At 39.5% G+C, this 144,179-nt stretch overlaps 1 protein-coding gene and 1 pseudogene across 4 annotated transcripts; both read right to left on the reverse strand.

Moving 5' to 3' along the window:
* Window positions 1-8,480: 8,480 nt before the first annotated feature.
* CA8 (carbonic anhydrase 8) lies at window positions 8,481-120,449 on the reverse strand. Of its 4 annotated transcripts, none has more exons than XM_028534030.2 (9): window positions 120,034-120,449; window positions 118,656-118,847; window positions 105,148-105,272; window positions 58,119-58,214; window positions 43,935-43,997; window positions 41,673-41,721; window positions 39,867-39,979; window positions 30,944-31,113; window positions 8,481-9,537 (listed from the first exon to the last, which is right to left on the reverse strand). In XM_028534030.2, the coding sequence occupies exons 1-8, from the start codon at window positions 120,131-120,133 to the stop codon at window positions 30,979-30,981; spliced, it is 873 nt and encodes a 290-aa protein (XP_028389831.1). In that variant the 5' UTR covers window positions 120,134-120,449; the 3' UTR covers window positions 8,481-9,537; window positions 30,944-30,978. The 4 variants fall into 4 exon arrangements, 3 of the variants coding, with proteins under 3 accessions (XP_028389831.1, XP_035887034.1, XP_035887033.1); XR_004904352.1 differs by having other exon boundaries at window positions 8,942-9,537; window positions 27,657-31,113; window positions 120,034-120,448; XM_036031141.1 differs by lacking the exon at window positions 8,481-9,537 and adding an exon at window positions 19,249-19,260 and having other exon boundaries at window positions 120,034-120,448.
* On the reverse strand, window positions 8,765-28,505 carry LOC114514804 (annotated as a pseudogene).
* Window positions 120,450-144,179: the final 23,730 nt, after the last annotated feature.

A 144,179-nucleotide genomic window follows, 5' to 3' on the forward strand; every position in this document is an offset into this window, starting at 1 on the left:
CTTCATGCTGCCGTTTTCATCAACAAGCCAGTGTGGCCACCATCATTGCACAGAATTCTAGGGAGGGTGGGGAGGCTTCCAAAGGAATCCACTGAAAGTCTCAGGACTCCCAGACTGCACTTAGAGCAAGTACATCAGCTGGAAAGTAAGGATCAGTACTGAAGAAAAAAGCTTGGCTTGGAAAAGAACAATCAGCAACTCAAGGGAAGGATTCTCCAGAGAGAACCACATTTGTTCACTTTCCCACAGGGCATCAGGACTAGTAACACTTAGTGAAGAGGAACTGTAGGTTTGTACCTGGACCCACTGTATCTTCTTTATAGTCTGTTGTGTGTAAGTAATGGGTATGACCCCTTTTATCAGCCTGGGCATCAACAATGGTCACGTTGCTCTTATTTGTTTAATGGGGCACTTGTCCCTCCACATATCCTCATTAGCAGGAAGTCTAAGAACCATCTGGGAGGTGTCTCTCTCCCCGAAGCTTTCCAGGCACCTAGCATTTTCAACAGGAGCCAGTCTAATCACTGCAGCATTATTGCCCCCAGTGCCCTCAGGTGCTCATGTTTGGCTCGTGATCTGAAGCTATGATGGGTAAGGAGATCCTGACAAGATTCCAGCCTCAGGCCCCAGAATGCTGGAACCAGTCCTAACCCATAACCCTTAGGCTTTAGCATTCATCAGGTGTCTCATGGTCAGCCTGCCCCTCCACATGTGGTGCATTGCATTGACTGGGTTTCAGGGAGCCCTTCCCAACCAAGCAGTGAACTCACACAGCTTCCTGAACTTCAAAACTCATACAAGATTCCTGGCTCCCTCACTCCTGTTAGGACTCTATCTCCTTATGGAAACAGCTTCAACTCCCCAGAATTCTCCTTACCCAGGAGAGGTCCCCTTTGTCAAAGTCAAAACTCATCCCTGTGCCCTTCATCCAAGCAAGGAGTGCCTAGTTGCCTACATTTGCATCTCTAAGAGGAAAGTTGTAGCCTAAGTATAGAAGAGGCAGGCATAGTTAACTTTTTAAAGTATTTGTCTGGGCTGACACACAATAGCATACAAAATTCCACATGGGTAGCATATTTACTCCTCATTTCAGAGTACGACTTCACTCATCTTCACAAATTATTCCATCATCTTCCTTCAAGTATTTCAATATTCAGGTACCTGCTTGAAGTTGTTCCTTCCTAAGGAATACAGCTACTTTTGGTGCCTAGATTGTGAAAAGGAAAAAAAAAAAGAATGCAGAAATCCTGAGGAGATTCTGCCTAGGGGAGTGATACTCCTCCCCTGGAACTTGAGCAGGTGCTAATTTAGTCATATCCTGCAGAGAGAGGTCTGTGGTTGTCTGCACAGAGAGCTTGTGGGGGAGCCAATGGCCACTGGAGTGACTGTCCTTGAAAAAAGGGAAAAGGGAGTGAGAAAGAAGCCAGGTGACTGAGTTAGGCAGTCCTGATCCAGCAGCCCAGAGCTCTTGGCCACTGGCAGTGTGAAGTCCCTCCTTTACCCATCAACTCATGGACCTGCCAGTCATCACGAAGGGAACACAGAACCACAAGGGTGGTCTATTCTATTGTCATGACAAAGCTAATCAATCCATGTCACAAGGTGAGGCAATAAAAGCACAAGACAGTTCTAGTTCTTTAGTCTTTATATCTTTCTCAGTGTCATGAGAGATTTTAATGTTTGTTCTTTTCTCATATTGCTATTAGAGTTAGGTAAAACCCACTTCTCAGTTCTGAATGAGGAATCAAAAGTGATGATTGGATGTCATAACTGTCAATCATCTTGGATATGAAATGAGATCTGGGGAGATCAGTGTAACCCTGAGATACTGGAAGGCTGACCACAGATGTCCATTGCAACATCTCCAGGAAGAGTAGAGAATGGATTGGCAAGTGGAGGACATCAGGCAGCCTACACACTCAGTGCTCATCGACAACACAAGAGCAGGATGTCTCCTGTCCCTTTATCACTTTTGCTATCCCCCAGCACAGTGCCTGGAACTGTTTTAAGTGCTCAACAAACACTGAGTTTAAGTTGCAAACATTAAGTTGCTGAATGAGTGAATAAATACTTTTATAAAATATGAGTATATGGTAAAAGGAACTTTCTAATGATTTAGACATCCCTATCAATGGTGGAATAATAAGAGCACTTATTCAGATATTCCCATCAGTGCTAAAATAATGAAAACAAACACCTCAAGATTTGAGTATTGAGATTAAAGTTGAAGAAACTGAGGCTCAATGGGATTAAATACATTGACCAAGGCCACACATTGCTGGCAACACTCAGATCCAGGATTCAAACCAAGGAGTCTGGCTTCCATCTATGCCTTGACCCTCTGTAATTCCTACCATCTGGCCACATGACATGATGTGAGCACAAGAGTCTATTGCCTGGAGTTAATCACAAAACTTTGCCCAGAGACTGATGTTATTTATGAATCATCTCTCAAGGGTGTCCGCCTTTTCGGCATCTCTGGGAGAGGAAGAGGAAGAGTTGTCTTGGGTCACATATTAAATACACAAACACTAACAAAAACTAATGAGCAAAAAAAGGTTTAAAATGAATTTATGATTTTGTATTGGGCCACATTCAGAGCCATCCTGGGCTGCATGCAGCCTGCAGGCTGCAGGTTAGATACACCTGAAAGGTATTGCGCTGTATCAACTACAGCCATTGATCCACTACAGGTCTGGCTTCATTGAAATTCTCTGCTCCTTTGGTGAAGACTTCAGGGCTTCTTTCATTTCTGCACTTACAGTTACATTCTCGTATTGCAGGTCACTTTGTGCTTGGAGGCGCTTCTGCCCTCCAGGTGGCTGTATGACAGCTCTTTTTTCATGTTTCAGCTGGAGGAGATATGCCATAGGTTCCCACCGCTTATTTTTCCTAACTTGTAAGGAGATGGAGGAAACCAATGCTGTTGGGAAAGTTTGTTTTGTTAAGAGTATTGTGCAACCCTTTGAAATATCTTAATGAGATTCAGAATAAAAATAATCTTGGTTGAATGCATAGGTTTGACCACACATAATATTGGACACATTTTTTCCTTCTGGCCCAAAAAAAGGAAAGATGATTTCCTTTAGCTGATCAGATGACAGAATTAATAAATACTAAAAATCAGTAATGTCATCCTAACTGACCTGTTTTTAAAAGGTAACTTAGGAAAAAAGAGGGAAAAAGTTTCTTCTGTCTTAAATGCTTAAAATAATAGAGTGATTTTGATAATTAAAATATATTTAATACAAATACATGCAATGGTAAAAATGCAGACCAATTGTCAGTAATCCAAAAGCAAGAAAAGGCCTCCAAGGCTGGTATTGAAAGAGTGTCCTCTTGCCAAAGCTGTGCAAGTTAGCATGGTGAATCTTACAAATGCAAGGTCAGAGCCCAAGGGTCAGAACTACATTGAGAAATAATGGCACAGTCAATACCCATAAAATGTTTTCAATATGTACTTTCATGCAAGGACCGACAGTAATCCTGGTCCTACGCTATGTGGGCTTGTCTGTTCCCTGGAGTTAATTGCCCACCTGCTACTTGCCTCTTACAACAGAGTACCACTCAGGACATTTTCTCACACTTTCATAAATGAGGAAATCACCTCTTTGGTGCTCTAGAAGCATGAATTCATCTTCCTGGGAAGATCAATTTACCCACAAGAAGAACTGTATTCACATTTCCTTTCTGTGGATTTAGAAAATAAAAAAGTATAGACTTATAGGCTTTTCTTACCTGGTCCCTGTTTTTCCCAAACTGCTTCACATTTCTGGTTATGTGTAAGGGCTAGGCTTGTGCAATAGGGCAGCTGCACAGAAGACCAGGGCCTCTCCCTTTCTACAAACCCATTGTAAGAGTCTTCACTAGACTTGCAGGTGAATTTTTTTATTCAAATATATTTATTGAATATTTGGAACTATTTTGCATAAATATAATTTCTCAATATGAGTAGAAAAAGGGGAAAGGGAACCATGTATGTTATAGGGATTTTTGTATTGAGATTATTTCATTCAAATGAGATTTGCTCAAAAAATATTTGCAAGGAAATTCATTTAATATGACTGAAAATTGCAAGGGGTCAATTTTCATTCCAGTCTTGTGCTATAATAATACTGTAAATTTCCATTATGCCATAAAGAAGCATCTTGATGTTATAAAAGATAAAATGTTTTTTGTGCAATGTATAACTTTGATCTGCATTTTATAAAAAATACCTTTGGGCCAGATTCTAATATAATTTTGCAGGAAAATTCCTATTGAGGCTGTCTGATTCCAATATAATTTGAAAGCAATTAAAGTTTAACAAAGGAATTGTGCAGTAGAGTTATTCTGGAAATGAATCAGGCCCAAAGGAAATAAAACAAGCATATTCAGGTCTTTGGAACAGCTCTAAGAAAGTTCTTAAGTTCTACTGACTCACTAAAACTCCAGTGTTTCAGTTGAGGAGTAAAAGCATTACAAGGCAGCAGTTTATGCAGTATCGCCTAAGTTTCAGAAATTGAAAAGTTTCTTAAAACTCACTAGCATCATTTCCAAATGGGTATTCCTGTACAACTCAAAGTATAAAACTTCTAGGATGCCTTATTAAAATGTAATCTAAGTCTGATATGACACACAATTTCCAATTTAAAGTCCCTTCTTCTGTATTGTTTCTATCTTTCTTTAAAAATGCCTGTAGGGTCTCACCACCTCATTATCTCAGCGAGAGCCAGTTAAGAGCTTCATACCAGCAGTAGTGCAAGAAACAACTCTAAACAAAGGAAAGGAACACAGAAAAAAAAGGAAAGAATGTTTCCTGTGTGTATATCTTTGAGCGCTGCATTACATCATCAGTATATAATGCTTCTTCTTTTTCATTATCCTCTATACTATGATCCAAGATAATATTCTGCATTAAGTTAATAAAGGTACTTTAGTCAATATTTGCTATATTAATTTTTTCCAATAGAAGTGGGTAGATGCTAAGGAAAGTGAGGTTTTCTGGATGTCTATTTGAGCACTTGCCTTCTTGGAGTTAACAGAGTTAAGATCTGAAAAGCATTAATCAGCACATACTAATTAATTGTTTTAATTAATTAATTAGAGAAATAAAATGATGAATTTGAAGTGCAAAGTAACTCAGTAAGTTAATGACTGATATGTCAACTTCATTTTCATTATAAGAAACTTTAAATTGTAAAATAGCATGAGTCTACCCTTAATTAAAATGTTGATATTTGAAACAAAATTTTGAAAAATGTGCTTATTCAAGTGAAAATTCCAAAAGAGAATTGATAGCCTGAAATTTTGAGTAACGTTTTCCCTAAATGATAAAGTTACATCCAGAATGGCACTGTGAAGAGCCCCACAGACCTGCTGCCCCCAGCAAAATAACCATAACTGGTGAAATAAAAAGAAATATAAAGTGTCTGGAAATTCTCTAAGGACATACAGCAACTGAAGAAACAATTACTGAAGAAAATCTTCTGAATCTCAGTAGAATAGTGTTATTTGGATTTTGAGCCTAAAACCCAACCTTCCCTCCACTTTCCCCAACTTGGCATAATTAAATCTCCACTGTAGGTGGATATAGCCAAGAAAATGGGGCTTCTTTCCCCCTAAGCCCCCAATCAAGGAATATTAAAAAGGCTACAGAGGCTAAATCCTGGAGACAACTAAGAGGTCAAGGGCCTCTTCTTCCACCCAGCCCCACTCACAGAGCAGAGATTCTGCCAAGTACATACGGAGTACTCTCCCAGATAAACCGTATGCTTGGCCATAAAACAAGAATCAACAGATTGAAAAGTATTAAAGTCATGCAAAGTATGCCCTCTGACCACAATGCAGGGAAATTCTAAATCAATAATAGAAATCTGGGAATTCATAAATATGTGGAAATTAAGCAACACATGCCTACACTGGGTCAAAGAAGTCACAAGGCAAGTTAGAAAATACTTTGAGTTGAATGAAAACAAGAATATAACACACAAAATTTATAGGATGCAGCTAAAGCAATGCTTAGAGGAAAATTCATAACAGTAAATGGCTGTATTAAAAATGATCTCAAAGCCCTGGCTGGCGTAGCTCAGTAGACTGAGCATGGGCTGCAAACCAAAGTGTCACAGATTCAATTCCCAGTCAGGGTACATGCCTGGGTTTCAGGCCATAACCCCCAGCAACCGCATATTGATGTTTCTCTCTCTCTTTCTCCCTCCCTTTCCTCTCTAAAAATAAATAAATAAAATCTAAATCTTTAAAAAAAAAAACGATCTCAAGTCAAAAACCTAACCTCTCACCTTAAGATACTTGAACAAGGACAAACTAACCCCAAGCAATCAGAAGGAAGGAAGTAAAAAAGGTTAGAGCAGAACTTACTGACATAGAGAATAGAAGCACAACAGAGAACACCAACAAAATCAGATGTTGGTTTTCTGAAAGGACAAACAATATTGGCAAGCTTTCAGCTAAACTTACCAACAAAAAAATAGAAGACAAATTATCTTAACTGACAATGCTTCTGAGAACAATACAACTTCACACATGATCAGGTACATCAATTGCCATGAATCAGGGGTGATTTTAGATGCGTAAGTGATGTGGGAAAGCACCTCCATTTGTCACCGTTTTTTCCTTTGTTGCTGTGGAGAGCAGGACTGAACTAAGATGGTGTGGATGGGAGCCATGTTTAGAGCATGCGCAGGACAATGCAGCCAACATGTGCTTACCTGAAGGGTAACACCGACTTCTCAGAGCATGCGCAGTAGAGCAACATAAACCACATGTGCCTATCAAAGTTGCACAAAACAATATTTGTTAATCAGAAGCTGATACAACATTGCCTCATTCAAGAGTATATAAGCAGAGGACTTCAGACTTGAACAACACATCCAGAGAGTGAATCACCTTGAGACGTCTTGCATGTTCTTTCTCAGGAGAGAGCTCTCCGCCAGAGTCTGGTCCCTTTGACTCTATCTTTGAAGATGTGGACCACCCAGCTGCCTCCCAGATCAGACCTTATCTGAACTCTTGGGACTTGGGTTGGTTACCCTCCAGTTCTTTCATGTGATATTGTTACTGATTGTTTCTGTTATTGCTCTTGATTGATTCTTAGTGATTGAGATTGAACCTGCATCAATAAAAACTGACTAAATAACACAGTCACCTTTATTGACTCATTGTTATTCCTTGGCCTGGTGTTGTCTATAGGGCTGGTGGCCTCTTAGGTGGCAGGGTGACTCCGGTCCATGAGGAAAGGCTGCAGGCTGACGTGTGGGAAAGACTATGGCATGAATACACATAAGATTAGAGTCTCTCTCAGGACAGCTGGGTAAACAAAATCTACCCGAAATTAAACTTCAGGATCTTTGAAAACCTGTCATTTATTCTTAGTTGACTCCCGCCCACCCCCTGCCTCCACACAGGAACACTTCTACTTTGGGAGGCTCCTTCCCCCATTTTGGGGTCTGTTACACACCCTTAACTTTTCTTTCCCAGGCCACCATCGAAGCAGAATACATTTGATATCAGTTATTTGCACTTTTGCTAATTGACAGACTACATTTTCAAATTCATTCCTACAAAAGCATCACTACAAACAGCATTCATAGTCCAACCCTGAGCTACCTAACTATGGAAAGGAGGGGTTTTCCATATTAAAGAATATTAAGCTTCCACAAGATCACACCAATGAATACCAGACACTTAACCAAGTAGTTCATTTCAGTCTTTTGACTCAGAAAATATACAGCAAATTAATGTGATTCCTCAATGTAAAATAAATATATATATACATGTATACATATTGAAGAAGAAAAAGGAAAATATGGGAAACTCGATATCACCTTGAAAGTCATGTGAATTCATTTTTATTATGTTTATTTTGTATTTTTAAGGGACAGATGGTTGGGGACTACAAGATGCATCAGAAGTTAGGTTCAGGAACAGCCTCCATCTGCTCAGGAGCAGAGAAGCCGGGTGCCTGTGAGCCGTTCGGGCCCCGGACCTGAACATAGGGTCAGCCCGAGGAGTGGGCAGCCCATTTGGCCTCTCCTGCATGAAAAGCTTCAGAGTCTGTCTTTTGATGTGGACTGCAAAAGAGGCTCCACCCGCAGTCAGTGCTAAATGAGTGGTTTATCAGTTTTGTCTGTCAGATATAAATGTTTACATATGCCACAGTTTTTGTAACCACACTTTGTCATTTCTTCACGTCTGTATACATACAAGGAACAGTGGCAGGAAGAATGCAGGGCTTGCCTCTGCCTCTCGAGCTCTGCCTGACACTGCCCTGATGTGGTCCAGGCAACCCAGGACCAGCCCTTCACAAGACTCTGCTTTCCCTCACTCTGCCGCAGCTCTTGGCTTTCTCTCCCTGCCTTGGGCTCCACCATGAACCTGCCACATTTCCAATTTCAAGGACATTTAGTGTGATTTTTATCTGAATTTAATGTTGTCATTATTACAACCTCTACTCAACACCTCTAAAACCTCTCAGCACATGCCTGTTCCACCTTTATCATTTCTGTTGTAACTTAGATTTTTTGCATCACACAAATCCCTCCAAATCGGGACTATATTATTGAAGTTATTAGTTTTACAACAGGAATTATAACAAATATTTATTAAGTACTTGTTTTGCACCACACACTCTACCATTTTACATAAATTATCTCATTCTGTCACACTTAACTATATATGAGCATATGCTTGAATTTGTCAGTAGCACTTAAAATTAATTAAAATAAAGATATTGTTGGTCATCTTGGAAAGAAACATCTCAATATACTGAAGACATGAAATCCACACAATAAAATATTTGAAGCCTTACAAAATGTACAATACTAAATTATTACAGGGATACTATTAAATTTGTGTTGCTATTGTGTCCTAGAAACTTCAGCTTCTAATATATCAAATAAATGATTAGATTCATATCTTCAAATAAATCCTTTTACTAAGAAAGTAATATATAAAGTGAGTATTATATTTTTGCATTAACTTCCCAACAGTTTTCCATAATAAGAAACCAGCCTAGCATCAATTGTGGTATGGGGGCTGAAAAATAACATGAGATATGATTTTTACTAATCCTTTACATTCCACTTTGAAGCCGTACACTGTTCTTGATCAAAACTCTTATTTTATTATCAGGAATTACATCATTCTCTGAAGGAGTGAATTTTCTGTTGGGGACAGGAAATGAAGGACTGCTAATGCTGGAAATGTATTTTTCCTGTCTTGACATTACTACATGATATATATTTATATTAATAACAACTCTGAAAACTAGTTTCATTTCTTCTACATGTAAGCAATAAACAGTATGTGCAAAAATATGAATACTACCAGCAGTGATGTGGATATATAATACGGAGTTTCTCCTGAATGTACAGCCATTTCTAATATTTCATTAGAGCATTGTACAGGCAACTGCCACAGATGTCCATCAGAGCTGGATTAGATGAAGATAAACAATGCGGGCTTTCAGGAAAAACCGGAGCTGCAGCTCAAAAGTATCCATTTCTCATCCAGGGGCACTATACGACCACTGTCTTCCTCCTTCATGCAAAAAGAATGAGTCGATTATGTTACTGACATTCCTCCACAGCAGACTGAAACATCTTTTTACAGTTCAATAAGAGAAAGTAAAAACAAAGACTTCATAAAAAAATGGAGAAATTTCTAAATATCTTTATGCTCAAGTTTGTCACCTCTGCAAATTTTCTCCATTCTACCACAATTTTAATTGGTATGGCAGAATCTATTTATGCAAAATTTCAGAGCAACAAATATTTTACACCAAAATAAATAATGTGTGAAATGTTTTCTAAACAAAAATTTACATATGATGTTTAATAATAAAATAAAGCTTTCAGCTACCACCATTAATTTTATGTGTAATAATCATTGATAACAACAACTTGGGCACAAAGGCCACTTCTTCCTAGTCCCCAAATAACTTTACAATTCTGTTAAAGAAATGGATAAATAACAAACGGAGAATAATACATATATAAAAGAGCACTTTGTGAGATCATGAGTTTCCCATTGAGGAAAGTGACATCTGCTTTCAGTTTGATAGCATCCCCTCCTGCGGCCCAAGATGGGGGTGCTGAAACTGACACCTTCACACAGTGGCTAAAGGTAAACTGCTCTAATCTTTTGACCAAAAAAGACCTATTAAAATTTAGAATGGATATAGTTTTGACCTGGAATTATACTTCTAAGGGCTCATCATATAGTTATAACCATGCAATCATACATGGACTTTGTGTGCAAGGATATTTCCTGCTACAAAAAAAATGGAAACAAACCAAATGACTTCCTTCCTTAATAAATTATGGTACATTGGAATATACTTTAAATTTGTCCATGTGTGGTACGTGCATGGATGTGCCTGTACATATGTACACACATGTCTACACATGCATGCATATGTACATGTTAATATATATCATTTCTGAAAAATTATTAGAAAATAGTTATAATGCTGGGGTATATATATCCAGACTACCTTGCAAAAAAGATAGTGAGTCATGACCAAAGCTTTGAGACTATGCCTCAAGGATATGATTTCAAAGGTAAAACAGGACATTGTTTATGTATATGTTGGACAATTATAACCTATGTGATGAGAAAACAGCCATTCTGAGTTGCTGCTTAAGCATTTCACAGCATGGAAACCCTGCTCACTCCTGCATCTGGACATTTAGACAAAGATCCAAGCTCAGAATTCCCACCACCAGTTTCTGCCTTGCTTTCCTGGGTCAGCTTTTAAAATGACCACTCAGAGCTGAGCCCGTGAAAAAAATAGTGACTCCCAACCCAAACTCCTTATACATAAATAGATGCTTGCTACCCTGTTCTCTCCTTCTCACTGAGACCTGGGATGGAGGACTGCTTTCCCCAAGGCTCACTGCACCCCCATTCTGGCATCTATAAATATAAATCTTGTGACTTTGTTTCCTGTGTGTGTGTGTATTGAAACTATGCCTTCAATCAAAACGGCCCCTAGGTTTTCACTTCCCCAAAGTGGGAGCTCAGATGCTTACGGCGACACCTGCCCAGCCATGTGGTGGCTTGTGCCTCCTCCTTTCGGAGGTCATAATCTGCATATTCTTAACTAAACACAGCCCAACAAATTATAAGTCAAAATGACTGACATGAAACTGACTGATGATTAAAATTGTGAAGTCACACCATTGCAGAGCTAAAATGAGCCTAAAGGTCATAATGTATGAATTTTCTGCAAAAGGACTACACCCTTGAGCCCTATTTCCTCAAATGTGTTCCACATAACTCTAGAAGTAGCTTGGAAAAATGAATCCATGTTCAGAAAAATTGTGGAAATGCTGGTTAAATGTAGTAAAATATGGTTCTTTCATATAAAACCATCTCAGACTCTCTAACATGCTAACCTGCATTGTAAATCTCCAAAAGGAGAATATTATATACAGGATTTTTCAAATTTATGTGGACAGTCACCTCTTGATTCAACATCTCGGTGGCCAATTGCTCTGCAGAACACACTTGGGAAAGGCTAGTCTAGAGGCAAATATTCCAAATTTATAAAACTAATAAAACCTCACTTTAAGAATATATCCAGCTATTCTAAAATTAAACTACCATGGTCTAAAACATCAACTGAAGAAAATATAGGTTAAGTAAATATCCCATCACTCTAATCATACAAGGTCAGGTCTTAATCCAAAGCATTGAACATTGAACATACTCCACAGGGCAGCCAATGCTCCTGTTCGTTGGTGTTTCATTCATTTCTGAAGCTCTGAGGGTTCAATTTAGAGGGTTCTCCAAAAAGTGCCGAATGAATTCTAATTTCTCTGACAGTGGACTCTGCTGGTGAACTTAGGTGCTCACTCTGCTGAAATCTCTCTCACAGAAGACACCAAAGATAATACTCCATGCTAGCTGAGTACTTCCTTCTCTATAGTTTTCAAACAAAGAAAAGGCCACTTCTGAGAGTGATCTTGGTATTACTTCCCCCTGAAGACAGACACCCGATCTTGTTCACTGCAGATACCGGATTACCTGGGAAAATGTTTCAATCGATAACAACCTGGGGAATGGATTTCAAATCAGTAAGACCTGAGTTCAAATTCAAACTCTGTCACCGACTTGCTAAATAAATTTTAGACAATCTACCTGCCCTTTCTAAGCCTCACGTAACAGATCTTACCTTGGGGGGATTGTGTGAGAATGTAATATGACAACAGATACAATGTGACAGCAGCGCCTCCAAGGCACATAACTGAACTCCTAGTGACAATTTCGGGTGACGGACAGGCATCTCACTCACTGAAACTGGAAGTGCACTGCTGGAGGGCCTACGGTTTTCCACAGCAGGTGTTGGAAATTTACTTTCCATCACTCCAGTGAGTGTTCATGGGTGAAGACTTGTTCTCATCCGCACAGTGTTCCCAAGGTCCAGCACGGCATCTGGCCCATGGCAAACACTCCTAAAAAATGTTTCTATGTGTGTGCGTGTGTGTGTACAAACATTTTAAAAAGTAACATAACAGCAGCAATTACTCCTATTTATAAACCTCAAAATTATGCTTGCACATAGTTTAAATGTGTTAAATGATGCTAAAAGGTTTGCTAAATGATGCTAAGAGGTTTGTTGCTAAAACTATCAGTCCACCACTAATTTCCTCCTCCTCAACACTTTTCGCTGATTATTTTATTAACACCATAGAACTAAGTAGTATGATTGTACTGCTCCTTTTCAATTTTCTGTTTTGGTATCATCTGTTGACTTTTCCTGTGGAGAATGAAGACATGACCCGCTTTCCCCTGTCAGCCCCAACCCACACACATATCATCACCTATATACACATACACCCTTCCCTTCACCCCATTCCCCCAATATGGTTATGTAATAATTTTGGCTGGATCAATATTCAGCTTTTACTACTGCAATGATGTAAATATTATTTAGAGCTGAGCTATATTTATTAATATACCATTAATTCTCCCTTCCTGCACAAAATTTTGTTTTCCCTGGAGTTAATAATTATCTCCAGTTTTTTCCAACTTAGCTTCCTATGTACTCAACTCAAAACTACCTGCCGACTGCTTGACTCTACTCTCAGGAAGATAAGGCATCACACAGTCTATCAATTTCATCTTCCTAAGAAAACTCTTCTACATCCTTCTCATCTGCTCACATCCGGACTGACACCATCTCTGCCTACGACCTCACATCACCATCACTTTGGCAATCTCCCTTGTCTGATCTCCTGTTTCCTGAATCCCACACCTGTTCTCTCAGCTTGCTGCATTTTGGTGAAGCAAAATGCAGCAAGTTTCCTGGAAAGTAAATCTTTGGTGATTTTGATACCTAAAAACAACTTTGAGAAGTCATGGCAAATTATTGAAATTTCGCCTGAGCAAGGATTTCTAAGTGGGTTGTAATACACCCTCAGAATTCTGAAGGCCATCCTTCATCGACTTTTAGCTTCCAATATACTGTCATGATGTTTGACATCCAAATTCCAGGTTCTTTGATTTTCAACTTGTTTTTTCTCACTTTAATTTTCGCTCATTGTCCAGAAATTTCACAGTAATACTGCATGGGTATGTATATTTTGATCTACCATGCTAGAAATTCAGTGAGTCTTTTACAATTTGTAAATTTAAGTCCATGAGTTCTGAGAAAACTTTTTAAATTTTTTTTATTTTATTTACTTCTTTCTAGAGAGAGGGAGGGGAGGGGAGGGAGAATGAGAGGGAGAGAAACATAGATGTGACATCAACTGTTTGCCTCTCCTATGCCTCCACACTGGGGACCTGGCCCACAAACCAGGCATGTGCCCTGACTGGGAATCAAACCAGTGACCTTTTGGTTTGCAGGTCAGCATTCAACCCACTGACCCACACCAGCCAGGGAGAAAAAATGTTTTGAATAATTTTGTTGGTGGTTCCTCCCCTCCATTTTCTCCATTTTTCTCCTTTTCCTATTATTTGGATAATGGAGCTCCTAACTTGGTTTTCCAATTTTCCTATTCTATTCTCTCCTGGTTTTGCTCTACTTTCCAAGAAATTCCTTCAATTCTGCCTTCTGATTCTACTATAAATTTTTTTCATTTCTGCTTTTTTAAATTATATTTTATTGATTATGCTATTATAGTTGTCCTGATTTTTCCATCTTTGCCCCCCTCCACCCACTGCCACCTACTCTCTCAGGCAGTCCCCCCAGCATTGATTCACATGTATGGATCATGTGTATTAAGTTCTTCAGCTACTCCATCTCCCATACTGTACTTTATATCCCCATGGATATTCTGTAACCACCTATTTGTACTTCTGTTTGTACTTCCCCTCACCTCTTCACCCATTCTCCCCTTCCCCACTCCATCAACCATCTGTTAACTAACTTTTCTCTTGTTGCTTTTAAAAGTTTCTCTTTATCTTTAACCTTTGGTCTTTTCATTATTATGTGTCTTGAAGTGGGCCTCTTTGCATCCATCTTGTTTAGGACTCTCTGTGCTTCCTGGACTTATATGTCTATTTCCTTCACCAAAAAAAGGGAAATTTTCTTTCACTATTTTTCCAGATATATTTCCAATTTCTTGCTGTTTCTCTTCTCCTTCTGGCACCCCTATGATGCGAATGTTGGACCCCTTTAAGCTGTTTCACAGGTTGTTTATACTATCTCCACTTTTATGGATTCTTTTTTTCCCCTTGTTTTTCTGATAGGTTGCTTTTTGCTTCCTCATGCTCCAAATCATTGATTTGGTCCTGAGTTTTATCCACTCTACAGTTATTTCCCTGTAAATTGTTCTTTATTTCAATTAGTGTATCCTTTGCTTCTGACCAGGTCTTTTTTATGCTGCTGAGGTCCTCACTAAGTTCTTTGAGCATCCTTAAAACCAGCATTTTGAACTCTTCCTCTGATAAAGTGCTTATCTCCATTTCACTTAGCTGTTTTTCTGGAGCTTTGATCTGTTGTTTCATTTGGGCCATGTTTCCTGTCTCCTTGTTTTGGCAGCCTCCCTATGTTTGTTTCTACATATTAAGTAGAGCTGCTTTGACTCAGTGTTTTGGTAGTGTGGCCTAATGTAGTAGGTGTCCTGTAGGGTCCAAGCTGGGTACTTGAGGTGCACCCTTCATTTGGGCTAAATATACCCTCCTCATGTAGTTGAGCCTTGGTTGCTGTTGGCAGGTCAATGAGAGGAATTTACCCAGGCTAGTAAGCTGCAGTGACTGGCTGTGAGCACTTGCTACCAATCTCTGTCCTCCATGGAGGATCAGCTGTGCAGGAGCAAGATTGTGGTGCTCTGGTGTGATCTATAGCTGTACACTGGGTGCACAGGCCCCGGGGTTTCCCAGGTGGTTTAGGCCAAGAGTAACCCCCACTGGTGTTTTGCCTGGGGCCTGCCTGAGCTATAAAGCAATCTGAGATGGCTGCTACTTGTGCTGAGCTCAGAGATTCCCAGGCTAACCCAAGATGTGAATCTAGGCTGGCTACAGCTGGGGTTCAGTGAAGCCAGCTGTTGCTTGTTTGATAAGATTTAGGAGCCAAGACCAGCCATTCTTATGGAAAAGCAGCTTGGATGGGCCCATGAGCTGGGTGGGGCAAAGCCTCTGGGGATCTTCAAGACAAGTCAAACAGTGTTAGCCAGGTTGCTGGAGTCTCAGATATGGCACCAGCTTGCCAGCTCTGTGGGGGTAGAATTTAGCAAAGGGACAATGGCCTCTGCTTGTCCTGATGCCAGACATTTCACTTTCTCCCTGTATACCACTAGTGCCTTTCAAGCTGCTACCCTGGTGCTGGAGCTCAAAGGGAGTATGGCTAAGTAGGTGATTCCTAGTGTGGGTTCTTTAAGAGGAACTGCTTGGGGCTCCAGAAGTTTCTTCCACCAACTCAACCCCTGCTGGTTTTTGCAACCAGAAGTTTTTGTGGGGATTTATCTTCCTGGCACTGGAATCCTGGGCCAGGGGGCCTGGTGTGGGTCTGGGAGTCCTCGCTCCTAATACATCCCTCCTGAATTTTTATCCACCACATATGAATATGGAACCAGCCCATTCTGTGTCTGCACCCCTCCTACCAGTCTGGATGATGTGGTTTCTTTAATTCCACAGTTGTCAGACTTCCATTCAACTCAGTTTCTGATGGTTCTGAGTGATGGTTGTTCTATGTATTAGTTGTAATTTTAATGTAGTTGTGCAAAGAGGTGAGTTATGTCTGCCTATGCCACCATCTTGACCAGAGGTCCTCATTTCTGCTTTCATGTTTTCAGTTTTTTAGTAGCATCCTATTCCTATGCAATGGTTGCAACTTTTTCCTTACCTCTCTGAAGATCTGAATGCTGAACTTTCTGAAGTTTTTCTCTTCCTAGATATTTATTTCTTATATCTTGCCTTCTTCTGTTTGTTTTAGACTCTTACATGTTATAGTCCTTCTTCAAACATCCTTAACTGCTCATACCTGAGAAAGAACAACCACTACAAGAAACCAGGTGGGAGGTTCCATGCACACAGGGGACCTATCTGTCATACCCTCACCACAGGGTGAACTGACTGGCAGATTTCAGTAGAGAAGACTCTGGGTGTAATATTCTCTGGAAAGATCCTTCCAGCCACCTGTCTGCGTAGGGGACTTACTACCAATACATTGGAGGCCAAGGCAGGGGTGGAAGAGGGGAACATGAGGTATGAGGATGTTATTTAATGCGTGGTACACTGATCAACTGTGCCTATGACCCCTAATGAGAGACTCTTCATCATCTCCAGAGGGTATCTCCAGGCATCCACCAAAGATTTGGAGTGGATCTGGGGATGTATGTGCTTCTTAAACAGCTTCTCACCAACACAGATGATTTGAGCCTCCTTGCACTCCAACTTCTAGTGATGTCTGTTGCCACCAATTCCTGGGACTTTTGAGAAACTCTGTCATGTAAACAGGCTTGTTCCTCACATCTGCTAAATCCATTACCACACAACCATCTGCTTCCAGCTTCCAAAATATTGCTGCTGTTGTCTCCTCTTTTGTTTTCACTCCCCTTGTAGGTTTGTGCACTTAAAAAAAATCTATTTCCTGTTATTTTACTACAGTTTGTGGTGGAAACAAAATTAACTGCCTGGGCTTAATAAATTACCAGTATTTAAAATAAAAGTTCCTTTTTATATATTTGTGTATTTTCTAAAGTTTTCATAATAACTGTATTCCTTGGTAATCAGAATATAAATTTATTTGGTACAGCAATCTAAAGAAATGACACTTTCAATATGCAAAGGTAATCTGGCTGACTTTCTCTCCTTTGGGACTTGCTCCAAATACCCATTTATCTATATATAAATAATAAGAAAGCTTAACTATGAAAGGGAATGTTCTATTATACAATGATCATTGTCCATGATGAGGCCTTGAAGTATGGCCATATCTTAAGAAGTCGTCTAAATTATCAGATATTTCAATATAATAACAGATGCTATCTTTCATGTGACTATTTCTGAACCCTACATTATCTTCTACAAGAATGCCCTGGGGAATGAGTGCAAATCAGATCACTACTGGAGAATTCCCTGAACAGCTATCAAAAATAAAGAAGCACGTGTGCACACATGCCCTAATTCTTAGAAACCACCACAGGTCACCTGGTTGACCTAAGTTTCGGTGAGTCTGGCTCAGCTTACTGATAACACACTAAAGCATCCCTCTTTAAGTAAGATAGTTCAATGTAAACTCTCCAAAATAAGTTGTCTAAAAAACAGCTGTCTGCCTGATGTAGGGACTCTTATCTTTCAGAATGGTCTCTTTCCCCTGTTCACTAGTAGGACCTCTCTCAGGGCAGTGTCCACACGCTGCTATGATCTAAAGGTAGCTGTGTACCTGATTAACTCCCAACGCTAGGCTGCAAACTCCTTCAGGAAGAGTCTGTGTCTGTGTTTATATTTTAACACAGCCCCTTCAATACTGCCATACACAGAACAGAAGGCTAAAAATTAATGTCCTTCCATTACAACATACCCACCAGTAACAGGATGAGGTGACGATGAGGAAAAATAAATACAGAAAGAAAGAGGTCAAGAGCAACAAATGCTTTTGAATATTTAAAGGAAAGAGAGTGGACAATGCCTCTGGATTTGGAAATAAAAACCAAGCATATCAGAAATAAAATAGGGGTACCAGACATCATTGTTAGTTTATTTAACATTATTCTGAAAGTACTAGATGGTGGAATAAAATAGTATTAAAATTAGAATGGAGGAGATAGAATTGTCATTTACAGATGTGATCATGGTCTACTTAAAAAATTCAAAACAATCTACTGGAATATTATTGAAACTATAGAAAAGATTAGTAAGAAAGCCAAGGACAGACTTAAGCAATTATTTTTCCAATGAAATAATATTAGCCAATATATCATTTTAATGGAAAATGACACTAATCAAAGTTGCTGATTATAACAATAACATTAGTAATAGCTCACATTTGTTGAATGCTAAGTCTTTGCTAAGCACTGCCCTATGCATTTTACCATATTTCATTTAATCCTCACAGTGTCTCTAAGAGGTATGACTCTCAGTGCCTCCATTTCACTTAGGAGGAAACTGAGGCTGAGAGAATATCAATAATTTACCCAAGCTGTGGGGCAGAAAGTAGAGATGCTGTGTTCCTCATCAAGCTATACCTCAGGCTGATCCAGAGAGCAAATGTGCATCCTGAAGTAAATTTAGTGAGAAGAGAGAACTATGCAACGTACAAAGAACATAAAAACTTAAATAAGCATAGACCTGTTTATGTTTGTTTGACAAAGAGATTTAATATTATAAGAATATTAATTCTCTTCAAATTTCTCTACAGTCAATCAATCTAAAGGAAAATGTCTGGCAAGATTCTTTTTCCTTTCTTTTTCTCTCACTTTTTCTCACCTTCTCTTTCTTTTACTCTTTATTTCAGTCTTTCTGACAAAATGATCCTATATTTTCTCTGGGAGAATTAAGCATGTGAAAATAGCCAGGAAAATTCTGCCAAAAAGATTAGTAAGGGATCTTGTCACACCAGACACTAAAACACACACTCCTGCCACACACATGGTGGTCGGCGATCATGACCAGGCAGATTAATGGGACAGAACAGGAAATTCAAGAATAAAATCAATGCCCTGGCTGGCATAGCTCAGTGGATTGAGCGCGGGCTGGGAACCAAAGTGTCCCAGGTTCGATTCCCAAGCCAGGGTACATTCCTGGGTTGTGGGCCATGGCCCCCAGCAACCGCACATTGATGCTTCACTCTCTCTCTCTCTGTCTCCCTCCCTCCCCTCTCTGAAAATAAATAAATAAAATCTTAAAAAAAAAAAAGAAAGAAAGAAATTAGAATAAAATCAAGTATTCACAGGAATACTTAACATAACAGAGTCACTTTTAATCAGATTGGCAAGAATAAAAAATGAAAATGCTCAATGTTGATAAAGGTAAAAATAAATAAATATGTAGTTAGGAACATGGTTAGGGGAAACATAAACTGATATAATTCTTGGGGAGAGTAATATGCATATACAATATATTACAATATATACATATTACATATATGCATATTGCATACATGTAATATGCATATGTGCATATTACAATTAATGTAATATATGCATGTAATATGCATATATGCATATTACAATTCACTTTCTGATCTAATAATCTTATTACTAAGAATTTTTCTTAGAATTTATTACTAAGGAAATAAATGCATAAATTAACCATAGTCTTATTGATTATAGCAAAATACTGGGAATGATCTAAATATACAATAATAGAAGAATACCTCAGTAAATTTTGTAACATATTTAAAGGCAATTTATGTAAAATCATTTAAAAGTATACCATCTCTTCAAATGCATGAAAACATGTATCATCAAGTAGAAAACAGCCCTCATAATGTCATCGCATAAGGACCACCACATGTCCACATGCCCATATGAAATACGTATGTGCATAAGGAAAGATCGAATGGACAAAACTACGTTGAAGGTAACATTTATTGAACACTTAATTGTGGACCCAAATTAAGGTCTTTGGTTACATTATTTCATCATATCCCTCACAACCACTTTATGAGGTGGGCACTATTATGGCCTTCATTTAAGTGACTGAAAAAAGGAGACTTAGAGATATTAGTAATTTTTTCAAGGTCACACAGCTAATTAGTGGGGCGTCAGGATGGAACCTGAGCCATCCCCAATCCCCCGTGCTACAGATCCCCCACGTTCACCAGAATGCCCCAGCGCTGGGGACAGCTATCACCGAGAGGAGGAAATGTTTGCTTCCTCTTCCTTTTGTTCTGTATTGTTTGAATTTTCTTCCATGAACATGTATTTGGAGACATGGGAACAAACAAGAAAAAGAGAAATAAATCAAGGTGAATAGTGCCATAGCCATTTCAATAGGTAGATGGAAATGAACACATTTCAAGAAAGTGAAGAGTAAAAAGATGAGAAAGCAGATGAAAGTTATACAAAGTGACTGATAAAAATAAATGACAAAAACACCTTCTATAAAATAATCACTGGTGTAAGCAAAAATTAGCATAACACTCTTTAGAAGGTAGTTTAGCAATGTTACCAAAAATGAAAACATGCATCTCCTTTCCCCCCAGAAATCTGATTCCCAGGAACTTTTCTGAAAAAAAGACAAGGAGGCAAGGATGTAAAGGACTTCATAATTTTCTGCCCTTTGTTATGTGAAATGTGGTATAGTGAAAGAGCTCAGGATTTGCAGTTAAACCTACCTGGGTTTGAATCCTTGCTTTGCACTTTAATGGCTATGACCTTGAACAAGTTAATCAACCCCTCTCAGCCTCAGTATCTTTATCTCTATAATAAAAATAAAAACACATGCCTCACAGAATTGTTGTGAGGATTAAATTAGGTAGAATATAACAAAATATCTGAACTACAAAACATATATGTTTTTTACTTTCCATCACTCACTAATGTGCAAAACGTACAATGAATGTACAAACTTAATCAAAACTCTAGGATAAAGCATATAGGGTGGTCATTTCTACATTTCTTTGCATCAAACTATCATAAGACATTAAACACTATTAGCTTTTAAAGTTACTCAAGTAAACCTATGTTATGAAACTTTGACACTTTCTCGATCTCAATTAGCACTAAACTAATTAAGGGAACTATTTCATACACTACAGTGCATCATGTTTTTCTTCCTTCTTCCCTAATCCCTGGTGTGTTGTAAGGGTGATTGAGTATCTAATTACTTCTTAATTAAATGCACATATTATACATTTTTCACTAGTTCAAGCTTAATGCTTTTAGTCCAGAAATTAAATTCAGTGAAATTAAGTTGGATTGGGATTTGGGCAATATTATAATGAGAGGTTTGTATTATGTGTAATTATAAGTAAATGTGGATTTTAGCATTATTTCCTATGGAACTATTTCAGGTACAGGAATGTGCCATAAATGACTAACTCAGATGATTAATAACACTGTTATTCTTATTTATAATCTTTTATTCCTAATCACAGTGATTTTATTGCTGGGAACCACTAAATATAATCATTCTTTAAAGAAAAGTTATTGGAGACCCATTGGTTGTCCCAATACTAAAATCAGAATGAACATTCATATCTGTGAAAAATTATAAGTCTCTCTGCAGCATAAAGGTTATAGGACTTCTCACCGGCTGCAAAGAGAAGAAAAATATAAATCTTGGGATACTTAGAATATAACCAGTTACAATAATAAAAAATATTTATTCATGGCAAGCTATAAAAATATTACTATTGAAATGGCATTCCAATTTAGTTAATACTTTACAGACAGCAGTTCATAAGGGTTTCTTTTTCTTTTTTGCATTAGGCAGGAGTAACAAATGTCTGAAGTAGGTATCGTCAGACAACAAAGGTTTGCTAGCTTGTTTGTTTCTAGATAAGGGAAGCAACCATCTAGAATAATGTAGTTGAAGACCTACCTCCTCAGGCAGAAGACTAGATTAAATAACTTTTGAAATCCATTTCAACTCCATGCTTCTAAGCTGTTCCTGAAAATACTTTCTACAGACAAGGTGTAAAGGCCTTTATGAGTTTCTAACCACTGAAATTACAAGAATTCAGAAATTTTTAAGGGATTTAAGAAGCACTGTAATGGAAAACAGAAGCTATACATAAGCATTTTGCTAAGTATAATCATCAGGACCATAACTATTACACAATGAAATGAAAATATTAAATAGAAAGTGAATTAGAGAACTTCATTCTTTCATTATGTTTTTTTATTTCCTTGTAATTGCTAACACAACAAGAAGTTACATAGTAGTAGATCTAATGCAGATAAATTTCCAAAGCCCATTCCAAAAGACTGTACCTCACTAGCTGAGGCATTTAAATCAGATGGCAACAATACTATATTTCATGTGGATGGCAATAACAAACCACAATACCACCACCAGCCCCTAATGGAAAATGGTGCCAATTAGTTATTTTTCCACTGTGCTCATGTGTGGATTCGGAATCCTACTTAACATTCTTGTACCAATTTCTCAGAATTGACACACACATTTGAGTGCCCTATGTTATCCATGTCTGTTATTTTTATAAACCTTTTTTCAACATAGAAGAGAAGGATGCTCTTGCAACAGTCTAGGTGAGAGATGACAGTAAATTGATGGGTTGTGAGGATGAAGCTGGAGACATCAGAGCTGTCCAGAGAGTATCCAGCTATGTACTATGAAAAATAGAGGCATTTATTGACGAAGATATAAGATACAAGAAACATTGTATACAGGACAATGATGGCTCAGTCTCCTTCAAAGTATGCACCTTGGGACCTCACACAGTTCTCCCAATTGCCATAAGCTGCCCTATCATATGAGATTTTCCTAAATCTCATTGAGTCTGAAATCTCTTCCCTTTCAAAAGTGATTTTAGTTTTGGGAAAAGCTAGAAGTTGCAGGGTGCCAAATCTGGGCTGTAGAGGGGTTGAGTCACCTGGGTGATTTGATGTTTCACAGAAAAACTGCACAAGTTGTGATGCATGAGCAGGCACATTGTCTGATGAAGCTGCCAATCACCAGATTCCCATAGCTGAGGCCTCCTGAATCATTTGAATGGTTTCTGCAGAGGAATGTTCAAGCTTAATACAAAATTTGATGCAGATTCATTGCTCTGCTCACTCAGTCATTTTATAATGTGATAGCCACACAGTACACATGCTCACTCAATGGCTTCTACCACCCCCACTGACTAGTACAGTGAAGTCGTCATTGTTCATGCATGTGTCTTCCAGTCTACTCTCCTTGGCCGCCAGGTTACTTCAATGCCGTGCAAACCATACTTGTTATATTAATATGGTTGGGCTTTTTCTGGACAGAACTTGGTATAGATGAATTTGGAGCTGTCAGAAGGAAAATCTGCAGAACTGGATGACAAGTGAAAATTTGAAATGAGGTGAGGTGAGGAAGAAGAATGTCAAGTATGACGGGTTTCTGAGAAAACTTTAAGAGAGCCAAGTCTGTGAAGGAATACTGTAAATTCAATTGTGTGTGTGTTGAGTTTGAGATGCCTTTGACACATCCAAAAGAAAAGTCATACTGACAGTCAGGCATTTGGTTCTAGAACTTAAAAGAGAGACCTGATCTAGGAATACACATGAGTGGATCATCTGTATTTAGTAGCAACAGAAGCTGTGAGTGCGAGTGAGTCCCTATAGAGAGAGCAGACCCCCCAGCCTGATCTGTGAGGACTCTGATGGTGAGTGCTGAGATTTTATAGTTCCCTAGTTCTAAAATGCCTCTGCTTTCCCAAATCTCTGTGGACTTTATCAGGGGAGAGAGAACTAGAGGGAACACATGGCAGATAAAGGAGGAAGAAACTGAAGTGCATGTTTCTCTATAAGGTTTTCTTAATAAGTCTCAAAGTGGAAAAACAAAGCTAAAAATTTGATTTGAGGAAATGACCAAAACTGAGCATTCATGAGGTAAAAGGCATAATAGGACATGTTTAGAGAAGATAATCTGTTCTCAGTGATTTTCTTATGGAAGATAAACCCTTTCGGTTTAAAATCATAAAATCTATTTAAGGTATCAGAATATATTAATGTTCAACATACATGACAGCAAAATGCTCTCTTTTTTCCTACCCAAACACAATTTTGTATGAATTCATGGGGGTGGAAGAAAACTAAATTATTCAGAAATTTTTATGCACAACAAATGACTAACATTTCTAAAACATAAAAAAGGCAGAAATATGGAAGCCAGGAGCATTTTCCTAGTTTAGTAATCTTGAAGAAATGCCTGTATAGTTTTGATATTTTTCATTCTTAGGTTAATAACAATTTTATATCACATAATCAAAATACAATAGATAGGATGAACACCCTTGGTATCAGGGCCCTTTCCTGAAATCATTTTGAAACCCTTTAAGAAATTCATTCCATTTTCAAGAAATTCTGATACAATAAATTTAAAACAGCTGCATCCATCGAGCTTTCATTCCTCACCCTAATGCTGTGCATTATGCTAAATTATTAGATTGAGAAGAGTACAGGTTCTGTTGACTAAAATTGGCTTTCAGCTTCCCATTTATCCGGGAAAGATAATAGCTTTTCCCTAACAGGGGTGTTCAACCCATAGCCTCTGGGCCACATGAGACCCAAGATGGCTATGAATGCAGTCCGACACAAAATCGTAAATTTACTTAAAACATTATGAGGGGTTTTTGTGATTATATGTCACAGTGTATTTAGTGTGTGGCCCAAGACATCTCTTCTTCCAGTGTGGCCCAGAGACTCCAAAAGGTTGGACACCCCTGAGCTACCTGGTCATTCTGAGTTGATATTCTTCCTTTCCCCACACAGCCCCTCCTCTCCTATAATGTCTTATCCCTTTCTAACATATAACTCTTTTCGGTTATTAAAGAAAACTGATATATAATTGATGCTAGCTATAGTTCATTAAAGCTCAGAAGACAACATAATAATTCACAAGTACACATGGGGAGGAGTTCAGCACAGATAGGGGTGACTCCAAAGACCCAGAAAGAAAATGAGGGCAAGTTCGACAAAGGGATCTTTCAAAGATGGCTGCTTAATATGCACTCTTTTCTACATTTTGGGGGAATTTTTTAAATCTATTTAGGGTATACTTATATTTTCCACTGATAAGTGGAATAAAGGAAAACTATTTAACAAGCTTTGTGTCATTGTTTTTTACAGAGAGTAAATAATTATAATTAATTATACTTACTGTAAACATATGTGCAGTTTAATGATACCTGAGTCACGGGGGAAATAACTAAGTCTAAACAGTCAGAATAGCCTTTTAAAAATGGGGTAATACTCAATGAAACAAGTAGGCAAATAACCACTCACTAGCACCAGTATTATAACACCAAGAGCAACAAGTAAACTGGACCTAACACTTGTTCTTATTTGTTGTTCGTTGTTATTCAGATTTGGTCCTCCCACATCATGTAGAAAATTCAGTAGGTAAGGGATCACTTAATGTCAACTAGCTCCCAGAAACCTGAACTAACACTGCACTTGGGTGAGTTATATGTTAATTCCCTATACAAGTACAAAATCAGAGCTCATACTTCTTAAATGGTAATGTGAAAAGTCACAGATTATTCATGGGAATAATGAGTCTTGGTTATCAAAGCCTTCCAGATGTCTAGACATGTCATGCAAAAAAATGGCATTTTAAGTCCAAAAACTGAAGTTATTTTAGTAAAACATAGCTAAAATAAATCTAAATTATTTTAAACATTTTTTAGAGAACTCCTAAGAAAAAAGGTTTTTTTTTCTTTTCAGTTCCAAGAGCTTAAATGAAACATTCATGCATTAAATTCAAAGTTTGACTGTCAAATCATTTCACTTTAATAAAAATTTGAATTACCTGCCTTAGGGCATTATTAAATATCAAATAAAAAGCATACATCCATAAGTCTGATTTCCTAATATAATTTTTATGTAAAACTATAACTAAATTTGTATAACATATTTCAAGACAAAATGATCAAAAATGTATTCATAAAAAGATGAAGTCAGAATTGGAGTTGCCTTTGAAAGAAGTCCTGCACCATTCTTAGGAATTTCGAGGAAAATGACCTCCTTTAAGTAATCTTAGCCCCCAAGAAATGGACACAAGTCCATCTTCCTCTCAAAATACCTAAAGTATAATTGATTTAAGACTTTGAAAATTACACACTATCTATCATACTGTGAATATGACATATCTGAAATATACATAATCTCATTAACATTAAATTCTCATGCCGTGCGTGCGTATGTAACAGCGATAAAATAGTGTTGTTTATTTAAATATTTATAGAGAAGTAACTCTGGTCTAGGGACATATGGATCAAAAATTCAAGAGAATCTTATTTCATTAAAATGTGTCATTCATAGTTACTGATATTCACAGATAGTAAATTAAACTTAGGCTGGAGAAAATCATAAATTCATGTTCATCAAACCTCTTCACACCTCACTGCTTGTCCTTCTCACTGGGCCGCTCCTGTAAGCCCACCCTTCAACCCTCCTTCACTCTACTCCAATCTCCCATCTTCCCTGCTGCTCTCGCCCTCCTGGCTGCTACACCATTCTTCCTGAAATAATGAAAACAAGTCATGAATCCCAAAGTCTATAAACTATCACCTCTTCTTCCTTCCTATTAAAGCTCATAAAGTATCTACTCCATTAAAAAAGTCAGTCTCCAAATTTGCTTAGGATTTCATCCCTTTTCAACTTTTCACTCCTCTGGGAAATAGCGCCGTCAGCCCCTCCACCTACTGACTCATTCCTCTGAAAATACAGAGAATTTCTATTATTTCTTTTGTTTAAAAAAAAAGAAGTCTCATTCTCCCCACGAAAAAGAAATGCTATATATGTGACATGATAGACATTAGCCAATGCTACTGTGGTAATCCCATTGCAGTACTTAAGTGTATCAAATCAACAGGATATACACCTTAAATTTACACAATGCTGTTCATCGATTTTATGTCAATTAACAAAAAACGTCTCCTTCAATCTTATCCCCTCGGTTGTTGCAGCCTCTGCTCCCCTCCCAGCCCAGCACATCAAGAGCTGCCATCACATGGCATCTCTACCTTCTCCCTTCATACTCAACATCATCCTGTGTATGGCATGTGCATCCTCATCATGCTCCACCTTGACTTCCAGTGTGGGGACACTCTCTGACCTCTGTCATGTAAAGCCAAGAAACAGGGCTCTGCCGCCCGGGCTGCCCTGTTCCAACATCCAGTTCTGCTGCAAGACTGCATTACTTTGGGCAAGCAACCTAACTTATTTGTGCTTTGGTTAATGCACCTGTAAAGACTCCTAAAGATTTTTATGAACATTTAATGAGTTAGTGCCTATGCTGCATTAGAACATTATACATAAGTGTAAAATCTCTATGCTAATGACTCCCGTATTCAGTTCAGACCTCTCCTCTGTTCTCCACCATCAAAATTCCAGCTCCCTTCATGGTAAGCCCATTACTTGTGAGTGACAGGCGTCTCTTATTCAATGTGCTCCCACTCAACTCTGTTTTTTAGTGGAACCTGTCTGCAGCAATCTTTTAATTTTTTTTTCCTTTAAGGCTACAGAAAATCTGCATTCAGACAAGTCAATGAATTTTCATAATAAGAATATCCCCATCCATATAGCCAAGGTCTCCAACATTACCATGGTGAGTGTATGGTACATCACAGTCTCTTCCACAGGTGCATTTTCTTGTGAGTCTGCAGGGTTATGATCAACTTTTTCTGGAAATATTAGCTTCTCATAAACTGCTTCTTTGATCAGTGAATGCCATGGTATCTCATTAGTTTCCGTGTGGAGGGAAGGTGAAACATGCATTAAATGAGCAATTCTGCTCTCTCATGACATATCTTCTCATAACATGTAGGTTTGGCCAGCCTCCATGGTGACGTCTTATGTCATTCATTCTGATAAGCACTCCAACAGTTCTCAAGAAAAACTGCAACAGCAGGGAAAACCTGGAAGGTGTTATTCTAATTTTCACACTTAGGCTTGAAATTCCATGATCATGAAGTTCATCCTCAAACAGGAGAAATTCAAAAAACTTAATCTGTTTTTTAGCTTTCAATTTCTCTGTATCTATTATGGTCTGTTGTAAGTACAACCTTTAAGTTAAATGATTCCCCAAGTAATGTTTCCTAACAATCTGTTGTACAGGCCCAATCATACGGTTTAATAGCCTCCTTATAGTCTTCAACCTCCATCCTGCTTTCCCACCATTCTTGAGCACAGGCTACTTTAAGCCTTCCTTGGTAGTTGTTTACATCTGTAGCACTGAACTCAATCCCAAAACCAGAACAGTGCTGGATTCTTAAAACCTTGTGTCCAAATATCATTTCAGGGAGAGATGGCATATGCAACCCATCAGCTACCTTCTCCATGTCCACCAACTTCATGATGTGGGTGTTGGCTCTCTGCAACGTCCCAGGCCTGAAGGAGAGGTCTCCATGGCTGTTCTGGAAGCTGCACACCATCACAGCACAGGCAGCACCTGTGTGGTCCCCATGGAACAGGGGAGGGGACAGCAGCTGATGCAGGCTCCCCTGCCTCACTGCAGCCCAGGCCCCTCAGCTTCTGGACATTACCACCCAACTTTTTCTTTCTTCCATCCCAAACAGAGCCTCCTCCAGCTTTCTTGCATCACTCAATGATGCTCTATCCACACAGTTTCCAAAACCTCAAGCCCCCTAAGTTATCTTTGATATTTCCACTTTTCTCCACCTCATCCAAATTATCACTAGCTGTCACTTTCAAGGTCTGTTTCACAGACATCAACATCTCTCCACCTCCACTGCTCCTAGTCTAGTATCTAAGCCATCTTTCACCTTGGCTACCTGATTTCTGAAATATTCTTCTACTCCTGCCCTGGCCCACTATAATCCAATCCCTGTGATCGGCTCAAAACAGACATGGGATCAGGCCACTCCCTGAGGTCTTTATGAGATCTCAACTCTGTTGACGTGGGAATAGAGATGCTTTCATGTGACTGACAGACCCTCTAAGAATGGGCCCCGCCTAACTTTCCACTTTGATTTCTATTCCCAGATTTACTGTGCCTTCTTTCAGGTGCTTCAATGCATTAACTTCTTACCACCTCCAAAAGGAGAAGCCCCTCAATGGGACTTTTGCAAAAGATATTCCTTTTATCAGAAATCTCCATTGCTACATTCTTTGTTCTTCTCGATTGTGGACTTTATTATAATTTATAATAAATAATTTATAATTGCATATTTTGAAGTCTTTATTTTTCTATGTCAGGCTCCCCACCTCAGACTCTGTTTTACGTGGGTAGAGACCACATCTGTTCTCAACTCTGCACACCCAGAACCAATCACATAGTAGGTGCTCAATAATGACTTTTAATTAAATATATGTTTTTATCCTCTACTGTAAGGCTTGGCTTAAAGCACTCTTGGATTTTCTCCATTGTTACCATATATGAATTACTAAAAGTTTCTTCTCATTCCTACCAAAGGCAACTTTGCCTGGCTCTCATCAACTCCAAAATTAGAAGGGTGGGAGGAATTGTACTGTCTGACACAGAAACTGAGAATGGATGAATGACTGGAATATACAATATGCATATTTCTAAGAAACTTCTAATTTGCCTAGACATTCAAAATACAAAGTGTTATGTGTCACAATGGATTCAAAGCAAACATGTTCCAACCCTTAAGAAGCTTGAAATCTAACAAAAAAGTAAGAAATACACAAATAGCTAAATGGAAGAAAGAATGTGAAATAAGAGCTACAATTTAAAGGAGAAGCCTAGAATTCATGCTGAGAGTGGTATTTGAGTTGGGCCTGTAGGGCAGCCAGGATATCAATAGGCAAGAGGTAGTGTGGGAAAGACTGTGTGAGCAAAGCACAATCACAGAAGAAAAAAGGCAGTTTGTCCAGAACACTGGGTACATAGAGTACAGTAATAATAGAGAGGCAAGAAAAATGGATTAGGAAACATGGACAAAATGATCACCTTTTAAAATTCCTCTGTCTACTGTCTAGTTCATGAGACTGTGAGCTTCTGGATGCCAAAGATTTCTATTCATCTTTGACCGCCCAGTCCATTCACCGTACCAGTCATATAGTATGTGATTATATACTCCCAATGGTCCATTTAACAGTCAAAGCACCATCCTGCTTACCTAGGAAACTATTTCAATGGATACTATGCTTACAGGAAGCAGTGGTGTGCCAGCCAGGTGCTGACCTATGAATGCATTCTTAGGCAAATTACAAGGTAAAGAAATAATTCAGTATATAGTCATTTTTGTAGACTTTATCTTTTCCATGGTTGCAATGTTTATTTTGTTAGTTCCATAAGGGTAAGGAATATATATTGAATTCAATATATTAAAATGTATATGTTATTTTTTGATGAATGAAAAACCCATATTCAGATTAATCGGTGCTTCTTGATTATCAAATAACAGCACTTCCATAGGACAAGTATTTTCATTCATGACAGATCTGCCCTCTCCTACACCCCAAAACAATACAATCAAACCTGCATTAAACAATGAGGGTCAGCTCTGAGGCTCACATACTCTAGTCCCTTCCTTTATGGTCCTCAGTCATCAGGAGGTGACTGCTGAAGTTTCAGGGATTCAACACAGTAAAGAACTGAAGGGGTGCTTGCATTCCCCCATTTCTCTGCCTCAGAGTGCCTCTCCTCATGAAAGCCCATAGTGAAACAAAGTATGAAACAAAAGGCTACTCTGGTGGGAAATATAAGGTCTGCAGATATTTTTCAACACTACAGAAATTTTATAAAACTATTTCACTTGTAAATTAATGGAGCTTGAAAAGGGTCATAAACTTTATCAAAATAAAATTCATATTGCTGAATTATCCAGACCATCACGAGAGTAGCTTTGGTCTGGTGGGTTTACATAACTATGTGCCCATTTTCTTATTTCATCTGCACATACCCGGGTGAAGGTGGGTGTGTTCCTGTTCTTTCAGGCTATTGAAATGCAGCTCTGATGACTCTGTCACTAAGTGGCTGCGTGGGTCTAAAATTGTCTCCCAAAATCCCATCACAGCCCTCCACAAGTTCTGCCCCCTTCACATGTGTCCTCAGCCTTCGAAATTCTTCAATCTGAAAAGAAAAGCAGGGAAAAAATGGATTAGTCATCTACTAGACAGTAAGAAGATTGGAGCTTCATAGGTGACTTAAAATATGGAGCTTCTTAAAATATGGAGAAGTTACCACAATTAAAAAGGAAAACATTAAACTAAACTTCAAAAAGAGGAAAATAGACTTAATTCTTCCAGACCTAAGACATTAGACCTCATCCTTGCAAGAGCAATGGAGACAACAGAAGTAGAGATTTCAAGGTCAACTCAATAGCCATGGAAACCTACTGGGTTAATTAATGCAAAATGATACGACCCCTCTCAAAATTCTTCCATGCCTGCCTGTAGGATAATAAGAAAGAGTGAATGAATAAATGTGTTCCTATAAGCTTCCCAAGTGTATCATTAATTAATGAGTTCTGATATTACTGTACGTTAACACTGATTAAACGTTAGATTTATTAGATGAAGGTTTCTTTCATCAAAAGATTCTTTTGCTGCTCTTTTAGCCCTTCAGGATCACAGGTCCAAAGACTAACTATGATTTTCCAAAAGTTTTAGTCCAACTTTCTTCTTAGCAATATTGATTTTCATATTCATCTCCCTTTCTCAGGAGGCCTCTCCAGGTCCTGTGTTTTCCCATTACCTGTGAAGAGGTTGGGCTCAGAGTCCCCAGGGACCTTTTCCACCAGCCACACTGCAGTTTCTCTGACCTGCCAGGGCTGCACCCATGAGAACCTGTAGCCAGCCAGACATGACCCCCTGAGAAGTGTTTAAGCAACAAGCAAACACATGAGGAACATCACCAGGCTCATGCCTATCTATTGGTTGATTTATCTACAGGGCTCATTGTCTGTTATTCCTTTTAAATGCCACATAATCACATGACAGAGATGGTCTTCATTCTTTACATAAAAGGAGAAACTGAGAACAAGGAGGTGAAGAAAGTTTCCAAATTAACCAAGTTTGATAATTCCAAGTCCACTCGCTCTTTTCAGAGCTCCACAGCCACCTCTTTGGGAATTCTGGTCCAATCAATTCAGACTATATCCGGCAGAATCCCAGGATGTTGAACAAATGTGATTTGATCAGCATCAACCCACCAGAAGTCCAACAGCTGTGTATCAGAGGGTTTTATCTACAAAGGTTCTTCATACAGCACAGCCATACAATTCTTCCATTCATAAAGTGAAATAAAATGCAAGGAATCAACTAATAATCAATTAATAAAAATCAAAAAACTCCTTTGGACTTTAGAGGACCCATGAATCCCCTAAATGATATACAAATTTCACCTGTGTGTTTTTTCTGAAGTAGAAGTTCCATGATTCAAAAAGAGTTGCATCTCACAAGATGCTAATTCAATCCATGCACACACATGTTGGGAAAGAGAGTTGGGAAAAAAATTTTAAATGTGTTGTTAGATTAGACCCCAGGTCAGAAATCTGACTTCTAATGTTTTATTTTTCCATATCTCCAATACTGTTTGATTTCCTAAATCTGAGCCAACTACAACTGTCCTTTTTTAAAAAATAGTATCGGTATTTATATTGAAGTGCCGGTCAGATGAGTAATTAGCTGTTTAATCTACATGATGGTTTGTCACTAGGCCTTCTTGGTCTTAGAATGGGAATCTGAGTAACACTTCCACCATGCTACACCTGGAAAGGGTCTAGAGCCAAGGCTGCATGAGAATCGCTGGTACTTGTTTGTGGAATGTATTTCTACTTAGTTTCCCCTAAGTGTGGTGTGGAAAGGAAGCGGGTCAGTCAGAGGATCCTATGCTTTTTCCAAAAGGAAGAATATGAAGGTGAAGGCAGTGGGCTCAGCATCAAAAGGCCAGGTGTCACCCTGGCTCTGTCACATGAACCCCAAACCACAAAACAACTTCACCTCTTTCAGCCTCAGTTTCCACATGTGTACAATGGAGAGGAAATAACAGTATTCACAGAGATGGTGTTAGAAGTAAGTAGGAGGATTCTGGAAAATTATTCAGTGTAGTTTCAAGCACACAGAAGTATTTGATAACTACTAGCCAACTTTTTTTGAAGTGAAACTTTTAGCGTTATGGATAAGTATTTAACAAAAAAAGTAGATTGGAAATAATAAACCAGTAGACTGAGAAAACGGAAAGTCATCTCTCTTCACATTCACTGTACATGTAATCCTATGTTTCAATGAACAGCATGACCTAGAAACTTGATGGCTTCTACATAGTTTTAAAAACACTCCATTTTTATGGACTTTGAAGTTCATTTTAAAGCTAGGTTAATTTATATTTACATATTCTGTACTGAAGACCACTCTTCCAAGCTCCAGGCCTCAGCTGGCAGCACCTTCAGTAAAAGCAGCTTCTAGACGAGGGGATCTGAATCAACAGTGAGCCAGTCTCAAGTCACTACATTCCTAGAGAGAACTATTTCACAAGAAAGGTTTTTCTCTGATCATAGCAATGCTTTGAAGACTTCAAACATCAACAGAGATCGAGGGAAAAACACATCTTTCTGAAATGCCATTTTTTTTCTGAAGTAACCACCCCTCAAACCCTTTAGTCACTTCAAATGGTTTTGAGTGCCTACTGCGTTGTCCCACACTGATGTGAGAGAGAGCAAGAAATGAACAGAAAGTACCTCAGGATAAAAGCCTTCAACAAAACTCAAATGTCAGGGCACTACAGAGGCAGTCATTATCATATATATCAGTACATATGACTTCATCAATTTTTAATGCTACTCTGCTTAAACATGGTGTTTGTTTTTAACCAGTTTAAAAGAGAGAGAGAAACAGCAGAGGTCCAACACTTCAGAGACAAACCCTCATCTTCTGAAGGCAGCAGGGTTGAACAGCCACTGTTCTCTGAACTCGGGTTGCACTCCCATTGGTCTAAGTAAGACGCTTTTTCCAACCTTCGCTGACTCGTGGACCAGGAGTTTCAAAGTTCAGCTTTAACGCTGCTTTCTTTATGAATGCATTTAAAGTGCTAATGTCCAGGGTTTGAGGTTTGACACTCGTTATTGTTAGGAGTTCCCAAAATCCTATGTGCATCTGCTAACTGACTTATTGTAATTTACATCTTATGTGTCATCATGTTAAAAGAGAAAAAACACATAAAAGGTGGTGTTCTCATCTTCTTTTATCATCAGGCAATGATGATACATGAATTACAGTAATATAATTCATTAGGGTAGCAATGAAAGAGTCAAAAGCAAGCTGTACTCCAACAGTCTGCATATATATATGTATATTGTGAGATTTTATGTAATATGCACCTTCCACGTACCGCAGCCTTGCTTTTGTTTCATTGTCTTCACTGTCTTTCTCAAAACATTGCTTCCCCTTTCTTACTGAACTCTTGTTCATAAACCAACCCTCATTCTATCACTTACTCCTTAATCTGATCTTTTTTATTTTCTGAGAAAGAGCTTAGAGAACATTTTTTCCCCAGAACATAGAGGTAAACTTTCCTCTTATTCCAGTCCCCAGCCTGGTCTCTGCCACTGTCTCGCCCTCATCACTGTAGGACAATTACTGATGAGCCACACACACTGAAACTGACTCAAGATTTACAGATTGCAGAGTATATGACCACAGGGGATGTGCTCTGTATCATGAAAGACACTGAAGAAACAGACACAAAATTTCCCACAAATTCCTAAAAATAGTACATGTTAAGAAAGGAAAGAGGGAGTCTTCAAGGAAAGAGCGAATCTCAAAATTACACTGCCCAGCACAGCAGCCACCAGTCCTAGGGGGCCGGCCACCAAGCACTTGAAATGCAGCCAGTCCACGCTGAGATGTGCTGAATAAACACTGAAAGTCACTATGAAAAAAGAATGTAAAAATAGAAACTCACTGATGTGATTACATCCATGTTAAAATGATACTTTCAATATATTATGTTAAAATAGACAACTTGAATTAATTTCACCTTTTATTTTGACTTTTTTACTGGGGCTACTAGAAATTTTCATCTTCATAGTTAGCTCACATCATGTTTCTATGGGATAGGGCTGGTCTAGTGTCACCCTTCAGAAACACCGTTTTAGTGTTGGAGTGGAAATTACACATGGAGATAAATGCCGGCAGATGAAAAACAGCAGTTCTTAAAGTGTGTTTCCTGGAATAAGTTCCTGCCCTAGACCTACCAAATCAGCAACTCTGGTGTGAGGCCCAGCATCTTCACTTTAACAAGCCCTCCAGGGAATTGATTGAGAATCATGGATACAGGGGAAAAAAAGCTTGCAACAATTGTTCCAACACACTTGAATTCATTTCAAACATGACCATGCTGTTGTCCTATAGCAACCTGGTTTGAGGGTTAACAGCCCCTCAAACCACATGTAGAACACAAAGACAAGAAAGGCCTGCTGAGGACTCCTGGATATAATCAGACCCCTAGCTGTCCAGGCCCCGATGTGCTCCCAGATCCCACCTGCCACACACACACTGTGCCTTAACTCAGGTGTCTGGAGCTAAGAAGAGTCCCACATCTCAATCCACAGGAAATATGGGATGGGGACAGATGAAGAGGAGGTAAGACTGAAAAGAGACAAAGTTGAAGTGGTTTTCCAATTCTAACAGACCTGTATCCACACCGTGAAAAATAATTAACATATTCTGGACTTCCAGCCAAGATGGAGGAGTAGGTAGACACACTGTGTCTCCCTGCACAACCAAAATAAGGTCAGCAACAATTTAGAAACAAGATAACAACCAGATCTGACAGAAAATTGAACTGTATGGAAGTCAGACAACCAGGGAGTTAAAATATACACATTCATCCAGACTGGTAGGAGGGGCGGAGTCTGGCAGCCCTGCAAAGAGGAGTGGAGGCTCAAAAAGCAACGTGTAACATATCCTGGGTGCGTAAGACATTCCAACCACACAGGCGGCTGGCAAACCCAGTGAGGAGGCGACTGTGAGGGGAGGCACTGCGCACAAGGCGCCTGGCTGTCCCACATTCACACGCAGATACATGAGGCGAAATCGGGCAGTGAGACAGACCATGCAACCCAGGGCCCCAGCACCAGGAAATAGAACCTCAGGACACTGATTGAAAACACCTGTGGGGATTAAGGCTCAGGGAGAGACTCCCAGCCCCACAGGAGAGTGTATGGGAGAGACCCACGGGGTCCTAGAATGTACACAAGCCCACCCACATGGATATTAGCACCAGAAAGGTCCAGTTAGCTTGGGGGAAGCAGCAGAAGGGACTGAAATTGGATGGAGAGAGGAGCAAGCACCATTGTCCCCTCTCGGACCCCACCCCCACATACAGCGTCACAACCCAACAGCTGTGTTGTCTTGCCCTGGAGAACACCTAAGGGTCCGCCCCTCATACATAACATGTGTGACCAAACCAAAAAAAAAAAAAAAAAAGGCTCAAACCAAAGTACAAATCAAAGACCAGAGCCAATATTTTTAAGCGACCAAAAGATAGCCAACCTATCAGATGCACAGTTCAAAGCACTAGTGATCAAGATGCTCACAGAATTGGTTGAATTTGGTTGCAAATTAGATGAAAAAATGAAGGCTACCATAAGAGAAATGAAGGAAAATGCACAGGGAACCAATAGTGATGGGAAGGAAACTGGGACTCAAATCAATGGAGTGGACCAGAAGGAAGAAAGAAACAACCACACAGAAAAGAATGGAGATAAGAATTCAAAAAAATGAGGAGAAGCTTAGGAACCTCCAGGACATCTCTAAATGTTCCAACATCCAAATTATAGGGTTAGCAGAAGGAGAAGAAGAAGAGCAACAAGTCGAAAAGTTATTTGAACAAATAATAAAGGAGAACTTCCCCATTCTGTCAAAGGAAATAGACTTCCAGGAAGTCCAGGAAGCTCAAAGAGTCCCAAAGAAGTTGGACCTAAGGAGAAACACACCAAGGCACATCATAATTACATTAGCCAAGGTAAAAATGAAGAAGAGAATCCTAGAAGCAGCAAGAGATAAGGGGACAGTTACCTATAAAGGAGTTCCCATCAGACTGTCAGCTGATTTCTCAAAAGAGATCTTAAAGGCAAGAAGGGACTAGAAAGGAGTACAAGTCATGAAAGGCAAGGACCTACATCCCAGCTTGATCTATCCAGCAAAGCTTTCATTTAGAATGGAAGGGCAGATAAAGTGCTTCCAGATAAAGTCAAGTTAAAGGAGTTCATCCTCACCAAGCCCTTATTTTATGAAATGTTAAAGGGACTTATCTAAGAAAAAGAAGATAAAAAACATGTATAGTAAAATTACAGCAAACTCACAAATATTAACAACCACACCTAAAACAAAAACAAAAAGAAACTAAGCAAACAACTAGAACAGGAACAGAACCACAGAAATGGAGATCACATGGAGGGTTAGCAACAGGGGAGTGGGAGAAGGAGAGAGGGGAAAAAGGTATAGAGGATAAGTAGCATAGATGGTAGGTAGAAAATAGGGGGAGGGTAAGAATAGTATGGGAAATGTAGAAGCTAAAGAAATTATGACACATGGACATGAACTAAAGGGGAGGAATGTGGGTGGGAGAGGTTGTGCAGGGTAGAGGGGAGTGAAGGGGGGAATGGGGCAACTGCAATAACATAATCAATAAAATATATTAAAAAATGATAATTAAAAAATAATTAACATATTCCATATTCTTTTTGTTTCATTGGTGTTACTTGTTGTTGAAAGGGACAAGAAATGACAAAGACAGACACATTTAATTTGAGAAAGCAGGTAAGTTAAGAAATAGAAATAGCCGTGGCTAGTGTGGCACAGTAGATTGAGTGCTGGCCTGTGAACTGAAAGATTCAATTCCCAGTCAGGGCACATGCCTAGGTTGCAGGCTGGGTCCCCAGTTTGGGTTATGCAAGAGGCAACTGATCTATGTATCTCTCACACATTGGTGTTTTTCCCCCTCTCTTTCTCCCTAACTTCCCCTTTCTCTAAAAATAAATAAATAAAATCTTTTTAAAAAAGAAATAGATTAATAGGAAAATGCAGAAAAGGGGGAGAAAAAAGCAGAAAAAGGAGGGTAAAATTTAATTATCAGTCTATGTGTGTGTTCACGTGTGTGCACAAATATTTGCATATATGCAATTGTATTGAAATACCACATTTTATCAATTCTGAGTATTGTTCATATTGCAATGGCTCTGTGAAGTCAGAATGTGTTTTACAATTTCCGTTGTCAGATCTGATGAAATTATTATCTTCGTGGAATCTCATCTCCAAACACAATATAGCTGAAAAAAATTTTACTTGGCTTTCTAATGCTTAGAACACTGTTTATCTTAAAGTAATTCGATGGTTATTGATCATAAAAAAAAGAAAATTACACTCATTCAAATTCATCCAATTGTGTGTTTTTCCCTGGCATATGGTATTGCTTGCTAACCAAGCACAATATAAAAAACTCAACTAAGCAGGCACTTCCAATTCCATATTCTAGAATTCTTTGTACTCAAGAAGATGTAAATGTTCCATGCCATGTTTAATTGTCAACCGCACACTTCAGCAGAAAACTCCTCCTTGAATCAAGCTGCTGTGTACTTCACAGGAAAGCATTATGACCGAGAGTTTGTTTTTCAGTGTTGCTAGTGCAGACATTATCCCGTGGCAGATGATGTATTCAAGATAGCAATTGCTTCCATCATAATACCCAGCAGCTTAATCACATGTTAACCCTATAGAATGAAATACTCTTTTCTTCAACACAAAGTTTTATTTTTCTCAATATCATCATCTGTGTGAGACTCCACCTGCCATTCACTATTCCTTTTATTGTATATATCATTTCTCACTTTCTCTTTATCTCCTTTTCTGTTCTTCTTAAGTACAATAATATGAGACCTCAATTTTTCATTTAGATTCTCATTTTTACTGTCCTCTCTAGACATTTTCTATTTTTGCTCTGCTTTCTCTGAAATTATAGAGCAGCAACAGTGCAACCTTCAAGTCAAGGACAGACTGACACATATTCTCTTAAGATTATATTCAATAATTTTTTCTAACTCACCCTAAATTGCATTTTAGTATACATGCACGTGTCTGAGTGTGTGTGTGTACTTTTTGATACTGCTGCCTGCTTTAACATCTGCCCTCTAAACAGATGCTATTGGGAGCTTTGTGATAACTGCATCTAAATCTTTTCTCTTGAAAAGCTATAGCTAACTGGAAAGTCATCTATTTTCTAAAGCAGTTGAGATTATTACTTCAAATACACATTCCTTTGGCAGTCTCCCCTTTAGGAAGATACGGCCGTTTACCGAGGAGCACTTAGAACACCTATGCAGAGCCCAAGGTGGGAGGTAGGGGACCAAACATGGGGCTACAGAACAATCCAGAACTTTCCAGGGTATTCTTTCCAACTCTCTTACCTTTCTCCCCACAGATGTGTTCTTGTGCTAGCCCACAAAGAACTAATTCTAAGCCCACCTGTGACTTACAGCAGAAACCAGCATTGCCACTTTACTTCCAAGACCTTCTTCCTCTCCATGCTTGGGAAACCCACACACAGGAATGACTATACTGATCAAAAGTTTGACTATTTCAGTGACTTCTATTTATGTCATAAAAACTGACTTTTAAAACACAGATCATAAAGGATTACTGGGTTTTGTTCATCCTTGACCTTTCAATTGCTTTCACAAGCTCGAGACATTTAACTTTCATCCACAGAGATGTGACTGATCTGAAGAGAGTTTACACAGGAAACAGACACTTCCCTTTTACAGAAACAACATTTAACCTTTAACTCAGAACTTCATTCTCAGAGATTTAAGGTACCACACTCACCTGTAGCTGGGATATAGTTAAAGGGTATCGGAATAATATCCAGGTGACGCCTTCACTGCATGGTGGAATGGTGAGCGAGCCTTCGTACACCCAGTAATCACGCAGCAGAGGGTCTGTGCAGCCAGGTGGACATGTCACAAAAAGGCAAGTTAATTAATCATAATTTTGAAAACTCAAAACAATAATTTTCAAAATTACAAATTTTCCAAATAATACTTCTCAGATTGATGTCATTTTTAAAATGAAGGCTTACATGTATTTTTTAAAAATATTTTATTTATTTATTTTTAGAGAGGGAAGGGAGGGAGGGAGAGAGAGAGAGAGAGAGAGAGATCAATGTGCGGTTGCTGGGGGTTATGGCCTGCAACCCAGGAATGTACCCTAGCTGGGAATCGAACCTGGGACACTGGCTTACATGTATTTTTAAACTAATCATCATAAAGAAAAGAATTGATAGAAAACATGATGAGTCCTCTATTATTTATAGAGATTTCTATCGACAGTTTATTATGTGTATCCAAATATGGTTGTGTAAACTTGATGTACAAACTTAATATATATAAACTTGATAAAACTTGGTATGTACCTATATATCAAGTTTAGTCACTTTGGCAGAAATGTATTCATGGTTTGTTTTTTTACTTTATTGGAGGATTTACTTAATTATACATAATATTTACTGAAAGCTTGATACATGTAAGGTTCTATTCTACATTTACTCATTTAATCCTTACAACTAATCAATGACATAAGTCCTATTATGATCCCCATTTTTTCAGATGGAGAAACCGATCACAGAGGGTTACATAATTTGCCCAAGGACACTGGGCTAATAACTGGCAGAGCCAGGATTTAAACCAAAGCAGTCTGGCTTCAATGGTGTTTTTAACCATTCTGTTCTAGCTTTTATCTATATTGCTTCTTCAACAGCAAAATTTAAAAAGCATATTATGATAGACAAAAAGTTATTCTTATGGAATGTTATAGCTCTGCATCAGAGGAACTCATGATTAAATATGATGGATAAATGTCCATTTTTGTTGTAAAGCAATTACACATAGAAAGTAGAAGATACAATGCATCAACCTATTTGATTTTATTTGAAATATTAAGAAATTTTGCCCTGACTGGTGTGGCTCAGTGGATTGAGTGCCACTCTGTGAACTAAAGGGTCACCAATTCCATTCCCAGTCAGGGCACATGCTTGGGTTGCAGGCCAGGTCCCTGACTGGAGGCATGTGAGAGGCAACCAGTCAATGTTTCCCTCACACATCAATGTTTCTCTTTCTTTCTTTCTCCCTCCCTTCTCATCTCTCTATAAATAAATAATAAAATCTTTTAAAAAATATTTTTAAAAAAAGAAATTCCACATACTTTAGGCAAAGATTTGCAAGGACCAAAACTTTGTACAAATCAACCTTCAACTACAAATTATATTCTGAGTATTTTACACACAATTCTTGCCCATTTGGGCATACCTAAATAATCACTGCAAAGAGGTTGCCTTATAAAATTCAATGTAAAGTTTATTTTACTCTAGAGGTTAATAAAAGCTTTAGTGATCAATTTTAGAAGTATACCAAGGTTATCTTATTATGCTGATGCAATTTTTACAAAAAGGAAACCCTTCATGGATTCATAGAACTAGTGGTATTTTATTTTCAAAAGGTTTACCTAGTATAGAGAATATATACATACTAAAGAAATTATATTAACTAATAATATATATAGTTATACATTCTGAGGAGAGCAATGTACTCATATCCACAGTCAAAATTCATCTTATGCAATCAGATGCACACTTACCTGGTAATAAAGTGTTAGGATTAAAGCAGGGTATTATTTTGGACTTCCCCTAAAAAAAGGAAAAAAAAATTACCCCATGTTAAAAAACATTCTTAATTTTACAATAAAAGAGTTACTAGCACTCAAAATTCAAGTTGAAGTTTTCTGTGAATGACATCATCGGACCCCACAGATTTGTGTCTCATGCTGCCTTCTCACTGGAGCAACAGAGTCTGGTTCCAACAAGACTCCTGCTCTGAGTCTGCTTTTCTACTGCAGTTTAGTTCTCCCTGCAGTTCCTGCTGTCAGGAACTGGCAACTGTCAATCTAGTATCTGTCCTACTTTTCCTGGGCCTAGAATGTCCATAGCAGAGACTCGGGCTTTGGAGGTAAATGCCTGAACCCTGATGTAATTATTTTGACTGAACTTTCCGTCTGGTGCTTTGATCTTGGCATCACAACCCGCCTCCCAAATTCTTATTTTGTCCCATTTGGATTTGGCAATTCATCCCTAGGACCTCTTCCACATGCTCTCCTCCTCCAGACAGAAAGATCTGACACATGAATGAAAACATTCAACTTCAGTCAACCTTTACCAAAGCCAGATTTAATTTTCAACAAAAATATGTGTGCCTTACTCAGTAATTCATATTAATGATCACTATTTTAAATAGTGTTAATTTTTTGAAGTCCTTTGTGTGCCTTTATTTTATTTTATTTTTTGTGATCTTGTGCTGAGATTTTATCTTATTTTATGTTTTTAATATCAAAATTATAAATTAATGTTCTTTTATTTTATTCTTTATTGTGTTTTTTCCCATTTAAATCACTCAGGCCTTTGAGGCAGACAGACTTGTCATGGCAGTTGGACATCCCCCACAGATTTACTCTGTGAATGCAGACATACCAGGGAACATTAATGCACGAGCTCTATGTCTCTTCCTTACTTTTAGAGACTATTGGACATGTCAGAATCCAGATCACTTGCCTCCCACCATCCTCCTGAATTCTGTAATGATTTATGTCATATTAGCTGAAGAAATAAAGGAAAGTTTCTCCACCTATTTTTTTCAGACAAATTTCAGTCAAAACATGTCCCCTTTTACCAGTTTCTTTGACTCTCTGCGCTTTCCCTTGGTACCTGGATTCATTCTGAGGCTGCTCAGAAGATCTTTGGTAGAGGTTCTTTACCTGGTTCAACATTCTCTGGGTTAGTGCTAGCATAAAGTTAATGAGACTTCATTCCCAAATGGGTTTTAGCATTGCCTTTGGGTCTTTGGATCAGTATGCTGTGCCACAAGTATCCATGCAGGATTAAACTACTCCCCTCCAAGGCCACTCAGATTCTACTGATGGTAATGTAACCATAAAAGGTACTGTTTATGACAGAACTTGGCTTCCCAGCCATGCTAGGCTTAATCACTGCAGGGTCAAATCAATCTATATCACCTTCTCTGGGATATACTATCTTATGGTTTGTGTGTACTTGTCTTTTTTTATATATAAATACTGTGAAGTATGGCTGCCACAATTTTTATTTGTTTCATTTACACAACTTTCCTATAACCAATGGGCAGAAAAGTTTAACTCAACAGGCCTGGGTTGCTCAAATCCTCACATTTCAAAAATGGCCTGTCTTTAAGACTGACCCTTGTTAATATAATATTGTATTGTCAACTGTAATTTAAAAATAAAACAAATAATTTTTTTCAAAAAAAGTGTTTAAAAAATAAGAAATGGCTGTTTAAAAACTCCTGTGTCATAATCTCTGAGCCCCTGGGATATTCTGCCTTACAGAGTGTTTTGTATGCTGGAGGCCTTGGCCCATGCTATACCAATTTGAGAAGGTAAGTTGATCCCAAGAATGTCTAGTTTGGCTGAGGGTCGGGGTGGGAAGGCTGGGGTCTGAGTGGCTGAGGTCAGTCCCTCACGCAATGCATGACCCCTAATAAAATCCCTAGTCACCATGGCTCAAGAAGCTTCCCTGGTTGGCAACACCTCACACGTGTTATGACACATCACTGCTGGGAGAACCAGGTGCATCCCCACACCACACCACTGGGAGGGGACCCCTGAAAGCTGGGCCTGGTTTCTCCTGGACTCTCCCGGACATGGCTTTTTGCGGCACTGGTTCCTCATGCATGTCCTTCTGCTGTGGTAAAGCACAACCATGAGAACAGCAGCTTTTCTGTGAGTCCTTTTAGTGAGTCATCGAGCCTGAAGGTGGCCTTAGGGACCTCTTATACAACCAGGGTTTTTATTTTCTTTAAAACAATGCCTTACCTTGTATTGAATATCCTGAAGGATTTCAGTCACAGCCTTTAGGCCTACATGTTCTTTTCCTATCTGAAATATATAAAGCACACACCATAACCACAAAGGTATTAAATACTTAGCTTTTACTCAAAGTAAATGATTATAGAAGTGAGGATCGAGTCCACCTGAATTTCCTTCTTGGGGAATAATTAAATGACCTTTTCATTAATAACCAGGTCAACATTTACTGAAGGTAATTAAAGTTGTAACAGAAGCTAGCACAATCAAATATTAGATATGTTCTTGGATGTTTCCAAGAATCCATTCTAAATTCATCATGCTATGTGTAAGGCACTGTGACGCAAATGAATCAAATCATGTAATACAGCAATATATATGTTTCAAAGATATTTCTAAATCAAAATTGTCCTTCACATGCCCAAACCCTTTCATTTTCTCCTCTGGCATTTCTAGATCATTATTATAAAAATTTTATCAATGTTGAAAAATTGTATTAACTTAGAAAAGTGGGTATGTGATTTTATATGCTAATGCCACTGATACCAGGACAATTGATGACAACTGGACATAATTTCTATAACCACCTTTGTAGCCTCAAATAATAATATGCTGTTCATGACTTTCTGTTTTCAAAGATCATATATCATTACCTCTTTGTCATGTATAAAATGTTCCAATGAACTTGAGACTTTAAAAGAATCTTACATTACGTAATCTTGATTTTGTTTTTAAAAATAGTAAGTGCAATCTTACTTCCACTTTTCAACCAAGTTTTAATAGCCCATGATAAAGGAGCACAGTAACAGCAGAGATAATGTATAACCTCAGATAATCACTGTTATCACTCCCGTTTTCTCTTCCACATACATTTTTAGAGAATGACTGATAAGGAGCTAGAATAGCTGTCAACATGCTTATATTCTGTTTCTCTCTATGTGAACCAACTGTGAAACATGCTAGGTGAAAGGGCATCAAAGAGAAAGGAAAAGAAATAAGAAATCTGCATACTCTAAAATACTCCAATCAGTTCAAAATAATCAAGACTATATTTTCCAACTGTTTGAAATTACTAATATAGGCTCTAAAAACAAAATAAATTCTCTAAATTTAAAAAAAAGAAAGAAAGAATGCCTGAGGTAAATGTACTCATGAGTGAGGGCCAAGCCTGGACCTTTAAACAGAAGCCATCACCAGATTTCAGGGAAAATGGGCCTCTCTCTGGTTTTTGGTTTAACCCTGATGTAGCATTTGGATGTCTGCACCTAGAACTGAGGGTCTGTTTTCATTTCCTGTGTCTCTGTCAGATTATAACTATGAAGAGTCCACATCTGAATGTTGCACCACCACATCAAGCAGTGGTTCAGGATCAAGAACATTCATTCACCTTGGATGCCTGGGTTCTAATTCTGACTCACTTTTTAGCCTTGAGCAACTTTACTTAACATCTGCGCCTCACTCTACTGGGCAGAGGATAAAAATGATAGGGTTGAAGAGAAGACTAAATAGAAGACCTCAGAACAGGGCACGGTGCATTATAATTCAATCACCCATATCATTCTTCTCAGAATGTGATAGAGTATCAAATAACTTTTTACGTATAGTAGCCCTTAATCACTATTACTGGCTCCTTTTATCTATAAAGATTATTTTATGGGCAAAGATTTATATCTAGTCACAAACTCAATTTATCAATACTATACAATCTCTTCCCTTTCCTCCTCTGCCAGGTTGTGGTCTGCAGAGGTTACAGCCACCAAAAAGCAAGCACAGACGATACTCTGCACACCCCGGCCCCTAAAATCCTACAGTAGTCCAGGTGACAACACGTGGTAGTGGCACTCATGGTGCCACGAGTCCACCAGCAGCCGTGAGACAATTACCTTCTTACCTCTCACCTTTGCCATCTTTCACCACCACCCAAAATGCAAAGCCTCTGGTTGGTTTCCTCTCCTAGAATCTCAGCCCTGCTTGGCCTGGTATTTTTCCACCTCCCCTCATTTCCCTCTGTGTCCTCTGGAGCAAGATGACTCCATGTCTTTGACAAGCTCTCCTGCCACCTCCTGGTCTATGTGAACCCCCTCGTGTCTACCCAAGGTCACAGCTCTCCCTGGCCTTTCAAGTGGAGACTGTGTAGCCTCCCTCACATAAGACTGAAAGCTGTGGTCAGTGCCCTGCTGTTACCTTCAGATCAGTACTCAGAAGCATATGCATAAGGCTGTCCACTTAGTGGACCATCTGCCATTGATGCTGTCATGTTCTAATTGTCATTTACTGATCCCTTGCAGCAGTCACTCCCTTGCAGCTGTCACCCCCTGCCATCTCTCTGGAGGACTTCAACATCCACGTTGGTGACCCGTCCCCTCAGTTCATGGCTTGCAGCCCCATTCTCCCTCTGCAAACCAATCCTGAGAACACACACTGGCTTTGTTTACACTCCAAAAACTTCTTGCCTATCCAGCTCTCTCCCTCTTTTCTCTCTCTTTCCATTAATGGACCACAAGGGGCCAAGACTCTCAGGGGACTCTTGGCTTTGTCTCTGTCCCTTCCTGCTTACACTGAGTGACACCTCTTCAAACACTCTCAACTCTCTAACCCTTCTGTCCTACACTGTATGCTACGCAATGGACCAGTGGAACAATTTGCTAGAATTTTCTACTCCTCTACCTGGATAGAGAACAATCCACAATTTATTGTCCATTACAATCTGAGTTATCCAATCTGAAGCGGTACACCCACTGTTAAGTCTATTATCATTCCTCTTCTGGGCTATTTAAAAACCCAACCCCAAACTCACATTTCCTTTCTCTATAAATAATTTTGCTTTGTATCTCAGAGATAATGAGAGTCATCAGGCATGAATTCCCCTAATTTCCTGCCTTTTTTGCCTACAAATTACTCCCATTTCTATCCACCTTTTCCTCCTGGCCCTCTATTTTGAAGGAAGGGTGGGTCCCCTCCTGTCCAAGCTTAGTCCACACACATATGCTCTCCACCCCATGCCCTCCTGCCCTCTCCAGGAATTCCTATGTCCATTATCCCATTTCTTGCCAGTATTTTTAAACCCCATATCTGAAGTAGCCCTTTTGGCTCAGAAGAAAAACACAGGCGAATCTCAGATCTCAAAATGAAACAAACAGGCCTTCCCCACCTCGTGACCCCTTTTGTCTTTCTTTTCTTGAGTCAAGCTTCTTGAAAGGGAAGTCTGTAGTCACCGCCTCTGAGTCTCTCCCCTCCCATTTTCTCACCTACATGCGAGACCCCCAATGGACTTCAGTCCCTCTCCCCTCTGCTTCAGCTGACCATCCTGATCAGCCCTTCTTTCCTTCATGAAATTTTGCTCCCATAGTTTGTGTAGTTCTACTTTCTTCTGAAAGGCATTTTCCAATGGATTACCTGAATTTTCCCCCATAGCAAACATATGGCAAGTTAGAACCGGTGCTCCTGCTCTCGAACCTCCCGTTGCCCCCAGCACTGAGCTTGTTCCTGGGAAACTCGTGGTAGTTTCAAATGCCTTGGCTTTCCATCCCATGCTCTAGTAACTAGTCCCTGCTCTTCTGTGTGTGGCTGTCTGGTTACTGGTATTCTTGTTTTTATTTCATTGTATTATTTTGGGGTCTTTTGTTGTTTTGTTTTGTTTTTATTTTTGGTTTTGTTTTAAGAATGAGGCATTGCCTTCTATTTCTGGGACCACACAGAGTGAAAGAACGGTTTCTGGTCCTGATTGGTGACAGCAAATCTCTGTGTGACTATAAACAATGACTTGTCCTCTCTGGCCCTTAGTTTCTCTTCTATAAGATACGTCTTTTATCACATGCAGTATAAATAAGACAAAACTTAAAAGATTCACCCTAGGAACTAGATTAAATTTTTACCTTTTAAAGCAGATGGTCTACCTTTGTACATTCACTAAATTTGTATAATTTCCTTTGTCCACCATGGAGGTCAAATCTAAACTTTATTTTGACTATATCCAGCAAAGTCTTTGCCAGTCTTATTTTATCAATGCTTCATATAATGCACTTCAAATTATCTTGGAGTAAAAATTAAAATTATGAATAACAAAGAACAAAAAGAATCTATGACATGATTACATCATTGATTTTTCTTAGATTTTGCAGTCAGCCAAAGTCCAAAAACATTTCAAATTATTTTTCATTGATAAAATAAACTCTGTTTTCAGAAGGCATTTTCTAAATCACTTCTCCAAAGCCCCTGAATGGCACTCTGAAGAAAATTTCTAATAAGTAAATGAACCAGTTGCCACCCATGAATATGGCTGCTCTTTCATGACCCACAAAGATCAAGTTTGTATCATTAAATTATCAGTGTTCTCTGTGTATGTGGTTTATTCTATTTTTTATTTTTATGTATTGACTTTAGAGAGAGAGGAAGGAGTGAGAAACAGAAATGTCAATTTATTGTTCCACCTATTTCTGCATTTATTCGTTGATTCTTGTACTCACATGTGCCCTGACTGGGGATGGAACCTGTAACCTTGGCTTATCAGGACAATGCTCCAGCCCATGGCCAGGCTATATATACACGTTTAATGTCACCACCATGTCATAAAATTGAGGGAGACCCAAAAATATCCTGGGTTCCCATTCAAGATGCAAGTGTAGAAAAATGCTGGATTCCCTCTGAAGGGGACCTGGAAACAGAATGAATACAGCCCCCACAACAAGGGGCAGTGCCGAGAAGTGTAGAAGAGGTAGAAATACAGTCGACTCAGGAGAAAAACCACACCCCAGCAGAGGTGTGCTTCACAGTCAGGAGGGAGCTCGAGGATACGGAACTTCTCCCAGAAGAGCCAGGGATTCAAGCTCTGCATCAGGCACAGGATCCTGCACAGGAGAGAGGGGCCCCCAAAACACCTGGCTTTCAAAATCAATAAAGAATATGTCCAGGAAAACTCTAGAGCTGCAGAAAAAAGAAAAACCTGCCCTTAAAGGGTTCACACATGGTCTCACTTGACTCAGAAATCAGTGTAAAACCAACACACAAAAAAGCACATAGGCTATAGGTTAAGAGTTCAATTTGCCAATCTTGACGTGCATGCTGGAGAGGCAGGAAGCAGCTGGAACTTTCTCTGGGGACTGAGACACTGGTAAAAGTCATTTCCGTGGTCTTGTTCTCCTGTGCTGAGCCCAGTCTTAGTGGGTGGCATCTTATAATCTTCCTGCTAGCCTGCTAGTGCCATTGGGCACACCCCTGGGAGAGTACTGCCCACACCCTTACCTCGGCCAGCTCCCCAGTCCACCAGGGTACCCGCAGCAGCCACAGCCCCACCACATTAGAATGATGCATGAAGCACCTGGCACCTGGCTTTGGCGCCCAGAGTGGCATTGCACTGCCAGGCCCCACAGGGTATCTCCTACACAAGGTCGCATCTTCAAGCCTGGGAAACATAGCTAATCTACCTAATGCATAGAAACAAAGACAGAGAATCAGGCATAATGAGGAGACAAAGAAATATGTTCCAAACAAAATAGGAAAACCAAACATCAGAGAAAAACTAAACAAAGGAGTTAAGCAATCTACTCGATAAAGAATTCAAAGTAATAATCATAAAGAGGATCACTGAACTCAGGAGAAGAATGGGTGAACACAGTGAGGACTTCAACAAAGAAACAAAATTAAGAAAGTACCAATCAGAGCTGAAGAATATGATAACTGAATGAAAGCTACACTAGAGGGAATGAACAGCAGTTAGATAATACAGAAGAACAGATCAGCAACAGAGTACTGCAGTTCACCTAAGCTGAACAGCAAATGGAGAAAAATAATTTTTGCAAATGACTGCAGTTTAAGGGAACTCTGGGACCACATCAGGCACACTAGCATAGTCTTATAGAGGCCCCAGCAGGAGAACAGGGAGAGTGAAGGGCAGAAACTCAGTGAAGGAATCACCCCTAATACAGGGAAGGAAACAAACGCCCAGACCCAAAAAGCACAAAGAGTCCCAAACAAAATGACGCGAAGAGGTCCACATGAAGATGCATTACAATTAAAATGTCAAACATTACAGACACAGAGAGAACCTTAAAAGCAGCAAGAGAAAAGCAACTAGTTATACACAAGGGAACCCCTACAAGACTATAAGCTAATTTTTTTTCAGAAACTCTGCAGGCCAAAAGGGATTGATATGATAGTATTAAAAGCATTAACAGAAAAACTCCCAAGGTTATCATTCAGAATTAAAGAAGAGATAAAGAGTTTCCCAGACAAGCAAAAGCTAAAGGAATTCATCAACACTAAACCAGCCTTACGAAAAATGTTGCAAAGGTTTCTCTGAGTGAAAAAGAAAAAAAAAATAACTAGAAATAAAAATGCATATTTAAAAAAATCTGGGACTTCTGGCCAAGATGGAGGTGCAGGTAGACACACTATGCCTCCTCACACAACCAAGATAGGGACAACAACAATTTAGAAACAGAATAACAACCAGAACTGACAGAAAACTGAACTGTATGGAAGTCAGACAACCAAGAAGTTAAAATAGGCATGTTCATCCAGACCAGTAGGAGGGGCAGAGTAGGGCAGCCAGGTAGAGAGTGGTCGTGGCACAAAAAGTGGTAGCACCGGGTGCGTAAGGCATCCTGGGTGTGCAAGACCACAACAGGTGGACCCTGGGTGTGCAGGCGGCTGGCAGACTCCGGGCACGGAGTAGCAACAGGCAGACCTAACAATGCAGCAATTGTGAAGCAAGGCACATCAAGCAACCCAGGATCCCAGCACCGGGAAATAGAGCCTCTGGGCACTGATTGAAAACACTTCTGGGGGCTGATGCGCAGGGAGAGACCCCCAGCCTCGCAGGAGAGGTCGTTGGAAAGTCCCACAGAGTCCTAGAATGTACACAAGTCCACCCACATGGGAATCAGCACCAGAAAGGCCCACTTTGCTTGGGGAAAGTGGTGGAAGGAACTGCAATCTGACAGAGAGCAGAGCAACTGCCATTGTCCCCACATACAGCATCACAACCCAGCTCCTGGGTTGTCCCGCCCTGATGAACACCTAAAGCTCCACCCCTCATACATAACAGGCCCAAAAAGACCAAAAAAAAAATGGCCCAAAAGAACAGATCAGAACCCCACAGCAAATAAGCGACCAAGAGATAGCCAACCTACCAGATGCACAGTTCAAAGCACTGGTGATCAGGATACTCACAGAATTGGTTGAATTTGGTTGCAAATTAGATGAAAAAATGAAGGCTATGCTAAGTGAAATGAAGGGAAATGTACAGGGAACCAGTAGTGATGGGAAGGAAACTGGGACTCGAATCAATGGAGTGGACCAGAAGGAAGAAAAAGCATACAATCAGAAAAGAATGAAGAAATAAGAATTCAAAAAAATGAGAAGAGACTTAGGAACCTCCGGGACATCTTTAAATGCTCCAACATCTGACTTATAGGGGTACTGAAGGAGAAGAGCAACAAGTCGAAAAGTTATTTGAACAAAAAACAGCCCTGGCTGGCGTAGCTCAGTGGATTGAGTGTGGGCTGCGAACCAAAGTGTCGCAGGTTCCATTCCCAGTCAGGGCATATGCCTGGGTTGCAGGCCATGACCCCCAGCAACCACACATTGATGCCTCTCTGTCTCTCTCCCTTCCCTCTCTAAAAATAAATAAATAAATAAATAATCTTTAAAAAAAAAAAAAGAAAACACATTTCTTAAAAATAATAATAATAAATAAATAAATAAATAAGAACTTCCCCATTCTGGCAAAGGAAATAGACTTCCAGGAAGTCCAGGAAGCTCAGAGTCCCAAAGAAGTTGGACCTAAGGAGGAACACACCAAGGCACATCATAATTACATTAGCCAAAGTAAAAATGAAGGAGAGAATCCTAGAAGCAGCAAGAGATAAGGGGACAGTTACCTATAAAGAAGTTCCCATCAGACTGTCAGCTGATTTCTCAAAAGAGATCGTAAAGGCAAGAAAGGGTTGGACAGAACTATTCCAAGTCATGAAAGGCAAGGCCTACATCCCAGATTTTTCTATCCAGCAAAGCTCTCATTTAGAATGGAAGGGCAGATAAAGTGCTTCTCAGATAAGGTCAAGTTAAAGGAGTTCATCATCACCAAGCCCTTATTTTATGAAATGCTAAAGGGACTTATCTAAGAAAAGAAGATAAAGAAAAAACATGTATAGTAAAATGACAGCAAACTCACAATTATTAACAACCACACCTAAAACAAAAACAAAAAGAAACTAAGCAAACAACTAGAACAGGAACAGAACCACAGAAATGGAGATTACGTGGAGGGTTAGCAACAGGGGAATGGGAGGAGGAGAGAGGGGGAAAAGGTACAGAGAATAAGTAGCATAGAATGTAGGCTGAAAATAGATAGGGGGAGGGTGAGAATAGTATGGGAAATGTAGAAGGTAAAGAACTTATAAGTATGACACATGGACATGACTAAAGTGGGGGATATGGGTGGGAGAGGGTGTACAGGGTGGAGGGGAGTGAAGGGGGAAAATGGGGCAACCATAATAGCATAATCAATAAAAAATGTTTTTAAAAGAAAGTGAAAAAAAGTTAAAGAACTTATGACACATGGACATGAACTAAAGGGGGGGAATGTGGGTGGGAGAGGGTGTGCAGGGTGGAGGGGAATGAAGGGGGATAATGGGACAACTGTAAAAGCATAATCAATAAAATATATTTTAAGCGCTGGCTGGTGTAGCTCAGTGGATTGAGTGCGGGCTGCGAACCAAAGTGTCGCAGTTTCGATTCCCAGTCAAGGTACCTGCCTGGGTTGCAGACCATGACCCCCAGCAACCACACATTGATGTTTCTCTCTATCTCCCTCCCTTCCCTCTCTAAAAATAAATAAATAAAATCTTTAAAAATATATAAAAAATAAAAATAAAATATATTTTAAAAATCTCACTGATAAAGACAAACATATAGTAAACATAGTGGATCAACCACTTAAGAAACTAGTATGAGGATTAAAGGAAAAAAGTCACAAAATTATTTCATTGTACAATCATTAAAAGTTATACAAAATATAAAGATGCAAAATATGATGTCAAAAACATAGGACATGGGGGTGGGGATAAAAATGTAGAGCTTTTAGGATGCAATCAAACTTAAGTGACCACCAACTTAATACACTGCTATAGGCACAGGTCGTTAAGTATAAACCTCTTGGTAACCAAAAACTGAAAACCTACACTGGACACAAAAATATAAACAAAGAGAAATGAACCTAAACAGATCATTAAACAAAGTCATCAAATCACATGGAAAAAGAACACAGGAAGAAGGAACAGAGAAGTATGAAATGGAAACAAGTGCATACCTGTCAATTATTCATGTAAATGAACTAAATACTCCCATCAGAAGACACAGAGCAACTGAATGATTTTTTTAAAGACCCACCTACAAGCTGCCTACAAGAGACTTATGTCTCATCTAAAGACACACACAGACGGAAAGTGAAGGGATGCAAAAGGAGATTCCATGCAAATGAAAACAAAAAGAAAGCTAGGGAAGCAATACTTAGACAAAGAGCACTTAAAACAAAAATACTTAAAACAAAGGTGGTGACATGAAAGAAAGAAAGGCATTAAATAATGAAAATGGGATCAATCCAACAAAAAGATATAATACTTTAAACATCTATTCACCCAACATTCAATAGAAGCACCTAAATTCATAAAGTAAATATTAACAGACATAAAGAAGAAACAGTATTACAATAATAGTAGGGAGCTTGAACACCCAAATTATATCAATGGATAGGTCAACAAACAAAAACTCAACAAGAAAACAATGGGCATAAATGACACATGGGACCAGATGAGATTAATATAAGTATACAGAACATCTCATCCCATAACAGAAGAATATTCTCCAAAACTGATCACATGTTAGACCACAAAACAAGTCTCATTAATTTAAGAAGACTGCAGTTATATCAAGCATCTTTTCCAACCACAAAGGTATGAAATTAGAAATTAATTACAAGGAGAACCTGGAAAAATACAAACACATGGAAATTAAACAACATGCTACTAACAACAAAAAGATTGAATAAGAAATTCACAAATACATTCATATAAATGAAAATGGAAACACAATCTTCCAAATTGTGTGGGGCACAGAAAAAGCAGTTCTGCCCTGGCTGGTGTAGCTCAGTGGATTGAGCGCGGGCTGTGAACCAAAGTGTCCCAGTTCAATTCCCAGCCAGTACATGCCTGGGTTGCAGGTCATGACCCCCCCAGCAACCGCACATTAATGTTTCTCTCTCTCTCTCTCTCTCTCTCTCTCCCCCCCACTCTCTCTCTAAAAATCAATAAATAAAATCTTAAAAAAAAAAGCAGTTCTAAGTCGGATAATTTATACCGATACAGGCCTACCTAAACAAATAAGAGAAATTCCCCCAAAAATACCTCACCCTAAATCAAAAGGTACTAGAAAAACAAGAAGAAACAAAGCCCAAAATTATTAAAAGGAAAGAAATAATAAAGATCAGAGTAGAAATAAACAAAATAGTGACAAAAAAAGAAAACAATAGAAAAGATCAATGAAACTAAGAGCTGGTTCTTGGAAAAGATAATCAAATTGATAAACCTCTAGCCAGACTCATCAAGAACAAAAAGAGAAGCCAAACAAATAAAAAACATGAAAGATAAGTTACAACCAACACCACAGAAATACAAAGGATCATTAAAAAATACTACAACAATTATATACCAAAAAGGGACAACTTAGGAAAAAAACAGATAAATTACTAGAAACATACAATTGTTCAAGACTGAATCAGAAAGACTGGTGTACAGACTGATTACTAGTAGTGAAACTGAATCATTAATCAAAAGAAATCCCAATTTAAAAAGTCCAGAACTAGATACTTCACAGGTGCATAAATCTGTCAAACATTTAAAGAAGTTAATACATACCCTTATGAAACTACTCCAAAAAGTTGAAGAGGAAAAAACACTTTCAAACTCATTCTACAAGACCAGCATTACCCTGACACCAAACCAAAGAGAGGAAAAAAAAAAAAAAAAAAAAAACAGAGAGAGAGAGAGAGAATATTGCAGACCATTATCCCTGATAAACATAGATGCAAAAATCCTTAACAAAATATTAGCAAACCCAATACAACAATATCTTAAAAGGACCACACACCACAATCAAGTGGGATTTATTCCTGGGATGCAAGAATGGGTCAATATCCATAAATCAATCAACATGATACACCACAAAAACACAACAAAAGATAAAAATTATATGATTATCTCAATAGATGCAGAAAAAGCATTTAATGAAGCATTCAGCATCCACTTATAATTAAAAACTATCAATAAAATGGATGTGGAGGGAACAAACATCATCAGCATAATAAAGGCCATACATGACAAACCCACAGCTAACACCATACTCAATGGTAAAAAGCTAAAAGCTTTTCCTCTAAGAGCAGGAACATAACAAGGATGCCCACTCTTGCCACTTTCATTCAATGTAGTATTAGAAGCCCTAGCCACAGCAATCAGATAACAAAAGGGAATAAATAGCTTCCTAACTGCAAAGGAAGAAGTAAAACTGGTACTATTTGGAGGTGACATGATATCACATACAGAAAACACTTCACTCCTCCAAAAGAACCTACTAAAACTAATAAATGAATTCAGTGAAGTTGCAGGTATACTCGATATACAGAAACTCAATATACAGAAATCTGTTGCATTTCCATACATTGTAACAAACTATCAAAAAGAGAATTAAAGAAAACAACCCCAATTATTATTGCATCAAAAGAATAAAATACCTAGCAATAAATTTAACCAAGGAGGTGAAAGACCTGTACTTAGAAAACTATAAAATATTAATGAAAGAAATTGAAGGTGACACAAATAAAAAATATATAAAGTGTTCATAAACTGGAAGAATTAATATTGTTAAAATGTCCATACTACCCAAAGCACTCTATGGATTCAATGCAATCACTATCAAAATATCAATGGCATTTTTCACAGAATTAGAACAAATAACCCTAAAATTTGTTTGGATCCACAAAAGACCCCAAATAGCCAGGGCAATCTTGAGAAAAAAGAACAAAGTTAGAGATACCATGCTTCCTGATTTCAAACTATACTACAAAATATAGTTTGTAATATACTACGAAGCTTTAGTTTGTAGTATATTACAAACTATTATATTATATTATAAAATATACTAAAGTACCATATTTTTCAGACTATAAGAGGTACATTCCAGCCCCCCTCCAAATTTGGGAGGAATAATGGTTTTTAATGCTGCTGTTTGAGTTCTGTTTACATTTACATTGGTGAAATATTATGTCATTTATGGTATTAAATATTTTACCACATTTTTTGCTTCAATCTCTTTTTTCCTATTTTCCTCCTCTAAAACCTAGGTGCATCTTATGGTCTGCAAAATGTGGTATGTTATAATTTATTATAATTATAATTATAAAATATTATACTTTATTATAAAATATATTATAAGTATAATATACTAAAGTATATTGTAAAATATACTGCAAAGTATAGTTTGTAAAGTATAGTATAGTAATCAAAATAGTATGGTACTCATAACAAAACAGACATATGGATCAAAGGAACAGAATACTGAGCCCAGAAATAAACCTACACTTATATGGTCAATTAATCTATGACAAAGGAGATGAGAATATACTATGAGGAAATGATCGTCTCTTCAATAAACACTGTTGAGAAAATTGAACAACTACCTGCCAAGGAATGAAACTAGACCACTTCATTATATCATATACAAAAATAAACTGAAAATGGGCTAAACACTTACATGAAATACATGAAACTATACATGAAAGTAATACATGAAAGTATAAACTCCTAGAAGAACACATAGGTGATGAATTCTTTGACATCAGTCTTAGCAATCATTTTTTGTTGCCTCTTCAAGCAAGGGCAACAAAAGCAAAAATAAACAAATGGGACTACATCAAACTAAAAAGTTTTTCTACAGTGAAGGAAAGCATCAACAAAACAGAAAAGCAACCTACTGAATGGGAGTAGATATTAGCAAACATATCCAATAAGGAGTTAACATCTAAAACATATAAAGAACTTATACAACTCAATATTTTAACAATCTGATTTAAAAATGGACAGATAACCTAAATAAACATTTTTCCAAAGACAACGTATGGGTGGCCCACAAGCAAATGAAAAGATGCTCAACATCACTAATCATCAGCGATATGCAAATCAAAACCACAATGAGACATCCCTCACACCTGTTGGAATGGCTATTATCAAAAAGACAACAAATAACAAGCACTAGTGAGGATGTGGAGAAACGGGAACCCTCGTGCACTATTAGTGAGATTGTAGATTAGGGCAGCCACTGTGGAAAACAGTATGGAAGTTCCTTAAAAAATTAAAAATAGAATACCATGTGATCCAGCATCTACTTCTGGGTATATATCTAAAGAAAATAAAAACACTAACTAGAAAATATATGCACCCCTAATTTTATTGTAGCACTGTTTGCAATATTCAAGATATGGAAGCAAACTAAGTGGCTCTTTACAGATGAATGGATATAGAAGATTTAATATATATTACACACACACAGGATTATTACTTAGCCATAAAAAATAATGAGATCTTGCCATTGAAGACAACAAGGATAGACCTAGAAGGTATTATGCTGAATAAAACAAGTCAGACAGAGAAAGACAAATACTATATGATTTCACTTATGTGTGGAATCTAAAGCAAACACATAAAACAGAAACACACTCAGATTCAGAACACAAAATGATGGTTGTCAGAGAGAAGGGGGTTGGGGATGTGGGCCATGTAGGTGAAGGGGGTTAAGAAGTACATTATTCCACTTCTAAAATAAACAAGCCATAAAAATGTAATGTACAGCATGCGGATATAGTCAATAACATTGTAAAATTTGTGTATGATGAGAGAAGGTTACTAGAGACTTATCATGGTGATCATTTCATAAGTATATAAATATCAAATTCTTATGTTGTACTCCTGAAACTAATATAACATATGTCAACTCTACTTCAATAAAAATAAATATATATTGCTTTTAAATATAATATATATATATATATTTTAAATATAATATAATATATATAATATATACACACTGCAAAATTAATTGGAAATAAGCATTTGAACAGCATAACAATCACAGGTAACAGTTTACCTGAACAAACAAAGCAATGATGGCGATCCCATGTGGCTTCCCCACGGCCTCATCAATACTGCCGAACAAGGTGGAGTTCCAGTGGATCAGATGCAACTGCGTGAGCAACAAAAGGCAGGTTACCTCATTACTTAATGTACTTCCATTTAAAAAAGCAAAGATATATCAACTTTCCTTAACTGTACATATATGGTATCATATGCAACACAAATATCACAAATAGACTACTGCTTTAATACAGGTTCTCTGTAGGAATGTCTTCCTTCTTATTTCTGAACAAAAGTACTGCTTAGTGGACTTCTGCCTCTCCAGTCCTGCTTTAGTCCTAACCAGGACCACATCAAAGGAGACTGACAGATTCCACATTGATTTGGTTGCTTTTCTTTGTCACATCATCTGACCCTCAGTAGAACAAAACTCTGGGTCAGGGCAGAAACACTGGAACTCATTCACAGGATGAGCACCTGCAGTATTTCCTTCAAGAATAAGACAAAGCCAGTCTTAAATTCTGATAAATTATTTCAACCCTCTAAGAATATCCAGAGATAGGATCCTATAAAAATGTTGCATCTTTTTAAAGCCATGGTAAAATAATGAAAGCTGATAAGGAGCACTAAAAGGAGGCCCTTCCCTGCACTGAGATAAAGTTTTATCTGTGAGGGAATGACAAGCAATGCTCTAGAGGACTCCTTCGCTCCTGGTTTCATAAAGCTTTGTAGCTTTCAAGTTTATCTAGAAAATGCACTTGCTCCTACAGCCCTGATAAAACCCTTGCAAGAAGCCAAATTCAATTCCCTGGCTAAAATTAAATGGCCATTGAGGTTCTTAGCTAACAGTAGCTAGGTAAGCCTCCGCCTGGTAATACCATCTTCGTCACTATAGCTTTTAATCAAGTTATACTTACTCACTACCTTAAAACATTGTCTTATTTAAAAATAGTTCTAATCCAAAAAGACATAGTTAAAATTCAATCACCATGTCATTTTAGCATCCATATTAAAATATTATTGAAAATTATCATGTGGATTGCCACGAATTTGTTTTTTGGCTGAATTTGTCCAAGAATCTGAAATTCTAAGACTGACCACTAGAGGGAGGTAATGAAGTCTTCTGCCCATATGTAACAGAAATGGTAGCCTAGGAAAAAACTATATATATCCAAAACCAGGGTGGGGTCAGGGTATGAAAAAGCCACATGGACTATGACTGCCCAATAAATGTAACTGTCAAGGCCCTGACATTAAGAAAACAATGTTTTATAACCTTTCAGTTAATAATCAAAGACCAACCAATTTTAATCTTTCCCTGTCTGGCTACAATAGCACAGGCGTCCCAGTGGTACCGACCAGTGTACATTGGTGCTGATAAGAACTGATTGCCTTAATTAAATCAAGAAAGACGGGCCAAGGTTAAAATCTAATTTTATTTGACAAATTACAAAGTTCAAATCAACATTTTCCTTAGTTCTCACAGCCACATTTTCGGGTATTTTTTTCTAATACAAAACAAATAAACCAAAATAACATCATCATTTCTTTCTTTCTTTCTTTTTTACCACCCTCACAATTCAGGAACATTGTCACTCTCACCAGCTCTTCAAAACCTGGTTCACATATTTTGTGTTTAAAAAATTTAAGGGGACCCACTCCCTAAGTGTATGCCGCACACGCTGACTTCATTTCCAAGAGGGTAGTATAGAAGAGTAACTTTACAATAGAGAAATACGATAAACACTACCTGAGCCAGGCGATCAAGGTCAAATTCAGCAGTTATCAGTCATGTTGGTAGTACAGATGGTTAATTCAAGTGCCAAGCAAATTTCCAGCACCTTCTGGAGATCTGTTATAACCTAGTACATATTTAATTTTATGTAGTAGTAACCTTGATGCACAATTCACAAACATAACACTCTACAGTTTATTGCCTCTTAGCTTCAGCTCACTCTGTGCTCCTGAAACCCTTCTTCACTCCACTTGTATTAGTCTGCTAGGGCTACCATGACAAAGAACCACAGATTGAACGGTGCAAACAATAAAGATCTATTTATTTCTCACAGTTCTGGAGGCTGGAGTCCAAGATCAAGGTGTCAGCAGCTTTGGTTGCTTCTGAGGCCTCTCTCCTTGACTTGAAGATGGCTGCCTTCTCCCTGTGTCCTCACATCATCTTTTCTCTGAGGATGTCTGTGTCCCAGTTTCCTCTTCTTGTAAGACACCAGTCACACTGAATTAGGCCCTGCCCTAACAACCTCATTTTAGTCTAATTACCTCTGCAAAGATCCTGTCTCCAACTATGGTCACATTCTGATGTACTAGGAGTTAAGACTTCAAAATATGAATAGACTAGGGGCACAGTTCAGCCTGTAACACCATCTATCTCACCTTTCCCTCATCTTAATGAAATTTTTTCACATTGCAAAACTCTGAATTTTTCACATCAATTTCTGCTCCCCCACAGTCCTGTTTTTCCCCCATCATCTTGTATTCCCCCTTATATTAGTGTTGCTCTGTTCCAAAAAGCAAAGCCACATAGATACAGGAAAGTTATCAGTACTTATGAAGAACTAAGAGTAACTGTGGGTAGCTAAAGGGTACATAAGTCTGGCAGTGATGGGAAAGAAGAGGCTAGGAAGTTAAAGGGGTTCTGACTGCACAGAGCTTTGAATTTTATCATAATTGTGTTTTTGGAATCACTAAAGCAATACTGCAGTGAATATTATTATTACTTATGTTGCTTAGACTCATACAAACTCCCCCATACCAATGTGTTTCCTTCAAAGGTCCTTTTGGGAGTATGGGGGTGAATTGGAAGTGTTAGGCATAGGAGGCTGGAAGATAAGCTAGAATGCGACCAAAAAAGTTCCAGCTGAAAAATGATGATAAACATGTGGGATGGTTAAGTTTATGTGCCAGCATGGCCAGGCTATGGTGCCCAGTTTTTTGGTCAAACACTAGCCTAGATGTCAGCATGAAGGTAGTTTTTTTAGATTTGATAACCTTTAAATCAGTAGACTTTGAGTAAAGCAGATTACCCTCCATAGCATAGGTGGGCCTCCTCTATTAGCTGAAAGCCTTAAAAGCAAAGAGTGAGGTCCCTGAAGAAGAAGCAATCTACCTCCACATAGTAACACAAAAATTTCAACTGAGTTTCCAATCTTTGGCCCGTCCTGAAGATTTCTGAATTGCTAGTTTCCACAATCACATGAGCCATTTCCCTAAAATGAATCTTAATTCATCTTTCAGTAGACAGACAGACAGACAGACAGAGACAGACATAGCCACAGACATAGACATGGATCTGTTCAGATATACAAGGTCTGTCCGGAAAAAGTCCAGCCATCATTAACATAATAGGAACAGTTTGTGAAACGTCGATGTAACCTGGCAGCCAAGGAAAGTAGACTGGAATGTACATACGTCAACAATGACAACTTCACTGTACAAGTCAGTGAGGGCAGTAGATGCTGTTGAGTGAGCACGTGTACTGTGTGGCCATTGCAATCAAAATGATTGAGAGAGTACAGCAATAAATCTGCATCAAATTTTGCATTAAACTTGAATATTCCTCGTGGAAACTATTCAGATGTTCAGAAGGCTGCAGCTATGGGCAACTGAAAATTGTCAGTTTCATCAAGACAACATGCCTGTTCATGCATCACATCTCATGCAAAGTTTTTTGGCAAAACATTAAATCACCCAGGTGACTCAACCTCTCTACAAACCAGATATGGCGTCCTGTGACTCCTTGTTTTTCCCCAAAACTAAAATCACCTTTGAAAGGTAAAATATTTCAGACCATTGATGGCATTCAGGAAAATACGCTGGGGCAGCTGATGGTAATTGGGGGAACTGTGTGAGGTCCCAAGGTGCCTACTTTGAAGGGGACTTAGGTGTCATTGTCCTATGTAAAATGTTTATTGCATCTTGCATCTTCTTCAGTAAATGTCTATTTTTCAGAGCATATGGCTGGATACCTTCTGGACAGACCTCATATACCTGTTTCTCTGGAGAACGCTAACTGACACAGGTTGTACAAACAAATGGGAAAAATGTATAAAGATAAATGGAGTTTTAAATCTGAACAAGACTAGTAGGAATAAAGACAGGGCTCTAAAATGATATTTGGAAGTTATTCTCCTAACACTAAACATGGTGCCTTTGGGGAAGGGAAATGGGGGACACAACAACCCACTGATTATCAGAAAGAACAAATTAGAACTTCTGCTCATATTTATCCAGTGCCTTTTCAATTTCTATTCTCCTATGCTTCAGAAAATACATTTGATAGATAGGTAGGTAGATAGGAAAGAAGGAAGGAAGAGAGAGAAAGAAAATAAAAATACATATTAGTACATGGATGTAATTTTTAAATAAATATGGACATATTAAGGATATGTGCTCCAAATTTCTTTTAGAAACAAATGGTTTTGAATGGAAAGGCATGTGATACTAAGAATATGGTTTAGAAAATAAAGAAGTGGCCCACTGCGTCTAAGGGAGGCTCGGTAGCAGTCCAAGCAGCTGGTTGTTATCAGGCCAGGGAGCTGGAAGATGAACTTCAAAGCCTGACTGAGACAGGCTCTGGGGTGTGTCTGGCCTACCTATCACTGAGTACAGAACGCAGAGGCAGAAACACAGCACACCTCTGCAACTGTGCTGATCAGTTCTTAGAGGCAACATGCTCTCATAGAAGACCCCTGCGCTAGGAATCACAAGCTTTAGATTCTTGTTCCAGTTCCACAACTCTTCAGTTCTGTGAACTTCACAAGGCACTAACTTCTTTGGGCATCAGACTAACATAAGGAGTGTTATATCTTAAAAGCGTGGCTTCTTCATACCTTTCCCTGACCTCCCATAGTACTCTCTCTATTCCTGTATTATCACATTTTGCTGTAGGTATGGCCAGCAAAGGCATAGAAGAAGAGTGATGAATTTTGAAGATGGAGAGCAGCTTAACAATTTGTAGCGAAGACCAAGTATACAGACGTCTCCCACCATTTCTAAGGAGTAAAAGGGTTAAATGGCATTATTGCTACATCTACTGCCTACACTCAGACAGTCCCACTCTGCTCAGTCACTTCACTCCTCGAGGGCCCACTGGACTAAAGATGACCCCAGGCAGAGCTCAGTCTCACTAAAGCCTTCTGGAACCTTGTGAACACACAGTCCAGCAGGTGGCACAGGGGCTGCTTCTTGAAGTTTGAACCCAAACTCCAACTATGGCCACCAACAAAAATAGTGGGGAAAAAAGGAACAAGAATTCTTTTTCACCTGAAACAATAGGCAGTTCTCCACCCTCCCTTCACTCATTCTCCCTCGAAAGACAATAACTTTTGGCTTCCTCCCAACTCAGGGATGTCAGAGTAGAGGAACGTAGTTTTCTATAACAATTAAAACTGAGCCTTTCCTCAGTTCTTCTGTTTTCCCCCGACACTCCCCAACCCGAGACACCTCAATGTATGTGGATAGATGTGTCTTTGTGTTTACTGACAGTGTACATACTACAAAGAAACAAACAAACAAAAAAAGCAAAGACACATGATCACTCTATCAGCATTGTGACCATCATTCCTTCCTATTTAAAAAAATCTCACCGTGGGATAATAATCATAAACATCCTCTTCATGGTTTCAGAGAAAATCTTTAACTGAGCTTTTCCCATAGGGCTCACAAATTCAAACTGCCTACCATCAATTATCCTGCTGTGCCATTAGTACCTGTGAAATGTTAATCTTAATGTACTTAACTCATAGCAATAAATTTGTCCAAAGTTATGAAACTGTGACATGCTGTAGCCTTATAATCATTTATTTGTCACTGAGAAAATAAGTTTGAAGATCTCATAGCAGCCTAACAGAAAGCTATCTTCAAGATAAATGAGGTTTATTATTAACATAAATAACACAACAGCATTAAAATACAAAAGAATGAATCATGAGAAATGGAAAAAGCAGTAAAAACTGCAAAGGCAATTATGACACAAATTTCCTTCCCTGGCCCAGTGTGCTCACACAAGTTCTGTGAAGTCTCTCATCCTCAGATGCTTAATGGACATTTCCTTTCAAATGGCTTCATGTCAACTGAGCCAAATATTTCTAGAGCTGACATCAATTTCCTTTAAAAAAAAAAAAAAAGGACCCTCCCAGTCTCTTGATGGAGCCCCAGTTTCCCGGGCTTCAGACCTTGAACTTCCACCCTTTATCTCCAACTCACCAAAGCCTTGCCTGGCCCTTAACTGTTTACATTACAAAGTCCAATGAATCTCTCTTTGATGCAGGTTTCACCACATTTTCTCTGCTCAAAAATGTCCAATTTCTTTATTTTACCCATATCAGGCTTAAATTTCTCTAACCCCATTCTAACTATTCCTAAGACACTCACTCAAATCAAGTATATCTTCTGACCCCTCACAACATCCCCCCATTCTGTTTACGTTTCACTCACTTGAAATGCTGTTCCCTGCTTCTCTCAATTCTACCTCTCCTCCTAGATCTTGGAAGGCCTTTGAAAGACAGATAGATTGGAGATAGAGATGATGGATGGGGACAGAAATACAACTTGAACCAACTGATATGAAAAAAGAGGGATAACTGAGGTTTCTACCCTAAATCACTTATCAAAAGTAATATGAGCTCAGTATTAGATGAGTTCTATCAGAACAGTTCAGTTGGTCTCCCACAAGTGAGAGACACAGAACAAGAACAGCTAATGGTACAGAACGCAGCTATTTCTGATACCTAGAGACAGCCTCACAGAGTCCAGTCACACCTACGGGTCAGGTCATGAAGGAGAGTGACAGAAGGGCAAGGACTTAAGCTTTGGGAAATGGTGACACGAGGAAAAGGAGAAGGCCCAGGAAATTCCCAGGTCCTGTTAGGACAAAGGAGAAAGACTCTCTAGAAAAAAGACTGGTCCACAGTGTCAAGGTTACAATAGCTACAGAGAAACAAAACAAAAAAAATAAGGATAAAAGGAGATTTGGGATATATTTTTTAAAGATTATTGGGAAGATTATTGTGATTATTGTACTACAAACAGAAGGAACAGTGGCAGACATGAAGAACTTAGCATAAACTGAGTGGGGCCAGGTGGGCAGTATCAGAACACATCAAAAAGTAGTGATGGCTTTTTAATGAGGAGGATCAGTATACTTGAGTTGAAGCAAAATTCACCTTTCATTTTTAGTATTCTTTAATCCTATAATGGGGAAAAGTAAAACTTGAAAAAATCACAGACTGCTATAAATGTTTATGTCAGAAGTACTCAATGCACTTGTGAACAGATGTAAATGACCTGAAAAACATTTTTCTGCCAAACTCTAGTCATCAAGAACTTTCCTCCGAGCCAGGCCACCACCTGGTACAGATTCACAGAGGAAAAGGCGTCGTCAGGAGCACAGCCTGGCGCCTAGGCCCTGACTTTGCTTGTTTACCTCCGTCACAAAGAAATTCAACTACGGAGAGCTGTAAAAAATCCAGCTAGCTTTTGAGTCGTGGGAGCCAAGTCTCTCACATCAACCATGCTCTCACTCCCAAAATACCCATCCTCAGAGCGTTCGGAAAGAGCTATAAAATTAGAAAATGGAAAAAAAGTTACTGTCTCAACTACATTTATGACATTAGGAGTTGAAGGAAAGAACGTATTAAATACTGAAAACTTTAAAAAGGTGTGGAGGGGGTGCTGGTGAAATGTTTGAAAACGAAATGGGAGCATTAACTAATAGAAAAACAGCAGAGAAAGCCCCGGACTCACTCTTAATGACCTGAAGCAGCCATTCACCTGCACAGAAATGGAGAGTTAGCGTATATTATTTTCAGGTGCCCCTGCACTTTAAGATGTCATTGTCAATATACCATGCGGCTATTATTTAAAGAAGGACATTCAAGGCGTAGACAGATACAATAATGACAAGGTGCTGTAAAGCATGGAATAGAAAATAAATTATTTGAAACTCTATCTCTGTCACCTCCTTGTTATGTTTGTCTAAACTTAATTATGTATCTTCTTATAAAAGTAAAAGGAACAAGAGGATCTACCAGAGCATTTAAGAACACCTTCATCCATTAATACATTAATATCAGAAGGTATTTATGGTGAGTGCTCTTAGGGTTCAGGATCCTCATTTAAAAAGGCACTAGTTCTACGTAATTTACAAAAATATTTTTTTCAAAGCAAGATGATTTTCTCTCTGAATGCTGATTTCATTTTGTTTACTTTGCTATTGTTGCCCTCTTAGGAGCAGGGCATAGTAATACTGTTAGAGCTCTTCTCCAAAAAGTGGAGCTTCCTTTATGAAGGGCGTTCACTTTGAAAGGTTGGGGAGGGTTGTTGGAACAGTCATAGGGATAAAAAAACAAAACAACGCACCATTTTGAAAGATTTTATTAAGAGTAAGATGAGAAGCAGTTAAAAGTGAAACTTAGACACTGGTTTCTTGGTTGTCCAAGAAAGACCCACTCTCTTATTTTCTAAAAGAAAAATATCTGAGTTGTTGGTTATAGCTGCAACTAAATTGCTGTTAACTTAAATTCTCTATATTTCATTTCTTGTTACATAAAATAAAAAAGGTAAAGAGACTGTCAAAGCGTCTTGGTGTTATGGAATATAAGTCACATATAGATCGCATCTGTGCACCTTGAACGGTGAGTCAGTGCCTAATGCCTGTAATCTTTCCCCTTCTACCGCCAAATAAGAACTACAACTGACAGATGAGTTCTGGAGTAATGTCAGCATCCATCAATACATTTATTGAGTGTCGGTAATGTCTATGGTTGTAGTGTCCACTGCTTTCAACATTGTAAATACAATGACCTCAAGTCTTTTTATAAAAAAGTCCAGGGTGTGAATAAATAAAAATACAAAATTGATAGTTTGTGTATTTGTATTTATTTAATGAGCTCCAAGGTTACATTCTCTGCCAGGCACTGTTCTTTGCAAACATTACCTCACTCAGTCCTCACTAATTCTATGGCTGCCCCCAACACCCCACCTTAACAAGAAGAAAATGGAGAGGCCAAAGGTGAAGAAGGCTACCCTATGCTGCACAGCTAACGAGAGCCAGGACATGAAACAAGTAGTTTGGGTCCTCGACCTCTAAGCCAGCTCTTTCCTCCAAATAGGGAGGGTAGAACACTGATCAAGGTAGAATTCACAGTGCGAATGTTCACACAACATGTGAAGGAATGACAAACATCATTCCCTCCAGAGACAAGAAAAACTAGGGTAGAGAAATGGATGGTGTGCAACCCAAGAAATGGCTTGTAATCCAGTCAGGCTGTACACAACACCAAGAGCACATGGTATGAATGTACAATCTTGTACAATCACACCTGGTGTGACACCTGGTGTGAATGAACAATCTTTCTACAAACTCCTGGGAAAATTACCTGCACTCTCAGAATCCCAGCTGTAAATGAGAGATCAGACTATTGAACGTGTAAGGCCATGCAGGGGCAAGAGGTATTATCTGGAAAGCCCCTGGTAAATGTCAAGTAAATGCAGACTAGAGCCAATTAGACTGGAGAGGAAAATGAGGAGATGCAGCAGGAAGGTAGGCATGGTTGTATTTAAATACCATGGTCTTAAGTGAAGTAAGTCAGACAAAGAAAGACAAACACCATATGATTTCACTTATATGTGGAGCCCAAAAACAGAACAGATGAACAAACAAAATGAAATAGAAATGAACTTATTGCTACAGAACACAAACCGATGTTTGCCAGAGAGGAAGGGGATTAAAAAAATACAAACTTCCAGTTATAAAAATAAGTAATTGGGATGTAATGTACAGTGTAGGGATGTAGTCAGCAGTATCCTTCCAACTATATATGATGCTGAACAGCTACTACACTTATCGCGGTGACCATTGTGTAAGGTACATAAATGTTGAATCACTATGTTGTATACCTAATACAATATTGTTTGTCAACTATAATTTTTTTTAAATAAATGGAAGAAAAATAAAATAAAGAGCATGGTCTTTGAAAATAAAATGTCCATCTCCGTTCAGTATAGTTATGTTCTCAGTATCCTGCCTGAACTCAACTGTTTATTTTCTTAAGGTTTAAAGATAATTAACAATGTTTTCCACTCTAGAAAGCCAAGTCACTTCCATCAGAGTCAAATTCAAGGGTGTCCAGGAACTTGGCTGATAAATGAGGGGAAGAATGGAATGAGGCAAGGAGAGGGAGAGCTGTGAAAACCAGAAAATCGGCACCCCTCCCAAAGGTGGTTAAATACCAAAATTTAAAAAGCACAGTGCCAGCTGGATCCACCCCTAAATCCAACTCGAAGGTCACCACTTTGCAACCTCTCATGTACATTGTTAATATTCTAACCAAGATCTCCTGCCTGGAAGAACAAGTAAAACTATCTGAGCTATTTCTGCTTCCTGCCAGCACATCCTGACATCCTTTTGTCCTTCTTCCTGACCCAATGTTGAGTTTTTATCCCTCTCATCTAGGAGTCAACCTGTGCCTCTGTTCTCTCCTCTCCATTCTTCTCCTGACCACTTCATGTGGCCATCAGTTCTTTACTCTCCTGAGCCTGGTCCATCAGTTCTTTACTCTCCTGAGCCTTGACCTGAGAGCTCCCTATTAGCTGCTCATCATCTTATAAATCTGTGCAAATTTTCCTCACCTTTAAAAAAAATCCCTTCCTTGACCTCACATACCCTCCTAATAGCTTCCATTGGCAGCAGACTTTTTACAGCCTTATCTGCACTCCCCATCACCAGTTCCTCCCAGCCCTCTTCCTCCACAGGCCACTGAAAGTCATCTCTCATCCCCACCCCTTTGGAGAAACTGCTCTCCCTAATTCACCAAGAACCTTCTTCTGCTCAGTCACACCTTTTGTCTGTCTTGACTGCTCTACAGCATCAGAGACCCCTGCCTGTTCTTCTCGAACCACCCCCTTCTCATGGGCACCCTGGCAGCACTCTCCCCAGGGCTGTCTTCCTCAGCAGCCATTCACCTCAGGCTGCTTTACTCATTTCCATCACCTGCCACCACCTGTGGTTCTGGCAGGGCTCCACCGTCTCACCTACTCTCTTCTCAATCAGCACATCCTTGTTAAGCGATATTATCTGCCCTCATGTCTTCAGTTGTCATCTAGGGACCTATAATCCCAAAATCAACATCTTTAGCCAAAAACTTGGCCCTGAGTCTAGATCCCTTTACTAAACTACCTACTGAAATATTTAAAGTTAGCATTTCATAACTGAAGTCTCCCCACCACCTCCCAGACCTATGTCTTCCTCTTTGCTCCTAGTTGCATTAATGGACCCAAGCCAGAAATCTCTTCCATCACCCTGCTTCCCTTACAAACAACCAAGACCTAGGTCCTGCCTTTCCCTACCTCCGTAAAATCTCCCAAACCCACGTGCCCTGCTTATTCTCATGAACAATTCCTTAGTGTAGACATCGATAACCTATTACTAGAATTACAGCCCAGGTCTTTTAACCCACCTCCATGCTTCCAAAGTCAGCTTTCCAAATTCATCCTCCATCCAGCAGTTATTACAGTGCAAACCTGGTCTTGTCCCTTCCTGGGAAAGTTCATCGGGGGCTTCTTACTGTCCGTTGGATACAGTTCAAATTCCTTAATAGGAAATGCACTTAAAAAATGTCTTTGTATAATTTTTAAAAGTATGATACTTTTGGTTCACTATATATTAACTGTTTCAGGTAAGCTGGTGATAACAATTACAGTAATAAGCTCTTTTTAGTAATAAGAATGCATATAAAGCAATTTTAATTGGATTTAAAATTTGGTGCTATTTCACTTCTCTATGAAATAACACTGTCAATTTTCACATTCCCAACCTTATACACTGAATACATTACCCAATAAACTAATTTTCAGGAACAATATTTTAAAAATTCAATTACAATATTCAAAATGCTACAAATTACAATAAAATGCACTTATCTGAAAATGTTAAAGAAAAACCATTTTAATCCTCACTGGTAGCACAGAATACTCACATGCTTTCATTTTCTCTCTCTCTTTTTTTTTTTGCACTTATCTAAAGTAAAAATCAGAACAATTTTATTAGAAATAAGAGAAGGCACATATTGTAGAGGGAGGAGAATGGTAGCTGGTCCGAGTCTCAGCCATTACCCATGGCACCTTGAGCAACTTAACATCTCTTGACCTAATTACTGAGCTGAAAAGTAGACGTACCCCTGACCAGTATGACTCAGCTGGTTGGGCGTCATCCTGCAAAACAAAAGGTCTCTGGTTCAATTCCTAGTCAGGGCACATGCTTGGGTTGTGGGTTCAGCCCTGGTTGGGGCACATTGATCTTTCTCTCCCTCTCTTTCTCCCTCCCTTCCCCTCTCTCTAAAATAAATAAATAAAATCTTTAAATTGTTTTTTTAGTGGGCATCACATCTACCTCTAAGGGATATTTTAATAACTACATAGAGATGGCATGTGCCCAGCACATGGGTATTTCTCAGAAGTGTTAACTCTGTCCCCACAAGTCCCTGAGGGCTGCAGTAAAGTGAATCTTGCATTAACTCCATGGCTATAAAATAATGCAAGGGACATAAAACTTTCCAATACTATAAATAGTATCTTCAAAATATTGTGACAAGAGTTAACTTTGACAGGCTAAACAAATAAATGTATACATAGAGACATATGGAACCAAATTTCACCAAAAACATTCCCCATGGAATGGAGGAATTTTTCCCTGTCTACGGTTAAATGACTACAGAGGAGGGTTGTCCAAATCTTACAGACAAAAAGCTCTGTAAAAATCTACACCTATGCTTTTACCACAAAGTACTTCCTTATTTGTATGTTTGCAGTGTACTTAAACATGATAACAAACTAATCCAACTCACCAACTGCTCCAGAGAGGTAGGTGCACACAGGATGATCCTTTGGCAAACTCACCATGAACCACATCATTTCTAGAACTAATTAAGGAGAACCATGCTCCCCTAAGATTTCTGTAAGACCTCCCTGCTAACATGCAGTGCTGTGCTATAGGTAACCAAATATGAACCAACTTGTTTTAAAGAACACTTTAGAAAATTGGAGTTAAACCTACTACTGACCTAAAACACAGTGTCCAAGTTGTTTCCAATGTCGTGACAAGGTAAAGTGTCACTTTTGTTAATTGAGGTGGAACTTGTACCAAAACAGCTTGGGTAAAAAAAAGGTCAACTAAGAACAGGAAAGGCATCAATGGGTGTGAACCAGGGAAAGCACAATTCAGATAGGAAACTACACTTGCGTTTATATGACAAAGCACTTCAATTTTGTACAGCTCACAATGACACAGGGGAAAAACATTTCTAAAACAAGATGATTACATTTCATACATAATCCAAAATGTATAATCATCAATGGTGAAAGCTCTTTGAATGTTCAGAAGGCAGATAGGCAACACCAGTTAGAAAATGAGGACTTCACTTACTCCTGATCTTGCCCTGCACTGGGCCTGCCCCTCCAGACCTGGCTGGCCTCTCTGCTTCACAACACTTCCTGTGTCTGGTCCCAGCGGTCACAGCTGTCTAACTAGCTCATATACTGCACTGCTCACGCCCTTATTATTTTAGACACCCAAACCATTTTCCAAAAACCTAAGTAAATTCAAGAAACAGAAACAAAATTATTGTTTTCTACAAGTTCTTATTACAGATAGCAATTTGTTTTATACAAATAAAATATATCAATGAACAAAACTATTTTTATGTGTATATGTACTCATTGAAACGGGCCCCTTAGAAAAGCAAGAGCCTCTCTTGCTTTAAAAGAACATAACTCAGAAGATAATTTTGCTATCCAAAATGATTTTAGAGATATACAATTATTTTATTATCTTTGCTTTTATATAATACAGTATTGGATGTTTTTAATTAATTTGCTGTTAAGCCTTTAATAGGAATAAAAGTATAATAAAAACATGTTTCTGTGGGAAAATGGTAACACCATGTAATCAGGGGTGTCACACTCATTTTCACTGAGGGCCACATCAGCCTTGCGGTTACCTTCAAAGGGCCGAGTGTAATTTCAGGACTGTATAAATGTAACTACTCCTCAACTAGGGGCAAGGAGCTCAGTGCTGCCACCAGGTAGAAACAAGGTGCTGGGCTGGATAAAAGCAGGCAGAGCGCCAGATTCGGCCTGTGGGCCTTGTGTTTGCCACCTGTGAGTAAGTGAACACTTCACATCACATTTTCTTTTTTTGTTTTTTTAAAGTATATTTTATTGATTATGCTAATATGTAAGGGACCGGTTTGTTTCAGTCTGGCAAATGTACTCAAGTCTGTATAGAAAACCTACAGACGCGAAGTGGTGGGCAGGAGCCAGACCTTCAAACCGAGTTTTCCTGTGGGAATCAGGCCTAGAAAATACATACAGACTGTTATGGCTTGCTCTTGCTAAAACTCCATCACCCTGATCTAAAATAACAAATGTGTGTCAACTATCTTCAAGGTAATTTCCAAAGCCTGTGTGAATTCACCCAAGGACAGAGCTAATCAGCTCGCCACCATTCCCCTCTGTATGTTATTTTCATTTCCTTGATTATACCTAAAATGCAGACAACAATATTCTATGTAATAGATAATAAATCTTTATCTGATGTAAGCCCCGAGAAAAACAATAAAAGTCTGTCTAGCCAAGGGTCAGGGCGCTCTCCTCTTGAGAGAGTGGCCAAGGCACTCATAGATACTTTCCCCTTGAGAGAGTAGCCATGTTGTTCCCTTTTTCTCCACGGGATTGCTGTCGTCTGTGCATTTATTTTCTCTTTCAGCCATAACAGGCGGATTCTGCTGGACGAAGTCCACCACACTGTTACAGTTTCCCCAAGTTTCCCTCCTTATCCCTCCTCCACCCTGCTCCCCCAAACCCTCCAGCATTCTCCCCCTTAGTTCATGTGCATGGGTTGTACATATAAGTTCTTTGACTTCTCTGTTTCCTATACTATTCTTAACCTCTCTCCCCATTTATTTTATACAGCACATTTTCAATAGGCATTGTAATAAAGTTAAAAGTGAGAACTAACAATACTATACAAAGGTAGATATTTAGTCTATGATGGCAAGCCCAATGAAAATATAATATTTTGAAAATTTTATTTTAAAATGAGAAAACATAATCATTATTAGAAAATATTTATTGAGCACTTACTATATTAAGCTGTCCTGAAACTGAAAGACCTAGTAAATTGTCAGAATAATTGCAGAAGAGATATCTAATAGGGTGAATAGCTCACTTTTTCAGATAGGCATCTAATTGATTTAACCAAATGTTCCTTTTTTCAGCACCTGACTTCACTCACCACACATTCCCCTCCCCGCCCCTCCACAGAACAGAACCCCATTGCATTTATGTATCAGAAGGTCAACAGTTTATGAGAATGCTAGACCCCCTCCTCAACCCCAGAGGGTGACTCTTGATTAAGCTAAGACAATTACAGCCTTGTCATTTCTCTTGAAATGACTGTTTCAGGAAACTGCATGTACAGATATTCTAACCAGAGGTAAGTGAGGGGAATTCTTCTGGACGGCAGGAGGGAGGAAGACTTCTGGAAAAATGTTTCCTAGTTCTTTAAGAAGACTCAAGAAGTAGTAACAGAATGGATTAGTACGACTATAGCAGTATCCACTAGTACTGAACTAAGTCTATCCTATAACCCAGGCCACACTTTAAAGTATACAGTATGTTCACCAAAAGACTAGAATATTCACAGAAGCTTTATTCTGACAGACCAGATCTGAATGACATCCAAATATCTAAAAAGAGTAGAAAAATATACTGTGGAAAATTCACATAGTGAAATATTATACATGAAAACAAGCCAATCAAAATTACATACCAGAGGGTATTATGCTAAGTGAAATAAGCCAGGCAGCGAAAGACAAATACTATATGAGCTCACCTATATGGGGAACCTAATCAGCAAAACAAACAAGTGAGCAAAACAGAACCAGAGACATGGAAATAAGGAACAAACTGACAGTGACCAGAGGGGAGGGGAGAGGGATAATGGGGCAAAAAAGGGAAACGATCATCAAGAAACATGTACAAAGGACCCACAGACAAGGCCAACAGAAGGGAGGATTGAATGGGGCAGGGGGGTGGGCAGGGCAGGCAAGAGCAATGGGGGAAAATGGTGACAACTGTAACTAAACAACAATAAAAACAATTTTAGTGACAAAAAAGTACACACCACAATGTAGATGAGTCTATAAACTTAATGCTGAGTAAAAAAGAGCTGGCCATATTGTATCATTCAATCTATATAAAAATCTCAAAACAGACAAAACTCATCCATAATATTAGAAGTCAAAATCATGGTTAACCTTGGAGAAGGCATGAAAAAAGCTTCTGGGATATTGGTTATATTGTGTTTATTAATTCTGGCTTCATAGGTATTTTCACATTATGAAAATGCAATGAATTGTACACTGTGATGTGAGCACTTTTCTGTATTATATTACTTACAAAAAATTTTTACTTAAAAAAAAAAAAAAAGATGTCGATGGCACCAAAACCACAACCAATAAGGTAAAGAGAGTGATAAATTAGACTTCACCCAAATCAAACACTTAGGTATCAAGTAACACCATCAAGAGAGTGAAAAGACAACCCACAGAATAAAAGAAAATATTTGCAAATTGTGTCTGATAAAATACTAGTGTCTATAACAGATAAAGAGCTCATACAAGTCAGTAAGACAAATAACCCAATTTTTTAAACTAGCAAAAGATTGAATAGAAAGATATAGGAATGGCCAAATAAATACATGAAAAGTTGCCCAATATGATTACTCACTAGGGAAATGCAAGTCAAAACCATGATGAGATGCCACTTCATACCCACTAAAAGGGCTATAACCAAAAAGACAGGCAATAACAAGTATTCGCCAGAATGTGGTAACATTGGAACTGCTGGTGGGATTGTAAAATGATACTGCCACTTAGCAAAACAAATTAACAATTCCTAAAATGTTAAACAAATGATTACCAGATGATTCAGCATTTCCATGCCTAGGTACATAACCAAGAGAAATGAAAACACACATACACATAAAATTTATACTACACAAATGTTTATAGTTACATTACTCACAATTGCCAAAAACTGCCAATCACCGAACACCCCCTGATGAATGCATAAACAAAATGTATATCCATGTAACAGAATACTCTCCAGCAATAAAAAGTAATGAAGTACTGATACAGATTTAAAACCTTATGCTAAGTGAAAGAAGGCTGTTGGAACACACCATGTATTGCATGATTCCACTATATTAAATGTCTAGAATAGGAAAATCCATAGAGATGGAGAGCAGACTAGCAGTTGTCTAGAGCTGAGGGGACAGTACATGGAGTGCGACTGTTTCTTTTGGGGGTGACAAAAGTGTTCTAAAATTAGAATATGATGATGGTTACAAAGTTTGTAAATATTCTAAAGCCATTGACTTGTACACTAAAAATGGATGAATGTTATGGTATATAAATCATCTCAATAAATCTATCTTAACACAAGATAATAAAGCATCTCCTCTTACAACCTTTCACTATTAATTTGTGAGAATTTGATGCTTTTTCACTCAGGGTTGTAAGAGGTGATACAGCCATCTTACAGCCCTGAGTGAAAAACTCAAAAACAAAAAGCCAAAATTCTGAAATGGCTTGCAGAAAAACAGACAATAACTAGCCTTTGGAAATATGAGTATGCCCCAAGAAGCTGAATTAACCAACCCTGGAATGGCCCTTGGACTGCTTGTGACGTGAGAGGAAAACTTTCTTACTATTTTAGTTGGGTCTCCCATTACTTGCCTGAAACCAAAGCACACTCCTATAAAAGAGATGTGGAATGTGAAGCAAAAGCAGTCCATTAGTTACTTACATCAGGTATTTCAGATGTGGATATAGCATAAATAACCTAACAAAATAAAATTTTTATTACAATCCAAATGTGGGCTCTGATAGATGGATGAAACATAGTATTTCTTGAAAATGAAGTTATATCTAAGAGTAGACAAAAGGTGGATTGAGCTTTTTGCTCTGATATACAGCTTTTCACCAAAATAGTCTAAGTGGCATTCTCTATATCATCATTTAAAAAGTAAAAACATGAAGAATGTAAGCCCATTATCAATGAGCATAAAATGTGTCATTAACTAAGGCAATTTTAGGAATATAAATCTAATCTTAAATCTCTTATTCTCACATTAATATTTCTTAATAATAAGCAGTAGATTGTATTAGTGGCTTATTATTGAGTGAGCAGCTTACTAAGTTTCAAGAATGGATGAATTATTGACATAGATAAGGACAACAGATGCTACAGTTGGAGCTACAACCACAGTGTGTAAAGTAAGGGCACAGGATAGCCACTCCCTAGGCTCAGGAATACAGTGTCCACTGGTAAGTACTGCACGATCACACTTACTCAGGAACAGCGCCCATTCCTGTGACTGATAGCAATAGTGATAGGGTGGCAAATTAAAATTGCAGCTGATATCCCATGACACTGGATGAAGAAGACACTCTGTGCATTTACATTAACTCATTTACCTAGAGCTACATTTAAATGGTACACAAGTAAATATCAGCTGCTGCAATGAATCCTGGTCTGTGGCATCACTCCTGAGTTACACATCTGCATTTCCATCCCCCTTCCTGGGCATCTCCACTTGAATGAATGGCAACTGTCAAATCCAAAACATCAAAGTGAACACCACAATTTTCCACTGAAAGATTCATAGTCCCCCTTTCTGGTATTCCTTAAGAGCTCCACCATTCTTCCAGCTACTGAGACTCAAATCTTAGAGTCATCAGACTCCTCATTTTTCTCCATCTACAAATTCTCAAAGCACTCAGTAAGCTCTGCATGTTCACTCCCCACATCATTTCGAACACTCTCTTTTTTCCTTGTCAAAAGCATCATCCCAGTTGACCTCATCTGAACATCAAGCCTGTTTTTGTAAATGATTTCCTAAAGGATGTCACCTCTTCTGATCAATGAAGTTGATTACATTTCAGTAGAGAAAATATTTTAGATGGGAAATGATTTTTGCGTGTTTTGTCATTGGTGTTCCCAGTACCTAAACTTGCATAGTAGGTGCTATATAAGTATTTGGTGAATGAGCAAAAATTTCATAACCATGAAACATAGAACAATGATCCCACTGCTCTTTGTAAAATACTATGTATACACCATACATAGTTTCCCATGGAAACTTTACATTTTGGAGCTTCCATTATTTGTCTAAATTTAGAATGCCATTCTAAATTTATCTCTTGCTACTTAGTTTATAGTTCCCCTAAATTCCATCTAGATTATCATAAAATCACTATATTTGTGTGCTTATAAATTATACAGTATATATATTTTTGGACTTCCAGCCAAGATGGAGGCATAGGTAGACACACTGTGGCTCCTTATACAGCCAAAAAAAAAGGACAACAAACATTTAGAAACAAAAAAACAACCAGTACCGACAGAAGACTGAACTATACGGAAGTCCGACAACCAAGGGGTTAAAAGTAGACACATTCATCCAGACCAGCAAAAGGGGAGGAGTCAGGTGGCCGGGTGGGGAAGGGTTGCGGCAAGAAAGGTGGTGGCTGGTGGATCCCAGGTGTGCAAGGTGGCAGTGAGCAGACCCAGTGAGGAGGGGAATTGTGGAGGGGTGTGGTGTAGGCGGATGGGTGGACCCACATTTGCACAAAGATAAACCAGGCAAAACTAGGCAGTGAGACAGACCAAACAACCCAGGATCCCAGCGCCAGGAAATAGAGCCTTAAAACACCAACTGAAAACATCTGTGGGGGTTGAGGCACAGGGAGAGATTCCCAGCCTCATAGGAGAGTTCATTGGAGAGACCCAAAGAACTAGACCCAAGGGTCTTAGAACATGCACAAGTCCACCCACACAGAAATCAGCACCAGAAAGACCCAGTTTGCTTGGGGGAAGCGGGGGAAATAACTGAAATGAGCAGAGAGCAGAGCCAGCGCCATTGTTCCCTCTCAGACTCTCCCGCACATACAGCATCACAACCTAGCAACATGGGCTACCCCACCCTTGTGAACACCTAAGGCTCTGCCCCTCGTATGTAACAATCATGTCAAGACAAAATAAAAGGCCCAAATGAAAGAACAGATCAAAGCTCCAGAAAAAATACAACTAAGCAACAAAGAGATAGCCAACCTATCAGATACGCAGTTCAAAGCACTGGTGATCAGGATGCTCACAGAATTGGTTGAATTTGGTTGCAAATTAGATGAAAAAATGAAGGCTACATGAAGTGAAATGAAGAAAAATGCACAGGGAACCAATAGTGATGGGAAGAAAACTGGGACACAAATCAATGGAGTGGACCAGAAGGAAGAAAGAAACAATCAAACAGAAAAGAATGAAGCAACAAAAATTCAAAAAAATGAACCTCCATGTTCATTTAGGAACCTCCAAGACATCTTTAAATGTTCCAACATCTGAATTATAGGGGTATCGGAAGGGGAAGAGGGAAAGCAACAGATTGAGCACGTATTTGAACAAATAATAAAGGAGAACTTCCCCAATCTGGCAAAGGAAATAGACTTCCAGGAAGTCCAGGAAGCTCAGAGAGTCCAAGGAGGAACACCCAAAGGCACATCATAATTACATTAGCCAAGGTAAAAATGAAGAAGAGAATCCTAGAAGCAGCAAGAGATAAGGAGACAGTTACCTACAAAGGAGTTCCCATAGGACTGTCAGCTGATTTCTCAAAAGAGACCTTACAGGCAAGAAGGGGCTGGAGAGAAGTATTCCAAGTCCTGAAAGGCAAGGACCTACATCCAAGATTGCTCTATCCAGCAAAGTTTTCATTTAGAATGGAAGAGCAGATAAAGTGCTTCTCAGATAAGGTCAAGTTAAGGGAGTTCATCATCACCAAGCCCTTATTTTATGAAATGTTAAAGGGACTTATCTAAGAAAAAGAAGATAAAAAGAAGTAAAATGACAATAAACTCAGTTATTAACAACCACACCTAAAACAAAAACAAAAACAAACTAAGCAATCAGCTAGAACAGGAACAGAACCACAGAAATGGAGATCACATGGAGGGTTAGCAACAGGGTAGTGGGAAGAGGAGAGAGGGGGAAAAGGTATAGAGAATACGTAGCATAGATGGTAGGTAGAAAATAGACAGGGGGAGGGTAAAAATAGTATGGAAAATGTAGAAGCTAAAGAACTTATAAGTATGACACATGGACATAAACTAAAGGGGGGAAATGTGGGTGGGAGGGGTGTGCAGGGTTGGGGGGAGTGAAGGAGGAAAATGGGACAACTGTAATAGCATAATCAATAAAGTATATTTTTGAATTTTTTAAATTATACAGTATATGTATTTTATATGGCCATGTATTTATATATTATTAAATTACTATGAAATGCTATGGAGAAAAACAAACTAAAGAAGGAAGACATGGACTATGAGCAGGTTAAGGAAAGTTAAGGTTAATTTCACTGAATATGTGACATTTGAATAAAGACCCAAAGGTGCTGAAGGAGCAAGTCATGTAGCTCTCTGAAAGAGGAGTATTCCAGACAGAAGATAGCAAGGGCTAAGTCCCCAAGGTGGGGGAAGAACATCTCTGTTCCATTTACATCCTCATCGGCTAGCACTATGTCTAGAACTTTTCCATCTATATTTTCAGCCAGGTGTTTATATTATTTAAAGTCATTGCATGCCAGGTACTTAAATTATATTAGAAATCAAACCAAACTTCCAAATATAAAGATTCCTAGAATTTATCTTTCAGTTTAATTATAAAAAAATCTCAACCAATCTCAAATACAAAATGACTATGTTTGACCTTGACGTGTTTCCTATAATTCCCTCTCTCTCCTGGCATCCCCATGTTATTTAAAAACACAGAGGTCTCCCAAGCCTCCTGCTCAAAATCTACATTCACTTTTCACCAGCATAATATGGTGTACATGCTTACTGAATCTTGTTCCAAAAAATATTATAGTAGTTGGTCAGTCCAATTATCTTCCCCAAAAAAAATTGCTGGGGAGAGAGAGGTAAAGTCATCTGCCATTTTCTCAAATCTTCATCTCCACAGGATTCACTGTTCAATAGCACAATGTGACTTCCAAGTTTCTGACACTAAACTCAAACAACCAAGGATAATTTTTATGATAAAGAGTCCTCAAATTTAACTAGATCAATAAGCAAAAAGTCTATTTCTCTAGAAGCTTTCAGCTCATCCAGATCAGTAATGCCAATAAACAAATTCTAGTAATCTAAAATAAAATTCTGTGTTACTGGCAAAAATATGGTTTTCACACCGAACTCAAAATAAAGTTCTACTAAAATTTACATATATATAAATGAAATACCCATGTCATTTGATGCATCTTCATTTGTTCCTTTCACAGTCAATATCTTTTTGATTACTGCCACTTTAATTTTTAAAATACAGAAATGTGTGGGAGTCAGCAGGTGCACTGACTGGATAAGGCATCTCTGTTGAAAAGTCACATGGCCATGGGAAGGGTATGGCCATGGGAAGGGTATGGCCATGGGAAGGGTATGACAGAGGAAGAGAGACCCTGGGAACAGCAACCGACAACAGCAGGCTGTGGCAATCCCAAGAGGCAAAGATATCAAGAAAAGTCCCCTCAAAAACACCCAAAAAAGAGGTTCTGCTGGGCATTGCCTTGGAAACCAAGGCAGAAATACATATTATCCTGTGAAGATCAATAAATTAAGACAATTAGACTAAAAATAGAGAATATAAATTCCAAAGCTAGAAAATTTTCCCCTTAAGAACACAGATCAACTCCAGTTAACAATAAACAAAAACTAAAAATCTAGTAATCTTAAATTTAATTCATTCTTCCATTGTGTGGAGAAAGATTAGGTCTAATTACAACTCAAGTTACAGCAGGCTTACTGAAGCATCATGTTTTTATCTCTCCATCCTACCTATACAGTTCAGAGCTTTTTACAATTCTTCAAGTAATTGTAATGCCAATTACTGTTGTTCTTTACCTAAATTGATAATGTTCTGGAATTGAAAGCAATATTGATAGTAACAGGATAAAGCAACTTTTATTAATAGTATTATTTATTAACTCAACTTCATCAGCTTCTTGCACCATGGTACCTCACTTTCTGACTCCCTTTGTTTTCTATAACTATTCCATCACTATTCCATCACTCAAGTTCCATTTCTTAGCATTGTATAGGCCTTTTCTAATCACTCACCAAGCCCTACCTGTATGCCCTCTACTACATCTTCTGTATCCACCTCTTCTATTTCCATCCATGTCATTTTTATACAGCAAACTCCTACTCAATCATTAAGGCTCAGCTCCAATATCCATTCCTTTCCACAGCTTTCTCTGAGCCTGGCAGATATTCCATGATATGTGTATCCTTTTATGTTTCATCCCATAAAGCTACTTTTACATAATCTATCACCTTGAGGGGAATGTACATTTCTTCTAGACCTCGATTATTTCTCCTTTATTGTTATACATCAGCACTAACTGTAGCAACGAACACACAAGAGTTGCTTCCTGTGTTTTGAATTATTTTACATTGTCATTTCACCCTTTGATTCTTTTCTTTTCATATGTTTCTTTTTTAGTTTTACTTTTAAGTATATTTAATGATTACGCTATTACAGTTGTCCCAATTTTTGTCTTCCCTTTATCCACCTTCACCCTGCACACCCCACCATTTAAGTTATGTCTTTGTTTAAACAATGATTCAACCAAGCTGCAATGGTAACTTGGGCAAAAACCCACCCAAGTAAATCAGAAAAAAAAATTAAATCCTACACATGCTTCAAAATTATTGCTCACTCCACCTCCTAACTCTGTCCAGAATGTGGGAAACTGTATAACTATTCTAGGTTCAATACAACAGCAAGCACAAAGGGTCCCAGATGCTCAAAATGAACAAACTTGCAATGAAAGGAAATAGGAATTCCTTCACTGATTCCCAGAGGTGGCTGGGCTCTCGTTACTGTCTAGTGCCATAGAATTTTAAAGTGGGGGATTTGGGAAGAGTTCATCTTGTTAACAGGAAATGCCTCCTCCCTGTTCTTGGTTTCTATAAAAAGGGATTTTCCCTAAACAAGGCTGACCTTCCACTCCACTCCCTTCAACTCACTCCTCCCTGTTTTTTTCCCTTTTGAAATCTGAGCTTCCCTTAGAGAGCAGGCTAATAAATCCTACCTAGAACTACACTCATCCTCCACCTACCCCACCTTTCCCTGGCCATAACCAGGTGAGCAGAACCTTTCTTTCCTCTTACACTAAGCTATGTCTCCAACATAGTTCTATCCAGATTAGAGGTAATATTTTGCTATTCATCTGATGACCCTAATAATGCCTTATTTCGTAATTTGTTCACAGCTTGGGCTGGGGAGACTGAATCTCTTTATGGGAGCTCTTTAGAGAACTCACCAATTCATAGAACTCACGAAGGAATATTCATGGGAAACACATTAACTCTGAAAACAAATAAACTGGTTCCACTGAATGAACTCTCTCACCCAGAGCTCTAAGTGATTCATTAAGCTGGGTTCAGAGACTGTACTTGCCTCAGGGTTCCCAAGTGAAAATATTAATTGATGAAAAAAGATCCATCATTCATTTGTCAGGTCTTACGAGCAGAAATGCCTTCCTTCTATACTTAATATTTATATTCAACAGTTTAAAATCTGCATTTCTTTTTTCTTATTCATTTTAGGGCTTCTAAAAAAACAGAATAGCTATATTGTCCTAGGTTACAACATATTTACCAATATAGCTAATTATGCCCTTAAAATGTTTTAGAAAGCACTTTAAAAGTGAATATCAGATTGTGTTCAATAACAATATTTTCTACCACTCTCTGAGATATCCAAAGTGTGGTGCCTCCAATACACCATTAATTTTTACAGCTGCTCCCTGAGTTTCCTAAGGGTGGATACAATTGTATTATCCTTTTGTGCCAGTGAAGGAAATGAGGTTAAACAGCTACACAAACGTCCGATAGCCAGCATGATGGGGAGCTAGACTCAGAGCGTAGCTCTCCCTGACTGATCATTTTGATCACCAGAGCAGGCTGCCTCCTATAGAACAAAGGCACCAAAAAGTCCAGTTTCCCCTAGGATTCATGGTATGTTGTTCTAGGATTCCATGGTGAGAGTTGGTTGTGTATAGCCCTAAAAAGATAGAAGAAAAAATGCATTCAAGCACAGCAAAGCAGCGACCAGGGCACAACCAGCTCAGTAATATCACTGTACCATTTTAAGCTGCCATTCATAAATATTTAAAAAAAAAAAACAGAAAAATATATATTGTTATTATACTGGTTATGATCTTACGGAGTTAAAATTTTTTAACATCTTTCCATTCAAGAGGTTTTAGCATACTGTTACCTAACTATCTTACACAGAAAATATTTACTTAATGTTTGCTATAAAATAAGCTGATAATATAAATTCTACTGCATGAGCATGCATAATAATCATAAAAAGATGTGTCAGGAAAAATATCATATTGACTAGACTTATAGAAAATTATATTCAACTAATGTGGGGAGTCAGGATTTTGAAGAAAAAATATTTCAAATTTCTTCTCCATTCATATTTTCTGCATTTCCTATTTGTATTAAGAAAGATTTCGGTTCACCCTCAGGACATTTCACTAGATTTTTGTCATTACTACTCCAATCCTCCCTTTGGTCCCCCACCCCCATCCCTATGTCTTCCTAATAAAAGGAAATACACACTGAAGGGTTTACTCTCTGGCAACTTCTGGGCTGGTTTGAAGTCTTTCCTATAGACAGGAACATTCAGCCTGGGAGAGATTTACTAGTGTGCACCAGGCTGCAGAGCTTGTATTTAAATCCTGGTTTTTCTGACTTCTGACTCCCTCCCACATGATTCCACTGTCAGTGGAGACGGCAGCACTGCTGCATTATTCTCTAGCACTTTTTCAGAACCTAGATCCTTCTACACATTTCTCCACCATCAGACCTTTCCTACCTGTGTCTCATTGATTCTAGTTTTATTAGGTTATGATACTTAATCCAGCCTACAACTACTGATAACAAGGTTATACCTAGCACAAGGCCTTTCACATACTGGTTAATAAATATTCCTTTAGTTGACAATTATTTACATCTCAAATAACAAATTTTTTTCTAGTAAGTGTCTTCAAAAAATCTTCCTCTAATTAGCTTCTAATGGCTGGAATTTGCATACTACAGGGAAAGGATACAGGGAATGAGGCCTTTTAAATGTCACAGATACTTTTTTTAAAGATTTTCTTTATTTTTAGACAAAGGGAAAGGAAGGGAGATAGGGAGAGAAATATCACTGCCTCTCATGCACCCCCTACTGGGGACCTGGCCTGTAACCTATGCATGTGCCCTGACTAGGAATCAAACTCGCTACCCTGTGATTCACAGGCTGGCACTCAATCCACTGAGCCACACCAGCCAGGGCATAAATGTCACAGATACTTTTCAAGATATCAGCAAAGTAGATGAATCTTTCACTCACCTCCTACCCAAACCAAACTGAAAGTACACCAAAATTGGGAAACAATCACCCTGAATAACCAGCTAAAGACTAGTTGAATAGGAGTCTATAACCAAGGATTTGTAGAAGCCACATGGAGACTGGCAGGAATGGCAGAGACTGAAAATGGCTGGCACTGCTCCCACAGGCATTGGCTAAGGTGCTGAAGGGACAGCTCAGCTTTAGGAGGTTCCTCTTGAGAGACATGGGGCCTAAACCCCAAGCCAGACTCCCCAGCCCAGAGCACCAGAGCTGGAAAGAGGCACCCACAGAATATTCAGCTGTGAAATGCAGCAGAGTTTCTGTCCACTAAAGAGAGGAGTCTGCTTGAAACAAAAGCCCACTCTTAAAGGGCCAATGTGCAAAATTTTCTTCACAGCCACTCACCGCGGGCTCTGATGGAGGGAGGGTGGTGCAAACTGGAGTCACCTGAGGAGAATCTGTGGTTTGTGGCTCTGGGGAGAGACATAGGGGACAGCCACCAAAATCACTGCACCAAGTCATTCTCAGACACCACAGTAGCCTCTTGGGCACAGCAATCCCCTCCTGCCTCAGCCCAGAGGAAAACAATTACCCCACCCACTAGAATCCCTCTCTCCCCACCCAGCCGATCTTGAGCCCAACTGAGGGGTCAGCAGCATAGGTTGAGGCATGGAAGTCTGGGCCAATTCAGGAGGTGTAAGTGACTGGCTTTGGGGCAGAGCCATTCCACCCCCGTTCTGTGAACCTGACCAGCACTTACCTTTATGGGATATCTGATAGAAACACATCCCCCACTTATGGGAGACCCAACCTCTGGGCTCCAGAGGCCCCACACGCCTAACTACTACAGACTCTGGCCTGCCAAGGTTAGGGAAAAATGGGAAAGATGCAGTCATGGTGGCTCTGGAGAAGGGCATCACAACCACCACCTTCCCTGAAGTCTGAATGATGCCTTCCTCTCACAGGAGATTCATTAACCCACCCTGCCAATTCCACAGAAGCTCTTTCAGTGACTGAGCCTGGAAGGCAACTGGAGAGTGAAGGCAGGTGATAGTGAATCTCAGGGTGCCTTGGGACATTTTCTGGCCAACTACCAGTCCCAGTGCTGGTAAAAGTCAGCCTTGGAGTGTATCTTGGTCCTTCCCATGTGTAGTCAGGCCCAGCAGAGGCAGCCACAAACAGTAGATAGCTTGTAGCTTCACACAGAGTGCCAAGGGTCAGGTATGGATAGCATCTGACACTGGCCTATGCCAGAGTTCCTCCCAAGGGGCCCAGAATCAACATGCCAAGTGGCCAGCTTCAGACAACATTGGAGCAGGACCCAAAAAACTTCACAAACAGCATATCCCAAGGAAGAACACAGCAGTACCTGCAAAGCAGCTCACAAAATATGGTCAGGGTTGAGCCTCACACTCAACTAGCCTGGGGTTGAACCTCAGGAATGAATGAGCCAACAGTAATTAAGACTCAAATACAACAGGAGGGTCCACATAACCCACACAAGAGACAATCCTAAAGTACCCAGCTCAGAAGATCAAGGAGACCACAATACTTGCCTCCACAGGACATCTACTATGTAAGACCACTTCAGGAAGGTTGAGAGTGAATCATAGTGGATCTATCTAAACATAGAAACAAATACAAAAACACAGCCACAATAGGAAGACAAAGAAATAGGCACCAAATGAAAGAACAGGAGGAATCTCCAAGAAAAGAGCTAAATGAAATGTTTAGCTCTCTATCATAAACAGAGTTCAAATTAACAGTTATAAAGATGCTCAAGGAACTTAATAAGAACTACAAAAGCATGAAAAATGACATATAAACCATAAAAAAGTAGGAAATGAAGAATAGCATATATGACATCAGGAATACACTGAAAGGAATAAAAAGTATATTAGATGAAACATGGATCAAATCAGTGATTTGGAAGACAAGGTAGGAAAAAAAACATAATCAGAGCAACAAAAAAAATAATTAAAATGAATGAGCGTAGTTTAAAGGAAGTTTGGGACAACATGAAGCATAACAACTTCCATATCATAGGGATACCAGAAAGAGAAGGGAGAGAGCAAGGGATCAAGAACCTGTTTGAAGAAATAATGACCAAAGATTTCCCTAATTTGGCTAAGGAAAAAGACACACAAGTCCAGGAAGCACAGAGAGTTCCCAAAGTGGCCCACCCAAACACACATCATAATTAGAATGCCAAAAGTTAAAAACAAAGAGAGAATCTTAAAAGCAGCAAGAGAAAAGCAGTTAATTACCTACAAGGGAACTCTCATAAGACTGGCAGCTGATCTCTCACCACAAACATTATCAGGCCAGAAGGGATTAGCATGAAATAGTCAAACTGAAGAAAAGCTAGGACCTACAACCAAAACTACTTTACCCAATAAGGATATCTTTCAAACTGAAGGCAAAATATAGAGCTTCCCAGACAAGCTAGAGGAATTTGTTACCACAAAACCAGTATTACAAGACATGTTAAAGGGCCTGGTTTAAGAGCTACAAGAAAGCAAATGATAGCAACAAAAAAGACCAGAGTTAAAATGGCAATAAATACATACCTATCAATAATCACTTTAAATGTAAATGGATTAAATGCTCCATTCAAAATACATAGGGTAGATGAACGGATAAGAAAGCATACATATGCTGTCTACAAGACACCCACCTCAGAATGAAAGATACACACAGACTAAAAGGAAAGGGATGGAAAAACATATTTCATGCCAATGAACACAAAACAAAAAAAGCTTGGATGACAATCCTTATATCTGACAAAATAGACTTTAAAACAGAAAGTACAATAACAGACAAAGAAGGACACTACTTAATGATAAAAGGAAGACTCCAACAAGAGGATATAACCCTAGTAAACATTATACACTCAACATAGGAGCTCCTACATATGTAAAGCAAAACTTGATGCACATAAAGGGAGAGATTGACAGTAATACAGTCATAGTTGGGGTTTTTACCAATGATAGATCTACCAGACAGAAAAGAAACAAGAAAACAGCAGCCTTAAATGACACAGTAGATCAAATGGACTTAATATCTTCAGAGCACTTCACCTCAAATAGCAGAATATACATTCTTTTTGAGTGCACATGGAAAATTTTCCAGGATAGACTACATGTTAGGTAACAAAACAAGTCTCTACAAATTTAAGAAGACTAAAGTCATATCAAGCATCTTCTCTGACCACAATGGTATGAAACTAGAAATAGACCACAGGAAAAAAACTGAGAAACACACAAAAACGGAGGCTAAATAACATATTACTAAACAATGAATGGATTAACAGTGAGATCAAGAAAGAAATCAATAATACCTTGAAGCAAGTGAAAATGAGAACATAAAAACCCAAAACCTATGAGACACAGTGAAAGCAGTCATAAGACAGAAATTCATAGCATTACATGCCTACCTCAAGAAACAAGGAAAAACTCAAATAAATGATGTAACTTTACACTTAAAGGAACTGTAAAAACAAAACAAAACAAGACAAAATCAGCAAACAAAGCCCAAAGTGAGTAGAAGGAAGGAAATAAGGATGAGAGTACAAATATACAAAAGTGAGTCTAAAAAAACAATACAAAAGATCAATGAAACCAAGAGCTGGTTCTTCAAAAAGATAAACAAGATTCCCAAAATTTAGCCACACTCATGAAGAAAAAAGAGAGATAACCCAAATAAATACAATCAGAAATAAAAGTGAAGTAACATCTGATGTCAAAAAAGTACAAAAATTGTAACAAAATATTCCAAACAACTTTATGCCAACAAATTGTACAATCTGGAAGAAATGAATAAATTTCTAGAAACATACAATATTCCAAAACTTAACCAGGAAAAATCAAAGAATCTGAATAGACAGATTACAATTAGTGAAACTGAAGCAATAATTTTAAAACTCTAAAAAAATAAAAGTGCTGGACTGGATGGCTTCACAGGTGAATTTTCCAAATGTTCAAAAAAAACTAACACCCATCCTTTTAAACTGTTCCAAAAAATTCAAGAGGAGGGAAAACTCTGAGTTCATTTTATGAAGCCAGCATTATCCTAATTCCAAAACCAACTGAAGACACTACAAAGAAAGAAAAGTATAGGCCAGAATCCTTGATAACAAAAATGGATGCTAAAATCCTCAGCAAAATATTAGCTAACCAAATCCTGCAATACATTATAAAGATCATACACTGTGATCAAGTGGGAATTATTCGGGGGATGCAAATGGGTACAATGCCTGCAAATCAATAAACCTGAAACACCAAAAAGAAAAATGAGAAATAAAAACCACATGATCCTATCAATAGATGCAGAAAAAGCATGTGATAAAACCCAGCACCCACTTATAACAAAAAATTATAAAAACCTCTCAGCAAAGTGGCAATAGAGGGAACATACCTCAACATAACAAAGACCATATATGACAAACCCACAGCCAATGTCATACTCAATGGCCTAAAACTAAAAGCATTTCCCTTAAGATAAGGAATAAGACAGGGATATCCACTTTCACGCCTCCTATTCAACATAGTACTGGAAGTCCTAGCCACAGCAATCAGACAAGAAGATGAAATAAAAGGCATCTAAAGGAGGAAGTAAAACTGTCATTATCACAAAATATCATAATATTGAACATAGAAAACCCTAAAGATTACATCAAAAAGCTGCTAGAGGTAATAAATGAATTCAGTAAAGCAATAGATACAAAATTAATGTTCAGAAATCAGTGGCATTTCTATTCATCAGTAATAAACTATCAGAAAGAGAAACAAAGAAAAAAATTTCATTTACTATTACAAAAAGAATAAGGTACATAGGAATAAATTTACCCAAGATACTAAACCACCAACTTACACCATACACAAGAATAAACTCAAAATCAATAAAAGACTTAAATAAGTCATGAAACCATAAAAATCCTAGAAGAAAACATAGGCACTAAAATCTCAGACATCTCTTGTAGCAATATTTTGCCAATATGTCTCCTAGGACAATGGAAATAAAGGAAAAACAAACAAATGGGACTACAACTAAAAGCTTCTGCACAGCAAAAGAAACCATCAACAAAGGGAACCCACTGTACAGGAGAACATATTCACCAATGATACATCTGATAAGAGGTTAATTTCCAAAATACATAAAGAACTCATAGAACTCAACATCAGGAAGACAAAAAATCCAGTTAAAAAACAGGCTAAGGACCTGAATAGACACTTCTCTATAGCGGACATACAGATAGCCAACAGACATATGAAAAAATGTTCAACATCACTATTCATCAAAAAAATGCAAATTAAAACCACAGTGAGATATCAACTCACACCTGCCAGAATAAATCAACAAACAAGTGCTTGCAAGGATGTGGAGAAAGGGAAACCCTAGTGCACTGTTGGGAATGCAGACTGGTGCAGCCACAGTATAGAGTTTACTCAAAATATTAAATGAAACTGTTTTTGACCAGTGATCCCACTGCTGGGAATATATCTTAAGAATCCTGAAACACCAATTCAAAAGAATATGTGCACCCCCATGATCATAGCAGCATTACTTATGATAGTCAAGGTCTGGAAACAGCCAAAGTGCCCATTGGTAGATGAGTGAATAAAAAAGCAGTGGTACATTTACACAATGGAATACTATGCAGCCATATAAAAGAAGGTAATCTTTCCTTTCGCCACAGCATGGACAGACCTGGAGAATATTACGCTAAGTGAAATAAGCCAGTCAAAGAAAGATATGTTCTCACTTATATGTGGAATATAATGAACAAAATAAAATGATGAACAAAATAGAGACAGAGTCATGGACATGTGGAACAGACTGACAGCTATTGGGGGTGAGGAGGGAGAAGACTGGATGAAAGAAGGTGAAGGGAATAGCCAAAGAACATATGTGCATAACCCATAGACACAGACAACAGTGTAGTGATGGCCAGAGGAAAGGGGTGCAGGGACTGGGTGGAGGCAGGTAGTGAGGGAAAATGGGGACATCTGTAATACTTCAACAATAATAAATAAAGAAAAAAAACACTTTTTTCCGATCTGGAAATAATTCAAAAATGTATAAATAAATGCCATAAATACACACTCAATTATATCCTCAGTAATCAATCATGTTCAGAGAAAGGGATGGAGACAAACCACATACACTGCATTCGGACTCCTCCAATATAATGAACACCCATTGGTTGTTTATTGCACTCATTGCTGTATCCCTATCACTTAGCTCAGGTGCTAAGCAGTAGGTTCCCAACAAATACTTGTTGTTCAGACCAATGGAGAAATGGCTGGCTGGATGGATGGCTGGCTGGCTGGCTGGCTGAATGGATGGATGGATGGATGGATGGATGGATAAACAGACATACCTTAACTGGATGAATGAATGGAAATGAATTACTTTAAAGTTGGCAACTTGGTTATACACTATATATTTAAATCAAAACAATGTTATCTGAAGACATATTAAGAGATATATTTTACTATGAAACTTAGATCTGTTGGAACCCAGTTTAATTTTTTTACCTGCAGCAGGACTATAACTACCTGTAAATTAATTACATATTATATTCATTTATAGAAACTAACTTGTCATTCTCTACAAATTTGCCTTACATCATAAGCTGAGCTCCAATATAAATGTGTCTTTCAAATTTACTTTGCTAAGAAACCTTTTACACAATTTCAAATAATGTAAAGAACAATCTGCTAAAATAAAATTTACATATATAAAATCAAAGGTAGGCTCAAAGTGGCCACTCAAAGGTCAAATTGTCCTTATACACTTCATTTTCTAAGTGGCAAGAGTAGATTGCCACATCATGTGGTACAGCTAAAACAACATTTCTGTTTGCTCAACATTTTAATTTATTTTCTGTTCAGTAAACTGTGAGGTTTCTACATTAAATGCATTTTAATAAATGAAAAAAATTAATATGCTAAATCAAAACAGGAACCATGATTTTTATGCAGTAAAAATGCAAGTGTTCATTATAATTCAGGGCACATAAAACTTGTTTTTACTTTTTTTTACTAAGATGTGAGGAGTTTCATAATTATGACCACTGAAGGGGCCATAGCACAAGGTTCTAATTTCTTCACCTGTTTATCTGTGAGGCCCAGTCTGCTAGCCCTGTGGAAGATTACCAAGTAATAATTACCAACTAATACCAAGAAATAATCATAATAGTCATTATATTTAGAGACAAGATGTTCCATTTTCTAGTCAAAGTAATAAAACTTTTCAGAGAAGCTGAACATTCAAGTTTCAAATATTCCTTTAGTATCAGTCTTAACTCTGCTTTATGGCAAGCTTTCCTTTTTGCACATCAAGCAACTTCAATCCAAAGTATTAGCAATCAATGCAAATAAAATCTCAAACTACGATGGATTTTCCTGGTAAGAGTAGGCTTTGGAACATGACAAAAAAACACTCCTTGGAGCAGAAGTCATGCCACAGGACTCACATGCCTCCTACCATTTCCTAGGTGTGCAACTCACTCACCTTGGTCTCTGACCTCAGAAGTGCTCAGCAAAGTGGGTGGGACTATATGGTCCGTTAAACCCAGCCCATTTCTCACAGGGCAGCAAGGGTTCCACCTTCACAATGCCACACTCCTATACCTTCACAAAGCCACTCTCAGCCTGCAAGGCCAAAGCATGATGCCACAGCTTCACAACAATGGCCCTATGCAAGGCTACAATATACCAGCCTCAGACTGGGGGGAGGGGTGTTGCATGCAGACATAAAAGCTCCTCAGAGGGATGAAAACTGTTGTGTTGTCTCTTTCCATCTAAGCCATCAGCATAAGCACAGAAAATAAAGGATAATTCTCTTTTAAATTAAATTTGTAATTAACCAAAATAGACTCTCCTTCACCTGGGCCATACATTATGATTTCCTCTAGGTTGCCCTGTGACCCTTAACTGTTTGGAGCTTCAGATTTCTCCTGTGTTATTGGACAAAGTGATCTCTAAAGTTCCTCTTAAAAATAAATCCTTTGCCCTAGCTGGTGTAGCTCAGTGGATTGAGTGTGGGCTGCGAACCAAAGTGTCGCAGGTTCGATTCCCAGTCAGGGCACATGCCTAGGCTGCAGGCCACAGACCCCAGCAACCGCAATTGATGTTTCTCTCTCTCTTTCTCCATCCTTTCCCTCTCTAATAAATAAATAAATAAATAAATAAATAAATAAATAAATAAATAAATAAATAAAATCTTTAACAAAAAAAATAAAATAAATAAAATAAATAAATCCTTTAATTACATATCATATACGTCTAATTCTCCCATGTCCTGTGTCACTACAATCTCCCTCTTATATTTCTCTGGAAAGTCAATGGAAGTCTCTATTTTGGAGGAGATTCACAACCATGAAGCTCCAACTGAGATATCCATGGAAGTGAAATAACTTGAAAAGATCATCATTTTAATATTAAAAAAGCAAACCCTTCTCAGAGCAGTAAAATTAATGTGAGTGCACAAATGACTTGGGAGGCAGCAACTCAAAAGGCCAGGTCATTTTTACTAAAAGAACACTTAAATGGCAGATACTGTATTTGTTTGAAAAGAAAAGAGGAAATATAAGCCATCTGGAGAACTGAGGACGGAGAGAAATATTCAGGATTGGCACGATATTATGAGACAAATTCTTCATATTTGGTTGGTCTATTTTGCAACCAGGACCTGGACTCTTCACATTTAAAAAATCCTGCTCTCCACCATGAAATTCACTTTTTTCTTTCTATTTCCCAATGCATTGAGCTTCCTATAAACAGTTGGTATGTGGCTGGCTCAATTACCACAGCCTTTTCAGAGTACACAAAGCAATAGCTGCTCTTTAAATACAATATAAATTAAGATAAGCACTTGACCTGCAATATACTGTGCCTCGTTCTTGGTAATTCACTCTCAAATCATAAATTTTTATTAGGTCCAAAGGCGAAGAAAGTCAGACCCACCATCTATTACCTCCTGCTGGTTTGTGGGAAGGATCAGTGCCCAACCTGACCAAACTATAATTCATCTGTAGTGAAATGGGGCAAACAGAAATAATGTAGTGAGTTTTTTATAAGTTAAAGCTATTCAATTTGTAGGTCCATGTTTATTATTCTCAGACCGTATCCTTCCCACATTTAGCTATTAAAGTAAAGATACTCTCTTTATAGAATGATGGGGAGAAGGGGGAATTAGCAATTTTTTTCAATTTAAAAACCATTTTTATTTTTTAATTACAGTTGACATACATTCTTATATTAGTTTCAGGTACATACCCTGGTGATTAGACATTATATAACTTACTAAGTCATCATCATGATAAATTTTGCACCCATCTGACAACATACATAATTATTAAACTATTATTGACTATATTCCCTATGCTGTACTTTACATCCCCATGATGACTCTGTAACAACCAATTTGTACTTCTTAATCTCTTCACATTTCTCAGCCATCTCTCCAACCTTCTTCCCCTCCAGTAACCATCAGAAAGTTCTCTATATCTATGAGCTTGGTTTTATTCTGATTGTTCATTTCTTTCTTAGATTCAATTGTTGATAGGTAAGTATTATTTGACATTTTATTGATCATATTTTTTATCTTTTTTTTTCTTAGTCTTCTTAGAGATCTTTTATAATACTGGTTGATGGTGATGAACTCCTTTAGTTTTTTTCTTGTCTGGAAAACTCTTCATCTGTCCTTCAATACTAAATGATAGCTTTGCTGGGTAGAATAATCTTAGTTGTGGGTCCTTGCTTTTTATCACTTGGAATCCATTTCTTGCCAATCCCCTCCAGCCTTCAAACTTCCTGTTGAGAGAGAGCTGACAGTCTTATGGAAGCTCCTTTGTAAGTAACCAACTGCTTTTCTCTTGCTGCTTTTAAGATTCTTTGCCTTTAAACTTTGGCATTTTAATTATGATGTGTCTTGGTGTGGGCCTCTTTGGGCTAATCTTACTTGGGACTCTGTGCTTCCTGGACTAGTATGTCTATTTCCTTCACCAGGTTAGGGAAGTTTGTCATTATTATTTTTTCAAACAGTTTTTCAATTTCTTCCTTTCTCCCTTCTCTTAGTGGCATCACCATGATGCAAATGTTGGCATGCTTGAAGTTGTCCTTAAACTATCTTGAAGAGCCTCCTTGCACTACCCTCTTTTGGAGGGTTCTTCTTTTTTTTAATATATTTTATTGATTATGCTATTACAGTTGTCCCATTTTTTTCCTCCACTTTATTCCCCTCCACCCTGTACCACCCCTCCCACCGTCACCCCCCCCACCTTAGTTCATATTCATGGGTCACACATATAAGTTCTTTGGCTTCTCCATTCCCCATGCTGTTCTTAACCCTCCCTGTCTATTTTGTACCTGCCATTTATGCTTCTTATTCCCTGTATCTTTTCCTCCATTCTCCACCCTCCCCATCCCCACTGATAACCCTCCATGTGATCCCTATTTCTGTGATTCTGTTCTTCCTCTAGTTGTTTGCTTAGTATGTTTTTGGCTTTGTTTTTTTAGGTTCAGTTGTTGATAGTTGTGAGTTTCTTGTCATTTTACTGTTTGTATTATTGACCTTCTTTTTCTTAGATAAGTCCCTTCAACATTTCATAAAATAAGGGCTTGGTGACGATGAACTCCTTTAACTTGATCTTATCTGAGAAGCACTTTATCTGCCCTCCATTCTAAATGAAAACTTTGCTGGATAGAGCAATCTTGGATGGAGGTCGTTGCCTTTCATGACTTGGGATACTTCTCTCCAGCCCCTTCTTGCTTGTAAGGTCTCTTTTGAGAAATCAGCTGACAGTCTGATAGGAACTCCTTTGTAGGTAACTGTCTCCTTATCTCTTGCTGCTTCTAGGATTCTCTCCTTCATTTTTACCTTGGCTAATGTAATCATGATGTGCCTTGGTGTGTTCCTCCTTGGGTCCAACATTTTGGGGAGTCTCTAAGCTTCCTGGACTTCCTGGAAGTCTATTTCCTTTGACAAATTAAAGGAGGCTTCCTTCATTATTTGTTCAAATAAGTTTTCAATTTCTTGCTCTTCCTCTTCTTCTGGCACCCCTATGATACAGTTGTTGGAATGTTTAAAGTTGTCCTGGAAGTTCCTAAGCCTCTCTTCATTTTTTTGAATTTTTGTTTCTTCACTTTGTTCTAGTTGATTGTTTATTTCTTCCTTCTGCTCCAAACCGTTGATTTGAAGACCAGTTTCCTTCCCTTCACTGTTGGTTCCCTGTACATTTTCCTTTATTTCACTTTTCATAGACTTCACTCTTTCCTCTATTTTGCAACCATATTCAACCATTTCTGTGAGCATCTTGATTATCAGCATTTTGAATGCTGCCTCTGTTAGGTTGTCTAGCTCTTCATCATATAGTTGTATTTTTTCTAGAGCTTTGATCTGTTCTTTCATTTGGGCCATATTTTTTTGTCTTGCCATGCTTGTTACATAGTAAGGGGTGGACCCTTAGGTATTCAACAGGGAGGGGCAACCCAGGTCGCCATGTGGTGGCACTGCTTGTGGGGGAGGGATCTGAGAGGGAACAATGTCACTTGCTCAGCTCTTATTGGGCTTTCAGTCACTTCCCATGCTCTCCACAAGCAAATTTGGCCCTTCTGGTGCTGATTCCCCCAGTGGATGGGTTTGTTTACATTCTAGGACCCTGTGGGTCTTTCCAATGAACTCTCTTGTGAGGCTTGGAGTTTCTCCTGCTGCATCAACTCCCACAGATTTTTTTCAGTCAGAGGTTTTGAGGCTTTATTTCCCCATGCTGGAACCCTGGGTTGCATGGTCTGCCTCGCTCCCCAGTTGTTTCTCCTGGTTTATCTGCACACAAATGTGGGACTTCCTGTTCTACCAGCCACTCCCTTGCCTGGTCCACCAGCTGCCGACTCACCCACCCAGGTTCCAGCTGCCACTTTGCCGCAAGTCCTCTCTGCCCTGGCTGCCTGTCTTCACCCGTCCTGCCAGTCTAGAGGGATGTTTCTTCTTTAACTCCTTGGTTGTCAGACTTCTCTACAGTTTGATTCTCTGGCAGTTCTGGTTATTTTTTGTTTTAAAATTTATTGTTGTCCTTCTTTTGGTTGTGCAAGGAGGCAAAGTGTATTTACCTATGCCTCCACCTTGGCTGGAAGTCTGGATTTTTTTTTCTTTTTGCTGTTCTGATTGGGTGATTTTTGCTTCCTTATATTCCAAATTGCTAATTTGATTCCTGGCTTCATCTATTCTGTTGTTGATTCCCTGTAAATTATTCTTCATTTCAATTACTGTATCCTTCATTTCTGACTGTTCCATTTTTATGCTGTTGAGGTCCTCACAAAATTCCTTGAGCATCCTTATAAATAGTGTTTTGAACTCTGCATCTATTAGATTGCTTGTCTCCACTTTATTTAGTTCTTTTTCTGAAGTTTTGTTCTCTTCTTTCATATGGGACATGCTATTTTTGTCCTCATTTTGGCAGCCTCCCTGTGTTTGTTTCTATGTATTAGGTAGAGCTTCTATGTCTCTTAAGCCAGGTAGAGTGGCCAAATGTAGTAGGTATTCTTTCTGTAAGGTCCAGTGGCATAGCCTCCCTATTCCCCTAAGTGGAGTTCTCAAAGTGCACTCCCCCTTCTTGGCTGCATATACTTTCCTCTTATAGTTGAACCTTGATTGCTGTTGACATATCAATGGGAGGAATTTACCCCCAAGCCAATCAGCTGCAGACTGGCTATGACCACCAATCACCAACCTCTGACCATCATGGGTGATCAGCTGTGCAGAGGGCTGCTCTGTGGAACAGGATTTACTTCAGTGGGGCTCTGGTGTCTACTGAGTCCACCTTTTGAGTGTGTCACTTGTAGTGGTGGTTGGGTGGTGAAGCTTCATTGTGGTCTGAAGCTGTCCACTGGGTGCACTGGCTAAGGGTCCACCCAGGAGATGCAGGTCAAGGTCAGCCACTGCCTGTGTTCTGCCAAGAGCTACTTGGCATGAGCTACAAAGCAATTTGTGGATGGCTACTATTTGTGTTCAGTTTGGAGGTACCCAAGAAAGGCCAAGTTGCTAACCAAGGCTAGCTGCTGCTAGTCTTGCTAGTGTTGGGCCTGGGTCCTCTTAGCAAGAGGCACAAGGCACGCTGAGGGCAGATGCTGCTTGTTTGAGAGATTTTAGGAAAATATTAACATGAGCCAAGACAGGTCATTCTTATGAACACGCCACTGAAAACAGCTTGGGTAGGCCTGAAAGTTGGGTGGGGAAGAGCTGCAGGGGATTGCCAGGTTGGGGCAAACAGTGTGAGCCAGTTTGATGGAGTCTCATATAAGGAGCTGGCTCTGTGGGGGGAGGTTTAATCAAAAGAACAGTGGCCTCTACCAGCACTTCTGTCTAGGAGAAAGCTACTCCCGCAGCACTCACCCTAAATCTGACAACTTTCAGTTCTTCCACATACTTCTCCAGCTCTTGCCCCAGTGCTGGAGCTCAGGGGGAGTGAGTCCAAGTCTGTGCACAGGCCCTTTCATAGGAACTGCCTGGGATTCCAGAAGCCTCCCATCTCACCCAGCCACAATCCCACCTGGTTTTAAAGCCAGAAGTTATGGGGACTTCTCTTCCTGGTACTACAACCCTGGGCTGGGGGACAGTGCAGGGCTGGGACCCCTCACTCCTCATGGGGGACCTCTGTAGCTGAGATATCCCTACCTATCTTTATCCTTGTGTGTGGGTCAGCCTGTTCTGTGTCTCACCCCTCCTCCCACACTTGATGTGGCTTCTTCTTTAACTCCCGAGTTGTTTATGACTTCTTATATTTTTCAGCTATATTTCAGGTAGTACCAAGCGATGATTGTTCTGGAGTTGAGTTGTAATTTTGATGTGGTTATGGAAATATGAGAGTACCTTGTTTACCTATGCCACCATCTTGACGAGAAGTCCCAAGTAATGCTTTTATTTAGAAAAATAAAACTTGGCCATGCTGTTGATCTCCTAATCCCACCCCCCATCCATTTTTCTTTACATTTTACTGGCCTTCGTCTGGGTTAAAAAGTTGAAGGGATTCATAAGTACAGATTGGTAGTTAAAAAATAGTCATGGGAATGCAAACTACAGCATAAAGAATATAGTCAGTAATATTGTAATAACTATGTATGGTGCCAGGTGGGTACTAGATTTATCAGGGGATCACCTCATAAATTATATAAATGTCAGCCACTATGTTGTACACCTGAAACTAATATAAAATAATATTGAATGTCAACTGTAATTGAAAATTTATAAAAATTAAAATTTTACTAATCCAAAGAAAAATCTAAATGCTTGGGAAGTATTCTCCCATTGAAGCATGAAAGTAGCTATTCATGTATAAAAATCAATCATATTTTAGCAAGAGTTTATACAGACCACAAAGTTAGGCTACCTTGAAGTAGCAAAGAAGATGACTGTCTCCAAAGACAAATGATGAAAATAAAATATATACTCTGAAAATTTAATGTGTATCTATATACCTAGAAGTTTTTCTATCAGTTAGATTTGTAACAAAAAATTAATAAGGATGGAATAATTCTAGTGGTATGGCAGATGCACAGATCATACCTGTGTTAGCAAGAGAGCTACATTTACACTCTTATAGCATTGATGATTGGACTTCAAGAGCAAACAGGCATAATGGCATCAAAGAAAATATGAAGCATCCACAGCCACCAGGACAAACAGAAATTAACTTGATGGGATCTCAAACTTGTCTTAAATCAACAACTCATGTGGCTGTCTTGATTAAATATCACATGCAAAATATCCACACAGTAAATAAAGCTATGCTTCAGGTAACAGAAAGAAAAATGCAGCACAATTTGTTTTTCTTGTTAAGGCACTGTCATTAAGCATAAACCTGAAGTAGTTGTAACGGAGTTCAGGTTTTACAAGATGAAAGTATGGTGAGAAATCTGTGTTTCTGAAAACTAAAAATCTTAAGAGGAACAAAAATGGCATGCTTTATCCATCTTGCTTAAGAAAAGAGCTTGAGTTTAAATTATTTAAAGTAACAAATTGTGTTACTTTTTGAAACGATGTGGGTGCTGGCTTATCGGAGGATCAAAATGCATCCAAGACCTGTATTTATAATTTTTAAAAGCCAAGAAGGGAGGCCGATGAATTTCTGTTAAAGGCCATTCTTGAGTTACTTGTAACAGACATAATAAATATGTTTACAGTGTTTAATAAACCAACCATTTAAGTTTAAGTGAAATCAACAAAAAGGAGGTAGGTATTGATATGTAATTTAGAAATTAAAGTTAGTCCTAAAATGTAAATAAAATATGGGAAAGTGTCTTAAAAAATTTTTTAATCATGTACCTAAAAGGGTACCTGGTCCCCACACACAGCTGTCCAGTTGGCTACACCCTTGTGTTCGAGGTGACCCTCAATGGCAGTTCAGGGCCAGGGCATCTGTGGCAAGTTATCTACCCATCTCCACATCAGCCATCTCATTCCCTCCTAGATTATTCTATGCAGAGTTCCTCTCTCCTCTTCAGCACACCATGTATCCCTGTCCTTCTTAAAGCCCAGCTCAGTGTTCACAGCCTCCATTAAAACAAACAAAACAAATAAACAAACAACCCACTTGGCTTGGAGCCAACCCCCTGTAGTTCTGCACACCCACAGCATTTATGCACTTGATAGGGTATAGCACTAAACAAGCATCAGAGACTGATAAAAGTATTTTCTCTTAAATCGGATGAGGGATAATCTAGGATAATGAAAAATATAAATATTACTCATAACATATTTTGGAAAAATTACAGTCAGTAATTCCATGATGCTAAAGATAAATATTTCTGCAGAAACAAAGCCTCACTACCAGAATTTAATTTTCAGTCCAAACAAACCATTACCTGTGATTAATGGGCTGGAGCAGGTACACCACCACTAAGGGGCAGGACCAGTTGGAACATTTGGTCCGGAAATTCTATTCAGCTGCAGAGCAAAGAGCACACACCACTGACTCACCTAATCTAATTAAACTTTTCCAAGGCTAAACACTGTGTGTCACAAGCAAAGCCACTGAATTCCCATCCAGAATTGTTGCCTACCCAATTGTTCCTATCTCTCCCTAAATGTTTTATTATTTTTGAGTGTATCTTTGAGGTCTGGTGGGGACACAATGATTAAGCAGCCTTTCAAGCTCAAAGAATAGAGCAGAGCTGAGGCCCTGGCAGCCCTCACTTTGCTCTCTGCTACGCAGGAGGTTTAATTGTTCTACATTGTTGTGTGTCCTCCTTCCTCTTTGAGGCATTCTGGTGTAAGCTTTTCTGTCTCATGTTGAGTGAGGACAGAGCAATAGCCAGAGGTGACACAGAGACAGGGCAAAATTGTTTTAAGATATTTGAATTGAGAGGATGTCCATAGGCTTTAAGCTTAAAGCCCCTACAAAGGTGACGTTGAAGACCCATTGAAGACCTTCCCCATCAAAACCTTCAATAAGCTGTTATTGTCCTCACCACCACAAGAGTGTGTACATACATATATACACACACATATATATACATATATACACACATATATATCATATATTCTCTTCAACATACTGCAATTGTTTTCCCCTTCTATCCTCAAAACACTACATATTTTAGCTTTAAGATTTAAGGTTTTTAGCCCTGGCTGGCATAGCTCAGTGGATTGAGCACGGGCTGGGAACCAAAGTGTCCCAGGTTCAATTCCCAGCCAGGGTACATGCCTGGGTTGCAGGCCATAATCCCCAGCAACCGCACATTGATGTTTCTCTCTCTTTCTCTCTCTCTATCTCCCTCCCTTCCTTCTCTAAAAATAAATAAATAAAATCTTTAAAAAAATTTTTTAAATATTATCTTTAAAAAAAAGATTTAAGGTTTTTAAAAATATTTTACTTATTTATTTTTAGAGAGACAGGAAGGAAGGGAGAAAGAAAGGAAGAGAAATGTGGATCCGTTGCCTCTCTTATGCACCCAGTCTAGGGCCCAAACCTGCAACCCAGGCACATGCCCTGAATGAGAATCGAACCAGCAACCTTTCACTTTGTGAGGCAACACCCAACCAACTGGGCCACACCAGTCAAGGCAAGTTTTTTTAGTGAAAGGGATCTTCTGAGCTCCCAAAGGGAGTTTTTTCATTGTAATTAATATTGAGAAATACTTCCTCTACTTCATTTTTTGAAGTACATTTGTACAAATTATACAGTAGTGATTTCCAGCCACTGAGGCAGAACTGGGCATGTGTATCTGACCATGAGCAGTCCCATATAAAACTAAGTACATGTGCAGCTGGAACAACAGAGAAGGAAGACCAGCATTCCAGCATCCCCCCAGATATAATGCTACCTGCCACTGAGGGGTTACGTCCTGGACAGAACTGTGCATCCTTATAAAAGAAATATAAACTTCCGGTCAAGATGGAGGTAGAGTTGGATACACTGTGCCTTCTCGCACAACCAAGATAGGGACAACAACAATTTAGAAACATAATAACAACCAGAACTGACAGAAAACTGAACTGTATGAAAGTCAGACAACCAAGAAGTTAAAATGGACATGTTCATCCAGACTGGTAGGAGAGGCGGAGTTGGGCAGCCAGACACGGGTCATAGCGCGGAGAGCAGAGAATGTTGGAACCGGGTGCATAAGGCATCCAGGGTGCACAAGACTGCAGCGGGCAGACCCTGAGCATGCAAGTGGCAGCTGGAAGACCCAGCGAGGCGGCGATTGTGAAGCAAGGCACTACACGCGACCCAGGATCCCAGTGCCAGGAAATAGAGCCTCGGGACACTGATTGAAAACACCTGTGGGGGTTGAGGTGCAGGGAGAGACTCCCAGCCTCACAGGAGAGGTCCTTGGAAAGTCCCATGGGGTGCACAAACCCACCCACATGGGAATTGGCACCAGAGGGGCCCAGTTTGCTCAGGGGAAGTGGGGGAAGGGACTGAGGTCCGACGGAGAGCAGAGCAAGCACCATCATTCCCTCTCAGACCCTGCCCCCACATACAGTCACAATCCAGCGACTGGGGTGCCCTGCCCTTGTGAACACCTAAGGCTCCGCCCCTCATATGTAACAGGCTCAACCACACAAAGATGGCTCAAACAGAAGAACAAACAAAAGCCCCAAAGCCAGTACTTTTAAGCGAGCGAGAGATAGCCAACTTATCAGATGCACAGTTCAAAGCACTGGTGATCAGGATGCTCACAGAATTGGTTGATTTTGGTCGCAAATTAGATGAAAAAATTAAGGCTACAATAAGTGAAATGAAGAAAAATGCACAGGGAACCAATAGTGATGGAATGAAAGCTGGGTCTCACATCAGTGGAGTGGATCAGAAGGAAGGAAAAAACATACAATCATAAAAGAATGAAGAAATAAGAATTCAAAAAATGAGGAGAGGCTTAGGAACCTCCAGGACATCTTTAAACGTTCCAACATCCAAATTATAGGGGTACCAGAAGAAGAGGAAGAACAACAAGTGGAAAACTTATTTGAACAAATAATAAAGGAGAACTTCCCCATTCTGGCAAAGGAAATAGACTTCCAGGAAGTCCAGGAAGCTCAGAGAGTCCCAAAGAAGTTGGACCCAAGAAGGAACACACCAAGGCACATCATGATTACATTAGCCAAGGTAAATGAAGGAGAGAATCCTAGAAGCAGCAAGAGATAAGGAGACAGTTACCTACAAAGGAGTTCCTATCAGACTGTCAGCTGATTTCTCAAAAGAGACCTTACAAGCAAGAAGGGGCTGGAGAGAAGTATCCCAAGTCATGAAAGGCAACGACCTCCATCCAAGATTGCTCTATCCAGCAAAGTTTTCATTTAGAATGGAGGGCAGATAAAGTGCTTCTCAGATAAGATCAAGTTAAAGGAGTTCATCGTCACCAAGCCCTTATTTTATGAAATGTTAAAGGAAGTTATAAGAATAAGAAGATAAAAAACATGTATAGTAAAATGACAGCAAACTCACAATTATTAACAACCACACCTAAAACAAAAACAAAAAGGAACTAAGCAAACAACTAGAACAGGAACAGAACCATAGAAATGGAGATCACATGGAGGGTTATCAACAGGGGAGTGGGAGGAGGAGAGAATGGGGAAAGGTAGAGAATAAGGAGCATAGATGGTAGGTAGAAAATAGACAGGAGGATGGTAAGAATAGTACGGGAAATGTAGAAGCTAAAGAACTTATGACACATGAACATGAACTAAAGGGGAGGCATGTGGGTTGGAGAGGGTGTGCAAGGTGGAGGGCAATGAAGAGGGGGAAATGGGACAACTGTAATAGCATAATCAATAAAATATATTTAAAAAGAAATATAAACAAGGCTGGGACCAACAGAGACATGTCCTCAATTTCACTACCATGGAGTGTCTCTGATGTTCCTGGCATTGGATTAAAGGATGCAAATAAAAAGGAGAAGGAGGGGGAGACTTTTTCTTCCAGAGCTGTCTCGGCTTAGGCTGTGTAACAAATTACCACCAGTCTGGAGGCTTAAACAACAAGCATTCACTTCTCCCTTCTGTAGGCTGGGAAGTCCAAGATCAGGTGCCAGCACATCTGGTGTCTGGTGAGGGTCCACTTCCTGGTTTGTAGATGGCTCTCTTCTCATCCTGTCCTCACGAGGCAGAGAGTAGAGAAGCAAGCTCTCTAGACTCTTAGAAGGGCACTAATTCCATGCAAAGGCTCCACCCTCATGACCTCAGCATCACCTCTCCCATCTCCTGATACCATAACATTGGGGTAGGAAAGAGTTTCAATACACAAATCCAGAGGTGGGGGCACACAAACATTCAGTACTTAACAGAAGCCCGCAGTCGGTAAGAAAAACACTTTACGCAGGTTCGATTCCCAGTTGGGGTACATGCCTGGGTTGCAGGCCATGACCCCAGCAACCGCACATTAATGTTTCTCTCTCTCTCTCTCTCTCTCTCTCCCTCCCTTCCCTCTAAAAATAAATAAATAAAATCTTTAAAAATTTTTTTATAAAAAAAAAAGAAAGACACTTTAGACACTAATGGTAGCAATCCATGAGATCAGTGCCACCGCAGCAATCTACCAAGTCCACTGGGCGCAGAGGACAGGGAGAAGGTAACTGTGCTTAGAGGAGGAACTGAGTCCCAAGGATGAAATGACACAACTAGAGCTAAACTAGGCTTGTAGTTAGTGTTGAGTTTTCTCCGAAAGTTATTTGTTTTCAGCTTATCATTGATTCAGAGCATCTACAAAAGTGACGTACTGAATTTTCAGAGGCAGCAGAATTTTTATAAGGGTAATAGTAGATGAAACTTAACAGCTCTACTTACCCTTTATGGCCAGTAGCCCATGTGCATTCTTCAAGCCCACTAAAGTCCCTGGAAACCTTCATTTGCTGCTCCAAGCTTACATTTCATCACATACTTTTTAATTTTAATGTAAATTGGTAAAAATTCAAAAGCTATGCATCTACTTTTAAACTAAACCATTTTCAATAGTTGCTTTCCATGAACAATAAGAATTTTACAAGATGACTTCTTACTCTTACCTCCATGGGAAAAGCTTTGAAATTAACGGTGTGCTCAGAACCACGCTGGTTTTCTCTTCCCCAGTGAAATCTGACTTCATACAGTTCAAATTCATGACCTTGAGGCAACGGACCTCCCGACAGAACTGAAAAATAAATAAATAAATTCTATTTAATTACATCTCAAACATATTCATCAGCATAACCACTGGGGACATGTTTTTCCAAAACACTCTCATGAGCTCTATAGATTAAATTCATATAGCCACAATGAGAACTACCTCACAACTGTGAGATGAATTCACACTATGTGGGTTTGGCTGAAATTTTTATAATGGCCAATCAGATACAGTACAATTTCAAAAACTCTGAAATACTTGGTATGATATACATATCATTTCCTTTCAACCTTTTTAGTTTTAGACCAAAAAAATATGCACTAGCTATACTCCCTGAGATATAAACTTAGCACTGATCAGGAGACAAAACTATGGTTTGAGTCGCAGACTGACCAGTAATTTGCTCTTGCTGTATCAATAAATCAAACCTTGCTTACAGATCATCCATTTGTAGCAGCAAGCTTTCAATTTAGAGAATAGGTGTAAGCTAATAAAATTATCTCTGAAGAGAATTATTATTAAGCCAATCTGACTTTTCAGTGTCACATACAATGCAAGCAAAATAAAATTATAATAAAATATTAACAGTACTTGAAATATGAACATTAGTTCTATAAGTCCCTGTCTGTATTTCTCATTTCTGAATATGACCCAGAACTTTGTCTCAAATATGGGCACTCTGAGAGATAAAAAATAAATTTGTTCAGGAACCAGTCTTGAAGCAATAAAATACTTTCTTCAGTTAAACACTCCCTGATTATCATATGGAAAAATCTGAAATAAAGTTTATTAGAAATGGCTGATTTCAATACAAATAAAGTTTGTTTGCATTTTTCTTGTAAAAAACTCTTCATTCTAAATGGTACCAGCTCACCCTGGCTGGTGTGACTCAGTGGATTGAGCACCAGGCTGCGAACCAAAGAGTAGCTGGTTCGATTCCTAGTCAGGGCACATGCCTGGGCTGTGGGCCATGTGCCCAGTAGGGGGCTCTTGAGAAGCAACCACATATTGATGTTTCTCTCTCCCTTCTCCTCTCTAAAATAAATAAATGAAAATATTTAAATGGTACTGGCTAAGAATTACAGCTTATTTTTCAGTCAAGGACCTGACAAAATCCATCCCATTCCCCCAGAAGTGGTCTCTCTCAAACAGACTGTCACTGACACTTGGGTTGCCCTTGTGGAGAAGGCAGCTGCATCCAAACTGCTCTCCTGAGGAACAGTTGGTTATCCATCCTTACTCTAAAACTGAAAGGAGAAGAGAGCAAATTGGTATAACAATATTTACTTGTCTGGTTGGTTCTTCATCCTATAACTTGTTCCACAAAAAATTTATGCTGCTTATATCAAGGTACATATAAAAGGGCCAGAAAGCATAAATCAGAGAAAAGAGCAAAGGTTAAATACAGAGGCAGAAAACAGATGAAGAAATAAGGCCATTGCAGAAACAAATGTCATGAAGTCCTTGCTAAAAGTACCCAACAAATTTGCTTCTAAGTTTTCTACCAGCTCAAAAAAGAAAAAAAGCTACAGTACGAATAGCAATTTTAATATTTCATGTGTATGAACCTCACATCAAGTGGGAAGGGAGTGAAATGCATGGCCTTGGGGATACTATCTTTCACAGTTTTGATGTTCTTCCTCATATCTGGTTTTACTTAAGTCTCACGACAAATCAGGGTGGTTGACATTGTCATCCACATGGACAGGTGGGAAAATGTGGCTGAGAACAGTTAAATGTGACCTGCCCGGCCTCCCAGCTACCAAGTTCCAGGATCCTGGGACTCTAATCTTCTGACCTATATCTCAGGGCGAGACAGGGTTGTGGAAAACCACATTGCAGTATGAACTGAGCATGAACTGAAAGCATGAACTGAAAAACAATGAGTCCTTGAAGTCTAGATTTCTAAAACTGCAGTCCTGTTTCCCATGACAATAAAAATTGTAAACACATGGATCACAAAGGGCTGCAAACACCCAGAAGTGCATTGTGGGCTCACTGAACACCTTCAGTAAGCATCCAAGCCATGGATGGAGGAAGGTATAAATGTTTCTATTTCAACCGGGGTGCCAGTTTCTAAATAACCTCAAAACCCACTCCTCCTTTACCATGGCTATCCAAACTTGGTCTTAAGGAAAACCAGGAAGGAGGCCTGGAGTCTACCCACAGTGTACCCACTTCCCAAACCAAAAAGAGGGAAAAGCTTGGAAGACTCTCGCTGTACCCCAGGCCTCATCATCAACCAGAGAGCACACCCCTTGCTGTCTGCGAGCACAACCTGACCTGAGGCCTCAGAGGGGTGTGTTTTGTACCACCCTGCTTTTAAAAGAAAGTGAAAATTTATCTCCAAGGAGGCTTAGCTCCACACTGCTAAGGAAAAAGAAAGAGGAGCATTGTGAAATAAAGTTCATTTGAAATGGGAAAGAAGATTAGAAATTTTTTTCCCAAAAACCTCTTCTTGCATATACCCAGCACATGTCACACACACACACAACACACACAGACAGTGTTTCTAAAACTGCTACGGGGCAGTCTACTGGTGCTTCCATATAAAAATGGATGTTATGACTGATCTTCACAGTGATTTCAGGAGGCCAAAAGAAGATCCATTCTTCAAAAACAGAACCCCCCACCTGAACAATGCCCAATATTTCTTTAATGAGAATGAAATGCTTCATTTAAAACATGGAGATAGAGCTTATATTGTTAAATGCCCAGGAAATTTGAACTCCACAAATCTATGCCTTCATAGGGAGAAGTTCAAGGCCCACAGGAGACCCTTGCTCACCTGCATTGTACCAGACGCTGTGTTAAGTGTTTAAGATACACTGATTTTGACAAAACAGACAAAATTCCATGGTCTTGTGGATCTTCCATTCTATTGGGTTGACAATGCACACAAAGAAAAGAAACATTTTGCCTGGCCTGGTCCCCAGGGAGAAGTGATAAAGAGGCAGCCTTCAGCTGGGAATCAGGTGCTGGGGACCTTTCACTTTTGCTGCAGATGAAAAATCCAAAGTTAAACCCCACTAAAATCATGTGGCTGTACAAAGCCATAAAAAATGACAACTACTGAAATTGGAATTTTACAAGGTGCCTGGTAAATATTACCTGTTCATCTCCTAAGAGCGATGGTATTTATAGACTAAAAATGAATAGTAGCTCTGTTTTACCCATTTGGCAACATCCTCTGAAGGCATTTTTCTGCCTTTTTATAGCTTTTTTAAAATTAGGAAACCAGTCATACCAAAAGGTGTATACTCTTCCCAAATTTATGATTATCAAATTTTGTTGAGTGATACTTCATCACTATATGGCAGGTTTATTACTTGTGATGCCATTAAGCTCAATAAAATTTTTTACAATGAAACAACATAACACCCATACTGATAACATGCTGCATTTCCTTAGAATAACAAACTTGTGAAAAATATAAAATAAATTGATGTCATTGCTGCTGTATCCATTTTCATTAATATTCTGTAAGAATCATGCCCATCAGACTTATGAGATATAAAAAGAGGTCCTTGTCCAAAACTTGAAGAACAAAATATGGTTCTGTCCAGAAAAAGCCCAGCCATTGGTAATATAATAAGAACAGCTTCTGCAACATCAAGTGGACTGAAATGCACATATGTGAACAATTACGACTTCACTATACTAGTCAGTGGGGGCAGTAAACACTGTTGAGTGAGTGTGTGTACTATGTGGTCATCACATTCAAAATGACTGAGTGAGTAGAGCATTGAATCTGCATCAAATTCTGCATTACGCTTGAACATTCCCCCATGGAAACCATTTGAATGATTCAGAAGGCTTTCAGGGATGATGCAATGAGTGCAGAGCACATAAAACTGTGGCACAAATGCTTCAAAGATGGTCAAGAATCTGTTGAAAGTGACCCATGTTCTAGAAGGCCTGCAACAAGCAGAACACTTGAGAATGCTGAACATATACAGGCTGCAATGAACAAAGACCAGCCACTGACAGTGTGAAAACTAGAAGCTGATCTGGGGATTCCAAACACTACCGTGTCTGATTTGAGGCAGGATATTGGCATGAAACAAATCATGGCAAAATGTGTTCCACAGTGTCTGCTACCAGAGCAGAAAGAACAGCGTACTGCAGTTGTTGATAACTTGATTCAAACCACTACCAAAGAACCAGATTTCCTCAAGGTCATAACCACAGACGAATCCTGGGTCTATGGCTATGATCTGAAATGAAGGCCCAGTTGTCCCGAAGGAAATCACCTGGCTCTCCACGCCCAAAGAAGGTGCTTCAAAGTTGCAGCAAGATCAAGACTGTGTTAACTGTGTTTTTTTATTGGGAAGGTGTTGTCTATCATGAATACACCCCTCCAGGCCAAAAAATTAATGAGTACTACCTCAATATTATTCCTTGGTTGAGGGATGCAATGTGACAAAAAGCAGCCACAGCTATGGGAAACTGGTGATTTACAGCTTCATTGTGACAACACACCCACTCATCTGTCACATCTCGTGCAGTTTTGGCAACACATTAAATCACCCAAGTGACTCAGCCCCCCTACAACCCAGATTTGACACCCTACAACTTCTGGCTTTTCTCAAAACTAAAATCACATTTGAAAGGGAAGAGATTTCACACCATCCATGAGATTCAGGAAAATACAATGGGGCAGCTGATGGCGATTCCAACAAAGGATTTTGCAGTGTTTTGAAGAGTGGAACAGATGCTGGGAGAACTGTGTGTTTCCAAGGTACCTACTTTTAAGGGGACTGAGGCATCATTGTCCTATGTACAATTTTTCTTGTATCATGTATCTTCTTCAATAAATGTCTACTTTCATATCATGTGGCTGGATACTTTCTGAACAGAACACACACACACACACACACACACACACACACCTAAATCTATTTAAGCTTCTATATCCTTTGTTGAAAACATATTTGCCAGATACCTTAAAGGCTGATGTTGAACAAAGCTTAGCTCCCTCATTTCACTTGAGTTCAACACACACATTTTAAGATGAACTCCATGCCCTGTGCCTGGCACTGAATTCACAAGAAGAAGGATGTAGTTGTAGTGTTGGCAAGGCATTGCATTAGAAGAGTGGGGCAAAGCGCACAAGGCACTAAGAGAGCATCCAGCACAGGCCAAGCCAAAACCAAGGGGATCAGAATGTCAGGGAACTTTCCACAGGAGATGAGAGCTAAGAAGAGCCTTGAACAGGAAGCTATCAGAAATGAGAACATACATTCCAGCAGAGAGAAGAGGCTGGGAAAGGCTCAGAGGTATGAAGTAGTTTGGATGTGTTCCAAGAGAATAAAGGTAGACTGGGGCCCAAGCTAGGCCTCCAGATGTGTGAGCATCACCCCACATCAGCCCATGTCAGACCTGCAACCCAAGTCATCAGGAGCTGGAGTTCAGCATGGAGGGAATCATCGATAGCTTTTAAGCAGGGGACTAATGTTTTAAAATGCAAAAAGATTACTCCATGTCTGCATGGATGGTGGACCAGCAAAGGGAAAGCCTAAGCAACTAGCAAACTGCTGTCATAGACCAGGCAAACTTGGTGAGGCCGGAAGACAGAAACATGTCCCCAGCAGGGAGGGACACCAACACCAGTGGTGCCTATGTGTCCTCAAAGGACCCAAAGGCCCAAGTTCATTCTTGGTAGGTTTAAAGATTTCATAACCTCAGTCTAACTCTTAAGGAATCCCAAATGTATTCATAAAACATTCCAAAAAATTGCATTAATTAGTTTTTTAACATTTGAAGTCTTGAAAGCAAAAATCAATATTTTTTTATTGTCTTTAGCTTTGTAGGTTAGCTTTTAACTAACCTATAATATTATTTCTTTTTTAAGTTTTTTTCTTAATCCTCATCCAAGGACATTTTTTCATTACTCTTAGATGGAAGAGAGGGAGGAAGGGAGGAGGGAGGGAGGGAGGAAGGAAGGGAGGGAAGGAAGGAAGGAGGAAGGGAGGGAGGCAGAGAAAAGGAGAGAAAAATCACGGTTGCCTTCTCATATGCCCCCCAACCAGGGATGGAATCCACAACCTAGGCATGTGCCCTGATAGGGAATTGAACCCACAACCTTTTGGTGTATGAGATGATGCTCCAACCAACTGAGCCACACCAGCCAGGGCAGCTTTATGTCATTTTAAAGAATAAATATCATCAGCTCTTAAAGGAAGATATAACATCAACAACACAGAGAGGAGGCTGTTATGCTGGGTCTGTACATGCAAAATGAAGCAGATTAAGGCAACTGTTCAGGTAATTCAAACCCCCCAAAGTTAGTTAATAATAAATAAAATGATAAAGGAATCAAAGCTTGACATTTTATATAAATAAACAATATACAGTCTCTTCTTAAGTGAAAATAATTTTAAGATATTTTTGAAAACTTCATCTTTAAGCCTCCTGGCTGGCATAGCTCAGTGGATTGAGCGTGGGCTGTGAACCAAGGTGTCGCAGGTTCGATTCCCAGTCAGGGTACATGCCTGGGTTGCAGGCCATGACCCCCAGCAACTGCATATTGATGTTTCTCTCTCTCTCTCTTTCTCCCTCCCTTCCCTCTCTAAAAAACAAATAAATAAAATCTTAAAAAAAAAGAAAACTTCATCTTTAAATCAGCAAAGTTGCTAAGAAGCACTACAAAAAGTTGTCATTTTTTAAAAAGTATGATTAATAATAAAGTAATAATCTAGCCTAAAATTAACTGTGAGAATTATAGAAGACCCAGAAGTAAAATTTGCTAATTAAGGTTTCTATAATAAGTTACAGTAAAGGGCACAAGTGACCTATCTTGATTAGCAATTTCTCCCACACTGATGGCCCTTTCAAATGTCATTATCCTTAACACACTGCTTGCCATCAGATGGAATGACATTCTTCCTGCCCAAGCTTGAGCAGTCTCACACTTTCTCACAACTTAAGTATCAAACCACTCAGGTGAGAATCTATAATAATTATATTTTTACACTTAAGCTACTTTTTATATCACTGTATGTTCCAGAGTACAATGCCTGGCTTTCAGAGATACATTTGTAAGTCCTATAGTGAATGATCAATAAGTAAGTTTTCATCTGATCCATTTTCATCTGTCTGTGGACACTAAGTTGTTAAGATTCCTGCAGCACAGCAATTCGCTTGCCCCACAGACACGTAATACATGCAGTGGCTTAGATAAAATTCTCCACAGTCGGGGTGGTAGTAGGACCACGGTCTGGTCAGGTCCGCCTGGAATGGGAACCCTGGCTCAACCCCAGGTTTGGAGACACTCTGCCACCTTCAAATATGTTCAAAGAACAGAGAGGGAATGGTGATAGGATCTAAAACGTGGTCCAGCCACAGGGGCTCCACGCAGCCCACCCCTCCTGTCCCCTGGTCCACATAACTAATCACTGCAGCTCATAGGTGGCATCTCCGAAATCCCTCTTGCATCATGCCTTCCTTCCCATTGTCACTGCCAACACAGTAGCCATAGCCTTGGTGAACTGAGACTCACACAATAACCCTCAAACTGACTCCTAATTTCTCCCAGATCCTATCTTACTCATTGCTACCAGGTTAATTTTCCTAAAGCAACATGCTTATGACTGTATCTTACAGAAAATAAAAAATGTTTAGACTTGGTAGACTTGGTTCAAGGTCCCTAATAAATTTTCTCCAACATACCCTTTCCATTCATATTTTCTATTAACCTCATTTATTATGAATAAAATTTTTCTTCCAAACCATTTAAGGATGGACCTTTCTGTGCACGAGCTCTAGCTCTTCCCATATCCATGTCTGTTTGCCTGCTGCTCTCTCTTCCCACACATCCCAGTCTCCCAGATCCCAATGCTATTTGCCCTTCAAGGATCACTGCAAATGCTGTTTCCTCCCCAAATCCTTCCCTATCAACTTCAGGCAAAAATAATCTCTCCCGTACACCTATTTCTCACACCTGTCCCTGTAAGCTTCTTGAGGGCAGGCACCAGGTGTGGTTTATATTTACCTTACCCAAAGCATGGAGCACCCTGCATGAGGTAAAAGAAAGATGACCAACTGCCCCTTACAGGCCAGATGAACCGGGTGATTGCGTTTGGTTCACAGGCCCACGCCTCCAGCTTTTCTGGGCACATCAAACACCTGGCAAACCAGGCGCGCTTCCTGCAGCTTGCTGGTGTCCCAGTCCCAACCAGCCCTACTGCCTCCCAACACTGCACATAAAGCACTGCAGAGGGTCAGCAGCTGTTTACAAGTTTTGCTCTCCTGGCTGTTCTCATTTATGGGACCTGCCTGGCTTTCAGAGATATATTTGTAAGACCTATAGTGAATGATCAATAAATAAGTGTTAATGGATAAAAGACTATCTATGAGGAAAGTTGAAGAAACTCATACTTCTAAAAGGCAAAAAGGCAATTTCATAATAGGATGCTGGTAGTCAATATTTTAAAGGATGCTATGTGAAAATATAATTATGTTTGTCCTGCATAGGTCCAGAATCCCAAAATGGAAACAATGAAGGCAATCATGGGACTTTTTGACCTTTGAAATTACTCAAAGAGCAGAATGGGCTTGCTCAGTAAGGAGTGCTGCTCAAGCTGGGCAGGCTGCCCACAGGCAGTTCCACTCAGGAACCTCCTTTACGACTTCAGCCCTGTCCTAAACTCATGTGCTGTCTTATTGGGAAACAGAACACTGAACCAAGCAGCACACAGTCTGTAAGACCCACCGCTATGGAATGCATGTTGTACAAGAGAAGAGAGCCAAGGAGGAGACCTTGAGACACCCATTATGTAAAGAAGTGGAGAATGAAGGACCAGCAGAGAACAGACACTCAAAAATAAGAAAAAACACCAGGAGGTGACGTCTCACAGAGACCAACCCGAGAGAAAGAGAGTTTCCAAAAATTCCATTGCAAATGCCGCAGAATTAAAGTGTTTTAAGAATTTTAAAGCATCCGTGTGGTTGTGAGATCATCAATGACTTTGGTCTGGAATCTGCAGCAGGGGTTAGGAGTGGAGGTCATGCTCAGGGCATGCCTCAGTTAAGTTAAGGCAGTGTATCCAGATGGATTTATATATAGGCTCTATGTCATTAGGATTATGTTAAAAAGCTTTAACTTAATAAATGCCTGCATTTAAATTATGCTACAATTTTTGTAACTCCTTTTGGCAATTCTTTTTTATTGTTTAATATAAACAAAGCAACAACAACAGCAAAAATAAAAAAACAAACAAAGTAGCCCAGGCCACTGACGGCCTCCATGAGGTGAGACGTTTCAGTGGATTGGTGTATATGAAGTTTAATTTCTTTAAAAAAATCTGCTTATTCTATGAGCTTTTTATTTAAAAAGACAACATCTAATAAATGTATGTTACTAAGTGAAAGAAGCCAAACTGAAAAGACTACATAATGTATAATTCCAACTATATAACATTCTGGAAAAGGTAAAAGTATGGAGCCAGTCAAAAGATCTGTGGTTGCCGGGGGGTAGGGAGAGGGAGGGAGGAACAGGCAGAGAACAAAGAATTTTAGGGCAGTGAGACTGGTCTGCCTCATACCATAGCAATGGAAACACGGCCTTACACAACATCTGTTCAAACCCACAGCATGTGCAACATGGAGGTGAACCCTAAGGTAAACTATGGACTGGAGCCGATGAGGATGTGTCGGTGCAGGTTCATCAACCGTAACAAATGTGCCACTGTGGTTCTACTCTCTCACCCGAGGTCAGAAACCAGCTGCTGACAGCCAGCCACCAGCCACACAAGCCCTCCCCAGATCAAACCTACAAAGCCTCCTCCAACAACAGGGCCAGCCCTTGCCTAATCACCTAACCGTGACATCCAGACCATAGTCCCGCCCGGGTGCACAGGGCTTCCAATCCACTTTTTGGACCCATTCCTGAGGAGGAACAATGAGCCGAAGATCACTGGGCATTTGAGGAAAACCTCCAATAATAAAAGTGAGCAAAATAAATAGAAGGACCCCAGAATAAACAGACACATGAAGAGAAAAGAAAGAAGCCATACAGAAAAGAATGGAGACATTCTGCATTCATGAAATAAATGCTGGATACTGGATGTTGGAAAGTAAAACAATTTATAGAATAAGCACAACTTTTTAAAAATTGAAAACAGCTAGCATTAGTTAAAAATTCAGTAGAAAATCTGAAAGATATTAGTTGAGGATATCTAAAGAAAGTAGAAAAAAACAAAGAAAAATAAGAGTTATTAAAAGAAGATACAAAGGAAAAACAGAAAAATTTTCAACGAAATAACATAAGAAAATTTCTGAGACATTTCTGAGAAATTCTGATTGAAATGGTCCACCTGGTACCCAACACAGAGAGTGAAAAAGAACCACACCAAAGCATATGGCTATAAAATCTCAAAGCAATAGCAATAAAGAGGAGATTATAAAAGCTCCTAGAGAGAGAAAGAGGTCACACGGAAGGGCTGACAAGCCGGATGGCACTAAATCTTTCCACCAAAACACTGGAGGGCAGAAGGTAATGAAGCAGTGACATCAAATGCCAGAGCGGGTTCTTCCAGCCCGGGCTGCTTTGCCGAGGCAAACAGTCAAGGGAGACACCCGCAAACTTGCAAAGTAACCCAACTTTATCCTCACATGCCCTTTCTCGGGAGGTTATAAGCTGATGAATTGTAGAAGGAGATAGACCTAGAAAGTCCCTGAAATGACGAACAACCCCACAAGAGAATGTCACAGCATCCAGAAAATATAGGATTGCACAAGGGAGACAGGCAAAGGGACTTCTGGGCTCGGGTTCTGGGGAGCTGCAAGAATGGCTGCACAGCAGGCCTGGGGAGCCAGCGGACCAGACCGGGGCAGGGATACATGGAAGGGAGGCTGCCAGGGGCAGGAGGAAGAACGGATGAGAGGGAAGGAAGGATAATTTAATATGTTCCAATGTCCTGGAAGAAGATCTGCCATATGTCAGAAAGTTTGAAAATGAAATCATGAAAGATAAATTTAAAAGCTAAAGAAACAAAAATACATTAAGTCTAGGGAAAAAACATAGTCAATAAAGGAAATAGACATAATCTCAGCCAGAAATAGTAGTTACATAATCAACATAATAAAAACACTATTGACTTAAATTAAAATTATAATTTAAGTACAGGAACAAAGGGGAGCAAAATCACAGTGTGGAAGGTGATAAGAGAATTAGTTTCATCTTCCAGAGCAGGGAGTTCACAAGTATCTTAAATATCAAAGCAGGACAGTGTTCACATGTTATTAAGAAGAATGGCACAGGAGAAACAGCTAAGTGCTGGAAGTGACTGTCACCAGGACAGAACGTTTTAGGTGGGAGGAGAGGGGTATAGCCCAGAGGGAAAGAGAAATACAGTACTAGTCAATTATTTGAATTATATTTATATTCTATTTTGATAAAGATAAAACTTGAATTAAATAAATGAATGTCAAGGTGTTCAGGGCTTGTAGACTATTCCTTTGAGAAGCTTAAATAGCCTAGAAAAAAAATAAATAAACTTGTCCAGATGTAGAAATTTTAAGTTTGGAGAAACACTGAAGAAGAAATTATTATAGTGGCAGAAAGGAGATGGGGCATCTGAAGAAACAAGTTCTCTCTGAGAAGATAGGAGTAAAGGGTCTGGGGCGTGTGTATCCAAAATAGGCCTAGACGGACAGAGAGACAGACCGACGGCTCTTTTTCAGTGATGAGGGGTAGAGGAAGAAGGAGAACCAACTGGCAAACAAAGGTACGTGAGGAAAAAACATACCTGTGGTTAAAGGACCGAGACAGTGCTTCACAGTCTCTTTTGAGGGTGAGTAGGAAGCCAAGGAAAGTGTTTGAGGAGTTACCAGAAAAAAAAGTTTATTTCAATTAGATCAAGTAAATTTGATCTTGGAACAGGACGGATACACGCTGTCTTAATAGACAGTATTTGTACTCAGTCATTCTTCTACATTCCCATAAAGTTTTCTAACACTTCCCATCAGCATACCAACATTAATACTCTACAGGACACAGTTCAATGACTCCTCGAGAACCATCTTGTCCATTTGTGTACAACCAACACTGAGCCTCGATCATGCCTGTCATCGTGTAGATGGAGAAATATTGTATTCCCTAAAGTACAGAAGCATGTCAACTCACACACACAGTACTTTAAAATGTTTTTATAGACCAGAAGTCAGTATTCAGTAATTTTACTATACATTTTTTAATAATACATATCGTCCCATCATAGATTAACTCCTCCACCTCAAATAGTCTGATTTAAATTCAAATTCACATCTGAAGCTGTCTCTCTGAGTACGCACCGCCTACAGTCTGTTTCTGGAGGTGCTCACACTTTGACCTCAGAACAGCAGGGAAGACTACACGAACCTACAACTATCTCACAGATTCTAAATTAAAGCTAGGGATATTCACAATGAATAAAAAATCCATAATTGGTCATCAATATCTGCCCAGCCTAATAATTAACCAGATTTCATGTTTTAAAATATCAAACTTACTGATCCAGAATTAATTTGAGCACAGTTGGTCTCTATGAAGCACTTCCTATTATTTAAACACATTTAATTTTACACTTTTCCTAAGAGGGAAATAATAGTCATTATTCGCCATGAATAGCATAATATTAATGCTAATTTTTAGAATTCTTCTGTCCTTTCCACTACATTTAAGCTGAAAACCAATTTCCTTGATAATTGCTTAACACCTTTTCCGTAAAACATTTCAGATCCATCTCATATAGGTTCAGATGGGGAGAAGGGGGGGTTAAAAAATAAATAAGAAGGAAGAGCTTCGTTTGCTATTTAAATCTTTTGCTGAGTTTAAAGGATATTTTTTATTGCTATTAGTTAAAGTCTCTCTATTAGTTAGAGGACCAATAGAGGATTGTTATTTAAATCATTACTTAGTTGTCATTAACTTAGTGGAAAAAAGTCTGTGGGCTGGATTGGGAGTAAAAGGGAGAAAATTGTACTTGAACAATGATTAAAAAAAAAGAAAGAAAAGAAAAAGTCTCTCTGGAACACCAGATAATGTCAATAAATTTTAATTTTTAGTTTTACAATGCAATAAGACAAAGAATTATCATTATCTAAATGATTTAAGCTAATCAACAATTTAGGATAAAATTCACATTTGTACACCTGCATACACCTTTCCACAAATTCCACAAGGTGTAAGTGGCCCACCTAAGGTTGTTAGAGTAACACCAGACTGACATCTTCATCATTTCATCCTTTCACTCTTTCAAAAGTGTTTCAGAAAACAATTCCTAGAAGTGCACTTTATAATACATAAAGGTATTTGACCATGGAGCTATGTTAGTTCTACCTTTAAGGTCATAAAAGCTAAATAAGAGTTTAATAGCTCCAAAGATAACTTCAAGTTTATAAGAGCATGCAAAGCATCTTTTAACATACCTGATTTTGACTTCAGGATAACCTGAATGGTGTGTCCATCATTGGTGACTTCACAGTCCCGACAGACCACATAATTCGGCGAGAGGCGGACATCCAGCAGTGAGGGGTCGTATCTAGCTTCTCTGGAGTTCAGGTTGATGGGAGACTGGTATTCCCCATTAGCGTCAGGAAACACCAAGCCCCACTCAACACCTAAGGACAAAATGAAGCACATTTATATTGGTTTTAAAAAAAGTTACAGTGAAATTTAACATGTTAAAACTAGTTTAAACAGTTTCTAATCCTTGACGTTTAAGTGGGTTATGACTACTGTCTCTGTAGGATGAAAAGTGGTAAATGTGTGTGAATCTTTGGGCTTATATTTTGAATGATATAATATCAAATACTACACACAAAACCTTGAGTTCACATAACACTCTGCTTGTATTTGTCCACAGAAATGTAATAATTTATGACTAAAAAATTTAGGTCATCTTTAAGTGATTAGAAAAAATAATACCACACAAATTTCCTCTGCTCATCAGTTCAATTATGTGTAGTACTTGGGAAATACCTGTAACTCTCAACATGCTTAGTGGGAGCTCCAAACCATAAATCTGATGCTAGTGAATAAACATCTTATTAGAAATGCAAATACAGTATTTTGAAGTGTACATATATACATGTACACATGCCTACCTACATATTCATACATATATATCCTTCCCGTATTTTTATAATTAAAATGATAAATTCTACATTTTTTTCATAGATGTGGTCAACATCAGCACGAGTGGCTGGCTATTTTAACAGACCTACATTTTTAGGGATAAATTCAGGAACCTAAACTTTTTTTAAAAAGTCAACCCTTTCTCGCCAAGCCCACTGATCCAGCCTGAAATTTAGGACATGTCTGGAAAGAATTAGCCGTGGTCGTGTCCTTCAGGAACAGAGTAGAGGCAGAATACTTTCTCGCACCAGGGTCCTCACAGCAAGCAAGAAACGAATAGTTTCACTAACACAGTTTTCTCAAGGTGCTGAGTAACGGGGAAGCTGCTGCTCTTAGCTGTTCAAGAGGCAAGGCAGTCACGGCTGCAGCTTTAAGGCTCGCCCTCCGGACGAGGGCAGGTGCCAACAGCTGCCGGGCAGGAAGGCCAGGTTCCCCAACCCGAATGCAGGTGGCAGGCCCGCCCGCTCTCCCTCTGTGCCTTCTGCCCGGAGACAGGCCACGGGAATGGGAAAGTGGCAGAAACCCACGTGGGAAAGAGGGGACGCAGAGGTGCTCGGAGCACCAAGGAGCAGAAGTACGCAGAACCCAGCGCGGGGCAAAACACACGCAGCGTGCAGCCTCCCACGCGCCGTCCTGGGAACCCAGCCACCTCAATATGCGGCGGGTTACCTTCTTCGTAGCCCCACTCCACACCCTCTTCCTCTTCCTCCTCATCCTCCTCCTTCTCCGGGAAGGCAACGGAATCTTCGATGAAGCTCAGATCAGCCATGGAGAAGCCGTGTGCGTCCTCTCAGCGCTGTTGCCGACGGTGCCTGCGCCCCTGCAGAGTAAGCGGGCCTGAGCTGGGGTGTGAGCTTGTGAGTGTGAGAGGGTGAAAGTGCGCCTGTGAGTGCACGAGGGAGTGTGACAGCGTGTGCGAGTGTGAGCGCACGTGAATAGGTGTAAGCGCGCGCGGTGAAAGGCAATGAAGGTGTGGCTGCGTGTGTGAGTTTGAGTGTGAGCGCAAGCGGGCGTGCGTAGGGTCCCAAGTTCTGGGGCGGCCGGCGAGCGGAGCGCGTCCCCAGTCTGAGCGGAGCACGGGAGAAGCAGCAGCTCTAAGAGCGAGAAGGCGAATTATAAACCCGGCTGGGGCGTGTCCGGCACTTCAGGATCCGCCCCCTTGGCTCTGTAGCCCGGGGACCCAGGGAGGTAGCGCAGGAAAGAGCCCTGGGGCTACCGCGCAGAACCCGCGGAAGCCCTTGGGTCGGCCCCCCACCCTGCTCCGGGTGCCCTCGCTCCAGCCGGCGCCTGTGTCCCGAACCTGGTGAGTCCTCCTCACCCAGGGTCTGTCCTCAGGACTGCGGTGTGCAGAGCGTAGGCCAGGGCCTTTCTGCTCTCACTCGTGTCCATCCTAACTCCGGGAAACACCAAAAACCGAGAAAGAGGGTCGGGGAGAAGAAAGATGGATTGCCTAAGGTAGGGGAAAAGAGAGGGCTGCGAGACCCCATAACAAACTAAAGATCGTTTCCCCACTCCGAATCTTTATTTCTCAGTATTTACTTTCTAATTCGCCCTTGTAGCACAGTGGAAACAAGTATGGAAAAACTTCCAAGAAACCTGTAGTTCCTAAAAACATTTAAGAAAAAAAATGTTTTAATCAAGAGAGGTAAATATAATTTAAGGACATTTTTCCATTAAAGAAAAATATTTCAAAGGCAGGAGTAGTGAAAGGTAATAAAGAGCATTTGTTTTCCATTTCAGACCCTGGGGTGCCCGCTGCAGAGGCAGTTAGCAGTGTACACACCTCCTGACCGCCTAATGAAATCGTGTAAATAATGAAGTGCACACATTGCGTAAGAAACAGGAACTTTCCTGATCCAAGGAGGTGGAGTTGTTACCTTGTAAGTATGCTTCCCAGTCCACTGTCAGTGAGTTCAGCCCTCTGTTCCGACGCCTTTGAAAGCTTTAGTCCATAACCCCTGAGCAGATTAACACCACAGTTTTAGAACGTGCTGTTAGAAGGGATCTGTATATAATCAGCACAGATTTGGACCTTCAGTAAATTTGTTTTTATGTGCTCTGTGCACTCACTAAAATGTCTGCTAGCAGTTTGAACAGTGGTTTCCTAAATCACACCACCCTTAAGGTGCTTCATTCCTCATGTAAGGCCAGAGATGCCCACTTTGGGCATTTGGGGTTCTGTCGTCCACTGCCTGCTCAGCCCTCCTCTTTTTTAAAAAATCCACTTCATAGGCCATTGGAAATTTCTCCAGAAAATGGATTGGGACTGAAAGGAGGAAAAATTCAATCAATCTGCCACTTTCTAGAATGTTCCCAAAAATGGGTGAAAACTATTGGTCAACATGAGCTTGCAGGATAACCTGTGATTTCATGTAACTCGAATAATTTCTTTCTCCTTAACACAACACCAGAAAGTCCACGATTCAGTCTGAGAGAAACTAGATTCATTCCTCACTCACTACCTTGTGGACATTCTTTTGTGAATAGGCTCTCTCCTCTGCACATTGGTGAGCCTGAGTTGGACAGAAGCAAAAGTCTATCCTGAAGCTATAGCTATTAAAAACAAGAAACACTACTCCAAATGTTAACTACTTTCCTCTGAAGTTCTTCTAAAAGGAATATCTCATTTCTTTCTCCTTTCATGAAAACTTCTTCAGAATCTTGGAAGTTTTATAAACTTTCTTTTAAAAATATGTTCATGCATTGATCGTGTGCCACAGCTAAGGGACCCTCTGGGGGCTCCACGGTAAAACCCTTTTGCCACCCAGAGCCCACCATCAGTGTTCGCTTCTCTCTGCCCCCATATGGACAAAGATGCTGCATCGTAGCCATTGTGTGACCACTAATTACATTTAAAGCATCTCCTGGATTACAGAGATGTTTACCAAACCAGAGGACAGCAAAATCACCATGGTAAAAAAACCTCATTTGCCATGGGTAAATGGTGTACCACATTTACAGCAGACAGGCTGAAAGACTGAATTGTTAATATTCCATTTTTCAGCTAACAGATAATTTTGCATATAGCCAATAATGAATCACTGTTCATAAATGCAGTTAGCCACTAGACAAACATGTTTATTCATATTCTTTCTGAATTCTTCAACATCATGTGTATAATATCACTCTTCTCAAGCCTAGGGTACCCTGTCTGAAACATATGAGCCATTCCGCAGTGCATCCAAATATTCAATTAACAGCCTTAATTGCTTTGAGACTGTGTGCTTCAGATTTCTGCTAATTAACAGCACCTTAAGACCTTCTCTGGTTTCTGTACTATATTATCACTAAAGATGGAATTTCTATTTCTAGTTATTATAAGGTATCTGCCACCATAAAACCTAAACACACAGATCAAAGATATAGGGCAATCCTTTGATTTACAAAATAGAACAAGAACACCTAAATCTAATATCTAAGAATCTAAAAATACTCATGCTCTATATTTGAACATAAGTACTCCACATATCCTTCTATATAATTTTAATGCATCTTAACCTAATACCATATTTGATTCTTTAAATTAACTTTATATTATTCATTGTTATTATTTGCATAATGGAGGTCAAACAACATAGTAGCACAACTCATTATAACTAAGACCTATATAGCTAATTAGTATTTGATACTGAGAGTATAAATAGAAATACCTAAAGGGGACAAGCCTATCTAGATGTCAAAGGAACAAAGATGAGATTGCGTCCAGCACCCAGTACCTACACAACCCTCTCTTCCCAATCTTCTCTCATCCGTTTGCTATCTTACCAAGCTTTCTTATTGTAGTGGCAAGGTTTGGCCCTAGAACTGTCTTAAACAAGCATTTCTTTCTTGTGTGCACCTAATGCTCTGGAAAAACCTCAAGGATAGAACTAACACATGCATGTCAAATGACGTCTAACCAGACTATAAATCTGAACTTCAACCACAATGAATGACGTCCCTTCATATGCAGTGCTCTGTAGTAGGCACTCTAAGAGACCCCAAAATGAATCAAACCTTTTTTTCTGCCTTCAAGGAATGCACAGTTCTCTTGGTGGCAGGGGGAGGAGGATAAATAATTAATGATAATAAAGGCAATATATTAAACAGAGATGTAAGTACCATTACATCTAAGGAAGATGCAACTCACATACATGGAAACAATCCAGGAAGGGATCCTGGAAAAATGTCATTTGAGGCAAACAAAAAAGGATAAATAAGCCCTGGCTGGCGTAGCTCAGTGGATTGAGCACAGGCTGCAAACCAAAGTGTCGCAGGTTCAATTCCCAGTTAGGGTACATGCCTGGGTTGCAGGCCATGACCCCCAGTAACCGCACATTGATGTTTCTCTCTATGTTTCTCTCTATCTCCCTCCCTTCCCTCTCTAAAAGTAAATAAATAAAATCTTTTTAAAAAAGGATAAATAAATGGGACTTGGGAGACAGTGAGTGAGTGAGTGAATAGCACTCCAGGCATGGCCCATGGTGCCGAATGTTGGCAATGCCTGTTGAAGAGCAATTCTCTCCTCTGAGTACCTTCTGTGAGCTGCCGAAACCAATCCAGACTACTCAAAACATGAGGGCTTCGTGGGGCTCTGGTCTGAGGTCAGAAACTTCTCCGGTTGTTCAGTTTGTTAGTCTGGTGTTTGTTTTTTCAGTAAGGACATAAAATTTTTCCTCGTTTTATACATTTTGGTTTCTAAAGTTTTCAATATTTTATTTACAAAGCAAGAGGCTCTGATTCTTTCACATTTATTTCCTCAACTGATTAATCTCATTATTTTGCTTAGTTAAAGTTGTGTTATAAGCCTACTTTTCTTGGTCTTTTGTCTTCAGAACCATCGGCTTTCATTCTTAGGGTTCAGTGTAGCTCAGGCAAATTGCATTCTTTCTGTCATTCACGACACCTCTCTGTGAGATTATACCTCACTGCTTTGATGAATTAAATTTGGGCAGCATTGCAGGCACCACTTTCTAAAAGAAGCTCTAGTAGTTATCATGCGGTTCCTCATTATTGTTGTTTCTCTGCCCCCAAATTATGCAGTTCAGGAAAGGCACTGTTCCCTCCATCTGGATCCTAGAATGAAGAAAACCCACCCACAGATCGGAGCGCAGGCAAGCGGAAGTCAACATATAATGTGAGAAATAAACCTTTGTTTCATAAGCCACTGACATTTGGGAGTCATTTGTTACAGCAGCATAACCTACCAAAAGCTGACTGTTACAGGAGCCTACCAGTTAAAGGTGAGTTCAAGGGTAATTTTTATTTGTTCAAATAATTTTTTGCATGTCTTTTTCTTCAAAGTAAAAGTACCTCTCTGGCCTGCAAGAAAACTAAACAGTCTAAAACAGGACACTTATCAACACCTTGCAAATTTCTTAGAAGCCCTGGCTCCAATGAGTATCCTCACAACCTTACCACTCAGTGAGAAAACCCTTACCTATGGAAAATCCCTGTCTTCTCTAAGCAGACAGGGGCCATAGCTCTCTTCATGTCTCTGAGGTCACACCAATTATGCCTGGAGCCCTATACCTACTTCAGCACCAAAATGACAGCAGGTGAAGTTGGCATGTTGGAGATCACTATATTGATGACTCCATAATCTACCTTCTCTGGGGCAGCTTCCTAGCATGTACAAATCTACTTAAGTGGTTTAGAGTGCTTCCCTAATACTCAGTACAGATCACTAGCCCTGAAATTAGCATTGTGTTTTAAGGGTGTATTTTATAACCACCTTCTCCAATAAACAATGAGCTCCCAAGAGCACAGGGTTCACCTTATTCCTCTCTGTATCCCCCCAGGTAGCACACAGGAGGCACTGAGGAGCCCGTTTCCCTGTGCCACAAGCCATACAGTGATCTGACTAGCCATTATGAGTATTAGTGCAGCAGAAGTCCTGACCACTGAGGCAGAGGCTTTCAGGGCACACCGGGGCCATAAACAAGGGAGTAACAGAACATACTTGGTGGCAGGTGTGTCAATAGGGGCTTTATAGGCGAAGCTGGGTTTTATAGGATAAGTAAGTGTTCCTTTGCCCACAAAAGGAAGGAGGAGAGAAGGTAAGAAAATGTCAATTAAAAGTAAAAACAACAAAAACTCAAATACAGAAGCCAGTGTGGGTTCACTTTTTGATCAAGATTATTTTCTTTTTTATGGTGTGAATAGTTTTTCCACGGTGTAAATGAAGTGCAAAGTGATGCATTTAAATAGTACATCTATGTGTGTTTTAGAGATTTTTTAAGACATGATTCAGAATAATCTCATGACATAAAACATAAGATAAATGATATGCCTAGATGAACACATACTGTTGACAGAACAATTCTAAAAACAATTCTAAATTCTAAAAAGGGTATTAAACCCTTTTTGACATTAAGAGAAGATGCAGTGGCCAAATTAGAATGGCCCTTTGGCCATACCAGTACTTCAGTTCCCACAGCAACGGGGACACCTCACTCTGCCTACAGCAGGAAGGCCTGTTCTGCACGATGGCAAAGCAATTCATGAGAAAGTAACGGTCTGAACACTGAGATTTTCTCCAAAGACAGCTGCCGTAACCCCTGCCCTCCTGTGGGTACACACTGCTCTTCCCGCCGAGGGGGCGGCTGTTTCTCCCGGACTTCACCAGGGCTGGTTTTGTGGCTTGCTTTGTCTCATAGATTGCGATACAGTGACCCTATGCCAATTCTGGGCTTTATTTTTAAGAGGGCTGACCCACTCCTCTTTTTCTTTTGGAAACCAGTCCCCATGTGAAAAACTCGGCTACCCTGAGTCCGCCATGCTGTGAGGAAGCCCAAGCTGTCTGCATGGTGACACTCGGAGGGACACAAAGGCACAGATATGCAGGGAAAGCCCTTCACAACCTTCCAGCCCAGCTTAATTGCCAGCTGAATGTAGCCAAGTGAGTGACCCCAGCTGGCAGTATCTGCATCAGGAAAATGGCCCACAGTCCTGCCTGAATTCCTGGCCCAGAGAATCATGAGAAATCATAATTCATTGCTATAAGCCACTGTGGTTTGGAATGATTTATTATAAAGCATAGATGATAGAAACACACACTTATTAAGCACCAGATCCTCTGCAAGCGCTTCCCATAGATTATTTCCTTCAATTCTCATAACAGCCTCAGTAACATCATCCCATCTTCAGAGGAGAACACACAGGCTCAGACTCATCCATGGCCACAGAGTGGTGAGCGTCCTGAGGTCTGCTCTTTGCAGAACCCGCGCTCTGAACCACCAGACTTTCTGCCTTCAGAGTTGGTGAACTCAGTACATGTGCTCCATCTCTATCACCAGAATGTGGGTTGTAGGAACACTGTTAGGAACCAAACACCAACTCAAATGCACACTTCCATCCAGCCCTACTGCATCCTTCCTCTGGGAAAACTGGGAGACATGCTGGACTGGCCTTGGCAGCTGGGGTCAGAAAGGTCAAAAAGGGAAAGGGAAAGGCATCGAAGTTGGAAAAAGAGACATGCAATAACTGAAACTTTTTTTTTTGCTTAATAGACTCTTTGCAGAGTTTTTGTTGTAGGAAAATTGAGCGGAAAGAACCAACAGTTGCCATACACCCTCCCCTGAGCTCAGCTTTCCCTATTAACATCTGGCATCAGTATAGTACATTTGTTGTAACTGATGAGCCAATAATAATGATACATTATTATTAACTAAAGTCCAGAGTTTACATTGGGTTCACTGTTTGTGTTGTACATTGTGTATAATTTTAAGAGTCTGCTTACATACAGAAAAGGGAATCCCATGTTGATGAAATTTGCTCCCAAACCAACCCTACTCTGCATCCAGGCCTTAGCCCATTCTGTTTTCTCCAGGTCTGACCTCCCCCTCTAGGTCCTTCTGGGTGGTTTGTTCCAGTCTATTCTCTAGCTTGGATGCCACTCCCAGTCCACCGCTTACCTTCAACCTCAGACTAACAAGCCAAAATCTGTGTAGGGTCATGCTGGCTATTGCTCTTCCAACACAAAGGGCCCTGGCCAGATGGAATGTGTACTGTTTTGGAAATGGGTTGTAATTCCCTCCTTATCTCCTTTCGGAAGCTGCTTCTTGTCCTGTGACTGCTTCTTTCTGCACATACACACTGAGATTGTGTAGTTTAGAGTCACACTCAAGACACATGGCCCCTTGGCCTGGGACCCTAAAACAAGTCTCGGACTCGGAGTCCCACTTCACCAATCTGCCACCATTGGTGCTCCCAGTAATATGAGTAATACAGGCTGTGTCTGCTCCTTGCAGTCCTCTTTGTGGTTTTTTCAGCTAATCCAAACGAGCAGTCAAGATCCCCGGACTCGACCTCCTGAATTATGATTTAATATCTTGATGGATTACAAAGTCTTCTGTCACTGGCTGGTGATTTACTAATCATCTATTATGTGTAATGTGTGTGATGTGATTTAGCTCAATTTACAATAATTTGACAAAAGGTATAGTTTTATAGATGAAGCAACCGAAACTTAGAAAATTAAGTGCTTTGCCCATGATCACACAGCTGAAAATGGGAAACTTAAACTTAGAACCAGGTCTACGCAGCTCTACAGCCAACATTCATTCCGTAAACCCTTCCTCACCTCCAAGTCGGGTTTTAGCCACCATTGTACTAACAAGCCCATTACTTATTCATCCTTTAGCATTGGCAACCAACTCTCAATGGGGTATGAATTAAGTGCCTACTTAGCAATCTAAGATGCTACTCCTCGAAAATAGAAAGCACACAAGATGTTCTATATTAAATGTTTCTATTTCATAAAGAGTTTGTGTAATGAGGAGGAACCAGGGACGCTAATGAAATACACAAAGCCATCAACGTCTTTAACACTAATGGAGAACAGCATGTTTGCATTACGATCAGAACCCCAGTGATTAGGTTTCACTAAGTATTACTGTTAGCATCATTGCCAGTGATGGAAGAGAAAGTCTAGCTTGGTGCTGAGTAACACTATCCAATAAACAAGACGAACTGCACTAGTTTCATCTGGGCCTTAATTATTTAAAATGTGGTAACATACAACATCATAGCTTGATATTCCCCATCTCGACAAAAGAGATAATAGAGAAATAGACTAAAACTCCAACGGGAGACATGGAAGCAAGACAATAATTATCAAATATTAAGAATTATTTAAAGTAGTCTTCAAAAGTCTCATGGAAAAACCAATTAAATGCATTATCAATAAGATAATATGCTATGTCGAAAGCAAATATAGTACAATGGTTTTGTTGTTTAATTTTGATCCTGATCAAGTTACTGAACCTCATTTCCTCCCAATAAAATGAGAACAATAATTGTAACAAACCAAAAGGAGTGTGGGAAGATTAAATAAGTTAATATAGATAATGTACTTCAACTAGAAAGCCAGTTCTACTAGAATGCTTGTTTTGGACATGCAAATTTGTTCCCATTCAGTCGATATGTTAGGGAACATTCTGAGTGCAGACTTTCCTGTTTGCTTGTGCCACTCACGTCTGCGAAAAACACCAGGTGGACCCAGAAAACGGCGCCCATTTCAAATGTTTTTCATGGTTTTTTCGGACTGAAGAGATCTTGAAGATTCCTTAATTTTATTTTATTTTTTAAAAGATTTTATTTATTTATTTTTAGAGAAAGGTGAAGGAGGGAGAAAGAGAGGGAAAGAAACATCAATGTGTGAGAGACACATCGATTGGTTGCCTCTTGCACGCCCCCAACTGAGAACCTGGCTGGCAATCCAGGCATTTGCCCTGACTGGGAGTTGAACCAGTGACCTTTGGGTTCGCGGGCCAGTGCTCAATCCACTGAGCCACACCAGCCAGGGCAGATCCCTTAATTTTAAAGACAAAGTCTAGAAAAGCCATGTGATTTTTCTAAGTTTACACCTCAAGTTCAGGGAAAGCCAAGACTAGGACGAAGTTTAAAATCTTTTTTTGATGCTTGACATTCTTCTCACTGTTCATTGACTTTCAACATTTATCTCCATCTAGAAATTTCCAACCCTGAACTCACAGCTTCTCTTTTCTAATGCTCCCTGGGTTTCCAAGTTTCTCTCTGAGAACACACTTTCTTCGTGGAGTCTTTTAGCAGGGGCTCCATAAGAGTTCCCTTGTAAGGTGAAGCTATACTAGATATTAACGCAATAAAAAACCCAAACCCTTCTAACAGGTACTCTATAGTGTCAGTACCTGTTCTTCTAACAGCCTGGTGTTTTACTAGCATGTACCAAGCTGAGTCTTGTCCTGCTATAAAGAAAAGTCTTCTGATCTAGACTAATTCATACAGTTATCCCAAGTGAGCAAAACTTAATAATGTTAGTATATTGTGTCTGCGACAAATAAAAAATCCTAGCTCATTTTGTGACCCAGAAAAGGAATCTCTCACAGTAAAAGGAACATGAACAAAAGGTACTGGGAACAGTCATCTGAAAATTCTAAATTATCAACACGATTCTGAGAGAGCATCCTTGTGGACCTTCAGGATTTCAGAAAGCAATGACTATACTCCCGTGAAAAACTAAAATAATGGTCCCAAGTCAACTTGACCTTCAGAAGAATTATTTTAAATGACTTGATAGCAGTGGTTCTAAGCTGTGGGAGAGGGTGACAGCCAAGAATCATAATTTTAAAAATTCTGCAGGAAGCTTGATGGGAGCCTGGTGTTGCTGACTAGCAAGCACACCCTGGCCTATTTATATTGGGAATTGATGGAAACCTTGTGCTTTTGTGATGGTTGCGAGGAAATGGCCCCCACTGTATTCCAGAACTTCCTGGGAAGGAAAGAAACATTTGTTTCTTGTTACATGAAAATAAAGGTCTGTGTTTCTTTGTATCTACTGAGAAGAAACTTTTGTCTTCCTGGCTTCCAAGAATATCTAGACCAGTCTCTTTTTCCAATACACTGAAATGTAATTCTTCCTCCCCACCCCTCTGCCCCTTTTTCTTTTCATAACTGCTTTGGTACTAACTGATGGTTTTTAAGGGGCCAAACCAAAATACTCGTGAGCAAATGTGGGTTTTGATAGCATATGTTGAAAAGGGAATTTCTTAGGGATATAGATGGTATAGCCAATGGATAAGCACCAATGGGTAAGACCCAAACTAAAGTTTCCAAAGAGACATCTAAACACATGGTAATTAGGAAATAATGTGATGTCAGTAAGTTCAGTCCAGATGTGTTTGCTAAATTCTGGAATCATAAAATTAAGAAAGCTCCTCTTGGAGATGAAAAGATATAATTTTAGGAAAAATAAAAAGGCCTACTTTATACTATTAAAAAGCTTCAAAAATCATGATAGTCTGAAAAATTCAACTTCAAGAAATTGAGATAAATTTATGAATTCAGTAGCCAAAGGATATGTTACCAAAAAAAAAAACATGAAAAAATGTATGCCTCTGAGGTCTAACACGTTGGGAAATCATATCCCATCACTGAATGCCCTTTATACTACAACAACCTTGAACTCCACCTTTTACTTATTCTTATGTTAATGTTTGTATACTCTTGGGGAAACCTGTAAAAATGCCTCTGTTGAAAGTCAAACATAAAACATTAGGCACTCAAGAATGAGATGATATAACAGAGGAAATTTTCAATAAAGATTGAAAAAGCCACAAGCATTTGGAGTCAACACAAAGTCTCAGTTTCACTAAAACAAAAACATCACGCACAAAAATAAGAGACAAATGTCCCAAATCTATACTCATTGTCAGAAGCATTTATTGGCTTCTGTGAAATAATCTTAGGTTTGTCCAAACCAGTGGTTTTAAAATGTTTCCTCAAGCCCTGGCTGGTGTAGCTCAGTGGATTGAGCACAGGCTGCGAACCAAAGTGTCGCAGGTTCGATTCCCAGTCAGGGTACATGCTTGGGTTGCGGGCCATGACCCCCAGCAACCGCACATTGATGTTTCTCTCTCTCTCTCTATCTCCCTCCCTTCCCTCTCTAAAAATAAATAGGTAAAATCTTTTAAAAAAATGTTTCCTCAAACTGCAGTATCAGCCTCACCTGGGAATCTGTTAGTAATGCTGATCCACCCCAGCCTCACTGAATCAGAGACCTGGGGGCTGGAGCCCAGCAATCACATTTTAACAAGTCCTGCATGCCAAAGTCTGAGAACCAGTAGTCTACACCTATTCTAGTCAAGAAAATAATTACTGATATGGGTGAAAATTGGGCCACATATTAAACCTGATAAGCTCAGGGGAGACCTGCATGGTGGATCCTACAAACTCAAGTAACCACATAGGGTGGCCTGAAATTAGAACGTCTTAATGAAAAGCAAATCACAGTGGGTAGTCATGTCCTAGGCCAATATCTTCCTTACAGATGTGGATCCTCACCCTAACTGAGCCTGTCCATTGTCTTTTTTGCATCTAAGATAACGTGCCTTTGGAATGTCATGTCATCCCCTTTTTCCAGACCCCTCAGGGTACAATCTTCCACCAGAGCACAAGATCACAGAACCTCTCATTTATCTTGTTCTCCCATTTAGCATCTTTACGTGCTATAAATGTTAACTATCCTGTACCCACCAGTGTGAGACAAGTATGTGTGTGTTCATTTCACTTTTTATCCAATCCCAGAGATTTCTCCTAACCCTCCTCCTCCCTAATCTATCGACAAAGAGTGCTGTAACCCCCTTATGTCTTGCCCTTTGATTCTGATGTATAAGTGGTAAAACTGCCATTCCCCAGAGCATTTTCTCAGTCTGTTGAGATTCTGCCTCCTAGTAATTGTCATCAGGTCAGCCCAAATAAAATTACAAATATTCTCACAGATTTAGATGTCTCTTATATCAACACCAGCTACATGCCGCTGTTGAGCCTTTGAAATGTAGCTGATCCAAACTGAGACCTGCTGGTAGGTATAAAATACACACCGGATTTCAGAAACTTAGTGAAAAAAAATAAATAAAAGATTTCATTAACGTTTTTCTATTGATAACATGTTGAAATAATGATTTCAGTATATCAGGTTAAACAAATTATATTATTAAAATCAATTTAACCAGGTTCTTTGTTAATCTGGTTACAAGAAATTTTAAAATTACATGAGTTGCATTATTTCTGTAGGACAGCACTGTCTAGAGCAAGCTTCTGAAAAATATAAAAACTCACTCCACAAAATTCCTATAGAAAATTCTGTAACTTCTTCCTGAATATTTCAATAGCAAGGAACCCACAGATCAGTACTTTCATTTCTGAACAGGTTTTTCATATATTAAATTAAGACCTGCTTTGCTGTAACTTCCTGTTTGCTTTTGCTTTTTTTTTCCTTTATCCTGTTCTGAGCCCAGAACTACACAAAATGAGGGTGACCCTTTGCTTTATGACACTACTTCAGTTTTTCAGAACTTGCACCACTATTAACCATGTCCCCTTTGTGAGGCTGAAAAATCCCCAGTACCAGCATTTGTGCCTATAAGGCATGATTTCAAGAGCTCCTGCTCTCAGGGTTCCTCTCCACTGAACATTCTCCGTTCTCCGTGGTGATATTCCTCATGTAGGGGAAATGGTCCGGGTATTGGAAATGGGCCAATGTGATTTCTGGTGCCTTTTCACTGGAGCTCAGCACATCGTCACCAGGCCCTCTGGGATTATCTAATTATATAGGGTGTACTTCCGGTTGCATTGGGTAGGCTAGGCTATGTAACTGATCTGTAGAGACAAGTTTAAGTTACGGAAAATGGGTAACAATGCCGATGTTAAATAACCACGGGAATGCAAATGAATCTTGTCTGACAGAGAATGAAAATTGCTGTAAGCTAAAAATCTCATTTTAAATGGATTTTAATTAATGAGTTAAGTAAAATATTTGACATATATTCATTTTATTTTTGCGATTTTACCTTTATTATGCCTCAGCACCTTGAGACAGGCTTCCCAGAACGCAGTATGGTGCACCAGCTGTGGTCCGAGCACAGAGGGTCCCCTTGCAGCGCATCTGCCTGGCTCTCCCACCTCTCAGGGCTTTAGAGCCATCTAGCAGCCCCGTCGGCACCGCTGCCGCAGGAGTTCTCTTCACAGACGGTACTCTCGCTGAACTTCCCCTATCCTATACCTTTTCTCTTATAACTCAAGTGCTAGGTTTTTTCTTATATTTACACCTCTGAAATTTAATGTGGAGAGTTTGAACACATCATTTCAGCCTCAGGAAACCACTGTCATATTGTTTGTGTCTTTATCAAAGCGCCAACCACATGACAGAACCACTGAGAACTCAGGGAGGCTTCTGGTAAACAGGACCTGCTTCCACGGTTGGGTTGGGAGAGAGGAAGCGGGAAAGATTTTCTCTCCAGAAGCCAGATCAAGCAGAGACTGATACAGGCCTTGTGGAACTGGAAACTTAGTCAGTTGGAAGGTAGAATTCCTTTTCAGGAAGAATAATGCAAAATTGTCTACTCTCCTTACATAATGTCATACTTCAATAAAATTACTCTCCTCAAAAAATATATAAAATTGCTAGAGCCTCTCCAAGGGCCTCGCAAGGGACCCAGTGAAAGGGAGGGACCCTGAATCCAAGCTTCCTTGGCTTCCCCATAACTCAGCTATGAAGCCAACTAACTTTCTGGCACAGATAAAGTTCTCCGTACCTGGTAGTTCTGATTTTATACGTGTGTCACCGTTTTTATGTCATTCATTTCTGTGACTCCTTCCTCTATGGAAGATATGTACAGTCGGACCACCACATCCGTATGTTTCACATCCACAGATTCAAAGCAGATCAAAAACAGGTTGTTGCTGACTGGTACTGTGCAGTTAGGCCCATGATGGTTGCATCTGTACTGAAGATGTACAGGCAAACACAGTAGAAAAACTATTTGCATAGCATTTATATTGTCTTCGGTATTGCAAGTAGTCCAGAGATGGTTTACAGTGTACGGGAGGATGTGTGTAAATCATGTGCACATCCTACACTGTTTTATAAAGGGGACTTGAGCATCCTTGGACTTTAATATTCTAGGGGGTTCTGGAACGAATCTCCCAAGGGTATCAAGGGACAACTGTACAAAACTCCATGCACCTACTTTTGAGAATCATTTTAAAATTATTCTGAACTTATTCTGTCTTCCCTTTTAAATATCTCATAGAGAACTATTTTCAAGTGCATGTAATTTACTTGGGTTTTTCACAGAGTAAAACAATGTGGCAATTGCTCTAAAATCAACTGGTATGTGAAATGAGGATCAGATTTATAAAAACAAGATGACTGACTTTTGTAATTAAAAAACGCTAATAGTGGGGTGATTGCAGTGGGAAGGGGTGGGGAGGTGGGAGAGGATTTGGAATAAATGGTGGTGGGAAAAGGGAAAAAACACTAACAGGAACTTTCAAAAGAAACCAATTCAAGGTCAGGTGGGGCAATGGAGGGGTGACAATAAATAGTCAAGTTGTAGGTCCCTTGGAGGTCACAATCCCACAGAATATTTGCTGGTGGTGATGAGTCCTGTTTTCAGCTTCTAATTCAGTATTTTTAAACACATTTAAAAATGTCCAAGAGCCCAAGTAAAGACAGGTCACAAAAGGAGGGTTATAGAGAGTCGATTTCCCCTTTGCCTCAGTGGAAGAAGAGAACCAGCATCTTGTACTTTCCTGCCTTTTGAGTCCCTCACCTTTGTATTAGCTCAAGGAAAAACCTCCTCCCATAGTCCCTGTGAACCTGCTGTAGCCCCTTCCCTTTTCTTCACAAATCCTCATTCTCCATGAGCTAGGTTGTCCTGTAAGAGGTAGAATGCAATGCTAAAATTCCATCTGCATTTTCTCCCTAGGAATTGCAGGCAGGTAATAATGGTCTTTCTGGTGTGTGCGTGTGTGTGTGTGTGCGTGTGTGTGTATGTGTTATCATTGCTGTGAGGCAGTTGAAAGGGATTATGAGCTCACCATGCCTGAATCCGTGATTCAGCTCAGCCCACTTCTGGAATGTTCTATAACTTAGGCGAGCCCCTCTTGTAGGTCTAGCCTCCCCTCACTTCACACCAAAGGAACTGGGCTATATAAGTCCACAGAACTGTACTGGCATAAATATCAAATAATCAGAGCATGTGTTCAGTAAGAGTGAAATCTGGAAAGTTCCTCCCCTCTGTTCTCACTGTACATTGTCACCGGGTAGTTTTAGAACAAAATGCCAGCTCCAGCACTTGCCAGCTGTGTAACCTTGGCAGATTACATAAGCTTCCTGAGCCTCAGTTCCCCACTCTGTGAAATGCTATAAAATAGAACAGCAATATTTACCTTATATGTGATTATGGAGATAATGCATTTAAAGAGTTTTGTGTGCTCACTTCGGCAGCACATGCATTAAGGAGTTTCTTCCTGGCCAGCACACCCTCACCGCTTAAAGGAAGATTAGCTGCTTTATTAACATTTGTCATTTGTCATTTGGTATTGTAATGACTTTTTAACAGTTATTTTGAAATCTAATTTACATACCATACCATAAAGTTTAGCTGTTGAAAGTGTACATCTGAAAAGTTTTTATAGCATATTTTCAGAGTTGCACAGCCATCACTGTGACCTAAGCTGAGAATGTTTTTATCATCTGGGAAGGAAGCCTTGCCTCCAACAGCAGTCACTCCATCACCCTGCCTGGGAGACCCTCCAGTCTGATGTTGAGTAGAAGCGGACAGTGGACAGCCTTGTCCCGCTCCCACTTTAAGGGGAAAACACTCAGTCTTTCGCCATTTAGCATGATCTTTGTTGACAATTTTTTGCAGATTTCCTTTGTCAGTTTGAGGAAGTTCCCTTCTATTCCTAGTTTGTTGAGTGTTTTTATCATGAAAGGGAGGTAGATTTTGGCAAATATTTTTCTGTGCTTATTGAGAGAATCATGAAGTGTTTGTCTTTTATTATTTTATTATTGTGTCTGACATTAACTGACTTTCTGCTACTAAACCAGTCTTGCACTCTGGAGTAAGTCCTACTTTCTCATGGTATATAACTGTTTTTATACATCGCTGAGTTTGGTTTTGGTAGTATGTTGTACAGTGATCAAAGATAGGATTGTGCACCTTAACTAAGTCCAAACAGCTGGGTGCATAACACATGTGTCCAAAGGGGCGAAAAGCTGGATGAATCACACCCTGCTGTTAGTGAAGAATACATGACCAAACTTACTTAGAGAAGAAATTCTCCATAAATATCCTCATAAATATCCATTCATGGTTTTTAAATAACATAAAGAGAATAATGCATGAGAAAATCAGAAATACCTGGGCCTTGAAGAAGATTAGGAAGTAGTGATCAATCAAACATCTATTCATTCATTTTAAAAGCATGTGCTAAAATCACCTTCATGTGCCAGACTCTAGAGAGACAGCAAAAAAGCTAAGACACAGTCCTCATTTCTAAGAGCTCACAGTCAAAATCAGAGCAATAAACAAATAATTACATTTCATAGTAAAATCACAGAGTAGAAATATGTGCAAGGCTCAGCAGCAGCCCAGTGTAGGGAGTAAGGAAATAGGTGGAAATGTGAAGAACTTTAGATCTTGGGAATCACTCCATAAGTTGACTACTTAAAGAAGTTCTAGAATTTTTTTATATTACACTTAGCTTTAGAAAAATATATTTAACCAATGCTAATATGGCATTTAATCATTATGTGCCAATCACTGTTCTAAGCATTCTCTAGTTGTTAATTCAATTACAATCCAGTGGGGGTAGTTTTGTTATTCTCACTTTATAGATGAGAAAACTGAGTCTGTGCGGTTAAGGGAGTTGTATGATTCAGACTGTGGGGATGGAGACAGGATTTGGACCTAGGCATTCTAGCTTCGGGCTCGGTGCTTTTACTGCTGTGCCTTGCTGCTGTAAGAACTTGAGTTTCCACCTAACACATCTCAGGAAGTGCTTCTAAAACTTTGATGTGCATACAAGTCTCTAGGGATCTTATTGAAAAGCTGGTTCAGATTTCATAGGTCTAGTCCGGGGTCTGGTAGTCTGCCTTTCTAACAGCCTCCCAGGCAACGCCAATGTTGGTGGTTCAGGGACCACACTTTGAGTTTCAAGGGTCTAGAGTCTGCTTTAGTCTGGGGAGGGGGGGGTCATATGATATCCTCATTCATAGATTGTTTTTGTGTTTACTCCTGTGCACATGGGGAAATTATGTACAGACTTGCATTTTCATCACCACCTTAAGTATTGTGTCTCCAACCAGTACCCTGGCACCGGCACATCCAGAATTAAGCATGTGAATGGAGCAGGGAAGTCTGCTGAGGGAAAGATTAAAGAGAATCAGGGAAGCAAGAAGAAAGAAGTCTGAACACAGATACGCCCAGCTCTCTTGTGAAAGTTGTGGTGTGTATGTGCATGTGTGTGCATACATCCTCTCCTGGGTTTTGATTCCAAAACAGATAATCCATTTCCAGGCTTTATAAACAAAGTATTATATCCATACATGTTTGCTAGTCTACTGGAAACCATTGCTATTAACAACACCTATGAGATAAGGTCACTGCAAGTATCTGCATCATCACTGAGCACATGTTCATATCCTCTACATGGAATACAGCAACTGAAATCACAGCCTCCTCTGACTAACAGAACCGACTTTTCTGTAGTGTCTCATTTATTTTACAAACTACAGTTCTGTGAGAGTTCCATAAACAATTCTGTAGAATCCTCATCTTATTGTACCTATTAAATAGGCAATTTCTCTTTTCTTGGTATAATTCAATACTTATCCCCACTCTTGGAATACAAATTACTTCTTAAGGCTTTACAGAAAGAGGCCTTACCTCTTATGAGGAATCTGAGTCACGGACCACTCTCAGAGAATCCAGTATATGCCAGTGGATTATTTCACAATCCATGGCAAATTCCAAAAACTTAAAGTCATCCCAGCTCAAGAAAGCAGTTTGAATTAAAATATGATTGCTTATATTTGTGCCCAGTAACGATGTGATATGGAAGCCGAGGTTCACAGAGTGCTCGCCCGCAGCCAGGCACTACCGTTTGTGCACGTGAACTCCCTGAAGTCTGAGCAGCCCGTGGGATGGGACTGTCTGCCACACACTCCTGACCAGAGAACATTCGCAGACAGCTGACCATTTCTGGTCCTTACAAATAAAGGATACATGTTCATCAGTGCCCAATAACAGTTATTATTACCCAATTTTTGTTTGAGTAAGCAGATGCACAGAGAGGTGAAGCAAATTACCCAAGGCCACACAGCCAAGACCATGAGAGCCAGAACCTGCAGACAGAAAGTCAAGATCCAGAGCCAAGCTCGGAACCACCAGGTTCTGTTGCCTCTCAAGAGTGAATGAAAGAGCCCTTATCAAAAAGAGAACGGTGGCTTAATTTGTATGTGAGCTGTGCTTTTGAACCAACAAAGAAAAACATGCATTGAGTCACTTGGAAGTTTTACCAGTCAGCTGCAGGAAATGGACCCTGGGTTTTCAAACACAGTCAGAGCAAGAGCGCCACATGCCTGGCCTCGGCCTCTGCCACACAGGACAGAGACCAGAGGGCTGGGATCTTCTGTGGAGAAAGCAGATGAGGTTCCCATTGCTGAAGAGCAGCTCCGTAAGAAATGGAAGTGGGTGCATTTGAGGGGACTCGGTAGCTGGAGTCTCCATACAGACAACATGAGCTATTAGAGCTGGAGATTTTAGTGAGTAAGGCAAGGTCTTCCCTGGGTCATTTCACCAGGACAAAAGCTCCCCTGCCTATAAATCCTCTTACTGTGTTCATTTCGCACATAAACTTTTGATTTCCTGCCCTTCTACTAAAACAGGCATTTGACTAATGTTGTGCAATGACAGCCAGGTGGAGGATTTTGCTTTAATTAGGTTCAGTCAGTGAAGAAAACCAATCCATGAAACCTGCAAGGGAACAAAAGTGGTGCTTGTCTTAGTTATCTATTGCTGCATAACTTACTCCAAAATTTAGGGGCTTAAAAAACATTTATCATCGTGGTTTCTGTGGGTCAGGAATCTGGGTGCCGCTTAGAGGCTCTCCTCTGGCTCTCCCAAGGCTGCAGTCAAGTTTGGGGCTGGGGCTGCTATTATCTCAAGGCTCAACTGGGGAAGGCTCTCCTTCCAGCCCACTCACATGGCCTTTGGCAGCCTCAACCCTTGCTAATGGCCAGCCAGAGACACCAGTTCCACAGGGCAACTCACAACACAGCTGCCAGCTTCAAAGGGAGAGACAGAGAACCAAGAAGAATGACTTGATCTTGGAAGAAGCATCCTCTCACCCCAGCCCCCTCTATTTGCTGAATGTGGGTCACAGGACCCAGCCTGCCCTCAAGGCAAGGGGATAACACAAGGGCAGGGACACACTTAAAGGCTTCCTTTGCCTCTTGGAGGCAAAAGGAAGAGGGTGACAGAGATTTGATGAGGGAAAAGTCTTATCCAACCTTAAGTTTATAATTTTTGATACAAAAACATTTCTCTATGCCTGCAAGAAGTCTATCAATAAAAGTATACAAATATATAAGAAAAATGCAGTGACATTTTCTCCTTTTTACCCACGCTATCTGCAAATCTTCAACAATTTTCCTTCCTCGGCTGCACCACTTGCAGCCAAGGAAGTGCTCCACCCCTATTTATGCTAACGGCATTTGGGGCATGTATATAGGGTAACAATGTAACAATTTATCATCCATACTAGGACACTTTTAAAGTGAAGGGACACTGTTTCTAATTAGACAAGGACAATGGGCAAACCAGGATGAATGGTCAGCCTGCTCCCTGGCCAAGGCCGTATTTTCAGGAGTGCCTTTCTCCCGCCCTCATTCTTTCTCTCTTCCACGCCCTCCATCTCCTCTCCGCTCTCCACTCTCTCCCGCAGTACCAGTTTCCAAAAGTGAGCTGCAAACAGAGGCATCATTTGTGGGCAGCCTGCCAACAATGCTCCCCCGTCTGGACGCCCAGGTTGCCCTCCCCTCTCCTGGCTCCTTTTCTACAGCTGCCTTCGATGGTGAGGGAGCATCCCACAGAGGGCTCCCACCTGGGCCTGGTTTCCACGCCCCACTCAGTCCTTTCACTGTTGCCTTTGCCCGACATTTCCGCCACCTATGGGTGTATTTCCTTTCCCACCATCAACAGTTTAAGGGGGTGTGCATGTCTCTGTCAGTGGTGTGTGTGGGAGGGGTGCACCCACCTGTGGTGTATGAGCCAAGGTGTGCCTCTGTGTGTGTGTGGTATGTGCACATGTGTGCACATGTGTGTATGTGGTGTGTCCCTGGCCAGGGTGTGAGACGCTGGAAAGGATTAAGAGTGACACTGGCAGGATGGTCACCAGACTTGTGTCTGTCACCATATTGTGAAGTGCAACATGTCCAATCGTTGTGTTGTACACCTGAAACTAATACAATATTGTATGTCAACTGTACTCTAATAACAAATAAATAATTTAAAAAATAATACTGTCAGCATTGATGCTTCATTTTTCATTTTTACAAAGCATTTCTTAAGCATCTCTATATGCAGAATATTTATTGGCAAAAGCAGCAGCATCTTGTTATATATTTTAAACTATGCATTTAGAAGTTAACGTATCATTGAAAATATGTACTCTGGTGTTTGCCCCTAATCCAGGTGTAGAAACTTTGTTACTAAAATTGAATATAAAAATGAGGAACTATTGACATCACTTACCCAAAATGCCCATGTCTGGTCCCTCTCTATGGAAACAAATTTTTACAGTCTCTTTACTATCTCCAATAGGCAGACATTAACCAGACCATGGTTTGATAAATGAAATTTAAGAAACGACATCCATAAGCTGAGTTATGTATTAAAATAATACTGTTTCCCATTAAATCAGTATTTCTTAATAAACACCCTTTAACTCGTTCTAAGAAAACTTGTATATAAACAGGAGAATATTTTCTTAAAACTAGACAAAAAGTTCTTATGCTCTTAATAGCAATCCTTTCTGGATCATAAACACAAGAGCGATCCACATCAAAATGAATAGTTATAGTTTCTAATGATCTGGAGAAACCATATGTCTTTTTAACTGTTCAGTCGTTCAGGAGAGATGAACACAAAAGTGAATTCTTTTCCTTTTTCTTAACACATGCAAGTTGAATTGGCAATGAATGTGAAGTCATTTTTCAGGGCTATTACAGAGTGCATGTACAGTATTATCAAATATAGCTTAGACTGCTATTAGTTTTGCAGCAAAGAAATGTTTCTATCATAGGGTCCTTATCAAGAAAATTAAATAGAAGGATTGATAACTGGTGGATAATATTCTCTCATGAGCTAGCTTTTAAACAGGTCACACTGTTCTTCATTTTATTGAGAACTGAAAATAGATGCTCTATCAGCGATGTTTGTGAAAAATAGCACATTATCTGGAACTGACTAGTAGGGGTGAGGGGCCAATATATTCCTTTATAAATTAAGCCTCTAGCAGAACCATCAAGTTTTTACACCTGACAAGAGCTTTATAACTCACCGACCCCAAGCCCCTCATTTTCTATCTGAGAAAACAGACATCCAGAAATATTAAAAGACCAAAATATAACAACTATGTAGTGTCAGAATTATAATTTCAGGGCTAAAAATTCCTGTTTCTACATTGATGTCATTTTTCTAAATAAAAGATAGAGTGGAGAAAAAGGAAATTTATCCTTAGACTATTTTCTCTAAGGAATATCCCTCAAGATCCTATAGCCCTTTACCCCTCGATGAGTCTTAAGTCTAAAAGTTGTCAAGTTGATACAGAGAAAAACAAGGCAGAGAAATGATTCCCCCAAATAAAATGGAAGTAGCCCTTTTCTCCCCACTCTCAGCAAACAGGACCCTCCAGGGGTGCCGGGCCACGCCCTGTGCCCTGGGCAGGCACAGAGCATCCGTCCCATCCAGTCCTGGAAGGCGGCATCGCAATCATCCCTTCTGCGTGGACCCAGCGGGACCTGGGGCCTCAGCTCCAGGTACTTCGGTCTAACAGAGAAAGGAATCAGGAAAGGTTTTTCTCTCCCAGCTCCAAAGGGTCCATTCAGTATTAATCTCCTTGTTCCTGCCTTCCCAGAATCAGGGTTACAATCAAGCACTTTTGGTCTCGAGGCAGACCCCAAGAGCAACTTTTGAACAAGATCAGATTTCCCCTAGTGCCAGATTGCCTTTGATCTTAGGCCGCTCACCATTTACTAAGGCATTACAGGTTGTATTTCTTATATTTCAGGCTTGGGGCGGGGCGGTTCTGAAAGTGAAAGTATTGTGTCCACAACACATTAAATCAAGTTCCAGTCGAGAACAACCTTTCTCCTGTCTCCTGCTAGTTGCTAAGAGCCATTGTGGAAAAATAAGAAAATGAACAGCTGGAAGGCTAAGCAATTAGTGCTATTTTTTTCCATGTACTTGATCTCTTACCTCGCAGCTCAAGGAGATACAGGGAGACTCTGGACTCTGCTATATTCGTAGCTAGTGGAAGTCCCTTGATAAATTAACAAGAACCGAATTAATATCAGTGCTCTGTAAGGTGAGGCCTGAAGCACCTCTCTGGCAGAGATAACTTAGGATGACCTAATTATAATTATAATGAAGGACTGACTAGGATGATATTTCCAATAGAATTTGAAAATTAAAAGATTGTGCAGCAACGATAACCCACATACAAAGAGCAGCCAGCACTTACTGAGCACTGTCTGGCAGACACACAGGGGTACTTATGAACATGATATTCTTCACCCCCATAACAGCCTAAAGAGATAGGTTCGATCCTTATCTCCATTTTAGGGATGAGGAAACAGAAGCTTCGAGAGGACCACTAACTTGCCGTAGGTCAGACAGCCAGTAGATAGCGGACTCTGGCTTTAACCTATGCAGTCTGCCCCTGGAACCCACACTTTTAACTGTTCTTCTATAACTATATAAGGAAGACATTTATCAAGCTATAATGTCAAGTATTTTAATATGCACAAAATTATTCAAAGTCCAGAGTCAAAATAGTTATAATGGCTTCAAAGTTGAAAATAAGATTTGCAAAAATGGGCCAAGGCATAGAGAGGGATGAAAGTGGGCAGGCCCGCCCAAGGCCAGAGAGGAGGACGTTGTCCGAGGGCTTAGGAGAGGAGGGAGCAAGGACACTGCGGTGCACCATCTTTACTGGAGATGGCCTGGAGAGGGTTTCTCCTTTCCCCAAAGGCCCCATTCCAAGTAAGTAAAGCTAAATAAATTCACAAAGCCCGCTTTCACTGCAATTCAGTCCCATTGTTCTCTTCTTGGAAAATGTAAGGAGTGATGAAGAAGGAACTGGGACGGGGAGGCCTGTGGGGCTCCCCCTCTCTGTGTGCCCCTCCCAAATTCAAAACATGTGCTTGGGCATGGAAAATCTCCACTCGGAGTTTGTATCTTTTCACTAGAGTCAGGCCTGGGTATTTGGTTTTTGAGAAGGTTCCAAAGATGTTACACAGCTAAGGAAATGGTGAACAAATATTGGAACAAATACCAAACTTAAAATTAACCAAATTTCACATTAGGAAAAAAATCACCCAGTTTATTTCCATGAAAAGGCCTATTTTAGAGAAAGAACAGCCTTTTCCCCCAATTTGTGTCTTCATGTTGTTGTTTAATCTTGGGTTTGCACATCTGAGAAGCTCTAAGATTTAGTGTTATTTTATGTAAATGGTTTCTAAACTTGGGTAATAGGTTTCACTGCGGTGGAGAAGACAGAACGCCCCCACACACAGCATCCAGTTGAAGTGTTCCCAAATTCCACTTTCCACTGAACAGCTACTTAATTCATGCAGTGGTGTTTGGGCTAAAACGTTTTGCCAACTCTTGTGCCAAATAGTGACAGTTTTATTACAAATTGCAAAATTAGAAAAACACAGACATAAATTTCACACATTTCTAATATATTTAGTTTAGCATAGGATAGATTTCAGTTTGCTA

The sequence above is a fragment of the Phyllostomus discolor genome, chromosome 7 (genome assembly GCF_004126475.2).
Source record: "Phyllostomus discolor isolate MPI-MPIP mPhyDis1 chromosome 7, mPhyDis1.pri.v3, whole genome shotgun sequence".
In the NCBI taxonomy this organism is placed as follows: Eukaryota; Metazoa; Chordata; class Mammalia; order Chiroptera; family Phyllostomidae; genus Phyllostomus; species Phyllostomus discolor.

Excerpts from the sequence above, each read along its gene's own strand:
- CA8 (XM_028534030.2), bottom strand. The coding sequence starts at position 120,133 with ATGGCTGATCTGAGCTTCATCGAAGATTCCGTTGCCTTCCCGGAGAAG. Across the intron at positions 43,998-58,118 it reads TCATTGCTTTGTTTGTTCAG|ATAGGAAAAGAACATGTAGG; the intron begins GTAAACTGTTAC and ends TATATATTTCAG. Across the intron at positions 39,980-41,672 it reads TCCTAACACTTTATTACCAG|ACCCTCTGCTGCGTGATTAC; the intron begins GTAAGTGTGCAT and ends CTGGCTGCACAG.